General features: G+C 52.9%; 5 protein-coding genes across 7 annotated transcripts; 2 read left to right on the forward strand and 3 right to left on the reverse strand.

The window, feature by feature from the left end:
• The first annotated feature begins 7,479 nt into the window (after nt 1-7,479).
• Nucleotides 7,480-42,581, forward strand: RFX2 (regulatory factor X2). Of its 2 annotated transcripts, XM_058821241.1 has the most exons (17): nt 7,480-7,584; nt 12,910-12,999; nt 14,707-14,786; nt 16,886-17,162; nt 22,305-22,379; nt 27,518-27,699; nt 28,911-29,030; nt 29,472-29,587; nt 30,692-30,810; nt 31,086-31,198; nt 33,537-33,688; nt 34,711-34,808; nt 36,773-36,922; nt 37,861-38,069; nt 38,625-38,778; nt 40,248-40,290; nt 40,659-42,581. In XM_058821241.1, exons 1-17 carry the CDS (start codon nt 7,480-7,482, stop codon nt 40,748-40,750), a joined length of 2,175 nt encoding a protein of 724 aa, XP_058677224.1. In that variant the 3' UTR covers nt 40,751-42,581. The 2 variants fall into 2 exon arrangements, with proteins under 2 accessions (XP_058677224.1, XP_058677225.1); XM_058821242.1 differs by lacking the exon at nt 22,305-22,379.
• A 4,441-nt stretch (nt 42,582-47,022) lies between these two features.
• LOC131569044 (la-related protein 6-like) lies at nt 47,023-51,106 on the forward strand. 2 transcript variants are annotated; one of them, XM_058821248.1, is made up of 6 exons: nt 47,023-47,118; nt 47,200-47,377; nt 48,783-48,981; nt 49,560-49,855; nt 50,255-50,771; nt 50,817-51,106. In XM_058821248.1, the coding sequence occupies exons 2-6, from the start codon at nt 47,211-47,213 to the stop codon at nt 50,832-50,834; spliced, it is 1,197 nt and encodes a 398-aa protein (XP_058677231.1). In that variant the 5' UTR covers nt 47,023-47,118; nt 47,200-47,210; the 3' UTR covers nt 50,835-51,106. The 2 variants fall into 2 exon arrangements, with proteins under 2 accessions (XP_058677231.1, XP_058677230.1); XM_058821247.1 differs by having other exon boundaries at nt 50,255-51,106.
• Nucleotides 51,107-52,259: 1,153 nt separating this feature from the next.
• IFI30 (IFI30 lysosomal thiol reductase) lies at nt 52,260-55,179 on the reverse strand. Its single transcript, XM_058821252.1, has 7 exons — nt 55,035-55,179; nt 54,242-54,421; nt 53,725-53,799; nt 53,555-53,650; nt 53,326-53,478; nt 52,458-52,526; nt 52,260-52,374 (listed from the first exon to the last, which is right to left on the reverse strand). Exons 1-7 carry the CDS (start codon nt 55,167-55,169, stop codon nt 52,309-52,311), a joined length of 774 nt encoding a protein of 257 aa, XP_058677235.1. The 5' UTR covers nt 55,170-55,179; the 3' UTR covers nt 52,260-52,308.
• Nucleotides 55,180-55,790: 611 nt separating this feature from the next.
• On the reverse strand, nt 55,791-76,664 carry PIK3R2 (phosphoinositide-3-kinase regulatory subunit 2). The gene is made up of 16 exons (XM_058821240.1): nt 76,566-76,664; nt 68,775-69,498; nt 64,557-64,649; nt 64,125-64,187; nt 63,075-63,206; nt 62,684-62,885; nt 62,333-62,418; nt 61,960-62,065; nt 61,775-61,873; nt 61,470-61,650; nt 61,158-61,283; nt 60,773-60,915; nt 60,393-60,569; nt 60,101-60,172; nt 59,734-59,904; nt 55,791-58,903 (listed from the first exon to the last, which is right to left on the reverse strand). The coding sequence occupies exons 2-16, from the start codon at nt 69,112-69,114 to the stop codon at nt 58,711-58,713; spliced, it is 2,184 nt and encodes a 727-aa protein (XP_058677223.1). The 5' UTR covers nt 69,115-69,498; nt 76,566-76,664; the 3' UTR covers nt 55,791-58,710.
• Nucleotides 76,665-78,391: 1,727 nt separating this feature from the next.
• MAST3 (microtubule associated serine/threonine kinase 3) lies at nt 78,392-102,788 on the reverse strand. Its single transcript, XM_058821255.1, has 27 exons — nt 102,619-102,788; nt 94,500-94,588; nt 94,194-94,266; nt 94,003-94,023; nt 92,138-92,216; nt 91,003-91,160; nt 89,171-89,246; nt 87,919-88,128; nt 87,732-87,833; nt 87,116-87,248; nt 86,551-86,618; nt 86,129-86,214; nt 85,800-86,008; nt 85,363-85,501; nt 85,024-85,156; nt 84,757-84,922; nt 84,434-84,535; nt 84,070-84,192; nt 83,645-83,754; nt 83,357-83,502; nt 82,628-82,848; nt 81,523-81,723; nt 81,213-81,439; nt 81,008-81,130; nt 80,752-80,888; nt 80,273-80,457; nt 78,392-80,165 (listed from the first exon to the last, which is right to left on the reverse strand). The coding sequence occupies exons 1-27, from the start codon at nt 102,702-102,704 to the stop codon at nt 79,156-79,158; spliced, it is 4,413 nt and encodes a 1,470-aa protein (XP_058677238.1). The 5' UTR covers nt 102,705-102,788; the 3' UTR covers nt 78,392-79,155.
• Nucleotides 102,789-114,525: the final 11,737 nt, after the last annotated feature.

The raw sequence follows: 114,525 nt of genomic DNA on the forward strand, positions 1-114,525 counted from the left end.
TTAAGCTGACTAGAGCAAGCACCTGGATGCTCCTTGGGGTCAGGGGGATGGGAATTCAGGGATGTGAACCTTTCATCCATCCCATCATCCTGGGATGGGGGATGAGGAAGCAGAAATGAAAGGTAAAAAAAATAGAGGATCCAAATTTAGAGCAGAGGGGTGGCTAATGACAAAAAGAAAATTGCTAAGTGAAAAGGCATGGGATTAAATCAAAATAAATGGGGTGGAATTCTGGCTATATCACAGATTTTGATTTTCACAAAAAATTTTGATTTTTTTTGACTCTCATCTCTCACAGATGAGACTTTCTTTAGGGGTTAGGATGGATTTTGCCCTTGTTGGCTGATGGAATTCTCCATTTAAACTGACTAGAGCAAGCACCTGGACACTCCTTGGGGTCAGGGGGATGCTCCTGTCTCTGTCTGTGCAGGGAATTCAGGGATATGAACGTTTCATCCATCCCATAATCCTGGGATGGGGGGATAAGGAAGCAGAAATTAAAGAGAGGAGCCAAATCTAGGGCAGAGGGGTAGCTAATGACAAAAAGAAAATTGCTAAGTGAAAAGGCATGGGGATTAAATCAAAATAAATGGGGTGGGATTCTGGCCATGTCACAGATTTTGATTTTCACAAAAAATTTTGATTTTCACAAAATTTTTGGTATTTTTTTGAATCTCATCTCTCACAGATGAGACTTTCCTTAGGGGTTAGGATGGATTTTGCCCTTGTTGGCTGATGGAATTCTCCATTTAAGCTGACTAGAGCAAGCACCTGGATGCTCCTTGGGGTCAGGGGGATGGGAATTCAGGGATGTGAACCTTTCATCCATCCCATCATCCTGGGATGGGGGATGAGGAAGTAGAAATTAAAGGCAAAAAAAATAGAGGATCCAAATTTAGAGCAGAGGGGTGGCTAATGACAAAAAGAAAATTGCTAAGTGAAAAGGCATGGGGATTAAATCAAAATAAATGGGGTGGAATTCTGGCTATGTCACAGATTTTGATTTTCACAAAAAATTTTGATTTTTTTTTACTCTCATCTCTCACAGATGAGATTTTCCTTACAGGTTAGAATGGATTTTGCCCTTGTTGGCTGATGGAATTCTCCATTTAAACTGACTAGAGCAAGCACCTGGACACTCCTTGGGGTCAGGGGGATGGGAATTCAGGGATATGAAAGTTTCATCCATCCCATAATCCTGGGATGGGGGGATAAGGAAGCAGAAATTAAAGAGAGGAGCCAAATCTAGGGCAGAGGGGTAGCTAATGGCAAAAAGAAAATTGCTAAGTGAAAAGGCCTTGGGGATTAAATCAAAATAAATGAGGTGGAATTCTGGCTCTGTCACAGGTTTTGATTTTCACAACAAAATTTTGATTTTCACCAAAAATTTTGATTTTTTTTTTTGAATCTCATCTCTCACAGATGAGACTTTCCTTAGGGGTTAGGATGGATTTTGCCCTTGTAGGTTGATGGAATTCTCCATTTAAGCTGACTAGAGCAAGCTATGAAAAAAAAAGGAGCAATTATTTCTTCTTCCATGCCTGCTTTGAACAGTTTCTGGTGAGCATGGAAACAAAATGAACCATGTTTCATTCATAAGGCAGCCCTGCCTCCATGTAAATGGCTTTGCCTTTGTTCATCTCTCCTGCCCAAAGCAGCTCCAAAACACTGGGGAAACAGAGATAAGAGGAGCATTTCAAAATATTTTCTATGTTCAAATTTGCAGGGGGAGTGGGGGGAATGGAGGAGATCCTTCAAGGATAAAATTCCTTTATTACATCCTTTTATTTCTGGCAGGACTTTTAAAATGGAATATAATACTGGGGTAGAAATGAGGGAAAGGAAAAGATCCTCAGTCAGTTTTTGGTTAGTTTTAAGAACAATCAATTATTTCACCTCTGGGATAAAGTTGTTTTATTTTATAGCTCCTTATATTTAAGCTTCCCAATAAAGCTTGGTGGGTGTTATTACCTCCATGGGTAAGAAATCCACTGCTGTCCTTGCCATTCATAAATGGGCTTAACAAGTTCTCCTCAAAGGGGATTTAAATGTGAGGCATAAAATCCAACAGCAAAATGACTGCCTAGAGGTAGAGGAAACATTAAATCAGAATTTGCATGCCTGAATGATGTATTTATAGAATAATTTCAGTTGGAAAAGAATTTTAAGATCATTGAGGCCAACCATGATCACTTCAGGTGCTGAGGAGGGGATGGAGCAGCATCTCCTGCACCCCAAAAGAGCCTGGGGAAGGAGGGGAATGGTGCCAGGGCTGGCCCTGGGTGCTGAATAAATCCAGTGTAAGGAGACCTTGGAGCAGCTTTTAGTGTCCAAAAGTGCCAATGGAAGAGCTGGAGAAGGGCTTTGGATAAAGCCATGCAGGGACAGGACAAGGGAAATGTCTTGAAGGTGAAGGAGGGGAGAGTTAGATGAGAAATTTGAAATTAAAAAGGAATTGCTGGTTGTGAGGGTGGGCAGGCCCTGGCACAGGGTGCCCAGAGCAGCTGGGGCTGCCCCTGGATCCCTGGCAGTGCCCAAGGCCAGGCTGGGCAGGGCTGGGAGCAGCCTGGGACAGTGGGAGGTGTCCCTGCCATGGCAGGGGTGGGATGGGATGATTTTTAACCTCCTTTCCAACCCAAACCAATCTATGATGGAAATACAAGACCTGAATCTCTCTCTGCAGCTCCTGAAAGGTGCCTGTGCTCAGCTGGGGCTGGGCTCTGTCTGCAGGAACTGACACAACCAGAGCAGCCTCAAGCTGTGCCAAGGGAAATTCAGGTTGGATATCAGGAAAAAAATATAGGTTGGATATTAGGAAAAATTTATCATTCTTTCAGTTTTTCACAGAAAGAGTGATAAAGTTTTGGAATGTTCTGCCTGGGGAGGATTATCTGCCTGGAGTCCCCAACCCTGGGTGTGTTTAACAAAGCCTGGATGTGGCACTGGGTGCCAGGGCTCAGTTGAGATGTTGGGACTGGGTTGGATTCAATGATCTTGAAGATCTCGTCCAACCCAGTGGTTCTGGAATTCTGTGATTCTGTAAATACCCCCTGAGAACCAGCCATGCCAGTCCCACCTCTGATTCATGTGACCTGTTCTTAACAAATAAAAATAAAAATGTATAAATAATAAAGTATTTATATTTATAATAAATATATAAAGTATTTATATATAAATAATAAATATATAATATACTTTATATATAAATAGTATATATAAAGTATATAATAACATATATACTTTATATATGTACTTATATTATTATATACTATAATAATATAAGTTTATATAATAGATATTATATACAATTATATATATAAATATACTTTATATAATATATAATATATCTATATAATATATATTCTAATATATAATATATATTATACATTATATTTATTTATTGTATGAAGTATAATTATATAATTTATATAATGATATATATAAATATATAATTGTACTTTATATAATAAATATATAAAGTATTTATATATAAATAATAAATATATAATATACTTTATATATAAATAGTATATATAAAGTATATTATATATATTATATACTCTCTATATGTAAAGTATATAATAATATATATACTTTATATATGTACTTATATTATTATATACTATAATAATATAAGTATGTATAATATATATTATATACAATTATATATATAAATTTATAAATGTACTTTATATAATATATAATATATTTATATAATATTCTCTATAATATATATAATATATATTATATATATTTATTGTATAAAGTATAATTATATATTTTATATAATGATATATATAAATATATAATTGTACTTTATATAATAAATATTTAAAGTATTTATATATAAATAATAAATATATAATATACTTTATATAGAAATAGTATATATAAAGTATATTATATATATTATATACTCTCTATATGTAAAGTATATAATAATATATATACTTCATATATGTACTTATATTATTATATACTATAATAATATAAGTATATATAATATATGTTATATACAATTATATATAAATATATAATTATACTTTATATAATATATAATATATTTATATAGTATTCTCTATAATATATATAATATATATTATATATATTTATTGTATAAAGTGTAATTATATATTTTATATAATGATATATATAAATATATAATTGTACTTTATATAATAAATATTTAAAGTATTTATATATAAATAATAAATATATATATACTTTACATATAAATATTATATATAAAGTATATTATATATACTATATACTCTCTATATATAAAGTGTATTATAATATATATACTTTAAATATGAACTTATATATATAAATATATACTTATACTTTATATAATATATAATATATATTATATTATATATACATTATACATTATATATTTATTATATAAAGTATAATTATATATTTATATATAATTATATATTTATACATAATTATATGTAAAAATATACAATTATACTTTATATAATAAAGACATAAAGTATTTATGTATATAAATAATAAAGTATCAATAATAAAGTATAAATAATAAAGTGAAGGGGAAGCATCAAGGCTTTGGGTGCCACATTTCCTCTCCTCCCTGAACCCTTTCTGCACCCTCTGCAGGTGCCAGCTGTGGTGCCAGGGCAGCAGCAGAGCTCTGCAGCACCTCGTGCTGGTTTCTGGGAGCACAGGAATTCTGTGGGTGCTGTCAGCTTTTCATCAGCACAAATTGCCCAGAGCAGATGGCACGCACAGATCTGAGTGCAGTTCTCAGGAAGTGCAGGATGGTTTAATGAGAAGTGAATTATTCCTTCTCCAGGATGTCGCGGTGGTAAATAAAATAATAATAAGTCCTGTTACTCGTGGTTTGGCAATCCAGGACTTGTCTGTCTGTCTGCCTTGTCTGGAAGTGCCATCTGCAGATTTCCTGGGAGCCTTTGTGTCTGGCTGTCATCACAAACCTGAAAATCACTCTGGGATTTCTTTTGGCAGCAAACAATTCACCTTCCACCCTGCCCACATCTCTCTGCTCCCTCCTGGCCACTGAGGGAAAGCAGGAGACAAAATGTGCCAGCAAAGATGAGTTGTTGGTGATTTGAATCAGAGAATCAGGAATTATTCTGGCTTGGCAGGGACTTAAAAGGATCATCAAAGTCCAATTCCATCTTTTCTAAGTGTTCTTTTCTGATTATAGCCACACTTCAAAGGAGACCTTGTGTAGACCTAAAATGCCAAGAGCTGACCCTGCCAGAACCATTAATAGATAATTAAAATATCTTTGACAACTCACCCGCTTTTATTCTGTAACCTCACCATTACTCAGAAAACCCTGGAGAGCTGCAAACCAAACCCAGGGCACAAGGGACAGAAAAGAAACACTTTTGGAAAAATTAGGGAGAGAAAAGAAACATTTTTGGAAAAATTGGGGACACAAAATAAACACTTTTGGAAAAGTTAGGGACAGAAAAGACACACTTTTGGAAAAGTTAAATGTGGTAAAAGTGCCCCCTCTCCTGCCTGAGCATCTCCACCTGAATATTCCAAACTCAGCAATGCTTCCCCAGTGTTTAATTACAAATAATTCGTGGCTGGAGCAGGAAAGAGCCGGAATTTACTGGGAGAATTTTTATTTTCCTGATCCCACAGTGCTGTTGCAAACTGGAATCTGCTCCCAGGGAGGTTTTGGCTGCAACCCAGGCAGAGGCAGTGATGGGGAGAGGCAGGTGCTGCCTTTTTATAGCAGAGCTGCAGGGATGGGGGTGCTGAGGGCAGCTGGGGGGACACAGGAATAAATATTGATTTAATTTCCCTTCTCTCTGCCTTGTTGGATTAATCTGGTAGCTCTGACTTTGAGTTCTGTATCTATTTTTTCTCCCAGATGTGAGAAAAATGATTTGCAAGCTCTGGGATTTTGGGAAGATTGGGAGAGTAATTGTAATTTGCTAATGGGAGTATGAAGTATTGGGGAAAAAAAACCCTTAAAAAGCTGGTTTTTGGAGAATTTTAATATTTGGGGGGGTTGCCTGTGGCTGAATGAATAAACAGGTAGATTCTGTAATTTCACACCCCCCTTGCATTTCTTTTGAACACAAATGAGCAGTTCCAATGTCCTTTAGTTTCTCAGTTTTCCTTTTTCCTCTTAACTTGCACAAATGTGAGGAAAAAATTTAAATAATGGCAGAAGAAGGGAAATAAAAGCCATAATAATCTTGTTTGGAGTCAAGGCTGAGAAAGCAGAAATGGCACTGCCCAAAATCTGGATGCTTTTAACCTTTTGATTTTGAAGTGACAGCAGAAACCCTCCTAAAATAGTTTATTAAGCAGGAAGTTCCACAAGAAAATGAGGAAAAAAGGCTCCCCCACCCCAAAAAAAACCCTCAAAATGCCATTGTGTGCTGCCTCAGCATCCCCTGGTGTCCCCAGGGCTGGGACAGTGCCAGGAGGGAGAGGTGGCACTGAGGATTTGAGGATGCTGAGGGCACCATCAGGGCTGTGTGGCACTGCAGGGTGATGCTGGGGCTGTTTGGGGACCTTGGTGGGGTTTTGGGGCAAGGACAGGGATGGGAGGGTGGAAATGCTGATTTTTGGGAGGGTGGAGATGCTGCTTTTGGGATGATGGAGATGCTGCTTCAGGGGGGTCCAAAATGATGGTGAATTTTTGTTCTTGTGCTCTTCATCCTTGATTTTTTCTGGTTATAAACCCAAGCTGCCCACCCTATTTTCCCACTGAAATTTAGGTTTGATTAGAAGCTTTTTTTGGCACTAGTTTAATGTGATAAGGCATCCCCTGGTGTCCCCAGGGCTGGCATTGAGGATTTGAGGATGCTGAGGGCATCTTCAGGGCTGTGTGACACTGGAGGTTGATGCTGGGGCTGTTTGGGGACCTTGGTGGGATTTTGGGGTGATGGGAAAGTGGAGATGCTGCTTTTGAGAGGGTGGAAATGCTGCTTTGGAAGGGTGGAGATGATCCTTCAAGGGGTCCAAAATGATGCTGAATTGCTGTTCTTGTGCTCTTCATCCTTGAGGGGTTTTTTTGTTATAAACCCAACTGGCCACCCCATTTTCCCACTAAAACTTAGGTTTGATTAAAAGCTTTTTTTGGCACTGGTTAAACGTGATAAGGCAGAGGGGGAGAAAGCATTATTTTTAAAAATATTCCCCTACTCTTCCCAATCATATGTGATGCTCACTGTGACACAATAATTTTCCAACACCACTTTTCAGTTAAATATAGAAGTGCATTTTCTGTTCCTTCCTTCTCTCTGTGAAACAATTGTGCAACTTTCTTTTTCCTTCACATAATTCTGCATTAAAATGAGCTCCAGGGACTAAAACGAGCCCCGTGTGTAGGACGGGAGCTGCCTCCTTTCCCTCTGGATATTCCCCTGGGATTTTCAGCCCTGTTCTCAATGGGTTGGGGGTGTGTGGCTGTGCTGTGCTGTCCCCTCTGATGTCCCTGTGCTGTCCCCAGCAGGGAGCATGCAGAGTCCAGAGGGTGGATCAGACTCAGCAGCTTCTGTGGCTCTTCACCCGTCGGGCTCAGCGCAGGCACCAGTGGTGCAGGCAGTGCCAGCCTCACAGCAGGTAAGGCATCACAGCTGGGGATGCTGTTACCATGGAGAAAAGCCCTCATTTCCCTGGCAGATGCATTTAAATCACAGGTTTTGGTAGTGGGGAGAAGGTTTTTAATCAGTTCCTTGAGGTAGTGAGGACAACCTGTTGATAAGGTGTTGTCCTGTGGGTTTGAGCATTGCCAATCCACATGCAGGCTTTAAAAGGTGGGGTTTGGGGGTTTAATTTAGGTGCCCAAGGAGGTCACTTTGTGGGGAGAAGGTTTTTCATCAGCTCCTTGAGGTAGTGGGGACAATCTGTTGATAAAGGTGATGCCCTGTGAGTTTGAGCTCTGCCAAGCTTTAAAAGGTTTGGAGTTTAATTTAGGTTTCTAAGGAGGTCACTTTGTGCCAGCTGATTTTAATCCCACTTTTTGGTAGTGGGGAGAAGGTTTTTAATCAGCTCCTTGAGGTAGAGGGGACAACCTGTTGATAAAAGTGATGTCCTGTGGGTTTGATGTACAATCCACATTCAGGCTTTAAAAGGGGGTATTTGTGGTTTAATTTAGGTGCCCAAGGGAGTCACTTTATGCCAGCTGATTTTAATCTCAGTTTTTGATAGTTGGGAGAAGGTTTTTAATCAGCTCCTTGAGGTAGTGGGGACAATCTGTTGATAAAGGTGATGCCCTGTGAGTTTGAGCTCTGCCAAGCTTTAAAAGGTTTGGGGTTTAATTTAGGTTCCCAAGGGAGTCACTTTGTGCCAGGGATTTTAATCCCACTTTTTGATACTGGGGAGAAGGTTTTAAATCAGTTTTTTGAGGTAGTGGGGACAACCTGTTGCTAAAAGTGATGTCCTTTGGGTTTGAGTGCTCCCAATGCACATGCAGACTTTACAAGGTGAGTTCTGGGGTTTAATTTAGGTCCCCAAGGGGGCCACTTTGGTCCAGCTGATTTTAACCCCAGGTTTGATAGTGGGGAGAAGGTTTTTAATCAGTTCCTTGAGGTAGAGGGGACAACCTGTTGGTAAAGGTGATGTCCTGTGGGTTTGAACACTCCCAATCCACATACAAGCTTTGGGATTTAATTTAGGTGCCCAAGGGAGTCACTTTGTGCCAGTTGACTTTAATCCCAGGTTTTGATAGTGGGGAGAAGGTTTTTAATCAAATCCTTGAAGTAGTGGGGACAACCTGTTGATAAAAATGTTGTCCTGTGAGTTTGAGCACTGCCAATCCATGTGCAAGCTTTAAAAGGTTTGGGGTTTAATTTAGGTTCCCAGTGGGGTCACTTTGTGCCAGTTGATTTTAATCCCAGGTTTTGATAGTAGGGAGGAGGTTTTTAATCAGCTCCTTGAGGTAGAGGGGACAGCCTGTTGGTAAAAGTGTTGTCCCGTGAGTTTGAGTGCTGCCAATCCCTGTACAAGCTTTAAAATGTGGGGTTTGGGGTTTAAGTCCCCAAGGGGGTCACTTTGTGCCAGCTGATCTTAATCCCAGGTTTTGATAGTGGGGAGAAGGTTTTTAATCAACTCTTTGAGGTACTGGGTTCATCCTGTTGATAAAGGTGATGTCCTGTGGGTTTGAGCACTCCCAGTCCACATGCAAGCTTTACAAGGTGAGTTTTGGGGTTTAATTTAGGTTTCTAAGGTGGTCACTCTGTGCCAGTTGATTTTAACCCCAGGTTTTGATAGTGGGGAGAGGGATTTTAATCATCTCATTGAGGTAGTGGGGACAACCTGTTGATAAAGGTGATGTCCTGTGGGTTTGATCTCTGCCAAGCTTTACAAGGTGTGGTTTGAGATCCCTCCCAACCCAAACCATCCCATGGTCTCTTCCTTGGGTAGGCAGACCCCAACATTTCATTTTGCAGAGGGGGATTTGTGATTAATGCCCATGAAAATGCTGCATTTGGGAGGCCCAACAGGAGGCAAGTGATGAACAGGAACCACCCACAGGAAAATGGGAAGGGTTAAGTGAAACTGCTTCATTTTTGTTCCTTTTTCTGCCTTTTGGGGAACTTGCAAAAGAAATTTCTGCCTCAGGAAGCTGGAGGGATGAGAGGATGGGTGGGTGTAACTCAGCTTCATCCTTCTCCAACTCCCAAGTGAGCAGCAGCAGCAGCTGCCATTGGATGCTGATGGAAAGGAACAATTCAGGATTGGGAACTGAAGGAATATTTGACTTTCCAGGAGTCATGGGGTGATGCAGAGTGCTGCTGTCACCTCCCATCCTTGCTGGTGTGGCAGGGCTGGGGACAGCAGTGCCAGGTGTCCCCAGGATCACAGCGTGGATTTGGCTGTGAACAAAGGTTGGAAAACCTTTGGATGCTGAAATCACCCATCCAGCCTCTGGAATGGAACTGCTTGGATTAAGGAAAACCCAGGGGATAGTGAAGACTGCTGAAGAGGAGGAGCATCCAGAGCCTTCCTTCTCGCCAGCAGGACAAAGAAACACTGGGGATGAGCTGCTGGCAGCAGGAATGGTGTGAGGCTGGAACCCTTGTGGAGCACTGGGGCCCCTTTGGGTTTGAGCAGGATGGCCTCACCTTCCAGGTGGGGATGATTCCTTATCTTGGCTGGAAGGTGATAGCAGAGCACAGCACTGGCAGTGAGCAGTGAGCTGTGGCATCTGGCAAAAGCAGTGCCAGAAAATGGGCAAAAAGGAGGAGAAATGTGGTGGTGTTCACAGGAAGAGATGAGAATCTTGACTCCATGTTGCAGAAGGCTGATTGATTATTTTATGATATATAATATATTAAAAGAAAATGATATATTAAAAGTACTCTAAAAGAATAGAAGAAAGAATTTCATCGGAAGGCTAAAAAGGAGTGGAATGGAATGGAATAAAATCTTGTGACTGGCCAGAGGGTCTGAGACAGTGGACTAGGGAAAAGGGAAAAGGAATGTTCCTCACTCGGGGTCACCAATTGTGATGGCGTTCACAGGGGTCCCAGGGTGAGGGAAGAGATGAGGATCTGACTTCATGTTTCAGAAGGCTGATTGATTATTTTATGATATATATTATATTAAAAGAAAATTATATATTAAAACTATACTAAAGAATAGAAGAAAGGATTTCATCAGCAAGGAATGGAATGATAATAAAATCTTGTGACTGACCAGAAAGTCTGATACAGCTGACTGTGACTTGCCATTAATTAAAAACAACCACATGAGACCAATCACAGATGCACCTGTTGCATTCCACAGCAGCAGATAATCATTGTTTACATTTTGTTCCTGAGGCCTCTCAGATTCTCAGGACAAAAAATCCTAACAATAGGATTTTTCATAAAATATGGCTATGACAGAGAAAGGAAAGAGTCTTTGATGTAGGTGGCACTGCCAAGGTCTGATTTCAAAAAGGGTTTGTGATGTCCCCATCCTGCACTGGTGAGGGAAAACAGGCCAGGAAATGGCTGAAATAGGTGCAGGATCTCCAGGGAATGCAGCCTGGAGCAGCTGCCTGGATATCTGAGCAATTGTCATAAACCTGGGATTCTGCTAGAACTGGATTTCTGGTTGTTACATAGATATGCTGAGAGGGCTAAAAATCATAAATATACATGGTAGCTATCCATGGAAGTTATTTATGATGGTTGTCCATCATAAATATCCATGGTAGTTATCCATGGAAGTTATTTATCCACCATAAATATCCAGGTAGCCAGTAATTCTCAAGGTTATTTTTGGGATTGTTTTCTGGCTCTTTGTTCTGTTGGCCCGTGTGGTATTTGCATTCTCAGAACAAAGAGAGACAGAATTCTCTCTCCCAGGATTTTCCCTGGGATTTTTTCCAGCCCAGGCCCAATCTCCTGGGTGTTTTTAAAGGAATTATCTCCTTGGAGAAGGTTTAAGAGGCCATGGAGATGCTTGGCTGTGCTCCCACTGAATCCTTTCTGTCCATCACCACATCCCCACGTTTGTTTTTTGCTGCATCTGAAGGTGCTGAGCACTCTGAGGTGTGCTGACAACCCCAGACTGAAAATGGAGTGTAAGACAGGGGATGCTGGAGGTGACAGAGCCACCAGCACCACAAAATGTCCCTGTGCCCTTGGTGGCAGAGCAGGGAGAAGCAGAAACCCCTGAGTTTGGTGCTGGCAGGAGCTGGGGGGGATTTCTTGCTGCAGGAGGCAGAGTTTGGTTGGGTTTAGCAGCTCTGAGAGAAGGAACTTTGCAGCCAAATGTGGATGTGTGAGGAGAGATCCTTGTTCAGATGTGGCTGAGCTTGTCAATGAACTGCTGCTTCCTTCCATGGAGGTTTGGAGATGATTCCTGGCAGAAATTTGGCCAAATTCACAGGGCTGAGCTTATAAATGAACTGTTGCTTCCTTTCCTGGCAGAAATTTGCCCAAATTCAGGGGGTTGAGATTATCAATGAACTGAGATAATTCCTGGCAGAAATTTGCCCAAATTCAGCAGCTGAATGACAAGCTGAGCTTGTCAATGAACTGCTATTTCCTTTCCTGGATGTTTGGAGATGATTCCTGGCAGAAATTTGCCCAAATTCAGGGGGCTGTGCTCATTAATGAACTGCTACATCTTTCCATGGAGGTTTGGAGATGATTCCTGGCAAAAATTTTCCCAAATTCAGGGGGTTGAGCTTATCGATGGACTGAGATAATTCCTGGCAGAAATTTCCCCAAATTCAGGGGGTTGAGTTTATCAATGAACTGCTACTTCCTTTCCTGGAGGTTTGGAGATGATTCCTGGCAGAAATTTGGCCAAATTCGGGGGGCTGAGCTTATCAATGGACTGAGATAATTCCTGGCATAAATTTGCCCAAATTCAGGGGCCTGTGCTTATCAATGAACTGCTATTTCCTTTCCTGGATGTTTGGAGGTGATTCCTGGCAGAAATTTGCCCAAATTCAGGGGGCTGAGCATATCCATTATTTGCTACATCCTTTCCTGGAGGTTTGGAGATGATTCCTGGGAAAAATTTGCCCAAATTCAAGGGGCTGACCTGATTGATGAACTGCTGCTTCCTTTCCTGGAGGTTTGAAGATGATTCCTGGCAGAAATTTGCCCAAATTCAGCAGTTGAATGACAGGCTGAGCTTGTCAATGAATGCTACATCTTTTCCTGCAGATTTGGAGATGATTCCTGGCAAAAATTTGCCCAAATTCAGGGGGTTGAGCTTATCAATGGACTGAGATAATTCCTGGCAGAAATTTGCCCAAATTCAGGGGCTGAGCTCAGGCTGGTGCACCCCACGGGAGGGTGGGGACCACGGGGACACAAATCACAGGATGTCACTGCTGCTGTTGGTGTCAGAGGCAAGCTGGCCATGAAATCTGGGGAGGGAACACCTGGCTCAGCTGTGTTATGGACTGAAATTGTCTTTTCCTGTATCTTTTCCTTGCAGAGGGTTTTGGTCCAGGCCACAGGCTCTGCTCCCAAAGGGGCACAGATGCAGCAAATCTCTGTTCCCAGAGTCCAGCAGGTTCCACAGCAGGTAATGAACCCTGGGGACACCCAGACAGGTCCCCAGTGCCACTTCTGAAACTCTGCCACATCTAGAAAAATCCTAATTAAAGACTTGTGGGCACTCACAGAGCTGGCATCACTTTCTCCAGCTCTCTCCTCCTTTCTTGATGACAAAAGAAACTCTCAAGATATTTGAAGTTTAGGAAAAACCTTTGCTGTAGTAGTTGTCTTTCATGTATTTGAAGATTTGATGGATGCTTTCAACTTAAATTTAAAAGCATTTATTAAATCAAAGTTAAATTAAAATTAAATCCTTTGGTAAAGATGTTTTTTAGAGGCAAAATGTTTGGGTTTTTTTTTAATTAAACAAATTTACTGCCTGCATGTGACTCCATTTGGTGCCAGAGAGCCATGCAAGTATTTTTATTTATTTGAACTTTGCCTTTTCCAGGGCTTGTTTCCTAAGAAACCAGAGATATGTGGTGCTGCTCCATGTGAACAGCAAGTCTGACCCTCTTTTTTTCTTTAGTGATTTTCTTTAGTCATTTTTTTTTTCTTTAGTGATTTTTAATTTGATTTCTCCATTTCATGGGGGGAAAAAAATTCTGACCCTCTTAATTTTTTTTCTTTAGTGATTTTTTTAATTTGATTTCTCCATTTCAGGGGGGCAAATCCTTTCCCCCAGAGTAACAAAAAAGGGGCTGGGGTGCAGCTGGACACTGTCAGGCTCCCCTCTGAAAGAAAAGCTGCAGAATGAGCTCAGCCCTGTTAGTCAGCCCCAGACACGTGTGCAGAGCAAACCCAGCTCCATTGTTTCCACTTCTCATGGAGCAACCACTTATTTATCTATTTTATCTTGACCTTTGAAAATAAAAACCTCCTTTACTTTGGCATTCCTAAGCATGGAGGGGAGGAAGGGCAGGCAGGATGGTTTTTTGTTTGTTTTTTGGGTTTGTGTTGTTGTTGTTGTTGTTCTTGTTTTAGTGTTTGTTTTGTTCTGTTTGGGGGGGGGTTTCTGGGTTTGTTGGGTTTTTTTATTTTTTGGGGGGTTTTGGGTTTGTTTTGTTGTTCTTGTTTTATTGTTTGGGTTTTTTTGTTTTGGGGTTTTTTAGGGTTTTTTTGGTGGTTTTTGGGTTTTTTAGGGTTTTTGAGTTTGTTTTGTTGTTGTTGTTGTTTATGGTTTGGGTTTTTTTGTTTTGGGGTTTTTTAGGGTTCTTTTTTGTTGTTGTTTTGGGTTTTTTGGGGGATTTTGGGTGTTTTTGGGGGGTTTTTGGTTTTTGGGTTTTTTTTGTTTTGTTTGGTGGTTTTTGGTGGTTTTTTGGGGGGTTTTTTGGCTTTGTTTTTTGGGGGTTTTTTGTTTGGTTTGGTGGGTTTTTTGGTAGGTTTTTTGTTTGTTTTTTGGGTTTTTTTTTGTGGGTTTTTTTGTTGTTTTGGGGGTTTTTTGTGGGTTGGGTGGGGGTTTTTTGGGGGCTTTTTTTGGTTTTTTGGGTTTTTTAAAATTTTGGTTTGGTTTTTTGTTGTTTGTTTTTTTTTTGTTTTGTTTTGGTGTTTGTTGTGGGGGTTTTTTTGTTGTTGTTGGTTTTTGGATTTTTTTTTTTGGGGGGGGGGTTGTTTTTTTGGTTTTTGTTGTTTTTTTTTTTTTTTTAAGAAAGCCTGAATGTCATTGTAAGGTTGGAGCTGTGCATTTTAACCAGCACTTCCTGAGCAACCCCTGACCTCTTGGTGCCTGTTGCAGGTGCAGTCTGTGCAGCACGTTTATCCAGCCCAGGTGCAGTATGTGGAAGGAGGAGAAGCTGTTTACACCAATGGAACCATGTAAGAACCTCCCTGAGCTGTCCCCCTGCCTCCTTCCATGGGAGGAGGAGGAGGAGGAGCAGTTTCAGGTGCTGTGGTGGGTGTGAGGGTGGTTTCCAGCCCTGGCGGTGTTCTCCTCATGGAGGGATTGTTCTCCAGGGAATCCTGGTCATGAAATTTGTCTGAGAACTTTGCGTGGTGCCATGAGCAGCTTTAGGAGTGGAACTCCCAGAGGAAAAGGGGGCTGTTGGAAGATTTTATAGACTTAAGGAATCCTAGAATTGCTTGGGATGGAAAAGACCTTCAAGCCCATCTCCTTCCAGCTCCCCAACACCTTCCACCATCCCAGGCTGCTCCAAGCCTTGTCCAACCTGGCCTTGGACATTGAAGGGATGGAGCAGCCACAGCTGTGCCAGGGCCTCTCCATTCTTAGAATTTCCTCTTCCTCCTGACAGCTGTGCCCTATTTTGTGCCTCTTTTTGGCTTTCCCCATCCCAGGTCCTCACGAGGAGCTGCCCTCACCAAGAGCTTGTGCTGTGGGGCCGACTGATCCCATTCCCACTGTCAGAAACAACTGCTCACTTTTACAATTTCAAAGGTTTATTAAACCCTAACAAAAATTGCAACAAAGAAATTTTTAAAATAAGGAATTCAATAAATTTTTAAACATAATTTTGTAAATAATTTTTTGAATAAGGAAAATGTTTTCAGCAATGGGAGTCCCTGTGACTGCCAGCCACGTGGCTCATCTACAAAATATCAATCTCTTTATTGTGAGAGCCAACTATGACATCATTTATCTATAACAAACCCTCCTCCTCCTTTTCTCTAAGTCATTTGGCTCAAACAATTAACTCGGTTTTGATTCGAATAATTTACCCTTCTCAAAAAAATGAATGAAAATAATTTTTACCAGCATTTGTTGATGTGGACAAGGACAGTGGGAACAGGAAAAATTTTATTTGGAAATGGACAAAAGGGGATTACAGAGGTTAATTTGGTCTTGCTCTTTAGTCCCTGTTGGATTAAGAGATAGTTAAAGGATGATAGAGGTGTGGTATATTTCTCGTTTCCACCTTACCATGCCTATGGGGTTGCCACCCACAACAGGGATATAATCTTACAGTGGGAACAGGAAAAATTTTATTTGGAAATGGACAAAATGGGATTGCAGAGATTAATTCAGTCTTGCTCTTTAGTCTTTGTTGGATTAAGAAAAGACTGAGGAATGATGGAGGTGTGGTATATTTCTTGTTCCCACCTTACCATGCCTATGGGGTTGTGAACAACAAGAATAATCTTAGACTGGGAACAGGAAAAATTTTATTTGGAAATGTCCAAAATGGGGTTACAGAGGCCAATTAATTCTTGCTCTTTAGTCTGTGTTGGATTGAGGGACAGCTGAGGGAAGATAGAGGTGTGGTATATTTCTCGTTTCCACCTTACCATGCCTATGGGGTTGCCACCCACAACAGGGATATAATTTCATGGTGGGAACAGGAAAAATTTTATTTGGAAATGGACAAAATGGGATTACAGAGATTAATTCAGTCTTGCTCTTTAGTCTTTGTTGGATTAAGAAACAACTGAGGAATGAGGGAGGTGTGGTATAATTCTTGTTCCCCACCTTGCCATGTCTATGGGGTTGTGAACAAGAAGAATAATCTTACAGTGGGAACAGAAAAAATGTCATTTGGAAATGGACAAAATGTGATTAATTAACAAATTAACAAGAGGTTAATTTGGTTTTGCTCTTTAGTCTCGCCTAATGGAGGTGTGGTATGGTTTTCTTGTTCCCACTTTACCATGCTTATGGGGTTGCCACCCACAACAGGGATATAATCTTACAGGAAAAATTTTATTTGGAAATGTCCAAAACGGGATTACAGAGGTTAATTTGTTCTTGCTCTTTATTCTCTGCTGGATTAAGAGACAACTGAGGGTTGATAGAGGTGTGGTATATTTCTTGTTCCCACCTTACCATACCTATGTGGTTGTGAACAAGAATAATCTCAGTGGCGAACTTAAGGGCTAACCTTTAACACCAGGGGTTTTCTGACACTTATCCAGCTCTCTGAAGCTGTCCAGCACAGATTTCCTCTCTTTTGTCCCCTGCACAGACGAGCTGCCTACTCGTACAGCAGCGAGGCGCAGATTTACGCCCCCGCCAGCGCCACACCCTATTTCGAAGCGCAGGGAGGAGGAGGAGGAGGAGGAGCTCAGGTGACTACAGCGACATCCTCTCCTACAGCCATTCCCTCTCACAACATGGTGGGCATCACCATGGACATTGGGGGAAGTCAGATCCTCTCCGGCTCGGGAGCCTATCTCATTCATGGGGGGCTGGAGAACTCTAGACATTCTCTGTCTCACACCTCACGCTCCTCTCCAGCAACGGTATGTAGCCCTGCAGGCACCTCAGCAAGGGGGCCAGCAATGATTCCAAAGGGATCTGAAAAGCCTTCAGAAAATTTAACTGACCTGCCATTATCGTTGTTTATGTCTATGAGCGCAAGGGGGAGAATAGACACTGGTGTAATACATTTATTTTTCAGTTTGGATTGTCCCTCTCGCTCAGATCGCTGAAATGATCAGCAGCATTAGAGAAGAGAAAGCATTAATGATTCAAATATTAATAAAGCTTAATCAGTCAAATATTAATAAAACATTACATTTGGTTTGGGGTTTTTCCCTCCCAAACAAAATATTTTGTTTTTTACTGTTTTCTACTGTAAATTTGTCTCTATTTACGTTTTGGGTTTTAAAGATTTGGCCTTGTTTTCTACTGTAAATTTGTCTCTATTTACGTTTTGGGTTTTAATGATTGGGCCCCTGTTTTCTACTGTAAATTTGTCTCTATTTACGTTTTGTTTTTCAAAGATTTGGCCCTGTTTTCTACTGTAAATTTGTCTCCATTTACATTTTGATTTTTAAAGATTTAGCCCTGTTTTCTACTGTAAATTTGTCTCTATTTACATTTTCTATAAGTCAAACATCTCGCATGCTTACCCAAAATATTGAAATATGTCTTCAATTGTGAAGAGACCTGAAACAATCTTCCTTAACCCATTGGATAATTATTATTATTAATTTCATTTGGAAATGGAGAAAATGGGATTAATTAACAAATTAACAAGAGGTTAATTTGGTTTTGCTCTCTAATCTCTGTTGGATTAAGAGACAATTGAGGAATGATGAAGATGTGAACATAAGTTATGTTCAAGCTGATCATGCTGAGTGCACAGTGATCAAAAACCCTTTGTGTATACATCTCCTACACCATTGTGTATTCTGCCCTTGCCATATGTTTAGAAAATGTCTTTTAGGGGTGATATTGATCAAACAGAAATGGTTTAAAGTTCTGATTTCTTTCTTTGGAGTGTGTCTCTCCAGCTGCCAGCTGAGGTGGCAGGTGCTGGAGCACATCTGTGTGGGACTGAGGGTTTACAGCTCTTCACCCAAAACAGCCTTTTTGCTGTAAGGGCTTTGATTTGGGAATCTCCCAGCCCTGAGCAGCTGCCAGGAGTGTTTGCAGCTCATTTCCTGACACTGCTCACCTCCCTCTGCAGACTTCTGTGTGTTTATGCATTCAAATATAAATATAAATACTAATGTAGGTGTAATTCAGGGTATGTAGCCAGAATTTCAAATGTGAGCAGCATCACTAGGGAGAAAAACAGGAGCTGTTGCTACTGAGAACTCATGTAAATCTGGAAATAAAGTTGTGCTTTATTTCCCACTGAGTTTTTGAATATAGATTTTATGGTTTTTGAATCTTTGTGCCTTGAAAGGTTGCTTTGATCCTGTGCTCTGCCTTGGGTAGGCATAGGGGAAAAGTCCTTGGTTTGGGGGGAAGAGAAAATGACAGATATTGAGATTCTTTTCTTGAGTGAGAATTGTCTGTGTGTGTATTTTAACTGTTCATAGTTAAAAATTAGCACTGGACCATTTGCTTTTTACTCAAAGTTATTATTTGGAAGCATCACCTGTGTGGGACTGCATCTTACAAAACTGCACAACTTTACTCTTGGATTTTTGGGGGATTTTTTTTATGTTGTTGTTTGAAGTTTTGTAATTTCCATGGTGATGAGCATGATATAAAATCCCAAGTGGAAAATATGTCAGTAGAAATATCCCATGAATGGATTTAGTTGATGGTTATTACATGAGATAAGGCTGTTCAGCAAAACAAAACAAAAAAAAAGAGATTTAGAAAGTGACCTTTATGGAAATACATCTGAGATAAATCCACTCTGTTGCATGTACAGATGAGCTTTCTGAAGGTATTTTAACACAAAATAGCTGAGGAAGAGGTGGGAAAGAGCCTGGCAGGTAATCCAGAGCTGTGTCTGTGTGTGGCTGTCTGTCCTTCCAGCTCAGACCAGGGTCACAAGGGGCTGGAGCAGAGCCTGGACTGCTTGGAATTAATGCTGGAATAATTTGGTTTGGGATTTTAGAGCCCATCCAGTGCCACCCCTGCCATGGCAGAGACACCTTCACCATCCCAGGTGCTCCAAGCCCTGTCCAGCCTGGCCTTGGGCACTGCCAGGGATCCAGGGGCACCACCAGGAGGGATGGGTGGCTTAAGGACAGCAGGAACTGAACCAAATCCATTTGAACTTTATTTTCTGTTTTAATGTCCAGCCTAAAGAGAGACTGGGAAAGGCTGCTTTGTATTTTTGATGGGGTTTTTTTTGGGGGGGGGGGTTAGTTCTGGGGTTAATTCTATGTCTGTTTGGGAGTGGTAGTGGAGTGATGATGACATTTGGTTGTTGTTTTTGATACTAGGAAATATAGAGGAAGGTTAATTGAAAGTGTATTGATGACAAAGAGGCCAGATTGGGGCAGGATTGGGAGTTCTGTGGGAGGAAAGGAAAGCAGAGCCAGGGAAGCCAAAGGGTTTGCCCTGGCCTTGGAGATGGACATCAGAGTGGTCAGGGATGGGGAAAGAGAGGGATTGGAGGTGTTGAGGGCAAGGAGGCACCTCCAGAGAAAAATTGAAACATTGGAATACTTCAGGATTAGCAGTGGTCCTCAGCAGGCTGAGAGATGTTTGGTAAAGTCTGTGTGTGCACTAAAGAAAAATCTTGAGATACTTGAAGAAACCTCTTAGGAAACCTTCCCTCTGTGCTGGAACACCAATGTTCTGCTCAAACAGCGCAGGGAACATTCAATATCTGTGCCAACACTGCATCTTCACCTAAATTAGTCTGGACTAAGAGAGGAAATCCTTGAGACCTCTCACAAGTGGGGCCTCAGAGCTCTTCACCTTCCTGCAGAGCTGCTCAAGAGTTTTTGGTTTTTCCCCTGTGACAGTTTTTATTGCAGATGCAAGGTGTCCTTTTGGATGGGACATTTGCCAACAGTAACAGCCAGGCAGCATTTCTGGGCTTGCCTCAGAGCTGCTGCCCAAACAACCCCTGAGCAGGCAAAGGAAGGAAATTGGGTCTCCCTCTACCTCTGAGTCATTTCCTGAAGGCTGTGTCAGCACTCAGGCTGTGCTTGCTCGTGGTACATCATGGTGTGGGGCAGTGAAACCCCAATAATCTGAGCCTGAATTGGGGGAGAAGTGAGGCAGTGAAACCCCACTAATCTGAGCCTGAATTGGGTGGGATGTGAGGCAGTGAGACCCCACTAATCTGAGCCTGAACTGGATGAGGTTTGAGGCAATGAAACCCCACTAATCTGAGCCTGAATTGAGTAAGGTGTGAGGCAGTAAGACCCCACTAATCTGAGCCTGAATGGGGTGAGGCAATGAAACCCCACTAATCTGGGCCTGAATGGGGTGAGGTGTGGGCAGTGAAACCCCACTAATCTGAGCCTGAATTTAGGGAGAACCCCTCCAGAAGTAGTTCCACTTTGGGGTGGGAACCAAGGGACTTTGCTGGAGGTGATGCCACCTTCAGACCTGGATGTGGTTGCTGGATGTCACCTCAGAAGCTGGGTCTGATCTCTGCTCTGCCACCCTGCTGTGACAGAGCCTGGCTTTGTGCAGGGCTGGGTTTATCTCAGCCCTGATCTCCACTGAGGGCTGAGTCAGGGCAGGCAGGAGGCCATGGACACATCATCTGCAGATGTTTTGTGGGTGTGCCCACAAAGTGTTAAATGAGGACAGAGCAGAGCTCTGGCTGCAGGTTCTGTGTCCTTGTCCTGCTTGGGCACAGCCAACAGGGTTTGGGACGCCTCAAAGAGGAAACATCTGCTGGAAACAAACAGGTTCTGTTCTTGCCAGGCTCTAATGTGGGGTTTGGGGAGGTTTGAGGATTGTGTTTCCCCGTAGAGGAGCACTGGAGTTTTGGGAGCAGCAGCCATCTGCTCAAGGAGCCCAGGTTCTGCTCCAGCAGCAGAATGGAGAAGACAAGAAGGGTTCAGGAGAGGCTTGAGGCACAAGGCAGCAGCCACAGCTGGGCTGAAGGGGAGGAGGAGGCAGCCAGGGGGTGAGGGGTTCCTCAGGAGCCAGGAAATCTCACCTTGGCTGCTCTGAGATCAACAGAAACCAGAACAGGCAGTACCAAATGTTCCAGCCTGGCTTCTGGGGGAGAAATCACCCAAGTAAAATCTGGCTCTGCCTTCTTCCCTTTGCAGCTCTCAGCAGCAGAGAGCCCTCACCCATTCCTGTTCATGCACTCTCCTTGCACCCCAGCTTTATTTAATTTTTAGGGGTTTTGACAAAATATGAAGAGGTAACCAAGTCATTATTGCCAGCTCTCCTTGGAAGCCCTGGGTCCAACTCTGCAGCCAATCTCTGACCATTCCAGTTCATGCACTCTCCTTGCACCCCAATTTTAGTTAATTTTTTAGATTTTTTTGACAAAATATTAAGAGGTGACCAAGTAATTATTGCCAACTGTCTTTGAAAAGCCTGGGTACAGCACTGCAGCCAATCTCTGACCATTCCAGTTCATGCAGCCTCCTTGCACCCCAGTTTTAGTTAATTTTTAGGATTTTTGACAAAATATGAAGCAGTGACAAGTAACAAAGTCATTATTGCCAGCTCTCCTTGGAAAGCCTGGGTCCAACTCTGCAACCAATCTCTGACCATTCCAGTTCATGCACTCTCCTTGCACCCCAATTTTAGTTAATTTTTTAGATTTTTTTTGACAAAATATGGAGAGGTGACCAAGTCATTACTGCCAGCTCTCCTTGGAAAGCCTGGGTCCTGCTCTGCAGCCAATCTCTGCAGTGCATCTGCCTGGTGATGGTTTGCTCTCAGCAGGAAGGGAAAAAGAGGAGGAAAATTGCATTTTTTTATATAAATAGGCAGTGCTTTTAGTGGAAGATGAACCCCCCCTGGCCTTGCTTTGTCACCCCTGAGGGGATCCCTGCTGTGTTTCCATTTGCATGTCCCAGTAACGCCTCTGCAGCTCCATCCACATCTGTTTGCCTCTTTTTCACCAGCTTGTTGATATAAAGCATTAATCATTCAAATATTAATAAAGAAACAATAATCCTGGCTGTTGCTAACTATCTGATTTCCTTTCTTTTTCCTTTTTTTTTTTTTGTTTTCTCTCTCTCTCTCCTGTGCACGTTTTTCTTTAGCTTGAAATGGCGATTGAAAACCTACAAAAAAATGAAGGGATAACATCACACAAAAGCAGTTTGCTCAACAGCCATGTAAGTTACAATCAGAATTTACAACCTTTTCCCCTGCTTTGGAAGGAGAATTATTTCTTTGGTGTATTCAACAGCATGAGGCACTCAAAAGCAGCCTGTGATTGAGCTGTGCTGCCCAAAGCAGCCCATTCCCAAGGAAAAATAGGCTGCAAAAAGTGCTATATGATAATGTTTGCTGCTGAGATGCTCAGGAGTCTGTTATTTATTCATAATAAATATAAATGTGTTTATTTATTTCATCTGCCTTGCAATGGAAATTGCTGGCAATCAGATAAACACATTGGAGGAAGTTCTTTTATATTGGAACTGAAACGTGGCTGGAAAATTACTTGTAAATGCAGAGGCATGACTTGGTGTGAATTGTGACAGATCCCCCTCAACCAAAAGCCTCTCTGAATGCCTTTTTTCCCCTCTCTCTGTGCCTCAGGAAGCCCATTCCTGTCACAATGCTGTGCTAAATCCATGTGCTGGGCCTCTCTCTCACTGTGCCAAGGATTCCCCTGCTTTGTGTGATATTCCCACTGTTCTGCTGGGCCTTTGCATCCTGGTTTGTGGCTCCCATGCAGGAACACTGAGGGTTGAGCACATGCTTGGGTGAGATTTGGGTTGATCCAGGTCATGTTGGGGTCCCTGGACTTTGTTTTCCCTGTGTTTGGATGAAGCTCAAGCATGTCCTGCACCCATAAATTCCATGCACAAAGTGGTGTTTCTCTGCTCTAACAGGTTTTCTCTGGGTTTGGGGGCTGGTTTGTTGTCATTCTTAGGGCGAAAAATAAAAACCTTTGGCTTCTTCACCCTGAGACGACAAAAGGAACTTTAAACCAGTCTGATTATTTATTCTGATTTCAAATTCCAGGCCCGGGCTCCTGAGGGAGCTCAAACTTTATTTCAGCTGGTGGAAAGTGAAGGTTTCTGGTTGTAGCTGGGGAAAAAACCTGCAGGATCAGGCAGTTCCTGTTCTGAGCATCCCTCCCACCCCAGGCTGGGCACTCCTCAAGTGCTGCACAAAGACTTTGTTGCTCTGCAGGACTTTTCTTGTTCATCGAGAACAAAGTTTGAAATAAAATCAGGAAAAGGGCAGAGGAAAGAGAGCAAAAGGTAGAAAAGAGATTTTACTGACCACAAGCTGTACAGGATGGAGGGGGGACCTCATCCAGCCCCTGATCAGACCTTCCCTGCCCTGGTATTGCAGGGTAGAAATGAAGAATTTGGTGTCCCTGGTTCTGGGTCCTTGATGTCCCTGGTTCTAGGCCTGGTTCATAGTCTGGCCTAAGGTTTAAGTGCAACCTCTGGAGCAAACAAACTCCTTCCTGAGCATGTGTGGGTACAAACAAACTCCTTCCTGAGCATGAATAACACATCCAGCCCCAGCTGGTCCCTCTGAAGGTGCAGCTCCTGGGCTGAGGAACCCTCCAGGTCCTTGCTGTCCCCAATGTCCCTGCTCAGGGAGGTGTCTGGGGACATGTGGGAATAAAAAGGGGGATGAGCAGTGCTTGGAGGGGACACAGCACACTGGGGAAGCAGATGAGGCAGTTCCAGAGCTGGAGGAGCTGCAGTGCCATTGCCCAGGGAGGTTCTTTTGGGGCTCCTCTGAGTGAGGCACTGGGCTGTAGTGAGAGACCTGAGCCCATGGAAGGGCACCCTGATGGGAGCAGGAAGCTGGACCAGGATGGTTTGGGTTGGAAAGGACCTTAAAGCTCATTCTTACTTAATTCCAACCTCCTACCATGGGCAGGGACACCTTCCACCAGAGCAGGGTGCTCAGAGCTCTGTCTAACCCAGCCTTGGGTGCTCCAGGGATGCTCAGAGCTCTGTCCAACCCAGCCTTGGATCCTCCAGGGATGCTCAGAGCTCTGTCCAACCCAGCCTTGGATCCTCCAGGGATGCTCAGAGCTCTGTCCAACCCAGCCTTGGATCCTCCAGGGATGCTCAGAGCTCTGTCCCACCCAGCCTTGGTTGCTCTGCTGCTCATGGTCCCAGCTAAAAACACCTTAAATATGACCCACAAATTGTTTCTTTTTTGTATTTCATAGAAGTAGCCACAAGAAAATGTCTCCAAACCTCCACCTCTAAAAAAATAAAATTATTTTCTCCATTAGCCCCATGAGTGGCTTTTTCCACCCTTGGATCGAACCAGGATAAAGTTTTTGTCAGTGTTTTTTTTTCAAACAGTCAGATAGAAATAAAGTTAAGGTAGAAATGAAAATTAAATGTTCCCCTGTAGTGCCAATAACAGCAGCATATGGCTGTGGAGTGATTTTATTGAACCTGATCATGGCATAAACAGAAATAAACTGGGGAAATAATCAGAAATATCTGATTGTCACAACAGAACAAAATTCAGAAAGCAAACAGAAGAAAAGATTCAGATGGAAAGAGTTTTTAATTTTCTCATTTTAAGTGCCCAATGTGTTATTAGTTGTGCAGGAAGAACAAAAATCACGATTGGAAAATTATTTATATTCTGACATCTCTGTTTTAAGCTCTTTTGTGTTCTTCATAATAAATTTCTAATTCAATAGTAGGAGTTCATATTGTGAAACTCTGCAATGTTTGAGGGAATATAAAAAGACATTTGCAGGAAAAGGAAGCTGGGAGATGAAGGGAATCTTCTAGAAATATCAGAGATTAGAATAAAAATGCCCAGGATCAAATTTAAATGAGAAGGTTTATCTGTATCTGGATTTTCCGTAGCAATACACAACTTTTATATATATTTTTTTTAAGGCTTAAGGATTAAGATTTAGGGGATAAATAGCTGATGCACATTCAGTACCTTCCATAGGATAAATAAAATACCTGCTTTAAAAATTTGAAAGGATCTTAAGCAATAATCTCTTAAACATAGGGGATGGGCCAAATTAACATAGATGTGGACAGCTTAAAAACTGAACTCCTGCTGGTGTTTTATGGCAAAACCACTGGGGTCTGTTTTTGTTAGAGGGCACTGAATGGCTGGGGGAGGCTCAGGGCCACAGAAAGACTTTTTGGGGCTTCCAGGGGTGTCTGTGCTGCAGGTGGGAGCAGGAAGGGTCATTATGGATCATTAAAAAAACATTTATTGGAACTGTGGGGTTTGGAGAAGGGATCCCCTCAGAGAGTGCTCTGGGTGGAGTGGAGCTGGGGGAAGGTGGGAGGGGGACAGGAGGCTCCTGAAGAGCAGGACAGAGGGACAAATGGCCAGGAGGTTTTTCTTCCTTCCAGCTCCAAAGTCCACCAAAGCTCATGGGTGCAGCCATGGGAATTTGTGGTTGGATTTGGATCAGCTCCAGCTGACAAATCTTGGGATGGTTTGGGTTGGAAGGGACCTCAAAGCCCATCCAGTGCCACCCCTGCCATGGCAGGGACACCTCGCACTGTCCCAGGCTGCTCCCAGCCCTGTCCAGCCTGGCCTTGGGCACTGCCAGGGATCCAGGGGCAGCCCCAGCTGCTCTGGGCACCCTGTGCCAGGGCCTGCCCACCCTGCCAGGGAACAATTGCTGATGCCCAATCTCCCACCCAGCCCTGCCCTGTGGCAGTGGGAGCCATTCCCTGTGTCCTGTCCCTGCAGGCCTTGTCCCCAGTCCCTCTGCAGCTCTCCTGGAGCCCCTTTAGGCCCTGAGGTGTCCCTGGAGCCTTCTCCTCTCCAGGTGAGCATCCCCAGCTGTGCCAGGGAACAATTCCTTCCCAATATCCCATCTAAATGGGATTTTTTCCCATCTAAATGTCACTTTTCCAGTGGGAGGCCATGCCCTGTGTCCTGTCCCTCCAGGCCTTGTCCCCAGTCCATCTTCAGCTCTCCTGGAACCCCTTCAGGCCCAGGCTCTGAGGTGTCCCTGGAGCCTTCTCCTCTCCAGACTGAATGGAATAATTTTAATTACAATTTTGGATGCAGCTGACTTTGTGCAGCAGCAGTTTCAGTGTGGGTGTGTGAAGGAGACCCACAGAGCACACCCTGAGGGGGCTGCAGGGCTCTGTGTGACAGCAGGGTGGGACACAGGAACAGCTCAGTGGAGGTTCCAGAGATGTCATCACACAGCTCAGGTTGTCTTTCAGAGAATTATTGATGTAAAACTCCAGCCTTGGGGTGAACTGGGACCTTGGAGTGTCACCAAGAGAAAATGGGAGAAGAGAGAGGGGCATGGGAGTGGAGAGGGTTTGGGTGCAGCTCCGTGGGCTTTGGCAAATCCCACTGATTTTTAGACTAAATCCATGCTCAGTTCCTATAATTGCTTGGACTCTCAGTTGTTTGGAGATGCTGTGGCTGATACTTGGATTTCACAACCCAAATCTGTTTTACCCGGTTCTGATGGGAATGCAGCTGGTTCTGGTGCAGGGATGGAGGTCTGGAGGGAAGGGAAGCCTGCAAAATGTTCATCCCAGACACCCCTCATGACACTGAAAGGGCTCTTACCCACCCTGTTGATATTAGTCCATGTGTACATCCAATTCCTCCCAAAAATCAATTATTACAACTCTCATTTTATTGATGCTGAAGTCATTTAGTTAATTAAAGGAGATTGGGGGCTTTGCATTTGAATTCCTGTGCTGACACCATGTGCTGGACCTGCCCTTTCAGACTATCTCAGTATAAATAATTTATATTAATTGCAAATTTTAATCAACAGCCATGTCAGAAGTTCAGACAGTAAATTTTGCAAAGTAGATGGATTCCCTCAGATTTTGAAGGTTGCTTTGGCAACCATTAATTTTATTGTTAAGGGAGTAGTTGCAGACATGCCAATCTTCCAATTAATAAAGACTTTGCATCAATTTGCTTCCCCTAAAATTTATCTCTCTTAGGCAGTATCTCAAGATCTCTTTTCCTTGGAAAATGTGAATTTTTACAGCTTTATTTTGGCTCTGCAGGAATTCATCCGAACCCGAGGTGGACACTGAGGTGGCAGCAGGATTGTGGTTTAATGAAAAATCTGACTGGTTTTGTTTGTGCTGGGGGATTTTGCCATCCTATAAACTGGGTTTTGCTATCCTATAAACTACCATAAAGTTATATAAATTATAATTTATGTTAATTAACACATAGAAATTAATTACTCAGTTCTCTTGAACTTCAGCATCTGGACATTTAAACATCGACCCTGCCTGACTTCTCAGCTCTCTTCAGACTTGCATGTTTTTTTATTTTTCCCTGCCTGAAGCTGCAGTGGTTGCTGGATAACTATGAGACAGCAGAGGGTGTGAGCCTGCCCCGGAGCTCCCTGTACAACCATTACCTGAGGCACTGCCAGGAGCACAAACTGGACCCCGTCAACGCCGCCTCCTTCGGGAAGCTCATCCGCTCCGTCTTCATGGGGCTGAGGACACGGCGCCTGGGCACCAGGTTGGTGCCAATCTGCAGTTAATCTGTCGTGCTTTGATGCTGGCACAATGCCAGTGCCCCCATGAAAATGTGTTCTCCCCAGTGTCTGCTGTGGGATGTGACCAGGAATAGAGCAAAGCAGGCTCCAGCTTAGGAATAAAGGAAAAAGACTTTATTGACTTACAATATGTAAAAAGGAAAACACATAGAATGAAAACCTTCCAAAACGCTCCTCCTCCCCAATTTCCACTACAGCACAAAATAAAACCTTAGATTCTAAATCTAGTTACCATCCCTCAGATAATCAACTCTTAGTTCATCACCAGCCCTCAGATAATCAATTCTCAGTTCATCAAGGGGAGAGGAGTCCCTCAGAGGCGTGTCCATGTCTTCAGTGGCCACACCACCTGCCAGTATTCAAATCTGAGCACTGATTGGTTTGACCACAACCTCCCAAAAACTCACTTCCTTATCAACCTAGGACAAGAAATAAAAAGCAACTCTCCTGCAGCATCTCTGGTGCACTCAGAAGCTGCTGAGGATCTTTAGGAGGTTCAGGTGTTTCTTTTCTGGGATCTACAGGAATAAATGCCACTGCACTTGGCCACATGTGGGTTTAAATTTTCCAGGGGATGATGGCATTTCATTAGTTTGATGCCTTGTGAAGGCTGAGCCAGAACAGAGAATAGAGAGAGTTAATTAATAAAGTAGGGATTTATTAGGAGGCTTCAATGGATCCATCTTGGGCAGCACAAGAGTCCAGCCAGGGCTGAGCCCAAGATGAACCAAAATGGTCACAAAAATGGACAACTGGTCACAGGGTCTCTCACAATTTTATAAGTTCTGCTCCATTTGCATACTGGAGTTAAGTGTCTAGTTACAGCTTTAGCCCATGCAGTCCCACCCTGCTTGTTTTTCTCTCTCCAGCCCACATTGTTTGTGCTCTTGGGCCTGAGATTTGGATCTTTTGTCCTTGGTCCCCAGCTGGAGCAGGAATTGTTTTGTCTCCCTGCTCTGTGCACAGAGCTCACCATCCCCTGATATGAACCCAGACCCACCCACTAAAGCAGCACAGAATCTGAAAAATATAAAAACTCAAACCTGAGGCACCAAGTTCATCCCTTCAGCCACTCAAACAGTGCTTGGCAGCCCTGTGCTGCCTGAAATGGGGTGCGTTGTCCAAGCAGCCAGGGCCACAATGCCCTTTTTGGTGACTAAGTTGATATTTCCAGGGGAAATTCCAAATATCACTACTATGGGATCCGCCTGAAGCCAGAGTCGCCGCTGAACCGCCTGCAGGAGGACACGCAGTACATGGCCATGAGACAGCAGCCCATCCACCAGAAACAAAGGTAGGTGTCCCCAGGCCCTGCCCAAAACACTCAGCAGCTGTGAGAATCTGCTCAGTCCATAGAGCATGAGGCGCTTGTTGTTGCTGAAGTGCAGAAGGAACAGAATTTATTTTTTAAGCTCCTAAATAGAAAGTAAGTGCAAAAGTCAGTGCTTGAGACAGAGTCTGCCTTGGACCCCACTGCAGCTCTGCTTCTCTTTTTGGATTTTTTGGTGTCACCAAACTTCTTAGCCCCTTTAATTCTGTCTTGGGGAAGCTTTTCAATAGGAGCTTCTAATTTCCCCTCCATCTGATTTCACAATATAAATTCTCAGCCCTCCCCATGTTTGCCTTGAATGTACCAACCACTCCATGGACTCACAGATGTGTGTTATAAATAACACAGAGGTGTTTTCTCCTGTCTGTGTGGATCCTAATCCATCCTAATTCTGATGGAATTCAGGTACAGAGCAGCCCAGAAGATGGATGGGATGGCAGAGAGTGCATCCAACAGCACCCCCCACACCACCCCCGAGCAGTCAGTGGCTGCTCAGTGCCAGCACCACCAGCAGTTCATAGGTGAGGAAACCCCTTTGGTGATCAATTCTTAATTATTCCACATCAGGGATTTGGGTTTTTAGGGGAAAGCTTTATCTAAAAAATCTACAGTGTGTATATATGCATATATATATAAAAATATATATAAAAATTTAATGTTATATATAAATTATATATTAAAATATATATAATATTAATTTTTGTGTTATATTTAAATTTTATGTGTTATAGTGTGTATAGATAAAAATATACATAATATTAATTTTGTGTTATATATAAATTGTGTTATAGTGTGTATAGATAAAATATATATTATATTAATTTTTATGTTATATATAAATTATATGTGTTATAGTGTGTAAATATAAAATATATATTATATTAATTTTATGTTATATAACTTATATATATATATTATAGTGTTAATATATATAACACATAATATATATATATTATATATAATTTTCTATATTTTATATGTTTATGTGTCTGTATTTTATATATATAGGATGTGTTCTATAGGTTTTTGTAGTGTCACACTTGCTAAGTTTATCTGCTGACTCCTCTCTCCCCAGGAAGGTTTTTTCCTCAAACCCATGGGTCTGTTAGGTCCCTCATTTTTAGTATTTTTTTAATCCATCTGATTTATTTAAATTCCATGGAGGACTGGAGGTCCTGGCCAGAGTGAGGAAGCAATTCCCTTCCTTGCAAAGGCTGCACTGGGGATCTGGGTGGAGATGATCCATGTTGACCTTCTCTGGATTTGCTGGTCCTGGATCTGTGTCTCCACCACAAATCCCAGCTCCTGACACCTCTGCTGCCCAATTCTATTCCTCATTGTACAGAGAGACATTTCCAAGCTTCAGGGAAATTCTAATGGATGGTAGATGAGGAAAATGTTTTCTTATTTCTTTTATTACAAGCAGAAAGGAAGCATTTTCCTTTCCCCACTGAACCCACTGGGCTGTGGTTATTTTTCTCAGCACAAATCAGGGAAATAAGTAAATTATCTCATTTTTCCTCTCTCATCCCAGCTGGAACATGAAAGAGTGAGAGCAGCACCTTGTGATCAGCTGTGCTCTGAGCTTTCTGACCCTCACCACCTCTCCCAATTTCTGTTCCCAGATGTAACCCACGTCTTTCCTGAATTCCCAGCCCCTGATCTTGGCAATGTCCTCTTACAAGAAGGTTTCACCTTGAATGACGTGAAAACTCTGCAGGTTCTCTACAGGAGGCACTGTGAGGTGATTGTGTGCAATATTCTTTGGGGATTATTTGTAATTAATTTATTAATTGACATGGGACATCAATCAAGTGACCAGCTCTTAGGAGAAGCTGGGAATGCTTCATTTGCCTGCAATTACAACTCAAATATTGATATTTTTTCCCCTGTGTGACCTGTTTTATGTTAAGTTGATCACTACAAAAGTGCCAATTCTGTTGTTTTTCATGTAAATTATTTCCTGTGGGTGGCAGCACTGGAGCTGAGTGCTCACCCCGTGGTGTTCTTTGCTGTCAGGCCACTTTGGATGTCGTGATGCACCTCCAGTTCCACTACATCGAGAAGCTGTGGCAATCCTTCTGGAATCCTAAGGCACCCCCTAGTGATGGCCCCACTGCTCTGCCCTCCAGGTACTCCCCTTCTTCCCTGCTCCACTTCTTACAGATAATCTCTTTTTAACATGCATGAAGATTTTTTAGTGTTTTTGAGCCTAAATCTCATTCTTCTTCAATGCCAAGATTTTAGGTAGATGATCTTACAGGTACAAATCTATGCCCTTCAAGTGAAAGTTATTGTGGGGAGAAAATCCTCTCAGAGATGTTCAGTCATTTTGTTTTTTAGACAGACCAAATAAAAAGAAAAGCAAGCTATAGGGTTGTGCACTTGCTGTTCCAAAGCACCTGCTGGCATGTGAAAATAAACCAGCAGAAAATCAGCATAAATGAGTGCTTTGGAGGATTTGGGAGTATTTTCTGCCCTGCAGAGCTGTGACAAAGAGAGTTGGAAGTGTTTAATAGTGTAATGAAAAGTTCAGAGCTGTGGGGAAGGGTCTGCTCTGATTAGAGAATTGTGGGGTCACTGAGGTTGGAAAATCCCTCCAAGAGCATCAGAAGAAGCTCCTTTCAAAAGCAGCTTCTCATTTCCCCTCCATCTGATTCCACAATAGCAATTACCAGCCCTCACCAGTCTTGAGGTGTTGGGGTTGGGTTGCACTTGATGATCTTTAAAGTCTCTTCCAACCTGTGAATTCTTTGAGTCACCACTCAGCCACGTCCCCAAGTGCCACATCCACACCTTTTTTGGACACTTCCATGGATGGTGATTCTACCACAGCCTGTTCCAATCCCTGACCACTCTTTCAGTGAAGAAATTTCCCCTCATATCCCATATAAACCTCCCCTGGGGTGATTTGAGGCTAATTCCTCTCATCCATGTCCCTTGCACCTCCTGCTTTCCCCAGTGATGATTCCCTGCTCAGGTTTTAGGGACTCTCTGAGGATTCCCTGCTCAAATTTTAGGGATTTCCAGACTGACTCTCTGCCTTGCCTGCATGCCCAGACCTGTCAGTGCTTCATGTTTTGAGGCAGATCATTGCAAACAAAGCTGCTTTCATCTTTTCACTCCTGCCTGGCTCGTTGCTGTGCCTCTTCCTCATCCTTTATGCATTGGGAGCTGCTGCCAGGGGAATGGAAATAAGTGAAAGCAGAGAAAATTGAAAAAAATCTTAAAATTTCTATCACAAATCTGTCCACTCTTACTGAGGCTATAAAGATGAAGGTTTTCTATTCAGAAGAAAAATGGTGAAACACTGAGTAATAAGGAAAAGTCCCTTAAAAATCAGTAAATATGGCCCTGTAGATGTTGCCCAGGGGATATTTTCCTGCAAGGAGTCACTGCAGCTGTGTTTGCTTGGTTTAAAATCTCTTTTTTTTTTTGAGGGAACAGCTCCCAGGCAAATTGCAACACCCCAGGAGCTGTTTCTAGGTACACAGGGGAAAACTGGAGGCAGCTTTTGTGCAGGACTCTCACACATCTGCCCCTAACCAGAGAGGTGAATAACATACTCCCTCCCCTTCTTAATACATAAATATAAATACAAACCCCAAATATTGGGGAGGTGGCACACTGAAAGCATGAGAAGATGCAGAACATGGATGCACTTCACAGCAGGCTCACAGCAGGTTTCCTGACCTGTTTCTCCATGTGGGATTTTCCAGGAGTTATGCAAATGGAGTTCACCACTAAAATTCTGCAGCCTGAGGCTCAAAGTCCCCTTTAGAGCATGTCCAAGGCTTGGCTTTAATGATTTTGGTGGGCAAAAAGACCCTTTCCATGGGGGAAGACCTTTCCAAATTCCCAGTTCTCAGTGTAATGTGTGGGTGAGCAGCTCTGGCAGTGAATTCAGGTTTCAGCTCTTTCTGCTTTTTTGTAACAAATATCTTGTGCCTTTTTACAGCTACAAAGTGAAAATAATGCAAGCTGGATTGACCCCAGCCAGTTGCAGACAATATATTTTGTTCTCATCCAACCATTCAGTATCCTTCTTTCTGAAGATGCATTTGGAGGGGTTAAACACCTTGAAAATTACTCAATATCAGCTCATCTGCCCCTACAGATGCAAACCCTGCAAAGTGTTTGTCCCCTGTGCTGTGGCTCAGGAGGGTGAGAGCAGAGGGGAGGGAAGGTTTGGGAGGATCCAGCTGAGCCTTTGCTGCCTGAGCTGGCAGTGCTGGAGCTCAGCTCCCACTGAACAGGGGGTGTGAGAGGCTGTGAAGGTAAAAAGGGAACACCAAGAGTGTGGATTTGAGGGAAAACTGCTCCAAGCTCTGGCCCCAAGGACAGGGAGGTTGCAAGGCACACAAGCATGGTTTTTTCTGCTGAAAATTGGAGTTAGAAATGCAGAGGGAGAGGGAAAACACTGAATGCAAACCTGCTGCTAATTCTGTCTCCTTCCTCCTCCTCCTGCAGTGAAGAGGAACCCGAAGGGACCCTCCCAAAGGACAAACTGATCACCCTGTGCAAGTACGAGCCCATCCTCAAGTGGATGAGGAGCTGTGACCACATCCTGTACCAGGCCCTGGTGGAGATCCTCATCCCTGACGTGCTCAGGCCAGTGCCCAGTGAGTACCCACAGCCCCACCTGAGCCTGGTCTCACTTCCCATAAAGATTTCCACTCTAAAATCCCACTTGGACATGTTTATCCTGGCTAAAATATCGTGGCAACAGCAGTGTTCTTCCTGCAGCATTGCTCTGGGGGGATGTTTTATACCCCCTGGGAATTCCCCTGCCTTTTAAATTTTGTGTGTTGCATTTCACATCTCCTGATTTTGGCCAGGAGTTTGGATATGGGAGCGCTTTGGGATGTGGCTCCTTGCAGGTCTTTGTTTGCATAGGACCATCCTGTTCCTGACACTCCTGGAAATTAGGGGTCAACTTTTTGAGATTAGGAATGGGGTATTGAGAGTTTTCTCTCTGATTTAGATTCTCTGAGGGCTGTCACAAGCTGGGGCATGAGGATGTCTCTGAAGAGCGAATTTCAATGCTTGAAAAATGCTCAGAAGGGCCAGGAATAAGAAAAGTATGCAAGAAAATAAAAATAATTTAGAAGCCATAGAAATGTTTAGGTTGGAAAACACCTGTAGATCATTAAGTCCAGTTGTCATAAAGATAAGAATAAGGATAAGGATAAGAATAAGAATAAGAACAAGAACAAGAATAAGAATAAGAATAAGAATAAGAATAAGAATAAAACAAAAGAAAATAAAAATGAGAAAACATAGAAATGTTTAGGTTGGAAAAGACCTCTAAGACCATTAAGTCCAATTATCATAAGTATAAGAGTAAGATAAGGATAAGAATAAGAATAAGAATAAGAATAAGAATAAGAATAAGAATAAGAATAAGTATAAGAAAAATTAAAAATAAAAATGGAAAAGAAAAAGAAGAAAAAGAAGAATAAGAGTTTGAGTAATAATATCAAAGAATAATTTTGGTGTACCAACCCAGCTGATTTCCTTGATGCTGAGTTGACATCTCAGATAACCAGACCACAGGCTGGGCTTTCCCAGTAGTCCTAAGGCAGAAAATGGTAGCCAAAAATGCCCCAGAGCAGCTTTTGTGACTCTGCAGCCTTCTTTGCAGGCACGCTGACCCAGGCCATCCGGAACTTTGCCAAGAGCTTGGAAGGGTGGCTGATGAATGCCATGAGTGAATTCCCCCCCCAGGTCGTGCAGACCAAGGTGAGCAGAGATGGGCCCAGGGTGTGTCTGCACCTTGCAGAAATTCCTGTTGGGGTTTGGACACCTGGCATGGTGCAGTGGTTGATTGTGAAGCAAAATCAGCCAGGAGTGGGAGGATGGGTGGGGAAGTTCCTTTGTACTAGAAGTTCATGATTCTTTGTCCATGGAGCTGCTCCTGTGCCCTGAAATTGCAGGTAAAGCTTTGTGGGAGAAAATCATAGTGCCACAGAACATCCTGAGCTGGAAGGGACACACAGGGATCATCACAAACCCCTGGCCCTGCACAGCCACCCCAACAACCCCACCCTGAGCATCCCTGGGAGCAGTGTCCAAACCCTTCTGGAGCTCTGGCAGCCTTGGGGCCAGGACCATTCCCTGTTATCTCTGTTCTGGAATGAGGCTGGAAAAGCCTGGAGAGCACAGGAGTGAGTGGCATTGCCCCAAGGCTCCTGCTCTCCTAAAGCCAGGGATTCTTGCTGCCTCTTCCCACCATGATCTCTGCTGGAGGCAGAGTGTGAAAACCTGGTAGATTAAAGAGAATAAATAATGGAATTATAGAATTATTGAGGTCTGGGTCCTTCCATTGCTGTTCTGCCTGGTGGAGCATTGTGTGGCCCAGGCAACCAGGGAGATGTAATGGGAGAGGTCAGAATCCTTCATTCCCTACAAACCAACCCAAACTGAGCAGCACCTAAAGAGACACCATTGATTCACAAACCACACTGTGCCCTCAACATGTTTTACAACCACCTGTGCCCAAGGATTGACTGAGTTGTTCTGAGTGCCTGGCACAAGGATTAGGTTGGAAATGACCTTTAAGATGATTTAAGTCCAACCACAACCCCAGCACTGCCCAGACCACCACTAAAACATGTTCCCAAGTGCCACCTCCACGTTTTTTGAGCCCTTCCATGGCTGGTGACTGCAGCACTGGCCATGCTGTGGTGGTGTTTGAGGGTCCCCAGGACAAGGGAAGAGATGAGAATCTTGACTCCATGCATGTTTCAGAAAGCTGATTTATTATTTTATGATATATACTGTATTAAAAGAGAATGATATACTAAAAAGCTATACTAAAGAATAGAAGAAAGGAGACATCAGAAAGCTAGAAAGGAATGATAATAAAATTTTGTGACTGACACAGCTGGACTGTGATTAGCCATTAATTAAAAACAATTCACACGAGACCAATCAAAGATGCACCTGTTGGTAAATCATCTCCAGATTATATTCCACAGCCATCAGATAGTTATTGTTTACATTTCTTTTCTGAGCCTTCTTGTGGGAATCCATAAATTCAGAAGGTTTTAGGAAAGCTACAAAAGGGAGGCCTCAGAGACAGCAGAACTGTGATTAGAGCTAAGCAGTAGCCATGAGATAGGTCAGCAGAAAAATTATGTAAAATGTAGAAAAGCAAAGACAAACAGAACAATGGTCTGTGTATTAACGCTTGTCTAGAATAACTCCCTAAGCTGCAGAAAAGTTTATCTAGCAAGATATTAGGAAGTTTGAAGCTTAATAATGGAGCTCTGTGCATTGTGTTTTAAGGCTTACAAGCGGGTGTTGTATTTGAAATAAGCAAGCATTGTTTAACCAAATGTACGTGTGCTCATAGTGAGTGGATAGAACTAGTGTCGATTTAGAATATATACTCTAGAGATATAAATACTGTCAATATGCTTTTGCTTTGTGTGATTGGTCAAAAAACTTATAAAGTAAGTTGTAACATTAAGTTCTTGGGATGTGAGCTGCTGGCATCTTCCCGTTGTTATAACCATGGAATGAGACTGATGCTGGAAAATCAAACAGCTCAAGGCACGTTCCCAGCAGTCCCATCCTGTTGGTGATTTGTACATAGCCCACAGCCAGCGATAGCTCCTCAGCTTCTCAGGAGAAAAATCATAACGAAAGGGTTTCCATCAAACATGTCAGTGTCCCCCTGCAGCCGCTGTGGTGTGTTGCAGGTGGGGGTGGTGAGTGCCTTTGCCCAGACCCTGCGCAGGTACACGTCCCTGAACCACCTGGCGCAGGCGGCGCGCGCCGTGCTGCAGAACACGTCCCAGATCAACCAGATGCTCAGCGACCTCAACCGCGTGGACTTCGCCAACGTGCAGGTACCCACAGACCCCCTGCTCCTCACTGCCTCATTTCCAAAACCGGGTGTCTGCTAAGGAAGGCAAGAGCCTGCCCTGAAATGGAAAATGTAACGCCCCCCACTCCAAATTGCTGTAAATTTTAAATTAAGGGACTCTCAGGAAAAAATATGGGAGCAGGAATAACAGTTCCTTAATAGGGAAGAGAATAAAAGGATAAAATAGACAATGCAGTAAACTAAACCAACATTGACAGAGTAATGTAGTAAACAATGAAATAAACAATGCAATAAAGCAAAACAACACTGACAGAGCTCCCTCCAAATTGCTATACATTTTAAATTAAGGGGCTCTCAGGCAAAAAATATGGGAGCAGGAAATAACAGTTCTTTAATAGGGAAGAAAGTAAAAGGATAAAATAAACAATGCAGTAAACTAAAACAACACTGACAGAGTCAGAACACAACCTGACACCCTGTGGGTCAGGGTGTGGGCAGCAGTCCCATTGGAATTGTGGCTCAGCCCTCCTGCAGTGTCAGGGGTGGTTCTGCTGGAGCAGGGATCCTGTAGAAGGGTGGAATCTTCCTCTGAAGATCCAGGGGCAGAGGCAGCTGCTGTTCCTCTGGGGAATCCAGTGCAGAAGCCGTGCTGGTGTTCCAGAATCTCCAGATTATATCCAGGCAGGAATTCTTGGCTCCTCCCTCTGGGCTCACATCTCCCAATGGGATGCTGTAGTTCTTATCAGCCATGCAGTGACATTCAATAGCTGTTATCAGCAGATGTCCCTTCCCAAGGTAGGAGTGATTGTGGTCATAAGAGAGAGATAAGGCAAGCAGGAGCAGGGCATGAGTAGCTGTGAGCCCTTTCTCCTGAGCAGGAGCAGGGCATAAGTAACTATGAACCCTTTCTCCTGAATAGGAGCAGGGCATGAGTAACTGTGAGCCCTTTCTCCTGAGCAGGAGCAGGCCTCGTGGGTGTGCCAGTGTGAGGAGGGCATGGTGCAGAAGCTGGAGCAGGATTTCAAGCTGACTCTGCAGCAGCAGAGCTCTCTGGACCAGTGGGCCAGCTGGCTGGACAATGTGGTCACTCAAGTGCTGAAGCATCACGAGGGCAGCCCCAGCTTCCCCAAGGCAGCCAGGCAGTTCCTGTTGAAGTGGTCCTTCTACAGGTACATTTTCTTTCTCATTTTGGGGGTATTTCTGCATCAACCTTGGGGCATGTAAGGAACTCCTTGAAAAGCCAAGGCCAAGATCTTTACTCCTATTAAACTCTGCTTCAATGTGGTTCTGGTAACCTTTCAAGATGGGAATAGGATACTCCATAAACTAAATTTCTTAAAGCCAAGGCCAGGTTGGGTTAAGATACTCCATAAACTAAATTTCTTAAAGCCACAAGGCCAAGTTCTTTACTCCCATGGAACTCTGCTTAACTGTGGTTCTGGTGTCCTTTCAAGATGGGGACAAGATACTCCATAAACTAGATTTCTTAAAGCCAAGGCCAAGTTCTTTACTCCCATTAAACTCTGCTTGACTGTGGTTCTGGTGTCCCTTCAGCACGGGGATAGGATGCTCCATAAACCAAATTTCTTAAACTGTTTCGATACTTTTGGGTCAGAGGCAGAGACACTGTTGGGTCCCACAGAACCACCAGGGTCCAGAACTCACATCAGCCATGGCAGAGATGTAAAACTCATCCCAAATTTGTGATTCTTGCCCATTCCCAGCTCGATGGTGATCCGGGACCTCACCCTGCGCAGCGCCGCCAGCTTTGGCTCCTTCCACCTGATCCGCCTGCTCTACGACGAGTACATGTTCTACCTGGTGGAGCACCGTGTGGCCCAGGCAACAGGGGAGACCCCAATTGCTGTCATGGGAGAGGTGAGAGCCCTTTATTCCCTACAAACCAACCCAAAAGAAGCAGTTCCTCAAAAGACACCGGTGCTTCACACAGCACGCTGCACTCCCGGCTTGTTTTGCAACAAAAATTATTTATTGAGTTGTTTTGGCATAAGGAAAGAATTCCTGGAGCATATTCCCTGAGCTGGTGGGTTTGGGGTGGTTGAGCATTATTTGGAGGCTTGGAGGAGGGAGGGAAAGGATCTCCCCCCTTCTCTGCACCACCTGTGACTGCCAGCCCTGACTTTGGGACTCCTGACAGGGAGGTCCATCAAAACCAAGCAAAAATGGTCCAAAAGTTGCTTTTAGCAACTGAACTTCTGCAGGCCTCTACAAGCTCCAGCATTACCTGCACAGTGAGCCACTCCCTCCATTTTTGAGGTGAAGAAGAGGATGATGGGGTTGTTTGGGCTGTTTGTGGCGGTTTGGGGCTTTTTTTGTTCACAGTAATTCTGGTGCCTGGCTTGCAGGGAGGTCCTGTCCTGCCTAGCTGAGGCCACATCCAGTTTTTCCCTCTGAAATACAGAGTTAAAAGCCTCAGCTGAACCTGTGACAGCAATGCTGAAACTACTGTGAGTTTAAAACTGAGCCCACGTGCTCAAAACTGATCTCATTTGCTCCTTGAAGCTTCCACAGAGCTCATGTAGGGATCCAGGCAAACCAAAGCCACCAAATCCTGTTGGTTCTGCCTTCCCTGCCCTCCCACTCTGCTCCAGCTGCAGTGCTGAGTTCCCACTCTTCCCTGCAATGCTGAGTTCCCACTGTTCCCTGCAAAACCTCCTCCTTCACTGGTATTAAAGGAACAGGAAAGGCAGAGTCTGGCTCCCATCCCTCAGGCTTTTCCTCCATTCAACCCTTGCAATATTCCTGCTCTCCAGGAGGAGGCTGATTCTTTCCAGCAAAGAAGGATGAGGCATCCTCCCACTCCCACTGAGCTTTGCAATTCCCACTCTCCTCAGCTCCTGCCCAGCTTTCCATGACTTTCCAGAATTATTGTTTGCAGCAATTTGGTGTCTCAGACCTGGTCATTGAGAGGGACATCACACCTCCAGAGCCAAGGAGCTCTCTGGTTCCACATCCTGGATGGCCAAACTCTCTCAGACATCACTGCAAAGGCTTTGCAGGGAGGGGAAATGCCAGAGGTGGAAAGGGCTGGAGAAAAGGCACCACTTTTACCTGTAGCAGCACTTGGTCATCGCCTGGCAGATGGAAAAATTTCCATTCTTTTTCATTCTGCCTTAATTCCAGAGCTAAACCCTGCCCTGGATTGTTGTGTGTGGTGTTCACCCAGAGGTTTAAATGGCAACAAAAGGCTTTTTCCCCAAAACCTGTGGTTGGTTTTCATTTCTGCTCTCCACCACCAATGCTCACAGTCTCTCCTGGTGCTTGAAATTCTCTGGCATCTCAGCTCCCCAAAGCCTCACTGACCCCAAAACTCCTTTTTCTTTCAGTTTGGTGACCTCACATCCCTGTCCCCAACACTGCTGGACAAAGGTACCTGTCCTCCCTGCTGGGGAGTGATGGTTTGGGAGGGTTGGAGGGTTGGGATGGTTTGGGAGGATTGGGAAGTGGGATGGTTTGGGCAGGTTGGAGACATGGGATGGTTTGAGATGGTTGGGATGGTTTGGGATGGTTGGGGTTGGGATGGTTTGGGATGGTTGGGATGGTTTGGGAGGGTTGGGATGGTTTGGGATGGTTTGGGAGGGTTGGGATGGTTTGGGAGGGTTGGAGGATGGGATGGTTTGGGAGGGTTGGGATGGTTTGGGAGGGTTGGGGACCCTTGTGCTGCCTCTTGCAGCCTGCTCTGCTGGAAAGCAGCTCCTGGTGGCCCCGTGCCCTGCTCTGAGCCCTGTCCTTTGCAGATGACATCGAGCTGGGCACGGAGGGGGATCCAGGAGAGCCACTGGTGAAACGGGAGCGCAGTGAGCCCGGCCACTCCCTGCAGGACATCTGACCCCTGGGCTGGACCTGGCCACCTCTGCAGGACATCTGAGCCCTGGGCTGGACCCTGCAGGACATCTGACACCTGGGCTGCACCGAGCCATCCATCCGGAGCCAGGCGGGGCATGCCAAGCCCGGCACCCCCGGATTTGCGTTATTATAGTGCCTCTTAGTTTCTCTTGATGTTTACTCGTGTTTGAGGATGGGCTGAGGCGGTTTTGGCTGCCAGTGTCCCTCCAGAGGGGAGGGAGAAGCTCCAGAGTCTGCTCTCTGTGGCCAGCAGCAGGTGGGATGTGCCTGGCTGGAGGAGCTGTCCTGGCTCTGTCTGGGAAGGTGCTTTGGGTTCCTTCCCCACGTCTCAGACTTCACTGTGATACAAACTTGAACCAATCAGTGCCCAAGAAGAAGGAGAAATGTCTGGCCCTTCTCCTGCAGCCTTTCCAGACCAGCTGTTCTGGCTCTGGATTGCCAAATCTCTGCACAGGGAGCACAGGGCAGTTGGTGTCCCTTGTCCCCCCCGGGAGAGGCTCCAGGCTGCACATCCCGACGGACACAGCGTGCTCTGGGACTATGGGATGAGCATTCCCACCTGCTTCCATGGCTCCCCAGCCTGGCACTTCACCCCAATGCTCCTGGGATGCCATCTGGCCAACTCAAAATACCAAAGGACTCCGAGGCAGCTGGAGGCAGAGCGTGCCCGTTGTCCCACGTGCCGTGATTGCCTGGGGCAATCCCGTGGTGATCCCATGGCAATCCTATGGTGATCCCATGGTGACCCCGTGGTAATCCCATGGCAGTCCTGTGATGATCCTATGGTGATGCCATGTCAATCCCATGGCAATCCTGTGATGATCCCGTGGTGATTCCATGATGATTCCATAGCAACGCCATGGTGATCTCATGATGATCCCATGGCAATCCCATGGTGATCCTGTGGCGATCCTGTGGTGATCCCATGGCAGTCCTGTGATGATCCCATGGGGAACCCATGGCAATCCTATAGCAATCCCATGATGATCCCATGGTGATCCCATGGCAATCTTGTGGTGATCCCATGGGGATCCCATGGTGATTCCATGATGACCCCACGGCAATTCCCTGGTGATCTCATGATGATCCCATGATCCCATGCAAATCCCATGGCAATCCTGTGGTGATGTCATGATGATCCCATTGCAATCCCATGGTGATCCACTGGCAATCCCATGATGATCCCGTGGTGATCCCATGGCAATCCCATGGCAATCTTGTTGTGATCCCATGGCAATCCCATGGTGACCCCATGGCAGTCATCATCATGGCAGTCCTGTGATGATCCCATGATGATCCCATGGCAATCTGTGGCAATCCCATGGTGACCCCATGGCAATCCATGGCAGTCCTGTGATGATCCCATGATGATCCCATGGCAATCCCATGTCCATCCCCACCCTCCACGGTGCCCAGGCACACAGGAACCGGCCCCACATCCTGGGGTTTGTGAAATCCCCACCTCAAGCCCTGTTCTGAGCTCGAAGGGGGTTCTGGAGCAGGGGTGAGGGGGTGACTGCAGTGCCTTAGGGGGGCCTTGGCCCCATTGCCCTGCTCCAGGGGGGCCAGCACGGCTCAGCCTGGCCCAGCACAGCCCATCCCAGGTGGGGAGGGGCTGGCACAGACCCCCAGCATTTCCCTCTCTGGATCCCTTTGCCTTTTCCTGTGGGGTGGCTCCCGTGGCTCCTGGGGGAGCTCTGTAGGATTTATTCCCCTTTCCCATGTCCTGTGGGGTCGTGGATTGCCCTGGGATGCTGTGGACTGCCCTGGGGTGCTGTGGGCTACAGGGCAGAGGAGGTGGGGAATCTGTAAAACAAAGCCCTGGGGCAAATGTCTCTGTGAATAAAGGCCGTGTCATAAATAGCTTTTATTATTATTATTGTTGTTATTATGGTTTCTGGTGCTGCATAATGTTTGATGTGAGCTTTTCCAGGGGTCTCGTGTGCATTGCCCAGCAGAGAATCTTCTACCCAAATCTCTGATTTTCATTCCCAGAGGCACTAAGGCAGCTGTGCCACTTTCAAACATTGAAACAACACGTTGAAATGAGAGTGTGTGCAGTGGCACATCCTCCCTCTGTGCCATGCTGTCGTGCTAGGGTGGTGTTTGTCTGTAAATGTCTCACATGGAAGTGGCAGGAGAGAAGTGAGAGAGGCAGATTTAACTGTACAGAACCATGAAAACCCCCCTGGGTCAGAGTCCACACTTGGGATCCTGCTGATGAGATAAGAGAGTCTAAAACAACAACTGAGCAACCCAATCTGAGCTGCCCTGCTGCCTCTGAGGGCCACAGGAGTTCAGCTCTGCCTCTGAGGGAGGCCAGCAGGCAGAGGAGATGCTCTGGAGCTCTGCAGCAGCGCCCAAACCCCTCCACAGAATCCCCACTAAAGCTGAACAGCAATAAATGTGTGTCCAGCACTCAGGCCTGCACAAGGAGTGTCGTGGTCCCATTGCTTCTGAGGTGCCTGAGAGGTGCCAGGAGATGCTGCAGTGTCACAGACATCTTTTATGGAAAATCCTTTCCTTAGGATTTTTCCTCCTGAGAAGCTGAGAGGCCTCAGGAACAAAATGTAAACAATGATTATCTGCTGCTGTGGAATGCAACAGGTGCATCTGTGATTGACTTTTGTTGGTTGTCCCTAATTAATGGCCAATCACAGCCCAGCTGGCTCAGACACAGAGCCCAAGCCACAAACCTTTGTTATCATTCTTTGCTATTCTATTCTTAGCTAGCCTTCTGATGAAACCTTTTCTTCTATTCTTTTAGTATGGTTTTAATGTAATATCTATCATAAAATAATAAATCAAGCCTTCTGAAACATGGAGTCACATCCTCATCTCTTCCCTCATCCTCACACCCCTGTGAGCACGGTCACACTGCAGCAGCCTGGGGGATTCAGGAGCTGCCCAGGGGGATTGAAGCAGCTCAGGGCAGGGTCTGGGGTCTGCAAGAGGCAAATTCCCCCTGGGGCAGCAGCTGCTGTGTCAGATAACCCAGAGGGGATGACAGTGTTGACAGGATGAGGGAAGAGATGAGGATCTGACTCCATGTTTCAGAAGGCTTGATTTATTATTTTATGATATATATTATATTAAAACTGTACTAAAAGAAGAAAGGATTTCATCAGAAAGCTAGATAAGAATAGAAAAAGAAAGAATGGTAACAAAGGCTTGTGAATAACAGCTGGACTGTGATTGGCCATTAATCAGAAACAACCACATCCAATCACAGATGCACCTGTTGCATTCCACAGCAGCAGATAATCAATGTTTACATTTTGTTCCTGAGGCCTCTCAGCTTCTCAGCAGGAAAAATCCCAAGAAAAGGATTTTCCATAAAGGATGTCTGTGACAAGGGGAGGACAGGATCAGACAGCACAGGGCCACGGGAGGATTTTCTAATTAAGCTTCCAGACTAATTGAGAGGATGGGGGCAGTGAGGATGTGACAAGGGCTGGGTCATTCCTGCTCTGATCCCTTGGGAAGGTTCAGCCTCAGATGAGCCCAATCTGGGGGTGTTTGGGATTTGTTCTGCACCAGACAGAGCCTCTTCCTTTGGCAATCTCAGATTATTTCCCCCAGGGGAGCTGGGCAGCACCTCCTGACCCTGAGGAAAATCTGCCTTTAACCACAAAGCAAACACAACTCAAAATCCTCCTGTCAGCACCTCCACCCCCCATCCCTCCCAGATGGGCAAATCCTGCAGAGATTTCTGCACCAGCATCCCAGGATTTTGTGTTCCACCTCTCCCCAAGCAGCAGAGAGCACCAGGAGGGGGCAGGAGAAGGGCAGATGCCACCAAATCAGAGGGGTAGAACGTTCCAGAAGCAGCTGGACGTTGCCAGGCCCTGTGGCTCATCCCAGAGGGGCAACCCTGGAGCTGGGCAGGGTGGCAGAGCCCAGGGGACACTGCAGGGCCACCAGCCTGGGATGCTGCTGCTCTGGGACACCCTGGAGTGCCTGGCACAAGGAAAGAGCTCCTGGAGCTTCTTCCCTGGAGCTTTGGGGTGGTTGAGCATCATTTGGGCTTTGGAGGAGGGAGGGAAAGGATCTCCCCCTTCTCTGCACCACCTGTGACTGACTTTGGGTTCCTGACAGGGCAAAGTCCATCAGAACCGAGCAAAAATGGTCCAAAAGTTGCTTTCAGCACCAGAATTTCTGCAGATCTCTGCAAGCTCCAGCACTGATAATTTCTTCATCACAGCATTACCTGCACAGCTGGGCAGGGTGGCACAGCCCAAGGGACTCTGCAGTGCCACCAGCCTGGGGGTGCTGCTGCTCTGGGACATCTTGGAGTGCCTGGAACAAGAAAAGAGCTCCTGGAGCATCTTCCCTGGAGTTTTGGCAAGAAACATTCTTTCTGGTTAGTGTTTTAATGAGAACTTTTCTCCTGATTGAGTTTGACTTCAAAACAAAAACTAAACACTGAGGCATCTCAAAGCATCAGTGAGTAACTACTATACCCTTAATTTCAGAGTCAAGAGACTTCTGTGCTAAATAACCAAAACAATATTAGCTCCTGACCTGTACTTTGTAAAGTTTTAAACTCAGCATTTTTGGAAAACCCAGCCATCCAGGAAAAATACATGGCTTGCAAATAACTCCTTTTTCCTGGAGAAGGTTACAAAATGATGCAAAAATGTCGAGCTTTCAATTATAGCAAGCAATACACAATAGCTCATACAGAACATGACCTTCTTCCATTTATATGGGCAGAATTTCAAGCCTAATACAGACCTACATGTCCAAAGAGGAGCATAAATGAATCTATTAAGCACAAATTCCTGTTATGCACACAATATGTAGGGTGGTTGAGCATCATTTGGGCTTTGGAGGAGGGAGGGAAAGGATCTCCCCCTTCTCTGCACCACCTGTGACTGACTTTGGGTTCCTGACAGGGCAAAGTCCATGAAAACCAAGCAAAAATGGTCCAAAAGTTGCTTTCAGCACCAGAATTTCTGCAAGCCCCCACAAGCTCTAGCATTGATAATTTCTTTATCACAGCATTACCTGCACAGCTGGGCAGGGTGGCAGAGCCCAGGGGACTCTGCAGTGCCACCAGCCTGGGGGTGCTGCTGCTTTGGGGACCACCAGGACATCCTGGAGAGCCCCAGCCTGTGTGTGGATGTGAGGCTGGGATGAGCCCTGGATTCACCCCCTGTTTGTCCCCCTGGGAATTGTCCCCTGGCTGGGATGGCTTCAGGGTCATGGCCTGGCACTCCTGGATTGTCCCCACAGTGCCACAGAACAGCCCCACGTGTAGGAAGCCTCTGGGACAGGGACTTGAGAAGGGAAATGAGAGAAGTTCTCAAAACGAACCAACACAAAAATAGGGATTTGAAAACAGGAACCAGAGCCGCCTCCTGTTGTTTGCCTGCAACTTCTCCCATCATTTCCTCTGCAACAGCACCTTCCCTTCCCAGTGCAGCCCTTGGCCTGTCCATGTGGCCACAGGGCACAGGAACAGCAGCCAAGGCCCTGATGGACACCAGGAGAGGCTCAGGGGGGCTCCCAGCATCAGAATTTCCAGTTTGCACTGAGCTCCGCAGAAACCCCTGCCCTGGCACTGCCCCCAACCCTGTGTCACCACCCTCACCTTCCCCTGCTGCCCAGCACAGGGCTCAGGCCATGGGGATGTTTCATTCCAGACCCTTCCCCTGCCCTGCCCTGGGCTCCATCCCTGCTCCATCCCTCACTGGCCTGGGGAGGTTTCTGCAGGAGGTTTCATCCTGCGGGATGTTTCTGCCTTTCCCTGCTGCCCTGGCAGCACTGGGAGCCCAAAGGATTGACTGGGGGCCCAAAGGATTGACTGGGGGCCCAAAGGATTGACTGGGGGCCCAAAGGATTGATTGGGGGCCCAAAAGATTTGAGAGCCCTGGACAGAGGCTTCCCTCCCCTCCCTGTGGCTGTCCCTGCACAAGGCAGGGAAACTGAGGCACGGACAGAGGCCTCGTGCTGCAGTTCTCTGCCCCTCTGGCTAGCAGAGGGGACAGGTTCTGCTGGCCCAGCCCTGCCTGGCCCTGCAGCTGAGGCAGGAGGAGCCTGGCTGATCCCAGGGCTCAGCTGGGGCCCTTTAACCACAAACAGGTTTCACCTGGAGCAGCAGTGTGGGGGCAGGTCCACAGCCACCCCTGCAGCTCCTCCAGGCTGTGTTTATAAACCCACACCCTCCTCACCCCAGGGGCTTTCTCTCTCTCTTCCCTTTTTTTTTTCCCTTTATTTTTCTTTTTTTTTTCTTTTTTTTTTTTTTGCCCTTTTTTGGGAGCTTTTGGGGTATTTGGGAGTTGCTGCCTCGGGGTGTTTGGGGTGTTCTGCTAGAGCTTAGAATTTCCTCCCATTGCTAGCAAGCAGGTAAGCACACACAACCATCACCCACCCCCTGCCTGGGCTGGCAGGGCTGTCCCAGCATTGTCCCTCTGTGTCCCATCCCAGGTGAAGGGACAATGTCCTCCCGTGGCCCTGGAGCCGCCCTGGGGCTCGATTCCCAGCCCAGCTGCAGCCCCCCGGTGCCTGCACCAAGGAATTCCCCCCTGGCTCGGCCTCTCTGTGCCCCCTGGAGCTGCTCCCTCGCCCTGCTCGGCCACGAGGAGCCCGTGGAGAGCGGCACCAGGTACGGGCAGGGCTGGGCCTGGCCTGGATGGGACAAGGGGCACGGCTGGGGTGTGTTTGGCACAGCCTGGGAGGCTCCTGAGGCTGGGCTGGGGCTGTTCCTTGTGTCCAAGACAAGGTTGGTGGGCACGGGCTGGGGTCATTCCCTGTACCCTGGGCAAGACTGGTGGGCAAGGGCTGGAGTTATTCCCTGTACCCAGGGCACAGGTTGGGGCTGTTCCAAGTGCGCAGAGCAAGCCTTGGGCTGTTCCCTGTACCCTGGGCAAGGCTGGTGGGCATGGGCTGGAGTTATTCCCTATGCCCATGGCATGGGCTGGGGCTGTTCCCTGTACCCAGGATAAGGTTGAGGCTGTTCCCCCTACCCAAGACAAGGCTGGTGGGCTCCCTGGACCCTGGGCAAAGCTGGTGGACACAGGCTGGGGCAGTTCTCCATACCCAGGGCAAGGTTGGTGGGTAAGGCAGGGGCCATTCCCTGTGCCCAGGGCAAGGCTGGGGCTGTTCCCAGGCTGGTGAGCACAGGCTGAAGCCATTCCCTGTACCCAGGGCAAGGCTGGTGAGCACAGGCTGGGGCAGTTCCCCATACCCAGGGCCAGGCTGGAGTCATTCCCTGTACTCTGGGCAAGGCTGGGGCTGTTCATTGTACCCAGGACAAGGCTGGTGGGCACGGGCTGGAGCCATTCCCCATACCCAGGGCAAGGCTGGGGCAGTTCCCCACACTCAGGATAAGGCTGGAATCATTCCCTGTACCCAGGGCAAGGCTGGTGGGCACGGGCTGGAGTCATTCCTGATGCCCAGGGCAAGGCTCGGACTGTTCCCCATACCCAAGACAAGGCTGGAGTCATTCCCTGTGCTCAGGGCAAGGCTGGTGGGCACGGGCTGGGACAGTTCTCTATACCCAGGGCAAGGCTTGGGCTGTTCCTCATACCCAGGGCAAAGCTGGAGTCACTCCTTGTACCCAGGACAAGGCTGGTGGTCTCCCTGGACCTTGGGGAAGGCTGGTGGGTACAGGCTGGAGTCATTCCCTGTGCCCAGGGCAAGGGAGGTGGGCAAGGGCTGGGGCTGTTCCCTGTACCCAGGGCAAGGCTGGGGCTGTTCCCAGGCTGGTGGGCACGGGCTGGTGTTATTCCTTGTACCCAGGGCAAGGCTGGTGGGCTCCCTGGACCCTGGAAAAGGCTGGTGGGCACAGGCTGGGGCTGTTCCCTGTGCCCAGGGCAAGGCTGGAGTAATTCCCCATACCCAGGAGAAGGCTGGTGGGTATGAGCTGGAGTTATTCCCTGTACCCAGGGCATGGGCTTGGGCAGGTCCCCATACCCAGGGCCAGGCTGGGGCTGTCCCCGGGTGTCTCTGCTGTCCCAGTACGGTGGCCTGGGCAGCACCCGAGCCCTGAGTCCCCATTTCTGTGCCAGGAGCCGCTGCGAGCCGGGGGTGGCGCTGCTGGAGCGCTCCTGCCCCGGCCCCGACCCGCAGCTGCTGCGCAGGATCGTGGCGCAGGTGGAGTTCTACCTGTCCGATGAGAACCTGGCCAGGGACGCCTTCCTGCTCAAACACGTGCAGAAGAACAAGATGGGCTTTGTCAGCATCAAACTGCTGACATCCTTCAAGAAGGTGGGTCCTGGGGGTGCCTCCTGTGGGGTGTGTGGGGGGCTCAGTGCCCAGGGGAGCAGGGAAAGCTCCTGAAATCATCCCCAGGGCTGGAGTCACCTCTTCTACCCATGGAAGTGATCACCCCTTAACAAAAACCACCCAGGGAAATGCTGGTGGTGTGGCTTAGGGGGAAATTGTGGCTCCTTGCCAGAGTCTGGGGGACACTGGGGCTGTCAGCAGAAGGGGGACATTGGGGTCCCAGCCTGCTGGAGGGGGTTTAGGGTGCTCTGGGGGATATTGTATGGGGTCCCAGCCTGCTGGAGGGGGATTTGGGGTGCTCTGGGGGATATTGTATGGGGTCCCAGCCTTCTGGAGGGGCATTTAGGGTGCCCTGGGGATGTTGTATGGGGTCCCAGCCTGCTGGAGGGGTTTAGGGTGCCCTGGGGGATGTTGTATGGGGTCCCACCCTGCTGGAGGGGGATTTGGGGTGCTCTGGGGGATATTGTATGGGGTCCCAGCCTGCTGGAGGGGGGTTTAGGGTGCTCCCTGCCCCTGTAGGGAATGCAGGGTGATGGGCATTCCACCCCCTGTGTGCCCAGGTGAAATACCTGACCCGGGACTGGCGCCTCACCCTCTATGCCCTCAAGTTCTCGGCGCTGCTGGAGGTGAACAAGGAGGGCACCAAAGTGCGGCGGCGCTTCCCCATCCCCGAGCACCTGCTGAGCATCCCCCCGAGCAAGCTGCTGCTGATCTGGGAGCTGCAGCCGCGGGAGCAGGACCTGCCCCTGCAGAAAACCTTCCTGGACACCATCACCAGGGTTTTCAGCCCCTTCGGAGCCATCGCCTCCATCCGCCTGCTGCGGCCAGGCCGCAAGCTGCCCTCGGACGTGCGCAGGTGAGAGCGGGGCCCTGGAAAAAGTTAAAGATGGAGTCTAAAATGTTAAGCTTTGTGTTTTCCCAGATCAACTGCACCTGTGTAAGCGGTATGATAAATTATATAATTGTTCGATGTGAGGATTGTTTAGTAATTAAATATAATTCTTATATAACCATAAGAAGAATAAAGAAAAGCTATGTTGGAAAGTCAGAGGGGGGCTAAATCCGTGTATATTATAGAACAATATAACTTAAATAATTAACATGAAAGTTATATAACGATAGAGTATAAAAACATGATCACTTCGGATGTATGGTCAGAGTCAGATTTGGGTTGAATATACCCCTGGCACCCAGAGCTCTTAACAAAAAGCACCGCATATAATCCCTTGGTGATTGTTTCTGCACGCTAACACAGGTACTCGGCGAGGTTCCCGGAGATGCTGAGCCGCTGCTGTGCCCTGGTGGAGTACGAGAGCCTGGAGAGCGCCCGCAGCGCCGCCGACAGCCTCGGGCAGTGCGACTGGCGCAGCGGCATCAGGGTGGTGCGGCTGAGCGGCAAGGGAGGCAAGAAGAAATCCAGCGAGGAGAGAGCGGCTTGCAAGGTGCCACCACCACCACCGGCTCTGAGCATCCCCCGCAGCCCCAGGCAGGGGTCCCTGCCCTGCAGCGCTCCCCAGCGCGGTGATGCTGCAGGGTCGCTGTCCTTCCTCCTGCACCAGGAGCTGCTGGCACCGACCTGCCCTGGCGGTGATTTCACACCGGGAGATTGCAGAAGCTGCCCCGGCTCGTTCCTCCCTGAGCTCGGGGTGGGCACTGAGAGCTGCGCCGGGGGTGCAGCGGGGTCCTGGACACCCTGGAGCAGCGGGCTCTGTCCCAAAGGTTCCCTCAGTGATGCTCAGGGGGTGTCTGAGCCCCTCAGCCTGTGGGACGGGGTCCTGCCCTTGCCCCACAGCCCCAAGAGCTGCAGGAGAGAAGAGCTCTTCCTGCAGCGCTGAGAATCCTTCAATCCAGGGCTGGGGGTTCTCACTGTCTCTTTTTCCCCTTCTTCTCTCGAGAGGAAGGCTTTCCTCTGGTCCTGTGAGCTGTGGGCAGTGGCAGAGCAGCTGAGCCAGGGCACAGAAGTTTTGGGGCACGGGCGATGCTCGAGGCAGAGCAGCAGCAGGAGCTGTGCTGTGCTCATGCCAGTGAGACTGTGCTTGCTCAGGGCCCAGAGCTGGGTTTGGGGTCCAGGTTTTGGATGAGAAATGGACAATAAAGAGAGATGAAGTTTCCAGGCACTCTCTGATTGATGGTGTGAGTTTTTTTGGGGGGGGGGGGGGGTTTGTTGGGTTTTTGTTGGGTGTTTTTTTTTTGTTGTTGTTTTTTGGTTTTTTGGGTTGGTTTTTTTTTTTTTGTTTTTTTTTTGTTTTTTTTGTTGGTTGGTTTTGTTTGGGTTTTTTTTGGTTTTTTCCCCCTTATCTTTCCAGGCCTTGCTGCTGCCTGAGGTGCAGCCGGACAATGGAAGGAGGGTCCCTGCCTACAGCTCCTTCCCTTGCTGTCCTTGGGGTGGTGGGGACACTGAGGGGTGCCCAGGTTGGCTGAGCCTGAGACAAGAATGATGCTGTGGTGGCAGAGCCATGGTTTTTCCTTGCTCTTGGCTGCTCAAGGCTCTCTGGTATCCCTCAGGATGGAATCTGGGGCTTTCTTGTGTCCCTCCTGCTCCCACAGCCTCCCCAGCTCCTCTGGGAAAGGGTTTAGGGAGGTACAGGTGGCTGTCAGGGTGTGCAAATGCCCTTGGGCTGTGCCCAGAGCTGGGATGAGTCTCACACCTCATGTGAGGAGAGCTTTGAGCAGCCCCTGCAGTCAGGAGCCTCGGGATGAGGATGAGGAGGATGGAAAACAAAGCAGGTTTGGGTTCTGGTTCTCACCCAGGCAAGGGCCCTGGCACCGAGGAGTTGTTCTACAGGTAGAGAGGAGAATTCTCTGGATTAGGAATTCCTTGTCCTTGTGGTGAATTTCATGCCCCAGACCCCAGCTGGGAATGGCTTCTTGCTGGGGCAAGCAGGTCTGGGAAATTCCAGAGAGATTTGTTTGTCAGGGAAAAGATTCCATCCTAAACCTGCTTGTTGGGAATGGGGAGGGACTGGTGGGAACTGGGATGGTCTTGGCCCCAGTGCTCCTGAAATCATTATTGTGTTTAATGCTGTCAGTGTGAGGAGAGAGATGGACACAGGAGCTGCTCCCCAAGACTTGGAGAGAGGAAACGTTCTGCTGCTCAGCAGAGTTCCCTGGGAATCTTCAAGGGGTTTCTCTGTGACCCTCTGGAGCGGGTAATTCCCAGGTCTGGAGGGCAATCCCAGAGCCCAGCCCCTCTCCCTTCCCACTGCGCCAGGGCACAACACCCCCTCCCTGCTCCCCCAGCACAGCACTCCAGATCCTGCTGCTTTTCCATAAAAAATCCTTTTTATTGGCCTCTCCCTCAGTGCTCCCTCAGCGCCTGCAGCCAGGTGGGATCCTCGGGGCCTTGGAGCCCCCGCAGGCCTCAGGCTTCTCCCCCTGCCAGAGAGCAGCCATGAGAGCCCCAGCAGGGATGAGGACGTGTCCCCAAGCCCTGCTGTCCCCACAGAGCCCTGTCCCACCTGGTAGAGGTGACAAACCAGCGCCAGCAGCGAGGCCTCGGCCTGTGCCTGCAGCTCGTCCGTGTGTTTCTGTGGGGGGACAAGGGCAGGTCAGGGGCCTTTTCAGGCCATAAAGCTGGGTCCCAGATTTATGGGGCTGGGGCTGTAACAATGGCTTTTCAGGCCACAAATCTCGGAGAGAGGCCGAGAAGGAATTTATGACAGAATTTGTTTTGTTTTTAGGGCTGTGGCCTTACTACGGGGTGCTGGGGCTGGTTGTAGCAGGGGTTGCGGGGTGTGGTTGACTGGTAAGTTTGGGGGTCACTTTTGTCTCTTTGGTGCTTGTTATGGTTTATTTAGGGGGGATGTTGGTAGTGTTTGTGTATTCAGTGTCACTGGCAGCAGATCTTTATCCAGAGGCTTGGGGTAGTTGGGGTGTTGTTGGTTATGGCAGGTTTAGGTTCTGGTGCCCATCAACCAGCCAGGGCCCTGGCACTGAGGAGTTGTTCTACAGATAGGGAGGAAAATTATCTGGATCAGGAATTCCTTGTCCTTGTGGTGAATTTCACCCCCCAGACCCCAGCTGGGAATGGCTTCTTGCTGGGGCAAGCAGGTCTGGGAAATTCCAGAGAGAATTGCTTGTCACAAGTGCTCAGGGAAAAAATTCCATCCTAAACCTGCTGGTTGGGAATGGGGAACTGGGATAGGGCTGGTTGTGATGGTGGGGCTTGTCATGGGGGGTGTGTTGGGGTTATTGGTGGATGAGGGGATGGTGAATATTGGGGGCTTCTTGTCGGTCTGGTCAGATTTTAGTGTTGTATTCAGAGGGGTGAACAGCCATGCTTACAGCCCCAGGGTGTCCCTGGCACCCCGTGCCCCCCTGCCTTACCCCATTGATGGTGATCCAGGGCACGTACTGGTGTGGAGGATCCAGTGCCTCGGTCAGCTGGGCGTTGTGGTGCATCAGGGCCACCCCTGTGTCCCCCTGCACGCAGGCGTTGATGCGGCCGCTGTCCACCTCAGGGGCATAGATCTGCAGGCACTGCGGGCACAGGGGACACTCAGGGGGACAGGGACATCCCCCATGAGGGGCAGTGAGGGGCGGGGAGGGGACATACAGCCTCCAGGTTCTTGGTGACGGAGCTGCCCGACTCCAGGCAGAAGATGACGGGGAAGTAGGTGCTGAAGTTCTTGGCCTCGTGCATCAGACAGGCCTGGGGGGACAGGGCGGGCGATGAGGGGACACTGGACCCCTCCATGCCAGCCCCGTGGGAACGGGCACTGTCACCTCCATCATGTTGCCCAGGCATTCCTCGGGGCCGTGCTGGCACTGGAAATCCAACTTGCCGCTGACGTTCCTCTCCTGTGGGACCAAGAGGGATGAGCAGGGCCAGCACCACCAGGGAGAGCACTGGCTCCTGTCACAGACATCTTTTCATTAAAAATCCTTCCCTTAGGGTTTTTTCCTTCTGAGAAGCCTCAGAAACAAAATGTAAACAATGATTATCTGCTGCTGTGGGATGCAACATGTAGATCCGTGATTAGTCTCTTGTAGATGTTTGGAATTAATGGCCAATCATGGCAGAGCTGGCTCTCTCTCGGTCCGAGCCACAAACCTTTGTTATTCTTTCTTTTCTATTCTTAGCTAGCCTTCTGATGAGAACTTTTCTTCTATTCTTTTAGTACAGTTTTAATGTAATATATATATCACAAAGTAGTAAATCAAGCCTTGTGAAGTATGGAGTCAGCATCCTCATCTCTTCCCTCATCTGAAAACCCCTGTGAACATGGTCACAGGCTCCTACCTGGGCATTGCCATAGGGCACCAGGGTGATGTTCAGCATCTCCTCGGGCAGCAGCAGCCAGGTGGGGAAGAGTTTCAGCACCAGGAACTCGCGGCAGGCCGGGCACAGGCTCTCGTAGTACAGGCTCAGCTCCACGGGCGCGGCCGCGGGGCGCGGGAGGCTCGGGCAGCTGCTCTCCACCTGCACACAGAGGGTTTCGGGGTGCACGGGGGGGTATGGGTGCTGCACCCCCGTTCTAGTGTCTGTAGGGATGGGGTGAAGCTCCGGGATGCAGGGAAGAAGGGGGAGATGAGGGCGCGCAGGGCTGGAGGGAAGTGAGAGTGGCCGGGAGTTTTTGGGGCTTTCCACCAGAACTTCCCCAAAACATTTCAGGGGAAAGCAAATTTAGAGCAGGATGTGCCTGGGTGGGGGGATGGCCCAGCACCCAGTGCCAGGGGGAAGCCGCAGCCCCATGGGGCTCACAGAGCGCTGTCAGCACCCGGCTGTTTGGGGCAGAATGAGCCAAAAAGCAGTTTTAGGCTTAAAAAGCAGAAGTGCCAGGGGCAGCTGGGGAGGGGATGCGGGCAGGGTTCTGCTGGACCACAGCCGTTCGCCGGGGATCTGGGGAACGCCGTGGTGCCCGTGTGGCTCTGAGCATCCCCGTGGATGTGACAGCCTGAGCGACACTCGCAGCTGGCATTAGCCCCAGGCATCGCTGCCCCAGCCCTGTCCCCGCGTCCCCGGGCAGGCGGGAGTGACCCCGCGTCCCGGTGACCCTGCCCTTGTCCCCAGCCCCAGCAGCAGCAGCTCTGACCTGGCAGGCGACAGCGGCGTCCCGGGATCTGCACCAGCGGTGGGCAGGGTGATCACAGCCGGGGGCCGCGCCGAGCCCCGGCGCCACCAGGGCCACCAGGGCCAGCAGCACAGGCAGCGCCACCGCGGGGGCCATCGGGACGCCGGGGTGACGCGGAAATGAGCCCGTCCCAGCGGGGACTTTTAAAGCCGGGCAGTGCCCGCCCTCCGGCCCTGCCTGCCCTTCCTGCCGCCCCGGCCGCCGCCTCCCGTGACGCCGCCGCCCCACGTGGGCTCCGCCGCCGCCGCTCCCGCTGCCCCCGAGTACGGGGATCGGTCCCCGCTGTCCCAGGGCTGGGGACTCGGTTCCCCGAGGGTTCTGGCAGTGAAACCCGGCCCGAGCAGCCACGCGTGGAGCTCCCCGAGCAGCAAACGGAGCTGGGGGCCGGTACAGCCGCGGTGGGTGCGGGACGGAGCCGCTCCGGTGCGGGAAGGGGATGCAGCCCGAGATATCCCGAGTTCCATCACGGGAACCTCGCGGTTCCCCCGTTTGTAGCCGCTGTTTCCGGCCCCTTCTCAGCCCTACAAAGCCGGTGTGCACAATCCTGGCGCGATGGGTCACATCCTGCACCCAACCCAGTAACTGGGGCACGGCCCCACGGCTCTCCTGCCCCCGCACAACCTCCCACAGCAATCCAGCAGCCTGCTTCATTAACTCTGTTTATTTTGTTTATTTCTTTCCTTTTTTTTTTTTTTTTTTTTTTTGGGTTGTTTTTTGTGGGTTTTTTCGAAGTACCGTACAAAAAAAAAAAAATTCCTCTTACAGTAACAAATACTGGGTTTACATTAGTAAACATCAACAGAAAGAGCAGAGAGCACTACTGCTGGTAACGGACAGCTCGGGGGGGCAGGTTATTCTTTATTGCATATACCTAGAAACTAAAACCTCACGCAGCCACCACGTCCTCTCTGAGCACAAAGCCTCCACTGGCACCTTGGGGGTTACACGGGGGAGCCCCCCCAGAGCAGGGACACGGAGGGACAAGCCCCAAACTGTGTCCTGGGCAGCAGGGACAGCCATGTGGCACCCACGGGATGTGGGCGTGCGGCTCGGCTGGGGGACGCGGGCGTCACAAGCAGCAAAGCACAGCCTCAAAACACGGCCGGGTTCAGAACGAGCCAAAGCAGCAAAAAGGACAAATCACAAGGAGCTTTTAATGCTGGGGGAGCCCAGTCCAGGGAGAGCAGGGGGAAGCTGGGTGAAGCACCGTCAGGGAAAGGCAGCCCTGGGGAAGGGCATCTTCCTCCTCGTCGTACACAGGACGCTGTGAGCAGTGCCCTGTCAAGGACAGGCTGCCAGCAGGCAGGGAAGGAAGGCAGTGCTGCAGGAGGGGTGACTGTGACCCCCGTTGGGCTGTGGCTGGACAGCAGGAAGGGACAGCACGGGGAGAACAACAGAAATTCAGCCAAAAGGAGAAAAACACATAAAGGATAAAGTGAAGCTGGAATTTCCCTGGGCAGCAAAGCCAGGTGAGCACCAAGCGAGTGTTGACGGGTGACAACTTCAAGCTGAGACTCTGTTCCAGATGCTCAGCAGGTCCTGCCATGAGCAGGGAGCAATCCCCCAGGCAGGAGTGGCCCCAAGCTCGTTTAGGGGTGGTGGTGGAGCCCATGGGATGAGGGGCTGAGGATCTCATCTGCCTGCAGCCTATCCTGGGATCTGGGGATGTGCTGGAAGTGCAGGGACAAGCACAGGACCAGCAGAGCCCCAGGCTGAAAAGGTGTGGAACACTGTCAAAGCTTTGGAGTGTTGGTGCAGCCCCCTGGTCACTCCACAGGCCCCAGGAGAACTCTGGATAGAGCTGTGAGGACTGAGCCTCCCTGCCCCAGGCCCACGTGCCCGCATCTCTCACGTGCCCAAGTCCAAATTATTCCCTTACTCATCCCTGGCAGTTTTTCCCAAGTGATCCCCGAAGCCAACCACAGCTTTCCTGACCCACTGCCTGCACCTGGGCACCAAACACTGACAAACCAGACCCAAAACCAGGGCCCAGGGCCTGGAGAGAACATGCAGAACACAGAATGGGGCTGTACAGTTGAGCAGAGGAGAGCTGCCACAAGCAACAGGAATGGGATGTTTGCTCCAGCAGCCCCAGCTCCAGAAGGATCTGGGGACAAGCCCAGAGCAAGGCAAAGCAGCAGAGCTGGCCAGGGAGGGAGGGACAGTGCAGGTGGCACATCAAGGACAGGATGCAGGCACAGCATGAGCAGAGCACCCCATGGATCCAGCAGAACCCAAGCTGCAAAGGGAAACAGAAGTGCCAAACTCCACAGCATCCACCTGCCTGTCCCAAGGAGGAGCCCCAGAGAGGGAAGGAGCCACTCTGGGAAATCAAGAGGATCAAGAATGCTCTCCTCCAGCCAGGCAGCTGAGATAACCCAGGAAAGCAAATGCCACCATGGCTTCAACTCTCAGCTCAGCTTTTAAAGCTCTTCCAGACCCACCTGGGCTGCCCTGGGGCCCTCTGAGCTCAGACACAGCGCCCTGCCTGCAGCAGCCAGCTGTGCTGGGCAGCCCTGCCTTGGCCCCATACAGTACCCATGATTTAAGTGCTTTGCATACATAGTTCACCATCATGCAGATACATTTCAGCATGCCCTGGGCCCCACAGATGTGTCCTCCTGCAGCAGAGAGGTCCTTCATTGCAGGTAGGGCTTGTAGTGTGCGTTGGACTGCAGCCCTCTCCTGCTTCAGCTGCAGGGCCCGGGGCTGTGCCAGCCTGGCAGCTGCTGCCCACGCTGGGGGTGGCACTGGGGGCTCAGAAAACACCAGCACCAGGGGAGCAGCTGGTCACAAAAAGAACCATATTTACAGAGCTACAGTCAGCTTCAATGGGTTACGTGTGCAGAGTCACCGAGACCGGCCGGAAACAACGAGCTGTGCATGCCACAGATCCTGCCAGGAAAACACGGGTACCAACACGGGTTTCACAGCTTCGTTGGCACAGCTAAGGTGGGAGATTCGTGGCTAAGCAGATCCTCCCAGCCCAGGCAGCAACACTCCAGAGATGGTTATGACAAGAGGGAATGGTGGCCAGGTGGGGCACAGCACGGAGCGAAGACCTCAGCCAGGGAGCCCCACTGAGGATGAGGTTTCTCCTTCCTAAATGTGTCTCTGCATGCAAGAGCAGCACCCCTCGTACCAGACACCATCACAGCCTGCGAGGCCACTCAGAGAAGTGAGAGTGAAGGATGCACACACTCAGTGGAGCCTCCTCCTCCTCTGCCTCCTCGGGTGTCCAGGCAGGGAACCCCTCGGTCCCAGCACCGAGGAATCAAGAACCAAAGCTCTACAGTGATGCGCAGCGGGGTGACCTGCCAGCAAGAAAGGGATCTGACCTGCTTGTCAGGGAAGGGGAGGCGGCTGTGCTCACCCCCAGCAATTCAATCACAACTGGATCCCACCTCCTAGAGGCTGGAGGCCACTGCAAATCTACAGCCCAGCCTTTCTGTCCCATCAGCCAACACGGGTTTCAGCTACTGACCAAGAGGGACATCAGAAACGGTCACAGACATCTCAGAGGCTCTGAAGGAGCAGGAGCACAGAGACTCAACTATACAGGGTGCAAGAGTCCAGAGCCAGAAAGCAGCGCCCTGGGGAGAAGCTGAAGGCAGCTGTTGTGTTGTGCATGGGCTGCTCATCTGGCTGGTGGCTGGGAAAGGACCGGGTGAGCCAGCGTGACATTCAGGGAGTCATTGTGCTGCACCAGGGATGTGTGCTTGTAGTGCAAGACCAGGTCCTTGAGGGAGGCGTAGAGGTTGTAGGGTTCAGCAAACCCATAGCCCGTCGCCGTCTTGTAGATCACGCAGTGCTTGGTGTCACCATCCACCCTGCCAGGGAGACACAGGAGCCTGCGTCAGCAGTGCGACAGGGAGCACAAGCAGGGCCACCAAAGCAGTGTAAACACCTGGCCCTGGCTGGAGAAGCCAAGGCAGATGGGAGCTGTCACCTCCAGCATCCAGCAAGGGGAGGGTGGAGCAATGTGGGAACACAACCTGGGCCAGCCCCCTCCCATCCCATTGATCCCATCCCATCCCACCTCATCCCATGGATCCCATACCATTCCATGGATCCCATATCACATCATGGATCCCATCCCATCCCATCCCATCCCATCCCATCCCATCCCATCCTATCCCATCCCATCCCCTGGATCCCATCCCATCTAATCCCATGGATCCCATACCATTCCATGGATCTCATCCCATCCCACCCCATGGATCCCATCCCATCCCATCCCAATCCCATACCATGGATCCCATACCAGCTCATCCCATGGATCCCACACCATTCCATGGATCCCATCCCATCCCATCAATCCCATCCCATCCCATGGATCCCATACCATTTAATCTCATGGATCCCATACCATTCCATGAATCCCATCCCATCTCATGGATCCCATCTCATGGATCCCATCCCATGGATCCCATGGATCCCATCCCATGGATCCCATCCCATCCCATGGATCCCATCTCATGGATCCCATCACATCCCATTCCATGGATCCCATCCCATCCCATGGATCCCATCCCATGGATCCCATCCCATCCCATCCCATGGATCCCATCTCATGGATCCCATCTCATGGATCCCATCCCATCCCATCCCATTCCATGGATCCCATCCCATCCCACCCCACCCACACATGGATACTCACACCACGGAGCAGGCATAGCACCCCTTCTGGCTGCTCTCACGGATCAGGAAGGTGCCGTCCCGTTTCCCACACAGCATCTCCTCTGCCTGCACACGGTTGATCTTCCCCACGTACCACGTCCTCTCCTCGTGGTGGGGCAGCTCCTCCTCATCATCCATCATGGAGTACTGGCTGTAATCAAGCACAGGCAGGGTCAGATTCCTTAAATTTGAGTGTGTGGCCCCCACATCTCCCCACACTGCTAGCTGCCATCGCCCATCAGGCAGGGAAGACATCCTGGGATTTGCCCACAGCACGGGCAGAAACAGCTGAACAGCCTGTGCTCCCACATCCCCCAAACCCAACAGCACACGAGCAGGACACTCACTCCTCTGTCTCGTTCTTGATGCCCAGCCACTCGTTGATCTTCTTCTGCCGGGCACCCTTCTGCGTCAGCCACCTGGGGGAGGAGAGCAGAGCTGAGCGCGGCCGCAGCGAGCCCCGGGCGCGGCCATCACCAGAGGGCAGCAGCCGCCGCTGCCGGGGAGCGCCGAGCCCCGAGGCCGCGCTGCGGGAGCGGCTCCAGCCCACAGCGGGCTGCGAGCCGGTCCGACGAGCCGCGGAGCCCCGCGGGAGGCAGGCGGATGGCTCCCGGGAAGCGCTGCAGGGGCACTACGTACACCAGGTACTGGTCCCGCAGCTTGCGCAGCTGCATCAGGTCTGGCTTGAGGCTGTTCATGCGCTTGTCGATCTCCCGGTTCTCCGAGGCTTGTTTCTTCAGGTCCTGCTCCAGCTTCATCTTGCTGTCGTGGATCTCTGTGATGCGGGACTTGAGCTTCTCCGAGTTCATGAGGATCCTGGGAGAGATAAGGGGGGGTGGTTTAGGCTGTGAGCCAGAGTGGGGGAGGCAGAGGAGGCAGCCTGCCAGCTCCAGCCCACAGCATGCTGCTGGAGAGACAAGGAGTCCACGTGCCTCGGCTCTGTGCTGAGCCAGGAGGATCCTTGCAGCCCCTGGGGCCCTTCTGCAGGTAGGGCAGGCCCCCACCACCCCCATGCTCACCGTTGCACCTCCTTCTCGTTGCCCTCCCTCCGGAAGCGCTCGATGTACTCCTTGCTGCACTTCTCCTGTGTCTGACACTGCTCCTCAAAGATCTTGATCGTCTCATTGAAGGCCTCAATTGCCGTCCTCTTCATCTGCAGCTCCTGGGGACAAGGGAGGGAAAAGCTGAGAAACATTTCTGCACATTTGCAGAAATGTTTCACCTTCCCCAAAGCAGCTCTGTCCTTGCTGCAGGCAAAATATCCCCCTCTTCAAAGCCCATCCTCTGAGGAGTGCCTGTCCATGAGCTGACAAATGAGACAACAGGTGCCCCATCTCTGGTCTCCCCTGTGCACAGCAGGGTGGCTGCCAGCACTCAGGGGGTGACAGAGCAGTGCCCACATACCTGGGATGTACGTGTGTACTCCTCATACAGCAGGTCGTACTCCCAGCTCTTGTCCTGGTACTGCTGGTGATAAACCTTCAGCTGCTCCCCCACAGCTTCCACGCTGTCCTCCTTCACCACCTGGTCCTGCCATAAGCACAGCCTCAGTCAGGACCTGCTCCAGCTGGTCCCACAAAACCCCACAACAAAACATTCCAGCACACAGGGAGAGGGATGGGACATTATCATCTCCCAAAGGGACAGGGATGGATGAACAAACGCCCCTGGTTCAGGCTGTGCTTGCCAGCCATGTCCCTGCAGCACAGGCCTCACCTGCTGGTACTTGGAGATGGGGTAGAGCAGCCTGGTGTCCAGCTTGGCGTTGTACTGGGCGAGTGACTCGTGCCTGTAGTGGGTGATGAGCTCCACCACCGAGCCAAAGGTCAGCGGCTCCGAGAAGCCGTACTTGCCTTCCCGATGGAAGATCTTGATCAGCTTGTTATTGCCTCCCTTCCTGTATGCAGGGGAGAGCAGAGGGCACTTAGCACCACCCCAGCCATCTCTAGCATCCCTGGAAGCACAGGGACATGTCCCACAAGCTGCATCCCCGAGGCTCCCAGGGGATCCCAAGGCCCTACCTGAGTGTAAGTGTGTACTCCCCCTGGATCTTGCTGGAGGCATCACGCACCAAGAAGGTCCCATCTGGTGTGTCCCGGAGCTTCTCATTCACCTCCTCCCTGCGAGGAACAGGATGGTCACAGCCTGGGAGGTGGCCCCAGGGCTCAGCTGATGGACAGGGCACCCCAGGTGTGAGCTGCCTCACCTGGAAATGTCCCCCCAGTACCACTCGGCGTCCTGCAAGGGCGCGTTGTTCCCGTTGGCCAGGCTGGCTGCGCTGGGCTTCGGCTTCGGCGGTTTGGGAGGCAGGGCTGTGAGAGGAGGGATGAAACAGAGTGAGCCCAAATCCCAGCTCCTCACTGGCAATCCCTGAGTCCCACTCCCTGCAGTGACTGGCCCAGGAAGGTCCCTTGGCCACCACATTTCCTAGAGCTGCTCCAGGCACATCTCCAGCAGCTGAACACCTTGAGCCGGCCTCCAGGCTATCAAAACGCCCTGAGCAACCCAATCATGGGGGCAGAGAGTCCACACCCACAAATGCCAGTGCCTCAGGCCCCAGGGAAGGGGTATCTCAGTACCTGGAGGCAACTGCTCTGGCTCCAGCTCCTTTGTCTGCAGAAGTGTCTCCAGAAACAGCACGGAGAAGTCAGGGCTCAGCTCCGGGCTGCAGGGAGAGAAGAGACAAGTTAAGAACAGTTGTGGGGTACAACATGGCACTGTTCCCACATCCCCTGGGGTCAGCTGGCTCACCCAGCTGCCAGACCTGAGGCTGTCAGGGCAGCAAGGGCTCTGTCCCAGCTCTGAGCCCCACCTCTGTGTGCTGCCAGCAGTTCAATCCCACGTGCAGCCCAGCAGGGACTGGACTCCTTGTCCTGGCAGGCCCAGTGGCCGGAGCTGGGAGCACTGCTGGGACCAGGAGCCTGACGTACCTGGCGCCAGGCAGCCGGAGGAGCAGGGGCCCGAAGATCTCTCCCAGGGCCCGAGGGTGGAGGCTGTTGCTCTCGGCCTGCTGCGATACCTTCCCCAGATGCCGGAGCAGGAACTGCAGGGTGAGCGTGTTCTGGAGCGGCACCGCAGGCGACTCCAGGGCCAGCAGCAGCTGCTTCCGGCAATTCTCTGCCTGGGGGATCTCTGGGGAGAGAACAAGACACGAGGGAAGAGCTGGGACAGCCGGCACCACTCTCCACGCTCCGGCTGTGTCACAGCACAGGAGCACTGTCAGCACTGGGGGCCGTGTGCCAGGCCCCATAGGGACAGGCTTATTTTAATATCCCACCCCACCCAGGCACCCATTCCCAAGGCAGCCAGGGAGGCCCTTACCCTGCAGGATGCGAAGGATATCTCCGTGCACTGACACTGGCACCACGGGGGAGGGCAGGTCCTGCAGGTAACCTCGCAGTGCCTCGCCCAGGGAGTGCACGTCCAGGGCCTCCAGGTCACCCAGGGTCCAATCTGTCAGGGCACAGATTTCCCATGGGAGGGTGGACACGGCACTGGGCACCCAACTGCCAACACCCATCCCAGAAACTATCACACAGCAGCCAGCTATCATGAGAGCTCATTAGCACCACGAGGGAGCTCAGGCAGCCTTCAGGCAGCTCATGTGACAGAGGATGTGCACCCCATAAATAAGCTAGCTCTGGGAACCCCAGCAGTTCCCCTTGGGAGAGGGCAGAGGTCATTCTGGGTACTCACAACCTTTGCTCTGAACCCCAACACAAGAATTCTGAGCAGGTATAGTTCGGGTGAGAGTTTTGCTCTCTGCTGCCAGCAAGAGTCAAGCGCAGACTGAGCAGCCACACGCCTCCCTCCAACACAGCATTTTGGGAAGCACAAAAAGCCTGTCCCAAGAGCCCAGCCTGGCAGCACTGTGTGCTTGGGGTTTGCAGGAACGTCTGCGGGAGGGGACTCGCCAGCGTGGTGCCGGATGAGGCCCCAGCCCAGCCGAGAGGCAGACAGCTCCCAGGGCTCCCTGGGAGCACAGACATCGGCTCCAGCCACCAAACTGAGCTCAAAGATCCTCCCCTGCTTATTAGTGCCATGACAGAGCCAGAGAAACCTCCACCAGCCCATCAGGAGAGCACCCCAAAGACAGCAGGGGACAAACACAGGGGTCTGCTGTTTGCCTGCGAGTCTCTGAGCCAGCCCCCCACGGATGGAGCCAGGGATCCCCCCTGTCCCATCCCTTCCACGCAGGACAAGGCCGTGCTGGGATGGGGACAGCCCAGCCCCAGAGGCAGCGTGCTGGGAGTCAGGAACTGCCGGGGACAGGCGAGCCTGGCCTGGATTGCATTACTGCTGGCGCTGTCACATCCACTAATCTCCTCCATCTGAGCCGATTCGCCTCCACCGCGCCGAGCTGGTTCTTACCGGTTCTCAGCGCCTGCCTCAGTTCGGAGCCAGATGTCCTGTACAACATCTCGCTGTCCAACCCTGCAGAAGGGGGGACACTGCTGTCAGCTCCAGCACAGGCACTGTTTCGGTGCCAGCTGGGCCATGGTTGTAGCATGGCCAGGCCTGGATGGTGTCCAAGCCAACCCCCTGCTGCAGCCCCCTTGGCCCCGACGACACTCGGTTCAGTGGCCCCATTTCTCCACCATGGCACAGATCCAGGCTGGGATCTGGGAAACACTTCCCAAACCCCAGCACCCACCCAGTGCGTGTAGGTGCTCAACCCAAACACCCTCATGGGCCTCAGCAGCTCAGCCCAGGGAGGAAGATGAGAGCAGCTGTGTCCTGTGTGTCCCACAGAGCTCAGGTTTCATTGTGGGGTTTTGGGGTGTATCAGCATCGCCCCCTTACCTTTCTTCTCAATAGCTTCCACCAGCTTCACCAGGAGCGGCGGAGCAATCTCAGGAGGGCTGAACTGCTCCTGCAAGTCCGGGAGAGGAGACCCTGGGGGGAGAGGGAGGGAGAGAAGGGCTCAGCACCAGCTCAGCCCTCAGCAGCTGAGTTGGGTCAGGGCACAACCCAGGCAACTCCCAACAGGAGCAAGGAAAGCCGTGGCCCCTGCTGTGAGGCTGTGGCCCAGGCAAACACAGCACGCAGCCTGCAAGCAACCTGCCAGGAGCCAGCACTTGTTGAGCTCCAGCCCTGATTGGGTGTGCACAGGGAGATATCTGCTGCTCTGTGCTGAGGCCTGGAGACAGAGCCCACCCCCCTGGTGACCTGTAGCCCCCCGGGCAGGCAGCACAGGGGTTACCAGGGCTCCTGAAGCTCAGGGCTGGGTCCCTGCCCAGCACAGGGGCTGCGTAGGGCTGGCAGGGGAGCGGGGCCAGGGAGCTCACTCTGCTCGTGGTGAGCTGTGATTAATCCAGCGATTCAGACAGAACGCCGTGTCAGCAAATTCCTGCCCTTGATTGCTCGTTTAACATGGAAACCGGCCCTGTGCCTCCCCCTCCCCGTGAGCCCACAGCCTCTGTGCAAGCTGCTACAGGGCACAGCCAGCCCGTGGCACGGGACCAGCATCCCCCCATTCCTGGGGGATCTGCAGCCCCGTGTCAGGTGGTGTTTCACTGCCACTTCCAGAAAATCTTGAGGTTCTGGCTGCAGGCACCCCCTCCCCTGTGCATGCCAGGGCAGGAGCACGCAGGCCTGGCTGAGGAGCTGCCAGCAGGAGGTTTGCTGAGGGATGAGCGGTGCCAGGCTCCATCCCCTTCCAAAGCAGCACCAGCCCGAGCAGGAGCTTCCTCCAGGCTGGTCCAGAGCACCTGGCAGACCCTGGGGAGCCCGCAGTGGGTGAGGACACCCAGCACACTCCACTGTGCAGAGGCAGAGCCAAGAGGCTGCTCCCCGTTGCGAAACAGCTCCGTTGTCATGGATCTGACCCGAGCTCGCCTGGTGTGGTCTCACCACAAGGTGCAGCAAGCTGGAACTGAGCACCCAGCTCAGCCTCCTGCACCCAGGGCCTCGAGGGGAGACACAACAGCCAGGGGAAGGGAAGGGAAGGGAAGGGAAGGGAAGGGAAGGGAAGGGAAGGGAAGGGAAGGGAAGGGAAGGGAAGGGAAGGGAAGGGAAGGGAAGGGAAGGGAAGGGAAGGGAAGGGAAGGGAAGGGAAGGGAAGGGAAGGGAAGGGAAGGGAAGGGAAGGACACGGGTCAGGCACCCAGCAGCTCTGCAAAGGCCTGTGCTGCTGGAAGGGGGGACAATCCCACAATGGAGCGAGCTCCTGGGCACAGTGTTGGTGCGGGGAAGCTGCAGGCAAACTTCCAGGCTGGCAGCTCCCTGCCTGACCCTTGGGAAGAACTGAAAGGAGAGTAAATACTGGCGCTGCCCACGTGGCCCGGCCGGGAATGTGCTGCTTCAGCAGGCAGCAGCTTGTCTTTTTTTGTCAGGCACAGAGCGGGGAGCCAGCAGCAACTCCTGAGCCTGCCGGGCCTCCGGGCTGGGCTGCCGTGGTGAACAAGGCTGCTCACAGCACGGCCCGGGCAGCTGCGGAAATATTCCCGAGCCGCATTTTCCGCTCGTGTTCTCTGCGGAAGGCAAACACCAGCAGCTCGTAAATCCAGCGGTACAACGCTGCTCCCGGGACAGCTGTGGGGCTGGCCCTGCTCCACGAGGGACACTGAGGGGCTCAGGGGTCCCTGCCAGCCAGGGCAGGAGCTGAGAAGCAGGGAAGGAGCTGCCAGGAGATGGTTCTGCACCTCCTAAAGTGCACACCGTGAAGAAATAACACAGGCTTGGCTCAAATACGGTTTTTCCATTGCAAAAATGTGTCTCTCCAGCAGAATGCAGAAATAAAGTATCACAGAATATCCTGAGCTGGAAGGGAACCACAAGGATCTTCAAGTCCAGCTCTTAAGTGAATGGCTCATAGAGGGATCAAACCAGCAGGCTCTGGGTGTTTGAACTGCCTCCCTGCAGGCCCTGCCTATGTCCTGAGTGGAGGTTGGCTTTGGGGATGGCCCCACAGGGGACAGGGACAAGGCAAAACTCAGTGGAGCAGGGGAAGGAACCATGGGGATCCTGGCTGGTTGCAGAACAGAGGGGGAGAAGGATCTTGGAGATGTAAGAGTGGGACAAAGCTGGTCTCACTTGCCTTGGTACCCCACCCTCCATCCCTGGGCACGATGCAGAGAGGCTGGCTTTTGCTTTCCTTCCCAAATTTGTCTTTGCTGTGCTTCAGGAGCTTTGGCACATACCTTGTTCCACTTCCCACAGACCCCACCAGCATCTTTGACCACCCAGACCAAGCCTCCTTGAGAAGAGGGGGGAGAGGAGAAGGGCAGAAATCCAGCCCCAGAGGGAGCACTGTGCAGGCAAGGGCAGCACAGGCAGCACAGAGCACATCCCAGCAGCACAGAGCAGCAGCACAGAGCACATCCCAGGCTCCTGAGAGGAGCAGCTTTCTTGGAAAGTCAGGTTGCAAGCGGGATGACTCAGGTCAGGCTCTCCTGCCAAGCCAAACGCAGCAGGGCCCGGCCGCATTCCCACCCTGCGGAGATGTTTCCTGGGGCCGCCCCTCCGGCTCCGGGAGCGGGAGGCAGCTGCAGGGAGCTGCACCAGCCCCACAAGCCTGCTTTCGTAAGACCCCAGAGGTGTTTTCACACAGCCAGAAGCATCTGCTGGGGTAGCCGTGGCTCCCAGGCACAGAGGGACGGGGAGGATGCAGCACTGCCAGCTGGGAGCGTTCCCTGGCACTCTCCAGCTCCTGCTGCTGACCCCGCTCCTCCCATGGACACCAGCACGAGATCTGTCAGGCATGGGAAGGCCAAGTGCGGCTGTCACCCCCCAGAGGATCACAAAATGGTTTGGACTATAAGGGACCTTAAAAGATCACCCATTAAAACCCCCCTGCCTTGTGCAGAGACATCCTCCACTAGATCAGGTTGCTCCAAGCCCCATCCAGCTTGACCTGGAACACTTCCAGGGATGGGGCAGCCACAGCTGCTCTGGGAAACCTGTGCCAGGGCCTCACCACCCTCACAGTCAGGAATGTCTTCATAACATCTAATCTAAATCTCTCCCTCTTTTAATTTAAAACTTCCCCCTTGTCCTATCACTATCTGTCTGTATAAGAAGCCTCTCTCCCTCTTTTACATAAGCACTGGAAGGCCACAGTGAGGTCTCCTAGAGCCTTTTCTTCTCCAGGTGAACACCCCCAGCTCTCCCAGCCTGGCTCCAGCCCTAGGAGCATTTCTGTGGCCTCCCCTGGACTCCCTCTAACAGGCTCACATTTTTCTTGCCTTGTCCAGACCCAGACTCAGCACTGCAGGTGGGGGTCTCACAAAGGAAGAGTAGAAGGGGGAAACCCTGGGGGCTGCTGAGCCCTGGCCACGGGGTTTGTGTGCCTGGGAGCCAAACAAACAGGCTGAGAGCAGGCAGCTGCCACAGCTCCACAGGCAGGGCTGAGGCACGTTGGCTCTCCCAGGCCGGGTCTGTGCCAAGGCCAGGCAGGCTGGAGGCAGCTGCAGGTGCAGGACAGCCCATGCCCAGCCCCAGGGTGGCTGCCTGGCCCCAGCGAGGGCTCTGCGACCCGCGGGGTGGGCAGGCTGCCAGGCAGACAAGCAATTAGCTCCAGTTCTCAGAAGAACTCTTTTAGACCCTGACTTTTCTCCTCTTGCCCAGAGACAAGTAATTGTGTCTCTCAGCAGGGCTGAGCAGCTCTTGGCAGGGAGCACTGCCCCAGGCGCTGCAGGGGCGGGGAGGTGCTGGTTGGGAGAGGTCAGGACTTATCCTGAAGGGAGGGAGCCTGGCAAAACTCAGTGGAGCAGGGAGAGGGACCGTGGGGATCCTGGCTGGTTGCAGAACAGAGGGGGAGAAGGATCCTGGAGATGTAAGAGTGGGACAAAGCTCACCCCAGGAAGCTCTGCTGAGCAGATTGACAAGCTGGAGGAACAAAGTGCTTTCCTCTGGGCCAGCACTGAGAGAGGCTGGCTTTTGGTTGTGACTCAACTGTACTGCTGCTGGTGGGGCAACCCAGTGCTGCCGAGCTGAGGGTTTCACTGCTGTCCTATGAAGCCAGTCACAGAGCAAGACTGTGGAGGTGCCCCAGAGCAACAGGGCACACAGCAGGGCTTACCTTGCTCCAGAGCCTCGGGCAGACGGCCACCAGTGGCCCCGGGTGTGGCAGGCAGGGGTCTCTGCACACGGGGCCGGTGTGAGGGGACAGCGATTTTCACCGGCCCCACGTACTCCACGTAGGTGCCAGGGAAGTCCCCCTTCTGCTTGGTGCGCTCGTTGACGCCCAGGATCCACCCGATCTGATTGGGGGTCTGCTCATCTCCATCCTTGAAGCCCAAGGCTTGCAGGGCCCCCTTGCTCACGACCAGGATGTCCCCGGGCAGCAGGTCAATGTCCTCCTCGCGCTCCTTGCGGTAGGGGTAGAGCGCGCGGTACTGGAAGCCGTCGGTGCTGCCCATCCTCTCTGCCGGGGGAGAAGGGCTCTGAAGGGTGAGGCAGCACGTTCCAGGTGGGAGAGGAGAGCCCTCAGAGGCAGCTCTGCCCCATCAGCACTCTGAACTGTCTCTGTGTGAAGCAGCACCCCAGGAGCCTGGTGTGGGTGCCCAGGAGCGCTTAGGTGCAGCCCCTTTTCCTCAGCTTGAAACCACGATTCAGCCAAATTATGGAGCAAAGGGAGAAGGAGACGAACATAATCCAGCACTGGTGAGCGGGCATGCAGCAAAGAAACCCGAGATCAGGGTCTGTTTCACCAAAAAAACCAGTCTCTTGGAGTCTGGGGAGGAAAAGCACAGTAGGCTCCCAGCCTGGAACAGCGTGGCACGCTACGTTCCCCTTCCCAGTGCCTGCAAAGAGAAGAAGAATTGTCACTGCACAGCCAGGCACTCCACACCCTCCTGACACGCCAACATTCAAACCAGGGGTTCACCTGAGAGAGGCAGGACTCGTTTCTCTCCTACCTAACAGAGCCCTGGATCCAAGCAGGGCATGCTAATCCGGATTTACACTCCCAAAAGAGAGGAGCCAGTGGCTGCGGGCAGGAACGCTGCCTCCTCTCTGTTACAGCCAGGCACCAGCTCTGCATCTTAAAGAGGTTCACCCCTGCTTCTTCAGCTTACCCTCCTCGCAGCACTTATGCAAACAAGGAGACAACAAGTGGGACAAAACAGCCTTTATGCAGGATAACTTTTGCATACAGAAAAGGGTGACCCTGCACCCACCAGCTGCAGGCCCTGAATGGGAGCAGAACAAACAGATTTAACCTTCCCTTGTTAAATCGATTACATTTCACTGTTCACCTTTACATCTTGCCATGCAATCCCCCACAAAGGCATCTTCTGAAGGGAGCTGCCCACAAATGTAGGTTAACCACGCTTTCAGCAAAAGGCTTTTGAGATGCGCTGCCATTCCCACAGAACAGCACTTCAAAGCTTTGCTCTGAGCAAAAAGTCAATTTTTGAACTTTTCAAAAGCAGCAGCAGCATCAAGTGCAGGCACAGGTTCTCTTTGCAGAGATGGAGGCAAAAGGAGTTAAAATAATCTTTAGATGCCTTCAAGTCTACTTAGAGCTCCTAACTGCCTTTCAGCTATTCAGAGAGAAATTGAATATGCTGCCTGCCCTGCCCAGAAATCCACCAAAAAGAATAAACCTGGGTTATAACATGTTGCTGAAGAGATGTACGAGCCGGGACATTCCCACCAGCCAGGCACGTCCTCTTTTCCCATCCCCTCCTGGCTGCACAGGCCAGTTTTCCACTTCCCTCAGGCAAATCCCAGAGTTCTGCTTCCTGCAGAAATGGCGTGCAGCTGAGGACCGGACCTGCAAGGCACCGGGGCAGCCAGAACCCAGCCTTCCCAGGGACACCCTGGGCCTGCTCAAATGCTGCTAAAATCCTGTTGAAGGCTGGAGCTGTTTTGGCCCAGAAACCACCAAACCCAGCTCAAACTCTTGAGCCTCATCTGAAAACTATTAGCGAGCAGGAAGGTGCTTCTCAGGGTTGTGGGAGCCTGGGCAGAGGGAGGTGAGGAGGCAAAGGGAGCCAGGACACCCTTCCCAGAGGGGTCATGAACAACCAAGCATGGCACGAAGCCAGGGCTGCTCTGACTGCTGGTTGGACTCTGTGACAGGCACCAACGGTGGTGATCTGCAGGATTTCAAAATAACCCTTCCGGGCCAGTTATACTTTACAGTTCATATCAGCTACAAATCCCTTTTCCTCCTGCACGTGGTATATCACCCCTGCACGTGTCACCACATCTGCACGTGCTGCCACAAAGTCTGGGATCGGGGTGAGTCCCCCGAGAGAGGAGCCAGCCCCACCTCTCACAGCCAGGATCTCCAGCTCGGCACCAGGGCTCCTTCCCTTGACAAGGACAAAAGGCACAAAGAGGCCATGGCACAGGAAACCTGTGCAGCAGCCAGAGCCCGCACCGCCTGCCTGAGCTCGGGCAGGCGTCCCAGCCGGGCTGTCTTTGCCATGAATGAACAGGCACTGCCCGCGGGGAGGTGAGGCACTTGCGGCCAGAGGCGGGTGGGGAACAGGATTGAGCCTGATCCAACTTGCTGGAGAGCTTCTCCAGAGCTCCAGGAGCAACACCAGACTGCAGAATTCATGGAGAGAACCTACAGAGGTTTCTGGTGTTCACGGGGCAAGCAGCACAGCCCAGCATGGCCGCTGTGAAAGCTCCCATCGTGCTGGGATAGTGGCTGCAAGGAACTCGCAGCAGAGCCCGCATTTCCCCAGTCCAACCAGCCCTGGCCAGGAAAATATTACTTCATAATCCAGAGCATAAAGAGAGATTTATGACCAGGCTGACTGGCTGCCCCTCTGAGTGCTGCCTGTCAGGGTCCCCCAGAGCGGAGTCGCCATGCCGGGGGCACTGTCTGGATGCCAAGGGCCTGAGTGGCCGCTGGGCACGGCACGGGCAGCTCCAGCTCCTCCCAGACCCAGAGTGGCTCCTCTCAGAGAGGACAGACTCCAGAGAGCACCCAGAGGCAGCAAGGGTCGAGGCTCCCCCACAGGCTCCCCCCAGCTTCCACCCGCGGATCCCAGCCCCGACTGCAGGCGTCTCCAACAAGCCGGTGCAGCTGAAGAGGCTGGAAGGACAAAACGCTCAGGCCTGGCAAACTCGTTCAGTAGCTTTTAAAAGCAGATCTGCGTGGAGGGCTGGGAAGAGGAGAGTGACTCTGGAGCACCGAGTGTCTCCAAAGAGCAGGTCCCACAGCTTCTTCCAACTGACTCCTTCACAGCCTTCTTCCCTGGGGTGGGAATGCAGGCACAGCTCTGTGCCACCATGCTCTCCATGTCCCAGCAGGTCACTGGGCACATGAAAAAATCCAGACAACTCAGAGCCAGGCTATTCCTGGAGAAGCCTCACCTGCTTTCCTCACACTCAGCCCAGGTGGGCACTGAGTGCTCATGAACATGAGTGAGGAGCCCTCCATGAGACCCAAATCCTCATGGCTAGTGCCAGCACCGTCCTCTCCGGGGCAACAGCTGTCCTCTGTCCTGCAGAGGCTTCCCTGGCTGAGCTGCACCCTTGGAGAGCAGCTGGCAGAGGTCTGGGGATTGGGAACACACACTTCCCAAGCCCTGGAACAGCTCTTTGGAGGGAAGGCAGCGCTGAGAGGCCGGGACACGCACGAGCCTGTCGGCTGGAAGCGCACCTCGGAGCAGGAGAGAGCAGCACCTCGCCAAAAGATTTCTGCTGGGCCCAGCTCCAGCTCTGCTCAGCTCTCAGAGAGGAACCTCGTGTGTCTGCGCTGGCGAGCTCTTGCTTAGGCTGCTCTGAAAATCCCATGCATCAGACAGCTAAATACCTTTGGTAAATCTATCTCAGCGCCCAGAAACAATCCCTCGATTCATTAACTGCTGTCAATACTTTCTTTGTTTAATACATCGGTTTGAAACAAAAAACACATTACAAGTCTTTTTGTCTGTGCCCAGCACATAAATAAAAGCATCTTAACATTTTAAATGTGGTTCCTGTGCTTTTTAACCCAGTTCCAAATGAAGTTCAAAGTGCAGCTTGACTTGAAGCAAGACTGAGTTACTTTCCTTGCAGAGAGAGGAAAGAATGCATAAAAACATTTAAAAGAAGAATATGCTCACACCAGTATACAGAGCTCCAACCTTTCCAAGTTACATCAGATCCTCAGTGAGCAAAACAAACACCATATCGAGTTTGAACTGCAAGTTACAGACAAAAAGAACAACCTTTTCCTTTAATAAAAAGAGAAAACAGAACAATGCAATGATGGATGGGAATAAAAATGGACAGGGAATTGCCTGCCACGGTGACATCTGCTGCTGCATCACATCCTTCTGACCCACGCAGCCAGGGCAGCTCTGATGGCCTCAGCTCCTGGAGCTGGCAATGGCAAGCACACCATGGGTCATCCTGTGCCCACCGAGTGGCAGAGAGGGCAATAGCTCAGCAACCCCTGATTCATAACCAGGACAAACAGCACAGCAAACCCCTGAGCTCCCAGGCAGGAACAATGACTGGAGAAAGGTCTGGCGAGGCTGGAGCCATGAGGCAGGCCGTGCTAGAGGCAGCAGTGCCACGAGGAGCTGTGGGGGAAGGAGCTGGGAGAGCCTGCAGGGAGCTGGGGCGGGCGGGAAGCGGAGCTGGACGCGCTCCAGCAGCTGCCCCTGGGGAAGCAGCCAGCGGAGCAGGGAGAGCCGAGCCCGGGCCGGCCACGGTGCTGCCAAGCCAGCTGGTATTTCCTTCCAAACAGGGAAAAGCTGCAGGGGAGGAGGGGAGCTATGCCTGAGCCGTGCCCCAGCCAGGCATGGGACAGCCAAGGCAGTTTTCACCTCTTCTTTTCACCAAAAATGCTTCCCAGCCAGCCAGCAGCAGCTCCTGCCCACAACCACAAGCCAACCTCTGCCAGGGACACTGAGCATCTCCTGCTCACGCCTGAGTCTCATTAAATATCTTGCTTTATTCACCAAAGCCCGAGGAAGTGAAGGAATATCTGAAATATTTCACTGAAAAGGTCAATGTCATGATTAGCAGGGATTCAAGGAGTTGAATAAAACAAGATGACCAACACCATCCTCGCTTTTGGGAGACCACTGGAGGTCCCAGAGACCTCCTGCTCAAAGGCTGGACAGTATGAGAGCACCTCAGTCTGCACACCTACTCCAAGACTTCTCACACTGTCCAGAGACACTGAACTTCCTTGCTCCAGCTGAAGCTTGTTATTTCTTAACCACCTCACAAAAATTCTTCTCCTGCCTACAAGACATTTTTATGTGGCCAGAGACTTTTATTTGCTGGCAGTGGGCAGAGACGGACCCAGCACCCATCACCAGCCCCAGCACCTCACTCCAAGCTGCTTTTACACCATCCCCCACACAGCAAGAACACACTAATTCCATTTTAGGAGCATTCATGGAGCTGGCTTTAGGGATATAGAAACCCAGGAGATGGATTTTGGCAAAAAAATTACAGTTCTAAAAAAAACCTGAGTACATAAAAAAAAAAAATCCAACTGCTCTTGCTAACTTATCTGCTTAAAATCACATTCCCCAGGGTATTTGGAATTTATATGATTTATTAGCAGCTCTGCACAGCTCAGCAATCACATGAAGTAACCGACGAGGTAAGAAGCACCCAAGTTAATAGAGCAGCATGATTTGGATATTGGTGAGAGAGCCAAGACCTTCCAACTTGAAGGAAGAAGAAGAAATCCACCATCCCTTCCTCTGTCTGCTTTTCATCTTCCATTACCCAGCTACTTTAGCTCCAAGCTGCGGCTCCAGAGATTCCCAGAGGAATTAAAAGAGCCCTCGATATTATAAATACTCTTTTTCATTGTAAACACACCCCGGCACTCAGAGCTCTGACACGGCTCCAAACTGGCTCCGCAAACCACTCTGCTGCTCGCCACATTCCAGCTGAGCCGCGCTCTCCCTTCCAGCCCAGCGCCTTTGTCCAAGCCAGACCCAACTGCAGGCACAGAGGATTTTCCTGTGTGCCTAAAACCTTGTTCCAGTGAGCTGGGAATGCTGGGGTTTGGGGCAGAAATCAGCTTGAGGAGGAACGAGGCCGTGCCACGAAGCTGGAAGCGCGAGCTGCCCACGTCAAAGAGAGCCACCAAAGAAACCAAACCATGCCCTGGACTTTCCCACAGGGTGGAAGGCTAGAGCAGAGCCCAGTGCAGCCTCGGGGACACAGCAGCCCGTGGCATGTCGGGGAAGGGTGGGGGAATGGCCAGGAAAGCAGTGATTTAGGCTATATTTACTCAGCTGTCTCCATTCTCTGCTCTCACAGAGAAAGTCACAGGGCCAGTTCCCCAGCGGCTCCAAGAGCTGCTTGGGAAATCAAAGCTGCATTAATGGGAGGAGAGGCAGCCTCGGCTCCATTGAAAGGCAGCGCTGGGGCTGCTCCAGCTCCTCACAGCTCACTTTTCTCCACAGTTTTACCCCCTGGTTTTATCCCCTCATTGATCACAGACCACCAGTTCAGGAGGCACAAGACCATGGGAGCCTTCCTCCTCAAGGGGCTGAGAAACATCCCCAGGAAGGGAAGAAATTCAATGGCCAACCTCCCTGGGAAGCACTGGGGGGGCTCATGCCAGAGCCAGGGCTTGGGGATGCCCTGCAAAGCCACCCTTGGGCTGAACCTGGCACATCCCTGGGCCACCAGCTCCAGCCTGGGAACTGCTGGGTGTGAACTGCCCCAGGGCAGGGGGAACAGAGCTGGGACCTGAGAGGCCCACGGGACCCCCAGGACCCTCAGTGATGGGGGGTCCCTGCACTGTCACCAGTGTGGGGACAGTGGCACAGGGGGGGGATCTGTGATGGCTGCAGACAACCAGGAGGGATCTGGGCCCCGGCAATGGAGGGGACAGGGACAGCTCGGGGGGAAATGGGGGGGACAGGGGGTACAGCCCTGGCAATGGGGGGGGGGGGACAGGGACAGCTCAGGGGGAAATAGGGGGGGTACAGTCCCAGCAATGGTGGGGACAGGGACAGCTCGGGGGGAAATGGGGGGTACAGTCCCGACAATGGTGGGGACAGGGACAGCTCGGGGGGAAATGGGGGGGACAGGGGGTACAGCCCTGGCAATGGGGGGGGGGGGGACAGGGACAGCTCAGGGGGAAATAGGGGGGGTACAGTCCCGACAATGGGGGGGACAGGGACAGCTCGGGGGTGGGAGGGGGAGGATCGGGGGCACAGCTCCGGCAATGGAGGGGATAGAGACAGCTCGGAGGGGGATTGGGGGGCATAGCCCCAGAAATGGGGGGACAGGGACAGCTCGGGGCGGGGGGGTTCAGGGAGTACAGCCCCGGCAATGGGAGGACACAGAGACAGCCCTGGAGCGGAACGGGGGGCATATCCTCGACAACGTGGGGGACAGGGACAGCTCAGGGGGGATCAGGGGTACAGCCCGGGCAGCGAGGGGGACAGGGACAGCTCGGGGGGAAATGGGGGGGTGCAGTCCCGACAATGGGGGGACAGAGACAGCACGGGGGGGGGGGGGGGGATAGGAGGCCACAGCCCCGGCAATGGGAGGACACAGAGACAGCCCTGCGGCGGACCGGGGAGCATATCCTCGACAATGGGGGGACAGGGACGGATCGGGAGGAATCGGGGATCCAGCCCCGTCAATGGGAGGACACAGGATCAGCCCTGGGGGGGACCGGGGGGCATAGCCCCGGCATCACGGCGAAGCCACACGGCAGTGGCAGTGTCCTGGCAGCGGGACACCCTGCGCCGGCAGCTCCCGAAGGGTCCGGGGACATCCTCGAGGCTGCCCCTTGAGGGACAGAGCCAAGCCCCGGGGCGCCTCACGATCAGGGGGTCCCGACGCCCACCCTGGGCCTGGTTCCGATCCGGGCCCGCTGTCCCCGATCCCGATGCCCCTGATCCCGATCCCGCCGCTCCCGGCCCCGCCGCACCTCTCCGCCGGCCCCATCCGCCGCCGCTCGCCTCCAGCCCGCTGCTGCCTCCGGCCCGGCGGAGCCTTGGACAGGCCCGAGCGCCGCCGGAACGGCCCGAACCCGCCCCGGAAACAGCCGACAGCCGACGAGAGAGAACGGAACTGCCCGAATCTATCCCGGAAATAACCGAGAGCAGACGACAGAGGACGGAGCTGACCGAAGGCCCCGGCCCCGCCCCTCCCCTGGCCCGATCGCTATCGGGGCCCCGCCCCTCCCGCGAGACTCTCCGGAAGGAGCCGAGAGAGCCCGGAGGGAGGGCGCGGTGGCGCCCCCTGGTGGCGAATGGAGCGGGCACCGCATCGGGCACCGGGATTGAACCGGGATTGAACCGGGATTGAAGCGGAAACGGGGCACAGCACTGGCATTGAACCGGGATTGAACCAGGATTGAACGGGGATTGTACCGGCATTGAACCGGGATTGTAGCGGCATTGAACGGGCATTGAACCGAGATTGTATACCGGCATTGAACAGGGAACGGGGCACAGCACCGGGATTGAGCCGGAATTGAGCTGGGATTGAACCAGGAACAGGGCACAGCACCGGGATTGAACCGGGGTTGTACCAGGATTGTCCCGGGAATGAGGCACAGCACCGGGATTGTACTGGAATTGAACCAGGATTGAACTGGGATTGTACTGGAATTGAACCAGGATTGAACCAGGAACAGGGCACAGCACCGGCCCTGCACTAGGCATTGGACACTGGGCACAGCACCGGACACAGGGCACTGCACTGGGCATGGCGCATCGGGCACGGCACAGGGACAGGGACAGAGCATGGAGCATGGATTTGGGAGTGGGGCGTGGATTTAGGAATGAGGCATACCTGGAGTGGGGTGTGGCACCAAGGACGGGGCACTGCCCTGGGCACAGGTCACTGGGGTGTGGGACGCTGCTCCGGGCACCAGCACCACACCAGGACCGGTACCAGAGCCAGGCTGGGTGCCAGCCTCCCAGTGCCACTGCAGGGCCACCTCCCTCCCCTCCCAGCTGTGCTGGCACCCTGTTCACCCCCTGCCATCACCCCCAGAGCGGGCACTCGCTGCCCTGCACTCTCCAGTGCCACTGGACACCACACTCAGCGCAAGGGACGATTTTAATCCAACATAAAACTTCCCGAAGGTACGAACAGAGCCGGGCGCTGGGCAGGAACACACAGTCCCCTCGGCTTTTAAGACATTTCCCACTTTAAAAAATTCCTCTTCCCACCTTACCCACGCCACCAGTGTGCAGCCAAGCCCCTCCATGCCACCGGGGGTGCCCGGTGTCTCCCCAAAACCCCGCTGCCTTCCCAAGACCTTCCTACAGAGAGAGGAGGGAGAAGCAAAGGAAACACGGAGCAGCTCTGGTTGCTCATTTTTGGGGGGGTTTAACAGCACCAGTTGAACGGGAGAAGCGGGATACGGAGCCTGGCACAAACCACACGTGCACAAAAGAATCCAACACGCAGCCCAAAAATCCACCGGGGTAACGGTGACACCTGATGGCAGCGGGGTTGGCAAACCAGGGATGTGCCCCTGTCACCAAACCACGGCAGGGGAGGGGAGGCCAGAACATGCATCAACAAATGGAAACGTTTATAGGCCAGAAAACGGTAGAAAGGGGGGAGAAATGCTGGGTTGAGCTGTTGTTTGTTGGGTAGAGAGCAATGAGGGGGGAAAGAAGGGGGTGAAATTCCCAAATTACAAGTGAAGCAGCACAGGTGCTCACTGGGTTAGGGCAATTTAAAAAAAAAAAAAAAAAAAAAAAAAAGATAAATTAAATTGGGATTTTGTAAGTGTATGTGCACTGACCCACCAACATCATGGGATTTTTGAAAGAGCAAAAACTGACCCTAAAAGTCCCATTGATATTCCCATCTGGGGAATGTCTCAGTTTTCCCCACCTGGAAGGGCCAAATGGAGGCTATAAAATCTCCAAATAAACTAATTAAACCCTTTTTATACCTTCTATAAGCTTATAAAATGATCCATTTGCTCATCATCTGATGATCCATATGCAAAGAATATCCCCCCCTCTGCATCCCAGCATTTCGAGGATGTTACTGTGGACTTGGGGTTTTGTTTTAATTTTAAATATTAGAGTTATGGGGTTCTTAGGAGATTTGGAGTGTTTCCAGCTAGAATTGGAGTTTAAAAGTAGGTAAAAGCAGGTGGGTTAGAAAACAGTGGGCTGGGAGACGCACGGGAAAGGCTGGGACTCCCAGAGCTGGGTTGGCCCCTGCGACAGTCCTGCACTGCCCGTTTAGCTTATAAAAAGTAATAAATTAATTAAGGAATATTTGCATCGAGTCCTTTTCTGTACACAGAGGTTGGGGCCCAGCTGGGGAAACGCCGCTGCCGGAAAAGCTCCTGCGTCTCTATAAAAATATGAGCATCTTTCAGGGAGTACAAAAAGCCTTCCAGGGGGCCGAAGAGCCGGGGCACAGCCGGCCCAGCCAGGGTCCAGAGTGGCTCCGGGGACATTTTTCTCATGGATTTGCCGCACAGAACGGGGTGCTGGGGATGCTGCAGGGAGCCTGAGCCATCCCTGGTGCCTGCATGGGGCTCAGGCGTGCTTGGCCCCGCTCCACAAGCCCCGGGGAGCCGGGAGATGAGCCCCCGTTGGCTCCTGGCCCTGTGCTGGCACCTGCCAGTGGCCAGGTGAGCCCTGCCCGCAGTTCCGCTGCTGCTGCTGGGAGCCACGGTCCCGGTGCTCACACCCATCCCACCACGGCAAGGAGATGATGCTGCTGGGCTGCTCCGTGCTGCTGATGGGGTAGGAGCCCTGGCACTCCCACTCGGGCACCGCCGGCTCCTGCTCGTCGCTCTCCGAGCCCTGCACCGCGATCTGCGGCACCGTGCCGGGCTTCAGCTTCGGCAGCAGCTCCGCACCGGCCGTGCCTTGCCCTTCCTCGCTCTTGCCACCATCTTCACCTCCTGCCGCCGTCTCCTGCTCGTCAAAGCTCACTTCTTGCACCGCCTCTTGCTTCTTGAACGAGTCCCTGCGCTCCGACAGGTTCAGCCGCCGCATCACCACCATCTCCTGGTCCCGCTCGTGCCGCTCCGCCAGCCGGGAGCTGCCGGGGTGGTACCCATGCTCCCCGGGGTAGGACAGCGCGTCCCCCTCGGCGATGGCCTCCCCATCCAGCGAGGACATCATCTCCAGGCCCAGCTTGCGGCCGCCCGTTTTCTTCTCGGCCAGGATGGTGACGATCTTCTCGGCCGACTGGACGCGCTTGAGCAGGGGGGAGCGGGGGCAGTCGGCGCTGCGGGGCCGGGAGCTCTGCCGGACGATGGTGGGGGGGGACAGGGTCTTGCCCTGGAAGGAATGGGGCGTTTTGGGGTACCCGTGGAGCGGAGACGGGGAGCGCTGCGGGGAAGGCGGGCGCTGGGCTGAGGAAGGGGTGCAGGCCAGGGGCGAGGGGGGGATGCTGCTGGTGGATTTGCGTCGTCCCACTTTGTAGCGCGGCCCACCCAGTTTGGGGGCCAGCCCGTGCAGGGAGCTGGGGCGCACGTGGCCGGCGGGTGACGTTGGGGTGCTGGAGGAGGGAGAGGTGCTCTGAGGGGACACAGCATCTGCCGTACAAAGAGAAAAGGTCACTGTAGGGCTGGAGGGACGCGGCCTCCCCGAGGGACACGCAGCATCCTGCCCTGCCCCGAGCCAATATCCCCCCCTGGGGTACCTGAGGGCAGGTCGGGAGCGGGGCTGCGGCACGGCGTGGTGGGACCCGGGGACAGGCTGTGCGTGGGGGACTCCGGGAGGCTCTCACTGGAGGACAGAGAGTGGTGGAGACCAGAGGAGAAGCTGCGGCTGGTGTGCAGCACCGACGACTGCTTGGAGATCTTCTTGAAAAGGGATTTTCTCCTGCTGTGGGGACAGGAATAATTTGGCTTCTCCTTAAAGCTGTCAGTCTCAAGTGTGCTGACCTTGTGGCAGCAGGACCAGACCCCACTGGACACCCTGATATGGCAGATCCAGAGCATCCAACTCAGTGCTGGCAGGACCAGATCCCACTGGACATCCCAGTATGGCAAATCCAGAGCATCCAACCCAGTGCTGTCAGGACCAGACCCCACTGGCCACCCTGATATGGCAGATGCCCAGCATCTCCCAGTACCCCACATAGTGGGATAAATGCCATTTTGTCCCAGTTTTACCTACCTGTCTTGGCCATCCCTTTTCCTGCTCTTTTTACTCCTCCGTGCCATCCTTGTCTTGGAGCTGTTTTTCCTTGCAGGACCGATTTTGATGGAGGTGTTTTCCAGGGCAGTGGTCCGCAGGGCCACTTTATTCCCACTCTGGGGGATGGAAAACAAATCTTTGCAGCAACAGATCTGAGCTAGCTGCTGCCTCAACTGCCAGCAAAGGCAATGATGAATTCATGTCCTGGGAGAGCAGAGTGGCTCTAGTCACCCACCTTCAGCAGCAGCTCCACCACGTCCCGATGGACCAAACCCAGAACGGACTCTCCGTTCACGTGTGTGATGAGATCTCCCGCCCTCAGCCCGGCCTCCTGCGCAGGGCTCCCCTCCTCCACGCTCTGCAACACAAACAGAGCGGTTCTATTTGGATCCCAGCTCCCTCCTGGGGTTTAAAGCACCTCTAGACCCCAGGGCACGTACCCAGACCATGTGGTGGACGGTGTAGACGTCGCTGTCGCCCATGTAGACGCGGATGGCGCGCAGGGTGAAGCCGTACTTCTTCCCCGAGCTGTGGATGATGATGGGCGGCCGCAGGCTGGCGATGGCCAGGGAGGAGTCTCGGCTCGGGGAGGAGTCCCGGGAAGAGGGGTTGGATGAGAGGGAGTGAGGGGAGATGGGGCTCATCAGGGCGCTGCCACCAAAGTCATCTGCAAGCAGAAGGAGCCACCTCAGTCCGGCAAAACCACGCGGCAGTGGCCATCCAGCAGGGTGAATCAGCCAGCACACAGACCTGAGGTGATGATGAGGGACAGGGCTGAGACGGAGGCAGATTTGGGCACACGGCTGCCCAGGGAGGCTCTCTGCCTGTCCGGCACATCCTTCTGGGTGCTGAGCCGACGGCCCCCGCTGGGCTCCAGGCTCCGCGGGGTCGAGTTCTTGGTGCCGGTGCTGTTGCTCCGCAGGCGGATGCGGTTCAGGCTCACCAGATCGGCTGCATGGAGGGGAGGAGGGGGGGTTTGGGCATGTGGAGAAGCCACCCCGTGCCCTGCAGTGTTGCAGCGTGATGCATTAGCCTATCTCAGTATCCCAGTTCTTTACCCAGGAGTGTCAATAACCCCTCCCTTCCCCTCCCTTGCCTCTGCTAAGTGCAGTCCATCAATCTTAACATTCCATTAAGGGCATCGTGTGATTGGCAGAGTTCAAAAGATGCCTCTCAGCCCTGGGGACATTGGGCTATCCAGGTGTCATTTGTCCCCTGAGACTTCCCCTTTCATACCTGGTTGATGGGATCCCTACCCCTTCCCTCCCCCTCTTCCTGGGGTTAAAAAGACACAGCAACCATGTGGCCATGGTTCTATTGGAGCTGTTGCTGCATTCAGAGGCCTGTGTGCCAGGAATAAAGCTCTGGATCCAAACCCTCCAGCAGAACCAGACTCTTTTTCCTTCACTTCGCCTAAAGCCAGAGGTAAACCTGAGTTCCTGCATGCCTGGACTTGTCTCTAGTGCCAGCTGCAACATCCAGCTTAGCCAAAGGTGTCTCTGAGGTGAAACCACCACAGCTGCCGTCCTTGGTCAAACAGCAAGGGCCAAACAAGCCCAGGCACGTCCCATCTGGCTATATTGGTATTAAATTCCAATATTTTGGCGCCCAACGTGGGACAGCTCAATCCTGAGAATGGATCAATCAGGGAAGAGACCCCTGAGGTGGCACCCTCACTTTTGCTGCAATATCCAGCCAGCCAAAGGTGTCTCTGAGGTGAAACGACCACAGCTGCCGTCCTTGGTCAAGCAGCAAGGGTCAGACAAGCCCAGGCACGTTCCATCCGGCAATATTGGGATTTAATTCCAATACTGGTTGTCCCCAGAGATCCGCACACTGCCCGCAGCCTGCTCACCGGATAACGCCGACTGCTTCACCGCGCCGCCAGTCCCCGCGTCCGAGTCTCCCACCACAAACTTGGGTCTCTCGGGCTTGGACGCCACACAAGGGCTCTCATCCTCCGAGGAGAAGGCAAACTTGGGCATGGTGTCCAGGCTGAGGGTGCTGGGCAGCGCCGTGGGGCTGCGGCTCCGCTCGTGCCGGGAGCTGGAGCTGCCGGACGTCCAGGAGCGCAGGCTGTGGGGAAGAGCAGGAGGGATCAGGATGAGCCAAGGTGGGCAAGGCAGATGGCATTGAGCCACTGCAGCACCCCCAGGACACATCCCACCGACCCCTCAGAAATAACCAAACCCTTCAGTGCCATCACAAACCCGTGGTGTCAGCACAAACTCTTGATCCCAGCACAAACCCTCAGTGTTGGTGCAAACTCTTGGTCCTGACACAAACCCTGTGTTGGTGCAAACTCTTGATCCCAGCACAAACCCTCAGTGTTGGCACAAACCCTTGGTCCTGACACAAACCCTTGGTCCTGACACAAAGCCTTCAGTGCCATCACAAACCCATGGTGTCAGTGCAAGCTCTTGGTCCTGACACATACCCTCAGTGTTGGTGCAAACCCTCAGTGCTGGCACAAACCCTTGGTCCTGACACAAACCCTCAATGCTGGCACAAACCCTTGGTGCTGACACAAGCCCTGGGCACCATCAGGAGCCCACCCCAGCAGTGCAGCCCCCTGGTCACTCACCGGGGCTCGGTGCCCGCTGGCCTGCTCTTGTCCTCATCCCCCGAGTGCCGGTCCCACCGCTCCTCCTTGTCATCGCAGTGACTCCGGTCAGAGGAGGAGAGGCTCAGGGTGGAGTTGACTGCCAGGAATTCTGAGCTGCTGTACACCTGAGAGGGAGAGGAACCATCAGCAAGGAGCAGAAATTTGGGAGTTTGGGTGCTGTGGTGTCACCAAGATGGCGATGCTCAGCACAGCCACGCCGTTTGTGGTGCCACAGCATTTGGGATGCTGCAGGAGGGGCTGGAGCACCTTGCTGAAGCGGTGGGAGCAGGAGGAGAACTGCCCAATCTCCACTGATGATTCCTCATCGTTGGTTTCCTCATCCTCTGAGTCCAAGTGACGATACCTCTCGGAGCGAGCTGAAAGCAAGAGGGGAAGGGATGTCACCCTGCCTGCAGCCAGAGGGGAAGGGATGTCACCCTGCCTGAAACACCCCACATCCTGCCTGCAGCAGAGCCCCAAAGGGTGACAGCCCAGCCCCAAATCCCAGGGGAGTTTTGGGGGATGAAGCAGGTAAGGGTGAGCAGCCTGCAAAGAGGATTGCATCTGTTTTGTGATTTGGGTTGTAAAGCGACCAGCTTCACCCAGGAGATTTTCATCCCCCATAGGAGCATCCAAAGTGCAGCTGGGATAACGGATTGGCAGAGGTCGAAGAGGGATGGATTTGGCCTCACTGTCAAAGTAGCTGGTGTCATCCTCTGACTCCAGCTGGGGGATGAACTCGGCCTTCTGCCGCAACAGCCCATTCCAGTCCAGGTGGAGGAAGAAGGAATGGTGCTTCACCTCGTGTGCACCTCCTGCCAGGCAGAGAAACCCACGTCAGGGGCATGGGGCAGGATCCAGGGGGCTCCCACTGCCACCCTAAACAGCACAGTCTGCCCTCCACACAGAGCAAACAGCTTAAAAAAGATAGACAGGAGCCCTGTGAAGCAGGACACTTCCTCTCAGCACCCTCAGCATGGCAGGACATGCTTTGGACTCAAAGCCATATAAATTTGATGGGAATCAAGGTGCCCCTAAAGGGGCTGCCATGCTTACCAGTGCCCAGGCGCTCGAGGGGGCACTGCCTCAGCAACCGTGTGATCAGGTCCTGGGCATCTGCAGGGAGAGCCTCGTCCCCTTCTGGCCACATAATTTCATCTGCAAGGAAAAAGGAAAATGAAAAGGGGTGGCTGGAAGGGTTTGGACCCTTCTGGGCAGCAGGAAAGTCTCCCAGGAGCTGCAGCAGGGGAAGGGCCCTCCCAAAATGGGGAGTCAAAATTTGAGGAGCCTCCTCACTGCTCAGCGAGGGTGACAGGAAGGAATGGAGCTTCCCACGTGTTAAAGGAGGAGCCTTGGCTGCTAGGAACACTGACACTCACCACTGATGACCTGCCCAAAGAGCTCCTCGGGGGTGTCTCCGAAGAAGGGGACACAGCCCACCAGAAACTCGTAGAGGATGATGCCCATGGCCCACCAGTCCACGGGCTTCCCATAGCCCTGGATGAGGATGACTTCGGGGGCAATGTACTCCGGAGTGCCACACACCTGTGTGGGAAGCACGGGCTCACACCTCTGCAGTGACCTTTGCAACAAATCCTGAGGTTATCAGGGATGGCAGGTCAGCCACGTGGAGCAGGAGCTCGTACCTGCTTGTCCATGAACTCCCGCGTGTCCTTCTCCATGTGCCCTTCGTAGAGGTTTGTGGTCATGTTCATCAGGCCAATCTTTGACAAACCAAAGTCTGTCAGCTTTATGTGGCCCATGGAGGTGATGAGCAAACTGCAGGAGAAGACAGACACCCCACAACGCTACTGGTTGCTTCTGGCGAGACCTGAGATGGACCAGCCGCACCCCAGGGCCTCTGGTCCTGATGCAACAGCACAGAACCAGTCTCTGGGGAACAAAACCCATTCCGCCCTTCCCTCTTGGCTTTCCCTTCCCCATTCGAAGCCCCGTCCTTGCTCAGAGCTGCCCCACAGGCTCACTTGTCAGGTTTGAGGTCCCGGTGCACGATGCCGTAGTTGTGGAGATACTCCAGGGCAAGAACGGTCTCAGCAAAGTACATCTTGGCCATGTCCACGGGCAGGGGGCCCATGTTCTTCAGCAACGTGGCACAGTCCCCCCCTGTGGGGACACAGGGGGCTCAGGGAAGGCAGCAAGGTCAGCAGGACCAGCGGGCTCCCACCAGCCCCTCTGAGCAGCTGATCCCCGGCACGGGGCACAAATACTCCCATAGGTGACCATGCTTCCCTAGGTGACCACAGTCACCACCTTCATCATGGAGATCAGGACCACAAAATCATCTCCTTGTGCTTCCCTGGAGCACAGCAGGGCAGGAGATGTCCAGGTGGTGTCCTTGATGCTCAGGCTTTGATATCCTCCCCTCCTCCCTGCACCGTCCAGTCCCGAGCTCTGCTCTCACCTTCCACGTACTCCATGACCATGCAGAGGTGCCGCTTGGTCTCGAAGGAGCAGAACATGCTGACCACGAAGGGGTTCTCAGCAAAGGTGAGGATGTCCCTCTCCACAAACACCTGCTGGATCTGGTTCCTCAGGATGAGGTTCTGCTTGTTGATTTTCTTCAGGGCGAAGCGCTGCCGCGTCTCCCTGTGCCTCACCAGGTACACGGCCCTGGAGGAACATCCAGACCTCAACACAAATCCTCCAGCCACCACACCATGGGGCATGGACAAAGAAAGGCTTTGGAGTTGTTTACAGATGGAAACAACTGGTAGGAGCTCCTCAACTCACCCGTAAGCCCCGTTGCTGATCAGCTTGATGGTCTCAAAGTCCCCCTCACAGGGCTTCCTCCGTGGCACAGCGATTGAAGGCTGGCTCTGAGGAACACACAGGTTTTTAATGAAGGAGGAATTCACCCAGCACCATCATGTACCACCTCCAAAAGCTTCCTTCTGCCAGAGCCCTCCCTAGTGTCAAACCCCAAAGCAGAAGCCTGAGATGCTCTGCAGATCACGAGCCCCCTCTGAGCTCTGTCCACTCAAGAAGCCAAATGAGGGACTGTGAGATCTTCCCCTTGAGTACATCAACCACCCCTGGGGACAATCCAAAATGAACAGCTCCCAGCCTAGGACAGCTGCCAGGAGCTCTGGTGAGGGGTGAGGCGGGAGGAAGCTGGAGGCAGCAGGTGGGACAGGCAGTGGGACCATGCTCACCTCACAGGTGTCATCGTTCTCCGGTGTGATGGTGTTCCCGCTGTCAAAGTGATCCAGCTGCCCCATTTCTGCAGATCACAGGGATGGTTTTCACTTTCCTCATGATCAACACCCACCAAAATCACCCCCTGCCCAACCACTCTCCCCCCCAACCCAGAGACCCCGTGGGGATTTGGCCACATGCTTTGCTTGAGCTATCCTATGGAGAAATTCAGGTCATGACGTTAAGAGGTTCAACACGAGGCTAAACATTTATATAAGTCTTTTTTTTTTTTTTTTTTATAGTCATTCCTGCGTTCTCCAGGGATTATGATTCACCCCCCAGGGCCACGGATTAAGTGTTTTTGAGCTTAATCTGCTTTGCTGAACGTGTTGGAAGCAATAATAAGGGATGTGGGGCTGGCCAGAAGGACTTGGCCATCGTCCTGGTCCTGCTGTGACCTCTCTGCCATGACACCAGCTCAGCCCTACATGGCTCCCTGACACCCCCCAGTGCTCAGTTGTGATCACCAGTGGACAAACTGGGAGTCCACATCCTCCTGCAGACCTCAGAGTGGTTCCTTACCCTCCAGTGGGTCCTTGACGAGCCCCAGTTGGCTGATGATGTATCTGGGAATATCAGTCTTTATTCCCTGTCCAACTTTGGCATGTCCTTCTGCAGCTTCCAGGAGATGGTAAAACTCCTCTGGGTCAAACTCCTGGATGGGGAAAACCAAGCACAGTTGAGAAGAGAGATTTTGCAAAGTTACATTTTCACTCTAAGCCTTGCAGGTGACACCTGTGACTGGGGACAGGCCATGGATGCATCATTCCCTTGTCATTCCCCAGGTCATGGGTGATGGAAAAAAAAAATGCAGTTCTGTAGTGAGTTGGCCTTGGAAGAAAAACTAAGGGAGATGAAAATTTCATCAGGAACCACAGCACAAGGTCGCTGCTTTAGAAATTGAGCAAATCAACCAAAAAGAAAAACCAAAAAACCTGAAAACCACAGAGTCACAGAATGGTTTGGGTCAGAAGGGAACTTAAAGATCAGGGAGACCTTCCACCATCCCAGCTTGCTCCAAGCCCCATCCAACCTGGCCTTGGACACTTCCAGAGATCCAGGGGCATCCTGGAGGCTTTGCCTCCTCTCTAGGCTGGCACACACCATGACAGACAAGACAGGAGCCTCCATGTCTTACCAGGCACTCCAGAAGTCGGGCAGGCCGGGAGATGATGATCAGCAGCTTCCTCACCAGCTGATCAATGAACTTCACCTCCTCGCTCTCAGAACGCTCCTGAGCCTGTTGGGAGTGGAGACAGAATCCAGGAGTCTCTTGGTGGCCTCACCAGGTGGCACCAGGCAGGGAACTTCCCCTCCATACTCACGTCTCGGAGCATCTTCTCCAGCTTCTCCTGCAGCTCCATGAAGTAGCGGGAGGTGATGAGAGCTCCCTGGGACTTGGCCAGGCAGTCTCGGGCCAGCTCGATGATCTGGTGGTGGATGAAGCCCAGCACCCCATCAGCCAGGGGCAGGGTGCTGCTCGGGGAGAAGTTTGTGATGGTGTCCTGCAGGCGCTCCTCCATCTGGGCTGTGGCCTGCAGGGCGGAGTGGATGGTGATGGCCAGGAACACACATCCCCATGCCAGGGGTCTGGCCAGGATCTCATCCTACCACCTCCTGCACTTGGTTTGGCCAGCCAGGATCTCATCCTTCCACTTTCTGTACCGGATTTTATCAGTCAGGATCTCATCCTACCACCTCCTGCATTTGATTTGACCATCCAGGATCTCACCCTACCTCCTGGACTGGGTTTGGCCATCCAGAATCTCATCCCACCACCTCATGCACTGGTTTTTATCAGTCAGCATCTCATCCTATCACCCCCTGCATTTGATTTGACCATCCAGGATTTCATCTTACTTCCTGGACTGTGTTTGGCCAGCCAGGATCTCAACCCACCACCTCCTGTGCTGAATTTTATCAGTCAGGATCTCATCCTACCACTTCCTGCATTTGATTTGACCATCCAGGATCTCATCCTACCACCTCCTGCACTGGGTTTTATCACTTAGGATCTCACCCTACTACCTCCTGCAGTTGATTTGACCATCCAGGATCTCACCCTACCACCTCCTGCACTGGGTTTTATTAATCAGAATCTCATCCTACCTCTTCCTGCAGTTGATTTGGCTATAGAGGATCTCATCCTAGATCCTGGACTATGTTTGGCAAGCCAGGATCTCAACCTATCACCTTCTGCACTGGGTTTTATCAGTCAGGATTTCACCCTACCACCTCCTGCATTTGATTTGACCATCCAGAATCTCATCCCACCTCCTGCACAGGGTTTGGCCATCCAGAATCTCATCCCACCACCTCCTGCAGCTCAAATATCCACATGCACATCAAGGCCCCCACCTGGGAACTAGCTTCCAACAGACTGCAAAAGCTCCACCAAAGTCTCCAGAGCCCTCTGCCTGCTTGTGTGGACAACAAACCCCAGGTTTGTTGTGTTTCCAGTGTCCCCAACACCCCCATGATTTACCCATGGATTCCACACTCCCACAGGGAGGAGAAGGCACTGCCAGAATGCCATGGAGGCACCAACACGCTCATCCCTCAAGTCCTGGCTGTTACCTTGGGGAACCTCTCCTTGTAGACATGGTTCATCATCACCACCTCATTGTCAAACGTTCCACTCGTCCGTCCAGGGCTGCAGGGGGAGGAGAAGGGCGGCGTTACCAGGGTCAGGTCATTCACATCGGTGCAAATAGTCACTGTCCCTGCTCCTAACTCCTGGTTCCAAGTGGTGAAAACTCATCCAAGTGGAGCCACCAGCCTTGAGCCAGTGCTCCCAGCAATGTCCCAGACACTGGAGGTCCCTGGGATGTGGTCAAGGGAAGCTTAACCAGGTCCCCAAACACAAATCACTTGGAAATCCAGAACGGAGAGGTTCTGGATGTTCAATCATCCCCTCAGCTTTGAAGAGCTCGTCAGTCCAGGGCTGCAGAGGGAGGAGAAGGGTGGCGTTACCCGGGTCAGGTCATTCACATCTGTGCAAATGGTCACTACCCCTGGAGAGCAATTTGGTCCCTGCTCCTAAATCCTGGTTCCAAGTGGTGAAAACTCATCCAAGAGGAGTCACCAGCCTTGGGCCAGCACTCCCAGGCACTGGAGGTCCCTGGGATGTGGTCTAGGGAAGCTTAACCAGCTCCCCAAACACAAGTCACTTGGAAATTCAGAACTGAGAGGTTCTGGATATTCCACCATCCCCTCAGCTTTGAAGAACGAGCTCATCTTTCCCTTCCTCTGGATCCCACAATTTCTTGCCATCGTTGCCCTTTTTGCAGCTCACCAGCAAACAAAAAACCCAACCAAACATCATGGTGGCCACAGCAACCTTCATTAAACATGGTTTTCCTTCTTCCCCAACACTGCCCCTCCCAGGGCTCTGCCTGGTGATCCCGTTATGCAAAGCAAGTCACAGGAACAGCCAGCAACTCATTAACCACTATAAAATAATAAATGTTGTGATTAAAACCAGCTCCAGCCCTGCTCCAGCCTGTGCTGTGCCAACTGCAGAACTGGCATCTCCTGGGTGAAAATCTCACCACCAACAAACCCCTGTCAGATAATTAATCTGATTTTAATGAAATTTCAGCCGGCAACACGCAGGGTTGGGGCTCTGCCTCTGGTAGCAAAGAGGGTCGGGAGATTTTTCAGGGGGAAAAGAGGATTTAACCAAATTTAACCAAAAAAACCCAATTTAATAAAAAAAAAATTCAAAATCATAATAACTCAGAGGGACAGGGTTTACATTTTCCATTTCAGGGGAGGCTGCTGCCTTGCTTAACAGACACCTGTGTTTCAAACCAAGCCAGTCTTGTCTCGGGAGCTGTGTCCTACCTGAGGCTGCGGGATCATGGGCACAGATAATTCAGATATGATAATTCAGATATGATAATTCAGATATGATAATTCAGATATGATAATTTAGATATTCAGATATGATAACTCAGAGGGACAGGGTTTACATTTTCCATTTCAGGGGAGGCTCCTGCTTTGCTTAACAGACTCCTGTGTTTCAAAGCAAGCCAGCCTTGTCCTGAGAGCTGTCTCCCACCTGAGGCTGCGGGATCGTGGGTACAGATAATTCAGATATCTGATATGACAATTCAGATATGATAACTCAGAGGGACGCAGTTTACATTTTCCATTTCAGGGGGGCTCCTGCCTCCCTTAACAGACTCCTGTGTTTCAAAGCAAGCCAGCCTTGTCCTCAGAGCTGTCTCCCACCTGAGGCTGCGGGATCGTGGGTACAGATATTTCAGATATCTGATATGACAATTCAGATATGATAACTCAGAGGGACGCAGTTTACATTTTCCATTTCAGGGGGGCTCCTGCCTTCCTTAACAGACTCCTGTGTTTCAAAGCAAGCCAGCCTTGCCCTGGGAGCTGTGTCCCACCTGAGGCTGCGGGATCGTGGGCGCAGGCAGGGCGAGTGCCTGCCCTCCTCATCCGTGACGCTCTCCGTACTGCGGAAATGCTTAGAAAGGAAATGCAGCTCGTCGGGGGTGGGCTGGTACGGCAGCTGGTGCAGGCGCTCCTGGGAGGATGAAGATGACTGGGGACAGAGAGGGAGACAGGGAGGAAGGAGATCAGTGATGGGGCTGTGCTTCCCGGCAGTGAGGGAAATCTCTGAGGAGGTTGGGATACTGACAGGCAGAATGGGTGGGTTTGGGGGTGTGGAATGGGGACAGGAGCAGGCTGGGGAGGTCTGCACTGCTCAGTGCCAGCCCAAAATCCCCCATTCTCCCACTCAAAGCTCCACTGAGCCCCATCCCGTGTGACTCCAGCATCCCAGGCAGCTCAGTCCTGTCACACCCAGGGATGCTGTAATTTTCAGGGATGCTGTAACTCCCAGGGATGCTCCAACTCCCAGGATTGCTCTGATATCCTGGGATGCTGTAACCCCAGGAACACTGTAACACTAGGATGCTGTAACTCCCAGGGATCTCTGATGTCCAGGGATGCTCTGATGCCCAGGGATGCTGTAACCCTAGGAACACTGTAACCCTAGGACACAGTAACTCCCAGGGATGCTGTAATTCCCAGGGACGCTGTAACTCCCAGGGATGCTGTAACCCCAGGAACACTGTAACCCTAGGACACAGTAACTCCCAGGGATACTCTGATGCCCAGGGATGCTGTAACCCCAGGAATGCTGTAACCCCAGGACAGAGTAACACCCAGAGATGCTGTAACCCCAGAAATGCTGTAACCCCAGGAATGCTCTGATATCCTGGGATGCTGTAACCCCAGGAACACTGTAACCCCAGGACAGAGTAACACCCAGAGATGCTGTAACCCCATGGATGAAGTTAACCCAGAGATGCCCTAATGGGACACCATAACCCCCAGGGTTGCTGCAAGCCCACAGCCAAGCCTTATGTGTTTCTCAAAAGCTCATTTGGGAAGCAGGATGCAGCTAAAGCACATGGCCCTTTAGAACCCAGCACCATGGGGCTTTGGAGGCATTTCACCAAAAATCAGAGGGGCTTAGGATCTTATCATCTGCTAGCATGAGAAAGCAAATGCTACCGAGACCGTGGAGCTGGGGGTGTTGGTCCCATAGCCAGAGGAGGGTAACGAAGCCAGTGACCACCTTCTGCCATCAGCCCTGCCAGAGCAAACACAGCAATCACACACAGGGAAAAAACCCAACATCAAAATGCAAACCAACAACATCAGAGCCAAAAACTGGGGAGCAGGACACAGGCGTGGCTTGAGGAATAAAGCCCTGAAATCTCTTTTCAGAATGGACTGAAATGGGGTGAAATAAGGGGTTTGCAGGTGAGGGGGGCTGAATGGACTGAGATGGGGTGAAATAAGGGGTTTGCAGGTGAGAGGAGCTGTTGCAGGGACAGCGGCAGGCAGCAGAGTCAGAGCTGGGGCTCCATAGAATCCATTTCACACAGGGCCAAAAAAAAAAAAAGCCTGCAAGAGTCTGATTTGTAATTAGAGCAAAATCCAGCCTGCTGGGAGTTTTCTTGGTGAGAAACTGGGATTCCCAAAGACTCATCTTGAGAGTTTGAACAAAGCTGGTCTGTACTAATACGGTCATGCAGATCGTGTGCACTGCTGTGAATGATGTGGCTAGAAGGGTTAGAAGTAGGGCTCAGGTGTTTAGGTAGGATGATTTAGTCTTTTGAGTAGAATCCTGCTAGAAATGGTGTTCCTATTAGGGCAAGGTTGCCCATGGTAAGGCATGCAGTGGTTGTGGGTAGTATCTTTTGGAGTCCCCCTATTTTTCAGATATCTTGTTCACCATTTAGGCCATGAATGATGGAGCCTGAGCATAGGAAGAGCGTGGCTTTGAAGAATGCGTGGGTTGAGATGTGAAGGAAGGCTAGTTCAGGGAGATTTAGTCCAATTGTAACTATTGTTAACCCTAGGTGGCTTGAAGTGGAGAAGGCAATGATCTTTTTAATGTTGCTTTGGGTAAGGGTGTGTGTGGCTGCAAATAGTGTGGATAGGGCCCCCAGGCACAGGGTTAGGGTTAGGGCAGGGTCACTGTGAAGAGACAGAGCTGGGGCTCCATTGAATCCATTTCACACAGGGCCAAAAAAAAAAAAAGCCTGCAAGAGTCTGATTTTTAATTAGAGCAAAATTCAGCCTGCTGGGAGTTTTCTCAGTGACAAACTGGGATTCCCAAAGACTCATCCTGAGACAGCAGGCGCCGGGGAGCAGAGCCTGCCCATAAACAGGAAGGGAACTGCTCATACGCAGGCAAATGCTTCCTCTTGGAGAGGTTTCCAAGGGATGGGGACACATCCAGGTCAGGACAAGGCCCTTCACCTCCCACTGCCATTTCCCTTGTGGGGTCAAGGACAGCAGGAGCTGGCAGGGAGCCACATGCAGCTCCAGCAAACTCCTGACCCCACAGCCTGGCTGCTCCCTCTGGTACAAGTGTGCAAACCAGCAGAGCCTCAGGCTTGTTTCCAGTGACAATCGATGGGTTAAACTCAGCCACCCACCCTCCATATGTAATTAATTAATTAGTTAAACAGGGGAGGGCATGCAGCAGGATCTGCCTCTGTGGGGATCTGGATGAGAGATCCCTGGACATTCTCTGAAAATCCAGCAGGAGTTTGAGATGAGGCTGAACACCCAGCCATGGGAACAGAGATATTTCTGCTCCCAGAGCTGCAGGGAGCCCAGTCCTGGTGCAAAATTCTCCACACAGGGATGCAAATAAAGAATCACAGAGTCCCAGATGGGCTTGCATTGGAAAGGGCCTCAAAGAACCAGTCCCACTCCCTGCCATCTGCAGAAACACCTTCCACTCCACCAGATTGCTCCAAATCCTGCCCAGCTTGGCCTTGAACACTTAGAAAAGAAGGTCCCTGATGATGTGGAGCAGACACCACCCCAAAATGCAGCCCATGCCCATCCCTGGTACTTGCCTGTCAGTCCGAGGAGCATGGCTGGGGTGGTGGGAGGAACCAGGCAGAGGAAACAGCACCAGGCCAGAAAGCAGGCAGAAGGAAAGCAAAAACAAAAGCAAAATAAGTCAGTTGAGATCAACAGAACAGTTCACTGGAGTGGGGAATGATCTTTACAGTGAATATTCACTGCTCTGGGGCTGGGAGCTCACCTGCGAGCGAAGGGGAAGTTGATGGAGGTGCTGGCAGAGAAGTTCCGTGGGCTGTCCAAGGGGCTGCTCCCTGCTGCAGGGAGAAAGGGAGAAAATTCATCCCAAAACCCACCCCAGAACCATGTCCACAGTGCTTCAGGCTGCTCCTTCGGGGGAAAGTGTTTAAAGCACTTCCCAACCCTGGAAAAGGCACCTGGAGCCAGCCCACTGCTGCTAACAAGGTGCTGAAGCCCTGCATCTTGTTAGTTTTAGGATATTTGGGTAATTTTGGGAGATGCTGGATCATCCACTGGGATAATCCCTTACCTGTTGGCACGGAGAGAGGGGAGAGAGGCCGTGAGAGGGTCGGAGAGGGGGTGCCCACCACTAAACTCTTCCTGTTGCTGCTTCGGCAGCTGGGGGAAAAAGAGAGGGAATTTATTTAGGGAATTAAAAAAATTTCGGGAATCCATGAGAGCCAGAGCTGGATGGGCTCAGGCACATAAATAAATATCTGCTTGCACATGAATTTCTGTGCCAGGGAACACTGCTGCTGTCACCCCACTGATTACAGATCTCCTGCCACAGGGAAGATCCACCCCAGGCCCAGTGCTGCTGCTGGAGATGGGCACACAGGGCTTTTTTTAACAAAGAACTGTCCCAACAAGGTCCCACTTCTGGTTTTGGCTCACTGGGGAGGGCAGAGGAAGGAGGCCCTTAGGCAAGAGCCCCAGGCAGGAATAGAAAAAGGGATGTAAAAGGAGGAAGCAGTGGAAATGCCCGGCAGCCACAACCTGACCTCTCCAGTGCATGGAAAATGCCCCCAGTTCCCATAAATCCCCCTGTCCTTGGTGGCCCCCATGTGACAGCAGAGAGGACAGCCCCAGGGTCACCAGGAATTTGTGGGAATTTTGCCCCTGTCTGGCAGCAGGAGGGAGCCACGAGCACCAGCACCAGGTGGAAAGCAGCACCAGCACCTGACACCCCAAAACTCCCCAAAAATCCCATCCTGGCACCACAGCCCAGCATCTCTGCAAGGCCACATCCACAAGTGCTGGATCCTCACATCCCCATCTCCATTCCCACCTTCCTAGCTCACAGGGCTTCCATCCTCACAGGAATTCTGGTTTTCCTTTCCAAGGAAAGGCTGCCTTGCAAGAGCAGCTCAACCTCTAAAATTCCCACTGCTGCTCCCCACTGTTGTACCCCACTCCCACATTTAAAGCATTATGGGCTCATTTAAGTTCTCCTCCACTCTGCCAAGAGGAAACTGCAAAACTCCACAGCCCAGAGCAGAGGCTCAGGCACGAGGAGGAGCCTCCCCTTCCCCTCCTTCCGCTTCCTCAGGCTGCAGACTCCTCAAAGACACCGAGTTTCCTCACCCAGCTGGGAACAGGAACCCACAGAGATGCTGCTGATTAAAGGGCAGCTTTTAACATCACCCCACAGCCACAAACACCCACAGCAGCCAGGGGTGAGATGGAACAGAGGGGATCCCCCATGGATCCCAAAAACTGGAGGGAGGGGCAGATGGGGCAGCCAGGGTGTAAAGGACAGTGACTCACAACAGGTACCAACAGGTGGGTGTGCAGGACACTGATGGACAGGCAAGGTGGTCAGAGCTCCAGACAGATGGACAGAGCTCCAGATACATGGTCAGAGGTCCACACAGATGGACAGAGCTCCAGATACATGGTCAGAGGTCCACACAGATGGACAGAGCTCCAGACACACGGACAGAGCTCCGCACATGTGGACAAAACTCCAGACACGTGGACGGAGCTCTACACAGATGGACAGAGCTCCACACAGATGGACAGAGCTCCAGACACATGGACAGAGCTCTACATGCATGGACAGAACTCCAGACATGTGGACAGAGCTCCAAACACATGGACAGAGCTCTGCATGCATGGACAGAGCTGCACACACATGGACAGAGCTCCATAGACATGGACAAAGCTCTACATGCATGGACAGAGCTCCAGATACATGGACAGAGCTCCAGACACATGGACAGAGCTGCACACAGATGGACAGAGCTCCTAGACATGGACAGAGCTCTACATGCATGGAAAGAGCTGCACACACATAAACAGAGCTGCACACACATGGACAGAGTGCCAGACACATGGACAGAGCTCCACACCTAACATCCAGCACCTCTCACCCCCCTCCAGCATCTCTCCCCTGCAGGGCTCCTCCTGCTCTGGCTTTAGTGGAGCTAAACCCAGGAGCCCCAGCTCTTTTGAAGGTCTTGGCCACCAGGGAAGGTCCTTGGGACCCCCCAACCCCTCCTCTGCCCCAGCACAAGGGGTCTCTGGGTGTCCCCCAGGACACACATCCTGTGACTGCTCTGAGCTCACCTGGAGCTGCAGTGACCATGGAGGGCTCAGAGGTTCCCTCTCAGCACCTGGGCTGAGCTGATATATTGGGGGAAGACAGAACCTTCCCTTCCCTTCCCCAAGCATTTTCCCCTTCCTGGAATCACAGAATCCCAGAATGGTTGGGGCTGGGAGGGAACTTTGAGATCACTTCATCCTGCCATGGGCAGGGATGCCTGCCACCATCCCAGGCTGCTCCCAGCCCTGTCCAGCCTGGCCTTGGGCACTGCCAGGGATTCAGGGGCAGCCCCAGCTGCTCTGGGCACCCTGTGCCAGGGCCTCACTGCCCTCCCAGAAACAATTCCTCCCCAGCACCCCATCTAACCCTGCTCTCCTTCCTGCTTTCAGTGTTTCATTTTCTCACTTAAACACAGGCCTGAACCCCTAGCAGAGCTGCAAACTCTCAGCCAGAACCCACAGCCTCAGCCCCGTGTGCTGGATGGGAAACTGAGGCAGGGTGAGCAGCCCTGCCCCAGCACCACAGGGGCACAGGAAGAGGTTTAGGAGCCAGGAGGGCTCCAGGAGCTCTGACACTGCAGAGGGGACAGCCTGGGGGGTGAGGGGCTCGCCTCTCCTGCCTGGCTTTCATTTTGGAAGTGAAAACAAACCTTTAGTGGAGGCAGCTCCCGTCAGGGTGACACAGAGCGCGGCCGGCGTTTCCTGTTTCCGCGCTCCACCCTCGCTCCCACAACCATCCTGCGCCACCGTCACCCCCCCTGCGCCTGACACATCATCTCCAGCTGCTTCCCATCCCTCCAGCACGGAAACCTCGGCCTACAAACCAGCCCTGGGGCACAGACAGCTGCTGGGGCTGCTGCCCGCTCTGCCTCCATCACCTCGCTGCACGTTTGGGACCAAAAATGGAGTGGAAAATCGCTGTCAGCACCGCTCAGGCTGAGGCTGCCTTGGCCCTGGCGCTGCTGCTGCCATCCAGAAGTTGTTTCACGGGGTGTGGAAAGTGTGTGACAGCCTGTGTGACCCCAAAGGCTGGGGTAAAATCGTGTGTCAGACATTGGGAGGAGGAACTGGCACCGCAGCAGTGCCCGGCCTCGGCACGGGATGTGCAGGGGCAGGGGATGGAGCAGAACCTGGCAGCTCTTCTGGGTTCCAGAATACCCTGAAGTGGGAAGGACCCACAAGGATCATCCAGCTCAGCTCCTGGCACTGAACAGACATCACTCTGGGCCTGAGGGTGTTGTCCAAGCTCTCCCTGAGCTGGGGTTGGTACCCTGAGCAGCTCCTGGGATGCTCCGCACACACAACACTCAGCTGGCACGGGATCTGGGCGAGCAGGGATGGGTGGCTCGTGGCCAGGGCTGTGTAACACTGAGGGTGAGGCAGGGAAAAGCACAAAGGGGCTGCAGTTCCTGCTGATTTCCTGAGGGATCTGTCCCTAAAACTTGCCAGGACACCTGAGTGCCATGGGGCAAATGTGCTGGGCACTGCGGGCAGGGGAATCTGAGGTAGAAAAGAGCCGGTCTGGGACAAAGTGGGTGCAGGGTGGAGGGAGCAGGGTGGGGTCTGATGGTGATAAGCAGTGCTGTCCAAGCACTCCCTGAGCTGGGGCTGGGACCCTGAGCAGCTCCTGGGATGCTCTGCACACACAACACTCAGCTGGCACAGGCTCTGCCAGGAGCTGGGTGAGCAGAGATGGGTGGCTCAGGGCCAGGGCTGTGGAACATCAAGGGCCAGGCAGGGAAAAGCAGAAAGGGGCTGCAGTTCCTGCTGATTTCCCAAGGGATCTGTCCCTAAAACTTGCCAGGACACCTGAGTACCGTGGGGACACTGCGGGCAGGGGAATCTGAAGCAGAAAAGAACCAGTTTGGGACAAAGTGGGTGCAGGGTGGAGGGAGCAGGGCGGGGTCTGACGGTGATAAGGTAGCAGGCACAATCTCAAAGGGCAGAGCAGGCTCTGCTCCTGCTGCGTGACTGAGAGCACGTGTCTGTGCTCCCAGCTCCCTTCCCTGCTGGCTCCATATCCCCCAACAGCTCCAGTGTGGAGCTGGAGATTTGGGGAAGTGGGAAGTGCCATGGATCACCATGTCCTGGAAAAAAAATGCTTTCCAGTGGGATAAATTCATGTTTAACTTAGAAATCCGCTGAAGCAAGCAGCTGCATCCAAAGTTTCTTCATGACATTTGTCCTCCATGACTTGTGACTGTGCTGAACTCTGCTGCCTCCAGGAATGGGGCTGGGACAGGGCTGGAATGGGGCTGGAATGAGAACCAGGGTCTGGACAGTGAAATGGAACATGCTAGATGGCACAGATCCCACCACACCCTCATCCCACCCCAGCCTAAACCACTGTGGCCACTCCCATGAACCCACCCTGGAGCACCAAGCAACACCCAAGAGCAAAATCCTAAATCCTCAGAGGGAATCACAGGGTAACAAGTGGGGTATATGTTGGGGAAGATGAAACAGGAAAGCCTTATAAATATGATTGTCTGGGAAAAGATTTTGAGAATATGGAAACTGAAAGCGAAATTGAAATGAAAGCAAGCTTTGAGATGCCTCAGTTACTGAACAATGGGAAAACAATGGTGTGGCTGGCTGAAGGTAATCCCCTTTTGATGGAACAACACCCTCTGCTTGCAGACAGGTCCAAGGCTTAGGGCAGACCCTACTAGCCTGGCAGAAGGGGCCCAAGGAGGAGTTTTTAGGGTTTAAAATGTAACACAGTATGGCAATGTAATGATTCTTATAGGCTGTATGGAAATGCTATAGGATATGTATATTGTACTAGATTGGTTAGTGAGAATCAGAATATTCAACACAGAAGATGATTTATTTTATTGGAACGGGAACTTTGCTCTCTTACTTTTCTATGCTCTTACCCCTTTTACTCTCTCACCCTCTCATCCTCTCTCCCCCTCTCTCCTCTCAGTCCTGCTCTGAGCTGTGGCTGCAGCTCCCAGCAGGGCCCTGCACCCAGGCCCTTTGCAATAAACCCCAATTTCCAAGACCAGAAGAAGATTTATTGTATTATAACAGGAACCTTATCCTCTTTTACTCCCTCTTTACTCTTCCTCACTCTCTCATCTCTTTACCACTCTCTTGCCTTCTCTCTCTTTACCTCTCTCTCCTCTCAGGCCTGCTCTGAGCTGTGGCTGCCACTCCCAGCAGGACCCTGCACCCAGGCCCTTTGCAATAGACCTCAAATTCCAAGACCAGAAGAAGATTCATTGTATTGTAACGGGAACCTCACCCTCTGATCCTCTCTTTTACTCTCTCATTCTCTCTTTACTACTCTCTTTATCTCTCTCTCCCTCTTTGGGGCCTGCTCTGAGCTGTGGCTGGAGCTCCCAGCAGGGGCCTGCACCCCGGCCCTTCGCAATAAACACCAAGTTCCAGACCTGGCTGCAGAGATCTGTCATCCATCCCAGCCATCCTACCCCTGACACTCCTACAGGTATAGAATTATTTATTTCTTTGCACTGCACAAAAAGCCTCAAGAGCCTGCCCAGCACCTTGAGGTGCATCCCTGCCCGTCCCTGCTCTGTCTGGTGCTGGGGAGGGAATTGTACCTGTTAGCTTTGCTGGGCCGTGCTCCTGTGCTGGTTGAGGTGAGAACAGCCATCCATGGAGAAGGAGAACCCTGTCAGCATCCTCTGCCCTGCACCGGCCATCTCCACATCCCCCACGGGAAATTAGGATCCCTCAAAACCTCTTAATCCCACTAAATAACATAATATGCTTTCTGTTAAATAGGCCAGAGCGCTCCTCACCGTGGATTCTAGGAATACCAATGAAAGAAGAGCAAATCCTCTGCCCTTCACGAGAATTACAGCCTCATCATGCTCAGCTGGAGACAGATGACTGCCTAGATCATCTTTCCAATTACACATCTCCCCCTGACCCCCCCCAGCTTGGCCATCCCAGCTTGGAAAACGCCATCCAACGTCTTTTCTTAATTATTAAAGGCCCTTTTTGGCTGTCTTCGTGCACTGGGAGCAGGAATTCCCACAGCCCAGGTGAGCCTGGGATGGGATGGGATGGATACCTTTGCTAAGCAACCGTGCTGCTTTGTGCCAGCTCACGGTGACACTGAGAGACAGCAACAATGGGAACCTCTCTGCTCTGCCCCCGCACCCATCAAACCCCTCAGCACACAAAGCCTCGCCAGGGTTTGATGCCTGGGCCACCTGCAGCACCCCAAACCTGCTGGGGGGAGCTCGCAGCCTCCACCACCCACACCTGGGGGGCTCTGTGGGTGCTCTGCACCTCCTGTCCCCCTCCTTGGGGATGTGTCCCATCAGCCTGCCTGGCCTTGCAGCTGGGGAGATGGGGCACCCCCATTGCACCCCATTAATGCACCCCCCAGCCCTGATAACAAAGGGGGTGGGGGGTCTGGACCCTTCCCACTCTTCCAGACTCCTCACCCTGGCTGGGGCCATGTCCACACAGGATCCATCCCATCAGCAGTGCCCACCCTGGCACAGGGGGTCACAAGGGTTTGTCCTCCCTCTAACACCCCTGCCAAACCCACACACACAAAGGATGGGCACAGAGCACCCCAAAACATCCCTAACGCCCTGGAACCCTAAACCCCACATTCCCTGTGGCACTGGGGTCCCAACCAACCCACCCTGCCACACTGGGGATCTGGAGGGTGTTGCCTCACTGCTCATCACCCCCCAAAAAGATGCAGGTGTGGTGCACAGTCCCACCAAACCCCCAGTGCTGAGAGCCCCCCAAAAACCACACAGCCCCCCCCATATCACACACCCTGGTGCCCACCTCCCCCTGCATTGCTGCCCCTCCCAAACCAAGCACCCCACAATGCACACAGACCCCCTAAAACACACACCCCATTGTGCCTCCCAGGTGCTAAAACACCACCCCAAGCCCCACACATGGCCCTCTCCACACCATACACTCTGCTCCATCCCCCAAAAACACACACCCCCCGTGTGGGGACCCCCAAACCCGAAAGCACACAGCCCCCACTGTGTGGGGACCCCCAAACCCACAGCCCCCGCCGTGTGGGGACCCCCAAACCCACACACCACGTGTGCAAAGACTCATCCCCACATCCCCCCCACCCAGTCACGAACACCGGTGCCCACCCCCCATGCACGGTGGCGTGTCCTGTGCCCCTCAAATCACGAAGCCCAATCACACCCCCAAAACCACGCACCTGGTGCACCCCCTCTGAACCCCCCCAAACCATGGATCCTGGTGCATCCCCCGCTGAATCCCCCCAAACCACAGACCAAATCACCCCCTCTGAACCCCCCCAAACCATGGATCCTGGTGCATCCCCCGCTGAATCCCCCCAAACCACAGACCCAATCACCCCCTCTGAACCCCCTCAAACCATGGATCCTGGTGCATCCCCCACTAAATCCCCTCAAACCATCGACCCCAGTGCATCCTCCCCCAAACCATGCACCCCGATCACCCCCTTTGAAATCCCCCCCAAACCACGGACTCCAGTGCATCCCCCGCTGAATCCCCCCAAACCACAGACTCAATCACCCCCGCTGAACCCCCCCAAACCATGGATCCTGGTGCATCCCCCAGTGAGCCCCCCCAAACCACGGACCCCAGTGCATCCCCTGCTGAACCCCCACCAAATCATGGATCCGATCACCCCCTCTGAACAGCCCCAAACCACGGACCCCGATCACCCCCTCTGAAATCCTCCAAACCACGGACCCTAGTACACCCCCCTCTGAACCCCCCAAACCACGGATCCCGTTGCAGCCCCTCTGAACCCCCCAAACCATGGACCCCGATCACCCTCCCAAAACCACGGACCCAGTGGATCCCCGGTGAGCCCCCCCAAAACCACGGACCCAGTGCATTCCCTCTGAACCCCCCCAAACCACACACCCTGATCACCCCCTCTGAAACCCCCCCAAACCATGGACCCCGATCACCCCCCCAAAACCACGGACCCAGTGCATTCCCTCTGAACACCCCCAAACCACGGACCCGATCCCCCTCGCTGAAACCCCCCCCAAAACCCCGGACCCCGTTCACCCCCCAAACCACGGCCCCGTCTCCGATCCCCTGCCCCCGGTGCCCTCCCCCGGTGCCGGTTGTGCCGCCGGTACCTCTTGGAGCGCTGCAGGAGGGCTCCGGCCGCCCGCTGGCCCCGGTAACCGGGCGGGGCGGCTCCCCAGCAGCTCGGGTCCGACATCGCCGCCCCCCCCCGGTACCGAGCGGCGCTTCCGGTACCGAGCGGCTCCTCCGGTACCGAGCGGCGCTTCCGGTACCGAGCGGCTCCCCCGGTACCCAGCGGCGCCCCTGGCACCCAGCGGCACCCCCGGGACCGTGCGGGGCCCGGAGCGGGGCCGGGCTCCCGCCGCTCCCGCCGCTCCCGCCGCCGCCGCCGCCTCCCGCTGCCGCCTCCCGCCCCTTCCCGCCCGGCGGCGACGGGGTTACCATGGAAACGCGCAGCGCCCCGAAACGGGGTCGGGGTTGCCATGGAGATGGGGGGATCACCCCCCAAAAAGGGACAGGAAGTGGGGGTGGGGGGGGGGGGTTAGCACGGGAAGGAGGAAGCGGCACAAAAACGGGCTCGGGGTTACGGGAGGGAGGGGGCATCACCCCAAAATGGGGTCAGGGTTGGGCTGGAGGTGGGGCAGCACCCCAGAATGGGGTCAGGGTTAGCCCAGAGATGGGGCAGCACCCCAAAATGTGCTTCAGGTTACAATAGAGAGAGGGCAGCACCCCAAAATAGGGTCAGGGTTGGGCTGGAGGTGGGGCAGCACCCCAAGAGGAGATTGGGATTGCTATAGAGGCAAGGCAGCAGCCCAAAATGGGGCCATGGTTAGCCCAGAGATGGGGCAGCCCCCCAAAATGGGCTTCAGGTTACAATAGAGAGAGGGCAGCACCCCAAAGTGGGGTCAGGGTTAGCTCAGAGATAGGGCAGGACCCCGAAATGGGGTCAGGATTACCATGGAGATTCAAGAATTGCTCCTGGTGCCTTTGAGGGACGCAAACATCATCCCCTAAATCCCTGGGGGCAGCCCCAAAGCCCGGGGGGGGTTCCTGGGAGCCCCCTGCCAGCCATGGGATGTGCCCTCTGAGGGCACCCACAGGGTCCTGGCAGTGCCCTGCAACCTCCTGCTCACAGTTCAGGCAGGGAAATGCCAGCTCACGGCCAGTGGCACCCACCCTCCTGCGTGGTGGCACACCAGGGCCACCAGAACCTCCCCAGCTGTGTGGGGTGGCACTGCCACACTCACCAGTGCCACAGCCTGAAATCCTGGTTGGGCAGGGGGCAGCACCTTTCCCTTTAGCTCCTGCCCTGCAGCCTTGAGACACCAGCACAGACTGCCTGGCCTTGTCCCCATCCTCATCCTCATCCTCCTCCTTGTCACCATCAGCACCCCAAAAACTCCTCAGGGCCTCGGCTGAGCACTCACAAGGGCAGGCTGGTTTTCACACCAGGACACACCTGGGCACACCATGGCACAGGCAAGGCACACCTGGGCACACCAGGGCACAAGCAGGGCACACACGAGGCACAAGCAGGGCCCCGTGTGCAGGCAGGGCACACCAGGGCACAACCGGACACAGGCAGGGCACAGGCAGGGCACATCAGGGCACAGGGAGGGCACAGGCAGAGCCCTGTGTGCACGCAGAGCACAAGCAGGGCACACACAGAGCACACACAGGGCCCTGTGTGCAGGCAGGGCACAGCCAGGGCACACCAGGGCACAAATGGGCACACCTGGGCACAGACAGGGCAGAGGCAGCCCCAGCCTCCTGCCCTCCTGCCCACAAATGGCTCTGCTGTTGCTGAGCAGCGCCAGAGCTGCCACCAGCTGCTCTCCCCGGCAGACAGACAGACAGACAGACGGACAGACGGACGGAGGCACTGGGTGCCGGGCAGGTGCTGCTCTGTGCCGCGGGTGCCACGGGGCACAGGGCGGGCTGTGCCCGGCAGTGCCAGCACAGCTGGTGCACCTTGTCCCCGGGCACAGGGCACAACTGGCACAGGGCACGGGCACCGCCTGCACCGCAGGGCACCACAAAGGCCTTGGGGCATTTGGGGGAGGGTACAGGGAGGGGCGGAGAGGGGAACCCACCCCCGGAGCAGCCCCTCCTCACCTTCAACACGTGGCGGAGCAGAAAAGGTGACAAAGGAGGCGCCATCCCCGGTCCCACCCTGCTCCCATTACAAAGTCCCCGTTCACAACTGGGGTGCTCAGAGCTTGAGCTGCTGTCACAGCACCCCCAAAACGGACCAGAGAGCAGCAGAACAAAGCCAGGCTGGTTTTGGGGTGCTCAGGGCTTGGCACAGACCCCAACTACATCACTCCATGCGTCCCATCAAACACTGCCGTGCGTCTTTGGGGTGTCCCAGGACGTCCCTGATGGAGGGGACCCTCCTCTCTGTCCCCATCTCCACCTCTCCCCCCTCATTCCCTGCAGCAGGCGGTTCCCAGGGCGGGTTTGGGGGGCTCTTACCTGCAGGGGTGCAGGGTTAGGAAGGGGCTGCAGGGGCTGCAGGGGCTCAGCAGCGTCGGGCTCTGGCTGCTCGGTGACAGGCTGCAAGGCAAGAGGGGCCGGCGGGGGATCAGCGCCGATGGAGGGCGCTGGGGGTGACACCAGAGCGGAGGGGACAGGGCTGGGGACGGGGTCAGGCAGGGAAACTGAGGCAGAGCTCAGAGGGCAGCGGGGACGCTGCGGGCGCTGAGGATGGGGATACAGCGGGTGCTCCGGTGCGGCTGTCACCGGGGCTGGGGCTGCGGGAGGAAGGACCAGGACCGGCGGCTCGGGGCGGGGATGGCCCGGGATAGGAGCGGAGCGGGATGGGGCACGGGTGGGGACAGGGAAGCAGCGGGACGGGGGTGGCCCGGGGTCCCGCCGCCCTCCCCCCGTGCCGGTACCGGTGCCGGTACCAGCGAGCCCCGCCCCGGCTCCCACTCACTCCAAGGTCAGCGAGGGGATCTGCTGCCTGTCCCGGCGCGACTTCATCCCGACACCGCCGCCACCACCGCCCCGTTCCCGCTCCCGCTCCCGCTCCGCTCCCGCCGCACCGGCGGCCCCCGCGCTGGGCGGCTCCTCCCGGGGCGGCGGCACCGACGGGGATCCCTGCTCGGCCCGCCGGGCCCGGGCCCGCCCCCGCGGCACTGCACGGCACGGAACGGAACGGCACGGAACGGCACGGCACAGTACGGTACGGCACGGCACAGTACGGTACGGCACGGCACGGCACGGCACAGTACGGCACGGCACGGAACGGAACGGCGCGGAACGGCAGCCCCCGACTCCCGCGCACTCAACCCGGTCCAGCGGCGGCCCTGATCCGGAGCGCTCCCGGCACAGCCCCGGTACAGCCCCGGTGCATCCCCGGTACAGCCCCGGTACGGCCCCGGTACAGCCCCAGCCGTGCCGGTATGGCTGCAGTGCATCCCTAACACCGCCCCCGTGCATCCCCAGCACAGCCCCGGTACAGCCCCGGTACGGCGCCGGTGCATCCCCAGCCGTGCATCCCCAGCACAGCCCCGGCACAAACACCCAGGGCAGCTCTGCAGCAGCTCCCACCACAGCCCAGTGTACCCCAGTACACCCCAGGACTGCTCAGAGCACCCCGACACACCCCAGTACACCCCAGTACACCCCAATATACTCCAGTACTGCTTAGAACACCCCAATACACCCCAGTACAACCCAATACACCCCAGACACCCAGTACACCCCAGTACGCTCCAATAATGCTTAGAACCCCAACACACCTACAGCAGAGCACAAACACCCCAATACACACCAGTTAACCCCAGTACTGCTTAGAGCAGCCCAACACACCCCAGTGTACCCCAGTACACCCCAGCACCGCTCAGAGCACCCCAACACACCCCAGTACTGCTTAGAACCCCAACACACCTACAGCAGAGCACAAACACCCCAGTACATGCCAGTTATCCCCAGTACATGCCAGTTATCCCCAGTACATCCCAGTTATCCCCAGTACACCCCAAGAGATGCACAATCAGCTCCCTCCAGCGCCAGAGAACGCGATGATGCCACTCCAGATTTGGTGACAACAAGCCCTGGCGCCATTCAACAGCCATCCCTGCCTGGTGCCACTCACCCGCCGTCCCTGCCGCCCTCCCACGGCACGGTGGCAGCGCTGTGTCCCCAGGTGTGACCCTCCCGGTGACACCACCCCTGCCCCGTGTGGCCCAGCCCGGGACTTACGCTCTTCCTCGGCGGGGCAGGCTCAGCTCCTTCTGCAACGAGACAAGCGCGAGGTGGGGTCAGAATGTGGCCCTGGGTGCCACCTGTCACCCCTGCCACCCTCACACACCTGGCAGCACCCGGGGTGCCACCTGTCACCCCTGCCACCCCCCCCCACACACCTGGCAGCACCCGGGGTGCCACCTGTCACTCCTGCCACCCCACACACCTGGCAGCACCCCCACTGCCACACAGTGTCACCACAGGATCCATCCCCACTCGCAGCGCCCAGGGTGAGGGTGACAAATCACCCCAGGCCAGCACAAGAGGACATCTCCCAGTGTCCCCAGGGCTGCTGGTCCTGCACGGTGCCTGTCCCTTCAGTGGGAGCCAGGATTAACCAGCAGCTGATCCCTGTGAGGACAGCATTAGGGATAGCACCAGGATGGCATCAGGGATGGCATCAGGGATGGCATTGGGGCAGCATTGCTGCTCAGCCCTTTGGGATTAAGATTTGGGAGCCCCTTCCCACCCCTCCTGCCATGGGCATGTGGGCACTCAGCCATGTCCCACAGCTCTGCCCATGGTGAGGGTGCCAAATCACCCCAGGCCAGCACAAGAGGACATCTCCAGTGTCCCCAGGTCCCATGGGCAGGCCCAGGAGTGATGGCACGAGGGTGGTGCAGTAGGAGCAGCACCCATGTGCCCAGTGCTTCACCCTGTCCCCACCTCGTCCCCCCAGCCCGGGAGTGGGAAGCAGCCAGCAGCCCCTGGGTTATTTATTTTTCCAGCCCCTGGGAATATTTCTGGTGAGAGCTGTTTGCTCACAGGTGGTGCAAAGGGCCAAAGGGCAGCTGGGGACAGGAACCCATGGCAGTGCCATCCTCCTGGTGTGCTGGGGACAGGAACCCATGGCAGTGCCATCCTCCTGGTGTGCTGGGGACAGGAACACACACCAGTGCCATCCTCCTGGTGTGCTGGGACAGGAACCCATGGCAGTGCCATCCTCCTGGTGTGCTGGGGACAGGAACACACACCAGTGCCATCCTCCTGGTGTGCTGGGGACAGGAACACACACCAGTGCCATCCTCCTGGTGTGCTGGGACAGGAACACACACCAGTGCCATCCTCCTGGTGTGCTGGGGACAGGAACACACACCAGTGCCATCCTCCTGGTGTGCTGGGCACCATCCTGCTCCAGCACTGTCCTCACCCGTGTGCCACCTGTCACCTCACAGAGTGTCACAGATTCTGCCAGCACACAACGTGGACAGGCTGATGTGTGCCCTGGCACACCCTGGGATGCAGGGATGTGTGGCAGCAGCAGGTGCTGGTTAATGCCCCATCATTGCCCTGCTCCTGTGGACACCCCTGAGCAGCCCAGAGCCATTTTTGGCACAGACACGGAGCTCCCTGCGGGCTGGAGCTGCTGCCACCCCTGTGGGGGCCCCCAGCAGCACCCACCCACCCCCAAAGCCCGGGCTAGCCGTGCCCCATCCTGCTGCCCACGCCACGCAGCCCCTGTGGATGGAAATCCCGGGATTGGGGCGCGCTGCAACGCAGTGATGCAGCAGCATTGCCATGGCAACGGGTGACATCATGCCTGGGTGCACAGGGACGCGGCAGCCCCGGGGCCCACGGGTGCATGGCAGCCCTGGGGTGCCGTGGGGCACCTCTGTGGGTGCCCTATGGGATGGGGACAGGGACAGGGTGGGGGTGTCCCTGTGCACCCAGCACAGGCTGACCCAGGCCTGGGCAGGGTGAGGGGATTTGGGGTCTTTACAAGGAAGGGGAGCCCCCAGCAGCCTCAGCCAGCCCTGCTGTCACCCAGCCTGGTCCCCAGCCAGCCCTGGAGCTGTGCCACAGGCCACCGGCCCCTGGGCAGGGCAGCGGGCAGAGGGGGGGGCACGCTGGGGGTTTCACTGCTCAGATGGAGCAGTGGGACAGGGGACTGTCCCCAGTGCTCACCCACAGCCATCTCTAGGTGCCAGAGCTCAGAGAAGCCAATATCCCTCACTGCCAGGGGCTCTCTGGCCACTCTGTGTCCCCAGGGACACCCAGAGCATCCCCTGGTGGCCCTGAGGGCCCCTGAGGGGGAAATGTCACAGAACCGGCACCCACAGGGGGCCCCACACGCCAGCACTGCCCAGCACTGTGCCTGTCCCTTCCGTGGGAGCCAGGATCAACCAGCAGCTGATCCCTGCGAGGGCAACATCAGGGACAGCACCAGGATGGCATCAGGGATGGCAGTGGGGATGGCATAGGGACAGCATCGGGGATGGCATTGGGGCAGCATCAGGGATGGCATTGGGGCAGCATCAAGGATGGCATTGGGGCAGCATTGCTGCTCAGCCCTTTGGGATTAAGCCCCTGGTGGGACCCCCTTCCCACCCCTCCTGTGGGCACTCAGCCGGCTCCCACGGCTCTGCCCTTCCCAGGACTGCCAGGAGCGACACTCAGAGCCCCGAGCCCCGCAGCCCAGGGCCGTGGCTCCGTCCACGGCAGCCGCGGGGAGGCAGCTCCCGCACTCGGCTCCCTCTCCCCCAGCGGAGCGCAGCTGCCCGCGGAGCTGCCAGCTCGGATGAAGGCAGCGCCGTGCCATCCTCCAAGCGCGCCGACAGCTCCGCCCGGGCCCCCCGGATACTGCAGATGGGGATGGAGGCGTCAGGTCAGCCGGAAAATCCGGCTCAGCGCTCGGCTCTGCCGGCCGGGGGGTGCCCGGTCATCGTCACCCTCCGAGCGTGGCAGCGAGCGCCGGGCACCCTGCGGGATGGGCAGGAGGGTGGGCGTCCCTCTGCCTGAGGGAATGCCAGGCAGGAGAGGGGCTCAGAGAGGGGCTGGCACAGCTGTTGGGCATCGGGAGGGAGCCCCCACACATTGGGTACCCCTCACCCACATCCCATGGCACAGCCGGGGCTCAGACCCTGCCCGGCTCCTGTCCCTGTCCCACACCGCTCGCACGCAGCACCCACCTGTCACCCACAGCCCCACGCAGAGCCCCCCACTCCTCTCACTCCTGCAGAGCGCCCAACTCCCACCGGCAGCACCCACCCCTGGCACACGCACAGCACCCGCAGCACCCACCCCTGGCACACGCACAGCACCCGCAGCACCCACCTTTGCACACGCAGCTCACATGGGGGCTTCACACTCACCCTGAGCACCCACAGCTCCCCTCCGGCACCCACCCACCCGCGGAGCGCCCACCTCCCAACTTAGAGGGCCCACCCTCGCAGAGCCGCATCCGGAACACCCCCGTGTCACCCCCAGCACCCACCCCCAATCCCCAACACCCACCCTCACCCACAGCACCCACCCTCACCCACAGCACCCCTCTCTCACCCACAGCACCCCCGTGCCACCCGCAGCTCCCGCCCCCCGCGCCCCCGCAGCGCCCACCCCTCGCACTCCCGCGCCCCCCGCCCCGGTTCACCGGGGGCTCCCCGCGCTCGCTCCCGCCGCCCCCGCCCGCTCTGCCGGTGCCCGGTGCTCACCTGGAGGCCCCGGCGCCGCAGGATGCTGGGCTCGTCCATCCCGCCGCCGCCGCCGCCGCCGCCTCCCGCTGCGCCCGCTCCGCCCGGTGCGCCCGGTCCGCCCCGCCGGTGCGCCCGGGGCGCCGCCCAGCGGCAACGCCGCGTCACCGGACACGCATCAGCGCCGAGCACGGGCTGGCACGGCACGGCACGGCTCGGGGCTGGCATAGCATGGCATGGGGCTGGCACGGCACAGCATAGGGCCGGCATGGCACGGCTCGGGGCTGGCATAGCAGGGACTTGGCACGGCACGGCTCGGGGCTGGCACGGCACAGCATAGGGCCGGCATGGCACGGCTCGGGGCTGGCATAGCAAAGGGCTGGCACGGCACGGCTCGGGGCTGGCACAGCACTCAGCTGGCAATGGCACAGCTCGGGACTGACATGGCACGGGGCTGACATGGCACAGTTCGAGGTTAACATGGCATGGGGCTGGCACAGCATGGCATGGGGTTGGCACAGCACGACTCGGGGATGGCACAGCACTCAGCTGGCATGGCACGGCTCGCGACTGACATGGCATGGGGCTGACATGGCTCGGGGTTAACATGGCATGTGGGTGGCACAGCACGACTCGGGGATGGCACAGCACTCGGCTGGCATAGTATGGCGTGTGGCTGACACGGCATGGGGCTGGCACGACATAGGGCTGGCACGGGGCTGGCATAGCATGAGGCTGGCAGAGCACGGCTCAGGGCTGGCGTGGCGTGGGGCTGGCACGGTACGGCATGGGGCTGGCACAGTACAGAGCTGGCATGGCATGGCACGGCACTGACACAAGATGGGGCTGGCACAACACAGCACGGGGCTAACATGGCATGGGGCTGGCACGGCATGGGGCTGGCATGATACAGCATGGGGCTGGCACAGCATGGGGCCAGAGCAACACAGCATGAAGTGGCACAGCACAGCATGGGGCTGGCACGGCACGGCAGGGGGCTGGCATGGCCTGGAGATGGCACAGCATGCCATGAGACCCACATGGCCCAGGGCTGGAATGACACAGCACAACATCAGACAGGAAGGCACGAGGCTGATATGGCATGGGGCTGAAATGGCACAGGGCTGGCACAACATGGGGCTGGCACTGCATATAGCACAGGGCTGGCATGGCATGGGCCTGGCACGGCATGGCAGGGTGTGGGGCTGACAGGGCATGGTGCATCCTGGGTTTAGCACAGTCTGCCTGCTTCAGTACAGCCCAGTGTGGCACAGTCTGGCACGGCACAGTACAGCACATCATGGTGTTGGCAAAGGCTGGCACAGTCTGCCTGGCTCACCACATCCTGGCACTGCAGACTCTGCCACGTCGTGGCACAGCCCAGCACAGCACGGGAGAACCCAGGCCTGGCACAGCCTTTTCTGCTTGACACAGCCCAGCACAACAGCTCTGGCACACAGATCATGGCCTGGAGCTGGCACAGTCTGCCTGGCACGGTACAGCCCAGCATGGCACGGCCTGGGGCTGGCACAGCAGGGACGGGGTTGGGACCTTGATGTGGCCCAGCCCAGGTCAGGTCTGGTTACCACAGAGCAGCACAGAGCGTGTGGCCTGGGGCAGCACTGCATGGCACAGCACGGTCCAGCATGGCATAGCTTGGCATGGCACAGCCTGGCACAGCCCAGCTTGCTGTGTGCCCCCATCCGGGGCAGGACAGGGGGGCATACACAGGGAGGGCACACGGAGGTGCCAGGGGACCCTGTGTGCCCCCATCCCAGGGCAGGACAGGGGGGCACACGGAGGTGCCAGGGGACCCTGTGTGCCCCCTCCTAGGGCAGGATGGGGCACAAACACAAAGAGGGCACACGGAGGTGCCAGGGGACCCTGTGTGCCCCCATCCCAGGGCAGGGGCACACACAAGGAGGGCACATGGAGGTGCCAGGGACCCCTGTGTGCCCCCATCCCAGGGCAGGACAGGGGGGCACATGGAGGTGCCAGGGGACCCTGTGTGCCCCCATCCCAGGGCAGGATGGGGCACAAACACAAAAAGGGCACACGGAGGTGCCAGGGGATCCTGTGTGCCCCCATCCCAGGGCAGGACAGGGGGGCACACGGAGGTGCCAGGGGACCCTGTGTGCCCCACCCCGGCCGTGCCCACGCTGTTCCAGCTCAGGGACACTCCGGCCCCGGGCAGGGCCGCACAAGGAGCCGCTTTCTGCGGGAACAAGGGCACTCTGTGCCCGGCCCTCGGTGCCACCCGGCTCTGCCACCCGGGTCACCCGCCCGTCACACGGCCCCGCTGCCACCTCCTGCTCACTGCGGCTTTGTTCTCGCAGTGGGGACAAACACAACAAACACCCCCAAAAATAAAAAACCACAGAGAATCCCAACATGGAGATTCACCCCGTTACGGGCAGAGCAGCGTGTGAAAAATGCGTGGATTTTAAAATTTGCTTTTTGCAAATATTAAGATGAATATTATATGAGTTGTGTTAGAAATTGATGCTGTATTAATTCTCTTTAGTGTGGTAAATATAGTTTTAGGTTATAAAAAATGTTAAGATAGAAACAATGCTGTGTAGGATATTTTTTTCAAGAAAGGACTCGCAGCAAGATAGCAGCCACAGGACACCTGAATCTTTCAGAGAATCCCAACCTGGAGATTCACCCCATTACAGGCAGAGCACCATGTCAAAAATGTGTATTTTATGATTGGCTTTTCGCAAATATTCAAATGAATATTATATGTGTTGTGTTAGACAGTGATGCTGTATTAATTCTCTTAAGTAGTGTGGTAAATATGGTTTTAGGTTGTAAAAAACGTATTAAAAATGTATAAAATTTGTATAAAATGTATAACCTATAATGTATAAAAAGTGTATAAAATGTATAACCTAAAAATTTTAGGTGATAAAAAATAGAAATTATGCTATGTAGAATGCTTTTTTAAAGAAGGGACTCACAGCGAGATAGCAGCCACCGGACACGTGAATCTTTCAGAGAAAGAGAATTTATTGCTCTCTTATCTTCCTGCCTCGAGGGCGCTGTCAGGATTCAGAGGAAGAAGTTGACACCGACCAGACAGAATCCTGTGTTTGAATGGAATTTATGCATCATGTATGAAGTGTATGAATATGCAACAGGCTGTTGTTTTTAAGGGTCAATCCTTTGTTAACGGGTGCCCAGAAAAAGGTACCCGGGCATCCATAACTCTTTGCTCTTATTGTCTCATATTGTCCTAATTCAATTTATCCAAATTATTATTACTCCAATTATATTACTCTTTTTATAACCATTTTATCGCTATTAAACTTTTAAAATGTTAAAAACCAGCGATTGGCGTTTTTCACAGACAGAAACACTCTGCGTGCAAGAAAAGAAAATGAAAAACACAAAAAACCAACCCAAAACCCCCAAGACTCATCTTTCGCTTACCTTGCGCTTCTGGCACGTGGTGCGGCCGCGCTGGCCCCATCCCGGCAGCCGAGCCGCCCAAAAAAGGGGGATATTTCGGTCGCTTTCTCTTTTGTTTTTGCTAAAAGTGGGGCATGCACTCACGCCTAGGGCTCTGCCCCGCCTGGGAACGGCGCGGACTCGGCAGAAGAGGAAACCCCAAGGAGGGGAAGCAGCGCTGAGCCCCGGGGCTGTGGCACGGCCGAGGGTACGGGGGCACTGGGGAGCCGGGAAGGGCAGCGGAGCTCCGGAGCCGGTGTGGGCACAGCCCCGGTGTGGCACAGCCGTGATCCGGTGTGGCACAGCCCCGGTGTGGCACAGCCCCGGTGTGGCACAGCCCCGGTGTGGCACAGCCGTGATCCGGTGTGGCACAGCCCGGTGTGGCACAGCCCGGTGTGGCACAGTGCGGATCCGGTGTGGCACAGCACGTGATCCGGTGTGGCACAGCCCCGGTGTGGCACAGCCCCGGTGTGGCACAGCCCGGTGTGGCACAGCCCTGGTGTGGCACAGCCGTGATCCGGTGTGGCACAGCCCCGGTGTGGCACAGCCCTGGTGTGGCACAGCCGTGATCCGGTGTGGCACAGCCCCGGTGTGGCACAGCCCTGGTGTGGCACAGCCCTGCTCGGTGGGCGATGCTGAGCTGGCTGCTGGCGGCGCTGGTGCAGGGTAAGTGCTCCTGCGGTGCTGGGAGATGAGAGATAACTTCAGAAGACTTTCAATGAATGATTCGGGGGCGATAAGACCTGGGGAGCTCCCAGAGAGAGAGATGGAGATATTCACCCAAAACCACAGAGATGGAGTAAAGATGGTGAATCCCCAATGGGGAGAGTGGCACCGGCCAGTGCCCCATCACCGGGGAGGGGGAACACGGGGGGCTTGGGGTAAAAATCGCTGGTTTTGCTG

This window comes from Ammospiza caudacuta, chromosome 28 (assembly GCF_027887145.1).
Source record: "Ammospiza caudacuta isolate bAmmCau1 chromosome 28, bAmmCau1.pri, whole genome shotgun sequence".
Taxonomy (NCBI): Eukaryota; Metazoa; Chordata; class Aves; order Passeriformes; family Passerellidae; genus Ammospiza; species Ammospiza caudacuta.

What these genes read in the sequence shown, in the direction of transcription:
- IFI30 (XM_058821252.1), bottom strand. Translation starts at nt 55,169, where the DNA reads ATGGCCCCCGCGGTGGCGCTGCCTGTGCTGCTGGCCCTGGTGGCCCTG. An exon ending in TGCCCTATGGCAATGCCCAG is followed by an intron (nt 53,800 to 54,241) that starts GTAGGAGCCTGT and finishes TTGGTCCCACAG; the next exon opens with GAGAGGAACGTCAGCGGCAA. An exon ending in TCACCAAGAACCTGGAGGCT is followed by an intron (nt 53,479 to 53,554) that starts GTATGTCCCCTC and finishes CTGTGCCCGCAG; the next exon opens with TGCCTGCAGATCTATGCCCC.
- PIK3R2 (XM_058821240.1), bottom strand. Translation starts at nt 69,114, where the DNA reads ATGGGCAGCACCGACGGCTTCCAGTACCGCGCGCTCTACCCCTACCGC. An exon ending in GAGTACACACTTACACTCAG is followed by an intron (nt 61,651 to 61,774) that starts GTAGGGCCTTGG and finishes CCCTGCATACAG; the next exon opens with GAAGGGAGGCAATAACAAGC. An exon ending in CTGCGGGACCAGTACCTGGT is followed by an intron (nt 60,173 to 60,392) that starts GTACGTAGTGCC and finishes CTCCTCCCCCAG; the next exon opens with GTGGCTGACGCAGAAGGGTG.
- LOC131569044 (XM_058821247.1), top strand. Translation starts at nt 47,211, where the DNA reads ATGTCCTCCCGTGGCCCTGGAGCCGCCCTGGGGCTCGATTCCCAGCCC. An exon ending in CCCGTGGAGAGCGGCACCAG is followed by an intron (nt 47,378 to 48,782) that starts GTACGGGCAGGG and finishes TTTCTGTGCCAG; the next exon opens with GAGCCGCTGCGAGCCGGGGG. An exon ending in CTGCCCTCGGACGTGCGCAG is followed by an intron (nt 49,856 to 50,254) that starts GTGAGAGCGGGG and finishes ACGCTAACACAG; the next exon opens with GTACTCGGCGAGGTTCCCGG.
- RFX2 (XM_058821241.1), top strand. Translation starts at nt 7,480, where the DNA reads ATGCAGAGTCCAGAGGGTGGATCAGACTCAGCAGCTTCTGTGGCTCTT. An exon ending in CAGTGCCAGCCTCACAGCAG is followed by an intron (nt 7,585 to 12,909) that starts GTAAGGCATCAC and finishes TTTTCCTTGCAG; the next exon opens with AGGGTTTTGGTCCAGGCCAC. An exon ending in CGTGCTCAGGCCAGTGCCCA is followed by an intron (nt 33,689 to 34,710) that starts GTGAGTACCCAC and finishes CCTTCTTTGCAG; the next exon opens with GCACGCTGACCCAGGCCATC.
- MAST3 (XM_058821255.1), bottom strand. Translation starts at nt 102,704, where the DNA reads ATGTCGGACCCGAGCTGCTGGGGAGCCGCCCCGCCCGGTTACCGGGGC. An exon ending in CATGCTCCTCGGACTGACAG is followed by an intron (nt 92,217 to 94,002) that starts GCAAGTACCAGG and finishes TTGCTCTGGCAG; the next exon opens with GGCTGATGGCAGAAGGTGGT. An exon ending in ATCAGCAACGGGGCTTACGG is followed by an intron (nt 86,009 to 86,128) that starts GTGAGTTGAGGA and finishes ATGTTCCTCCAG; the next exon opens with GGCCGTGTACCTGGTGAGGC.